Source organism: Hemitrygon akajei, chromosome 6 (genome assembly GCF_048418815.1).
Source record: "Hemitrygon akajei chromosome 6, sHemAka1.3, whole genome shotgun sequence".
Classification (NCBI taxonomy): Eukaryota; Metazoa; Chordata; class Chondrichthyes; order Myliobatiformes; family Dasyatidae; genus Hemitrygon; species Hemitrygon akajei.
This window is the reverse complement of record NC_133129.1, coordinates 4,784,847-4,929,025: the sequence shown is the minus strand read 5'-3', so window position 1 is coordinate 4,929,025 and position 144,179 is coordinate 4,784,847. Positions and strand designations below refer to the sequence as shown.

Below are 144,179 nucleotides of genomic sequence, written 5' to 3'. Positions count from 1 at the left end.
CTACCCCAGTCTCATTTGCCTGTATTCAGCCCATATCGCACTAAATGCTTCATATCTGTTTATCCTGTCTAAATGTCTTTTAAATCTCTTTAAAGTTACTATTTTACCTGCTTCAACCACTTCCTCTGGCAGCTCGTTCCATATACGGACTGCCCTCTGGGTGAAGAAGTTGCCCCTCTAGTTCCATTTTCATTCTATCCTCTCTCAACTTAAACCTATGCCCTCTAGTGTTCATATCCTTTGCCCAATCTCATTAGACAGCTTAAATATCTTTCAGCGTTAATAATAATATTTTTATAAGGGACTGCAGCAGTTCAAGAAGCAGCTCATCACCACCTTCTCAAGGGCAACTAGGGATAGGCAAATAATGCTGGCTTAGCTGGCAACACCCACGTCCCAAAAATAAATAAATTAAAAAAACATAATTACACCTTTAATTCCTTAGGAGTTTTGCAAAGATTCAACATGATATCTAAAACTTTATAGTGAAGAAAATATATTGACTGGCTGCATCACAGCCTGGTATGGAAACGCCGATGCCCTTGAATGGAAAATCCTGCAAAAAGTAGTGGATATGATCCAGTCCACCATGGGTAAAGCCCTCCTCTCCATTGAGCACATCTACATGAAAAGCGGTATCCATCGTCAGGGAACCCCTCTATCCAGGACATGCTCTCTCCTCGCTACTGCCACCAGGAGGAAGGTGCAGGAGCCTCAGGACCCACACCACCAGGCTCAGGAACAATCATTACCCCTCAACCATCAGGCCCTCCCTGAAGCAGAGGGGATAACTTCACTCAACTTCACTCACCCCAACACTGAACTGTTCCCACAATCTATGGATTCACTTTCAAGGACTCTTCATCTCATCTTCTCAATATTGATTGCTTATTTATTTGTTATTATTATTTCTTTCTTCATGTGTGTGTGCAGTTTTTTGTCTTTTGCACTCCGGTTGAACGTCCTAGTCGGGTGGTCTTTCACTGATTTTATTATATAGACTCATTGAGTGTGATCACAAGAAAATTAATCTCAGGCTTGTACAAGGTGACATATATGTACTTTGATAATAAATTTACTTTGAACTTTGAATTTAATGATAATAATTATAATAACTTATTTACAGAGCACTTTCCATACAGATGATGCAGTTCAAAATGCTTCACAAAGGGATAAAGTGTAAGCATGAAAATAAAATTAAAACTAAAAATAAATATGAAAATAAAGATGCTGGAAATCCAGAGCAACACACACAGAATGCCAGAGGAACTCTGCAGGTCAGGCAGTGCCTATAGAAATTAATAAACTGTCGACATTTCAGGCTGAGGCCCTTCCTCAGGACTGGAAAGGAAGGGGTAAAATAAAAAAGGGAGGGGAGGGGAAGGAGGATAGCTAGAAGTCAGGTAGGTGGGAAAGGTCAGGGGCTGGAGAAGAAGGAATCTGATAGGAGAGGAGAGTAGACCACAGGAGAAAGGGAAGGAAGAGGGGCACCAGGGAGAGGTGATAGGCAGGTGAGAGTCCAGAGTGGGGAATAAAGGAAGAGGGAATCTGGAACTGAAAAGAAAATCACCAGAAGGAGAAATCGATGTTCATGCCATCAGGTTGGAGGTTACCCAGACAGAATATGAGGTGTTACTTCTCACCCTGAAGGTGGCCCCGTCATGGCAGAAGAGGAGTGCATGGACCAACATGTCGGAATGGGAATGGGGAGTGGAATTAAAATGTTTGGCCACCGAGAAGTTCCGCCTTTGTCTTTGGCTACATGGGTAAAAACACTCCGGATGCTCCCTATAACCTCACCAATTTAAAAATTATAAAGTAAGTAATTAAGTAAGAAATAAATTTTAAAAATTATGAAGTAAAAAAAGAAAAGAAATAAATAATAATTGATCTTTATTATTTATATAACAGAAAGCATTCTGTCCGGAAGCATCACAGCTTGGTACATCAACTGCTCTGCCCAAGACCACAAGAAACTGCAGAGAGTTGTGAACACAACTCAGAAACCAGCCTCCGCTCCACGGACTCCGTCTACACCTCGACCCGAACACAAACTCTCCCTGACACAGCTCAGCACATCAGAAACCAGCCTCCCCTCCATCGACTCTGTCTACACCTCAACCCGAACACACACTCTCCATGACACAGCTCAGCACATCACAGAAACCAGCCTCTCCTCCATCGACTCTGTCTACACCTCAACCCGAACACACACTCTCCCTGACACAGCTCAGCACATCAAAAACCAGCTTCAACTCCATCGACTCTGTCTACACCTCGACCCAAACACACACTCTCCCTGACACAGCTCAGCACATCAGAAACCAGCCTCTCCTCCATCGACTCTGTCTACACCTCGACCCGAACACACACTCTCCCTGACACAGCTCAGCACATCAGAAACCAGCCTCTCCTCCATCAACTCTGTCTACACCTCGACCCGAACACACACTCTCCCTGACACAGCTCAGCACATCAGAAACCAGCCTCTCCTCCATCGACTCTGTCTACACCTCAACCCGAACACACACTCTCCCTGACACAGCTCAGCACATCAGAAACCAGCCTCTCCTCCATCGACTCTGTCTACACCTCGACCCGAACACACACTCCCCCTGAAATAGCTCAGCACATCACAGAAACCAGCCTCTCCTCCATCGACTCTGTCTACACCTCGACCCGAACACACACTCTCCCTGACACAGCTCAGCACATCAGAAACCAGCCTCTCCTCCATCAACTCTGTCTACACCTCGACCCGAACACACACTCTCCCTGACACAGCTCAGCACATCAGAAACCAGCCTCTCCTCCATCGACTCTGTCTACACCTCAACCCGAACACACACTCTCCCTGACACAGCTCAGCACATCAGAAACCAGCCTCTCCTCCATCGACTCTGTCTACACCTCAACCCGAACACACACTCTCCCTGACACAGCTCAGCACATCAGAAACCAGCCTCTCCTCCATCGACTCTGTCTACACCTCGACCCGAACACACACTCTCCCTGACACAGCTCAGCACATCACAGAAACCAGCCTCCCCTCCATCGACTCTGTCTACACCTCGACCCAAACACACACTCTCCCTGACACAGCTCAGCACATCAGAAACCAGCCTCTCCTCCATCGACTCTGTCTACACCTCGACCCGAACACACACTCTCCCTGACACAGCTCAGCACATCAGAAACCAGCCTCTCCTCCATCGACTCTGTTTACACCTCAACCCGAACACACACTCTCCCTGACACAGCTCAGCACATCAGAAACCAGCCTCTCCTCCATCGACTCTGTCTACACCTCAACCCGAACACACACTCTCCCTGACACAGCTCAGCACATCAGAAACCAGCCTCTCCTCCATCGACTCTGTCTACACCTCAACCCGAACACACACTCTCCCTGACACAGCTCAGCACATCAGAAACCAGCCTCCCCTCCATCGACTCTGTCTACACCTCGACCCAAACACACACTCTCCCTGACACAGCTCAGCACATCAGAAACCAGCATCCCCTCCATCGACTCTGTCTACACCTCGACCCGAACACACACTCTCCCTGACACAGCTCAGCACATCACAGAAACCAGCCTCCCCTCCACGGACTCTGTCTACACCTCGACCCGAACACACACTCTCCCTGACACAGCTCAGCACATCACAGAAACCAGCCTCTCCTCCATCGACTTGTCTACACCTCGACCCGAACACACACTCTCCCTGACACAGCTCAGCACATCAGAAACCAGCCTCTCCTCCATCGACTCTGTCTACACCTCGACCCGAACACACACTCTCCCTGACACAGCTCAGCACATCAGAAACCAGCCTCTCCTCCATCGACTCTGTCTACACCTCGACCCAAACACACACTCTCCCTGACATAGCTCAGCACATCACAGAAACCAGCCTCTCCTCCATCGACTCTGTCTACACCTCGACCCGAACACACACTCTCCCTGACACAGCTCAGCACATCACAGAAACCAGCCTCCCCTCCATCGACTCTGTCTACACCTCGACCCGAACACACACTCACCCTGACACAGCTCAGCACATCACAGAAACCAGCATCCCCTCCATCGACTCTGTCTACACCTCGACCCAAACACACACTCTCCCTGACACAGCTCAGCACATCAGAAACCAGCATCCCCTCCACGGACTCTGTCTACACCTCAACCCGAACACACACTCTCCCTGACACAGCTCAGCACATCAGAAACCAGCCTCTCCTCCATCGACTCTGTCTACACATCGACCCGAACACACACTCTCCCTGACACAGCTCAGCACATCACAGAAACCAGCCTCTCCTCCATCGACTCTGTCTACACCTCGACCCGAACACACACTCACCCTGACACAGCTCAGCACATCACAGAAACCAGCATCCCCTCCATCGACTCTGTCTACACCTCGACCCAAACACACACTCTCCCTGACACAGCTCAGCACATCAGAAACCAGCATCCCCTCCACGGACTCTGTCTACACCTCAACCCGAACACACACTCTCCCTGACACAGCTCAGCACATCAGAAACCAGCCTCTCCTCCATCGACTCTGTCTACACCTCAACTCGAACACACACTCTCCCTGACACAGCTCAGCACATCAGAAACCAGCCTCTCCTCCATCGACTCTGTCTACACTTCAACCCGAACACACACTCTCCCTGACACAGCTCAGCACATCACAGAAACCAGCCTCTCCTCCATCGACTCTGTCTACACCTCGACCCGAACACACACTCACCCTGACACAGCTCAGCACATCACAGAAACCAGCATCCCCTCCATCGACTCTGTCTACACCTCGACCCGAACACACACTCTCCCTGACACAGCTCAGCACATCACAGAAACCAGTCTCCCCTCCATCGACTCTGTCTACACCTCGACCCAAACACACACTCACCCTGACACAGCTCAGCACATCACAGAAACCAGCATCCCCTCCATCGACTCTGTCTACACCTCGACCCAAACACACACTCTCCCTGACACAGCTCAGCACATCAGAAACCAGCCTCTCCTCCATCGACTCTGTCTACACCTCAACCCGAACACACACTCTCCCTGACACAGCTCAGCACATCAGAAACCAGCCTCTCCTCCATCGACTCTGTCTACACCTCGACCCGAACACACACTCTCCCTGACACAGCTCAGCACATCAGAAACCAGCCTCTCCTCCATCGACTCTGTCTACACCTTGACCCGAACACACACTCTCCCTGACACAGCTCAGCACATCAGAAACCAGCCTCTCCTCCATCGACTCTGTCTACACCTCAACTCGAACACACACTCTCCCTGACACAGCTCAGCACATCAGAAACCAGCCTCCCCTCCATTGACTCTGTCTACACTTCAGTACCTCGGTAAAGTAGCCAGCATGATTGACACCCCAGACAGTTTCTCCCCTTCCCCTTATGGCATGGAACATAGAAAATCTAGAGCACATTTCAAGCCCTTCGGCAGAAGATACAAATGCCTGAAAGCATGGACCACCAGGCCAAAGGAGAGCTTCTGCCATTAAAAACAGAGAAATACTCTAGGAGCAGGAGTCGGCCATCTGGACCATTGAATAAGAAGCCATTCAATAAGATCATGGCTGATCTAGCCGTGGACTCAGTTCTGCCTACCTGCCTTTTCCCCATAATCCTCAATTCCCCCCACTATGCAAAAAATCCATCTCACTGAGTCTTAACTATATTTAGTGAGCAAGCCTCTACTGTTTCCCTGGGCAGAGAATTCCACAGATTCACCACTGTCAGGGAAAAGTAGTTTTTCCTCATCTCCTTCCTAAATGTAATTCCCTGAATCTTGAGGCTCTGTCCGCTATACATCGTCTCACGTGCCAGTGGAAACGACTTTCCAGCTTTGATCTTCTCTATTCCCTTAATCATTGTATATCTTTCTACAGGAGGATATAGAATCAGGGGTCCATGAGCCAGTGCTGATTAGGGGATTGGAAGTGCAGGCTCCTGGACCCCTGGACGTTATCATATTAGAGGACCTGTCTTGGAAGCGGCGTGAGTACTATTACGAAGAAAGCTTGGCAGTGTTTCTTAAAAGTTTGTGCAAATTCAGCATATCATCTGAACGTCAAACTTCAAGACACATGCCGGTGATAATAGACCTGAATCTGATTCTGAAACTTTGACTAGTGGCTAGTGCACAGTGGATAGTGTCCTGACTAGGCACCATGACCTGGTAGGGAAGAGTCCAAGGACTGAAAAACATGCAATAAGTGGAGAATACAGCACAGTCCATCACAAGATAGGCCCTCCCCACCAATGAGCTCATCACAAGATAGCAGCATCCATAATCCAAGGACCCCCACCATTCAGACCATGCTCTCCTTTTGCTGCTGCCATCGGGGAGGTGGTACAGGAGCCTCAGGTGCAGGAACAGTTATCACCCCGAAACCAAGAGGCTCCTGACATGGTGGATAACTTCACTCACCTCGACTCTGGACTGATCACTGAACACAACCTATGGCTTCACCTTTAGTGGCTCTACAACTCCTGCTCTCAGTATGATTTATTTATTTTTTGTATTTGCACAGATTGGCTTCTTTTGCCATTGGTTGCTTGTCAGCCTTTGAGTGGAGTTTTTCATTGATTTTATTGCATTTCTCTGTTCTAGTACATAGAAAACCTACAGCACAATACAGGCCCTTCAGCCCAAAATGCTGTACTTACTTTAGAAATTACCTAAGGTTACCCATAGCCCTCTATTTTTCTAAGCTCCATGTGCCTGTGCAGGAGTCTCTTAAAAGACCCTATTGTATCTGCTTTCATCACCATTGCCAGCAGCCCATTCCACACCCTCACCACTCTCTGCATAAAAAAGTTAACCCTGACATCTCCTCAGTACCCACCTCCAAGCACCTTAAACCTGCACCCTCTCATGTTAGCCATTTCAGCCCTGGGGAAACCCGAATGCCTGAAAGAAAATGGATCTTCTTGAACATGAACATGGTGACATTTACATACTTTGACAATAAATTCACTTTGAACTTCGGACTTTTCTGTACGATTCCCTTTTGTTCTTCTGAATTCCAGCATGTATGCACTCAGGGAAATCTATCACTCCTCATAGACTAACCCTGTCATCTCCGGAATTAGCCTGGTGAATCCCCTCTGTACACCCTTCAGATCCAGTAAGGAGACCGGGACTGAACATAGCACTGCAGTGGCAGCCTCACCAGAACCCTGTACAGCTCTTAAATTCAATCCCTTTGGCGATGAAGGACAACATGCTTTCCTTCTTTAACTTTCTGCTGCTATAAATTATTGATATGATTCAGATTCAGATTTATTTGTCACATACACATCAAAACATACAGTGAAATGCATTTAACAACAGCACAACCTAATGATGTGCTGGGCGCAGCCCACAAGCTTGGCCACACACTCTGGCACGGACACAGCATACGTACAAAGCTTGGCAGAACAACAAAGAACTCAACTGGTGACAATAAACAGCAGCAGAACACACTCCTTTCCTCCCTCGTATCCCAGAACAGGCCACGATTGGAAAAGAACACTGGCAGGGATGACAGCAGAGCAGCAATGGCTGGAATTTCTGGAAGCGATTCGGAAGGCACAGGATATATACATCCCTAAGTGGAAGCAGTATTCTAAAGGAAAGATGACACAACCATGGCCAACAAGAGAAGTCAAAGCCAACATAAAAGCCAAAAAGAGGGCATACAATAGGCAAAAATTAATGGGAATTTAGAGGATTGGGAAGCTTTTAAAACAACAGAATAATAGAATATAAAAGCAAGGAGATAATGCTGAAGCTTTATAAGACAGTAGTCAGGCCGCACTTGGAGTATTGTCAACAGTTTAAGGCTCCATATCTCAGAAAAGATGTGTTGTCATTGGAGATGGTCCAGAGGAGGCTCACAAGGGTAATTCCAGGAGTAAAGGGGTTAACATATGAGGAGTGTATGGCAACTTTGGGCCTGTACTCACAAGTATTTAGAGGAATACATGGGGATCTCATTGAAAACTACCAGATATTGAAAGGACCAAAGAGGGTGGATGTGGAGAGGATGTTTCCTATGGTGGTGGGTATCTAGAACTAGAGGGCACGGGCTCAAAATTGAGTGGTGATCCTTTTGAACAGAGGTAAAGAGGAATATTTTTAGCCAGAGGGTAGTATATCTATGGAATTCTCTGCCACAGACTGCAGTGGAGGCCAAGTCCGTGGGTATATTTAAGGCAGAAGCTGATCGTTTCTGATTAGTCAGGGCATCAAAGGATGTGGTGAGAAGGCAGGTGTATGGGGCAGAGTGGGATTAGCCATGATGGAATGGCGGAGAAAACTCGATGGGCTGAATGGCCTAATTCTGCTCCTATGTCTTATGATCTTATGGTCTAACTAAAAAACTCATTAAGAAGGTAAAGATGGAATATGAAAGTAAGCTAGCCAATAATGGTAAAGAGGATACCAAAAGTTTCTTCAGATACATAAAGTGTAAAAGAGAGGTGAGAAAGGGATATCGGACCACTGGAAAACAATGCTGGAGAGGTCGTAATGGGGGACAAGGAAATGGCAGATGAACTGAGTAAGTATTTTGTATCAGTCTTCTCTGCAGAAGACACTAACAGTATATTGGAAGTTCCAGGTATCAGGGGCATGAAATGTGTGAAGTTACCATTACAAGGGAGAAGGTTCTTGGGAAACCGAAAGATCTGAAGGTAGATAAGTCACCTGGACCAGATGGTGTAAACCTCAGAGTTTTGAAAGAGGTAGCTGAAGAGATTGTAGAGGTATTAGTAATGATCTTTTAAGAATCTCTAGATTCTGGAATGGTTCCAGAGAACTGGAAAATTACAAATGTCACTCCACTCTTCAAGAAAGGAAGAGGCAGAAGAAAGGAATTTATATGCCAGTTAGTCGGACCTCTATGGCTGGGAAGTTGTTGGAGTCCATTGCTCAGGATGTGGTTTCCGGGTACTCGGAGGCACATGATGAAATAGGCCATAGTCAGCAAGGTTGTCTCAAGGGAAAATCTTGCCTAACAAATTTGTTGGAATTCTTTGAAGAAATAACAAGCAGGATAGACAATGAAAAATCAGTTGATGTTGTGTACTTGGATTTTCAGAAGGCCTTTGACAAGATGCCACACATGAGGCTGCTTAACAAGTTACGAGCCCATGGTATTATGGGAAAGATTCTATCATGGATAGAGCAGTGGCTGATTGGCAGGAGGAAAAGTGTGGGATTAAAAGGAGCCTTTTCTGGCTGGTTGCTGGTGACTAGTGGTGTTCCACAGGGTTCTGTGTTAGGACCGATTATTTTTACGTTGTATGTCAATGACCTGGATGATGTTTGTTGTTGCAAAGTTTGCAAATGATATGAAGGTATGAGGGCCAAGTAGTTTTGAAGAAGTAGAAAGGCTACAGAAGGACTTAGGCAGATGAGGAGAATGGGCAAAGAAATAGCAGATGGAATACAGTGTCGGGAAGTGTACGGTCATGCACTTCGGTAGAAGAAATGAAAGGATTGACTATTTCTAAATGGACAGAAAATACAAAAAAAACTGAGGTGCAAAGGGAGTTGTGCAGGATACCCTAAAAGTTAATTTGCAGGTTGAGTCTGCAGTGAGGAATGCAAATGCAACATTAGCATTCATTTCAAGAAGATTAGAATATAAAAGCAAGAATGTAATGTTGAGACTTTATAAGAAACTGGTGAGGCCTCACTTGGAGTGTTGTGAGTAGTTTTGGACCCCTTATTTTAGAAAAGATGTACTGACACTGGGGTGAGTTTAAAGGAGACTCACAAAAATGATTCCAGGATTGAAGGTCTTGTCTTATGAAGAGCATCTGATGGCTCTGGGCCTGTATTCACTAGAGTTTAGAAGAATGAGCTTGGCCTAATTAAAACCTATCAAATGGTGAAAGGCCTTGACAGAATGGATGTGGAGATGATGCTTCCTATGATGGGAGAGTCTAAGAACAAAGGATACAGTCTCAGAATAGAGTGGCTTCCTTTTAGAACGGGATATAATCATATAACAATTACAGCACGGAAACAGGCCATCTCGGCCCTTCTAATCCATGCTGAATGCTTACTCTCACCTAGTTCCACCGACCCGCACTCAGCCCATAACCCTCTATTCCTTTCCTGTCCATATACCTATCCAATCTTTTTTTAAATGACAAAATCGAACCTGCCTCTACCACTTCTACTGGAAGCTCATTCCACACAGCTACCACTCTCTGAGTAAAGAAGTTCCCTCTCGTGTTACCCCTAAACTTTTGCCCCTTAAATACAACGAGATCTAGGTGTTCTTGTACATCAGTCAATGAAAGCAAGCATGCAGGTACAGCAGGCAGTGAAGAAAGCTAATGGCATGCTGGCCTTTATAACAAGAGGAATTGAGTTTCGGAGTAAAGAGGTCCTTCTGCAGCTGTACAGGGCCCTGGTGAGACCCCACCTGGAGTATTGTGTGCAGTTTTGGTCTCCAAATTTGAGGAAGGACATTCTTGCTATTGAGGGAGTGCAGCGTAGATTCACAAGGTTAATTCCCGGAATGGCGGGACTGTCATATGTTGAAAGATTGGAGCGACTGGGCTTGTATACACTGGAATTTAGAAGAATGAGAGGGGATCTGATTGAAACATATAAGATTATTAACAGATTGGACATGCTGGAGGCAGGAAGCATGTTCCCGCTGATGGGTGAGTCCAGAACTAGAGGCCACAGTTTAAGAATAAGGGGTAGGCCATTTGGAACAGAGATGCGGAAAAACTTTTTCACCCAGAGAGTGGTGGATATGTGGAATGCTCTGCCCCAGAAGGCAGTGGAGGCCAACTCTCTGGATGCTTTCAAGAGAGAGTTAGATAGAGCTCTTATAGATAGCGGGGTCAAGGGATATGGGGAGAGGGCAGGAACGGGGTACTGATTGTGTATGATCAGCCATGATCACAGTGAATGGCGGTGCTGGCTAGAAGGGCCGAATGGCCTACTCCTGCACCTACTGTCTATTGTCTATTAACTCTCAACTCACGTCCTCTTGTTTGAATCTCCCCTACTCTCAATGGAAAAAGCCTATCAACGTCAACTCTATCTATCCCCCTCATAATTTTAAATACCTCTATCAAGTCCCCCCTCAACCTTCTATACTCCAAAGAATAAAGACCTAACTTGTTCAACCTTTCTTTGTAACTTAGGTGCTGAAACCCAGGTAACATTCTAGTAAATCTCCTCTGTACTCTCTCTATTTTGTTGACATCTTTCCTATAATTCGGTGACCAGAACTGTACACGATACTCCAAATTTGGCTTCACCAATGCCTTGTACAATTTTAACATTACATCCCAACTCTTATACTCAATGCTCTGATTTATAAAGGCCAGCATACCAAAAGCTTTCTTCACCACCCTATCCACAGGAGATTCCACCTTCAGGGAACTATGCACCATTATTCCTAGATCACTCTGTTCTACTGCATTCCTCAATGCCCTACCATTTACCATGTTTGTCCTATTTGGATTATTCCTACCAAAATGTAGCACCTCACACTTATCAGCATTAAACTCCATCTACCATCTTTCAGCCCACTGTTCTAACTGGCCTAAATCTCTCTGCAAGATTTGAAAACCTACTTCATTAACCACAACACTACTTATCTTAGTATCATCTGCATACTTACTAATCCAATTTACCACCCTATCATCCAGATCATTAATGTAGGTGACAAACAACATTGGACCCAGTACAGATCCCTGAGGCACACCACTAGTCACCGGCCTCCAACCTGACAAACAGTTATCCACCACTACTCTCTGGCATCTCCCATCCAGCCACTGTTGAATCCATTTTACTACTTCAATATTAATACCTAACGATTGAACCTTCCTAACTAACCTTCCATGCGGAACCTTGTCAAAGGCCTTACTGAAGTCCATATAGACAACCAAAGGCCTTACTGAAGTCCATATAGACAACATATGGACATATGGATGAGGAGGAATTTCTTTAGCCAGAGAGCCAGTATTGAATCTATGGAATTCATTGCCACAGATGGTTGTGGAGACCAAGTTTTTAATGTATGCTTAAGGTGGAGGTTGATAGATTATTGATTGGTCAGGACATGAAGGGATACAGGGAGAAGGCAGGAGATTGGGGCTGAGAGGAGAATTGGATCAGCCATGGTGAAATGGTGAAGCAGACTCAGTGGGCCAAATGGCCTAATTCTGCTCCAATAACTTCTGGCTTATGATCTTCTGCCTTCAGCCTTCAACCTCCAGTGGTCTCGCAGACAATGGGCTTCAAGTTCCCCCAGCAGACTAATAGGGACTCGCAAACAAGGCTCTAGTCATCGGCTCTCGATTTCTGGACTTCTGATTGACCTTTGGGTTTCAACCTATGGTATAGACCATGGCAGTTGCTGAAGACAATGAATGAGGACTCTGAACTCCAGGCCTCAAGCTCCAGACTCCGACTGAGGACCTGTACACTAGGCTGTGAATTCTGGTCTCACCTACTCATGTACCTGGGGGAGGGGATTCACCATCTGTCATGCCTCCTGCCCGCATAGAACTACAATCCCAGCAGACAATTCGCTGACCTGGGGGGTGTCACTGGCCCTTCTCCTTTCCTGTCTGCTGGCTTGACATCTGAGTGTGGAGAGTAGGCCTAGCCTCTGGCATGACATCTAATTCCCCCATGTCCATATCCTTCTCGCTAAACCATAATCTGACCCCTGTTGTCTCCAAAACTATCCCTACGATCCTAAAAAGAAATATAAATCTGAGCAACTACCAAAGCGCACAGGCATCTTGATCCGTAACATAGAATGTGGGGTCGAAAGTCTATCTCTCAGTCAACACCATTGTGTCTTCCCATGCCTTTCATTTCCAATCTTCCCTAAAACTATCCTTTATCCATTGTGTGGCATCCCAAGGGATTGTTCTCCAGTCCTATGTACTCGCATTCTGTAGAGAAATGATGGTTATGAGAATCTCTGTGATTCTTTTCAGTTAAATGCCTGGGCAATTCGTGTTATTGTAGGAGTCAGGTTTTCAGATTCACCCTGATTCTGCTCGAGTGCGATGCGTGTGATACTTGTTTACCATCTGTTCTTCGAGCCTGATTCATTAACAAATGAATTATTAATGGTCTGCACTGAAAGGATCCATCCAACGGTGATAGAAATCTTGACTCTTACAAATACCTACAGCTGTATGGTGGAGGACATTCTGACTGATGGCATTACCGCCTGGTGCCGAGGCTCCAAAGCACAAGAGGCTGCAGAGGGTTGGAAACTCCGCTCCATCATGGGCAGTAGCTTCCCCACCATCGCGGGCATCTTCAAATGGTGATGGCCAAAAAACCACCATTAAGCACTGTTACGTACCCCGTAACTGGGTCACTTACCAGCAAAGATAGAGAGGTCCGTTGAAGTCTGATGGTACCATTTTTAACAGTATTTATTGATAAAAATACACAAAAATAATATCAATGCAAACATACAGATAATATACGTCGTCAATACTAAATCTAAAAGCGCGGGTATAATAATAATCAATAAGAAATAGCTCTATCGTTGTCTAGGGGATAATGTATTGTCCGATGGAAATATAAAAGTCACTTTAGTTCATTTAGGCTGCAGCCTTTGGTTGGAGTCAAGAGAGAGAGATTTTTGGAACTTGCCAGATTTTCCTTTTTTATGATGTCGATCCTTCGAAATGTCGTTGGTGTCCTTTTCCTTTTAGCTAAGCTGTTCTTCCGTGGTCAGTCCCGCCAATCCCAGGCAACGGGAAAGGACGCACGCGGGCCCCACCAGCTGTCGCTATTAAACGCTGTCACGGGATTTCTAGCGTTTCTCCTGGTGCGTCTAAAGGGGTTGTTCCCCAGACCCTCTTTTATCCTTACTCACGGGGTCTCAGATGTCAATCAGGTTGGGATGATGCCACCCCTCAACCAGCCCCCTCTGATAATTCCCTGAGGGCTTCCATGAATAGTACAGTACTCAATACACAATTCTGTCTCCAAGGGACAATGGCCGGTATCCGTGGCTTTGTCTCACTGAGGGCAGGACTACATTCCAAACCCTTGAGGATTCTCCCTCATTTCCTGGGTCCCCAGATCTGAATTAATAGCGATCTTGCGATTCTCAAAAAGGAGGGGACTACTTTGTACCCTTCGGCCCCTCAGAGTTGTGGCACATTCGTAACAGCACCCTCACCATCCAAAAGAAGCCATCTTCTCATTGTTAATATCAGGGAGGAGGTACAGGAGCCTGAAGACTCACACTCAGTGATTCAGGAACAGCTTCTTCGCCTCCGCCATCCACTTCCTGAACCATCCATGAGCTCATGAACAGTACCTCACCATTCTGGTCTCTTTTTGCACTAATTTATTTATATTTTTATATATTCTTAATGTTCATGAACCCATTAACACCCAATTATTCCCATTCTCTGCACAGTTTATTTATTTTGTAATTCATCAGGATATTTATGTACTGCTGCTGCAAAGCCTCACTGAAGATAAACCTGATTCAGGATTCTGATCCAGCCTCAGCCCGGACTGAAACAGGAATTTATCTGAGAAATGTCCCAGCACGGAACCACAATTTATCTGTGGGTTCAAGCTTTATTTGTGGGCGCTGCAGTAGTGTGGTGGTAAGCGCCACACTATTGTAGCTCAGGGCATCAGAGATTGGAGTTCAATTCGGATGTATCTGTACGGAGTTTGTACATTCTCCCCATGGCCATCTGGCTTTCCTCCGGTTCCCTCCCACAGTCCAAAGACATACCGGTTAGTAGATTAATTGTCCATTGTAAATCGTCCTGTGATTTAGGTGAAATAGGTGGGTTGGGGTGTATGGGGTGTCCAGGGAAGCCTGGCATTTCTGGTGAAGCGGCTTGTCATGTCCATTCTGGGGCAGCTCACTCACCTTTCGAACCTACTGGACGCTCAGCTCTCACCTGTGGTTCCAACAGCTGTCTGCATGAGACGGTGGCCATACCCTGGTACACCGCTAAACCAGGTGAGGGTACCGGTGGCCTCATACCCCAGTGAGATAGGGACTGCCCTAGTATGCGAAGTCGGCTCTGGCGGTCTGGGCGGATGAGATCTCCAGTGAGATCCAACGGCCAGGAAGGTGGATCTGCAACGCTCCGTGGAGAGCGAAGGGCAGGACAAGGCACAGATGGTCATCCATTGCAACCAAGGAAGACCCCAGTTGTGACGACTACTTGTAACTCTGGACCCGGGCTACTGAGGTCAAGATGGAGGAACTGCCCTGGTACGATGGCTTTTCCTCTTTAACAACTCTCCCACACCGGTGTCTTGTCCTGTCGATGGACAACCACCATGGAGGTGGTGCAGCTTGTTTGGACTGGAAAGGCCTGTTTCACACTGTATCTCAAAAATAAGATAAAGATCTCCAGCCCTGAGACTGGAATCACAAAAGCCCCATGGCTATCACAGAGTGCCAGAGAAACTTCACTTAACACTCCATGATCACCACCCACTCAAATGACCCTGCAATAGCTGTTATTACTGTAGTGACAGCTATAAACATCAGGGCAGCCTTGTTTACCTAAACCTCACACATATCACAGGAATAAAACACCACAACTGTGTCATTACCAGTGAAACAGCATGAACATTACAGTAACAAATACTCTCCTGTATTACAGAACACACATCACAGCAGTGTGGACAGCTGAGAACTGATTGCAAATATAAATCTGCCCCAACATCACTGATCAATACAGAACTCCTACATCAAACTAAAGACATCGACATCACAGAAATAAATCCATGATGATTATAATCAAATTAAAAATTAATATAAAAGATTCAAAAACCTAGACCAGTAAGTGTAGGACAACATACTGTCCTAGAAGTGTGTGATGGGACAGTGTAGAGGGAGTTTCACTCTGTGTCTGACCCCGGGAGTGTGTGATGGGACAGTGTAGAGGGAGCTTCACTCTGTGTCTGACCCTGGGAGAGTGTGATGGGACAGTGTAGAGGGAGTTTCACTCTGTGTCTGACCCTGGGAATGTGTGATGGGACAGTGTAGAGGGAGCTTCACTCTGTGTCTGACTCTGGGAGTGTGTGATGGGACAGTGTAGAGGGAGCTTCACTCTGTGTCTGACTCTGGGAATGTGTGATGGGACAGTGTAGAGGGAGCTTCACTCTGTGTCTGACCCTGGGAATGTGTGATGGGACAGTGTAGAGGGAGCTTCACTCTGTGTCTGACTCTGGGAGTGTGTGATGGGACAGTGTAGAGGGAGCTTCACTCTGTGTCTGACTCTGGGAATGTGTGATGGGACAGTGTAGAGGGAGCTTCACTCTGTGTCTGACCCCGGGAGTGTGTGATGGGACAGTGTAGAGGGAGCTTCACTCTGTGTCTGACCCCGGGAGTGTGTGATGGGACAGTGTAGAGGGAGCTTCACTCTGTGTCTGACCCCGGGAGTGTGTGATGGGACAGTGTAGAGGGAGCTTCACTCTGTGTCTGACCCTGGGAGTGTGTGATGGGACAGTGTAGAGGGAGCTTCACTCTGTGTCTGACCCCGGGAGTGTGTGATGGGACAGTGTAGAGGGAGCTTCACTCTGTGTCTGACCCTTTTTTTTTCTTTTACAAAATCCTTTATTACAAATATTGGTGCTATACAATATATACAAAACAGTGGCAAACACAATTACTTCACTACAAATAGACTATAGACATTACACCAAAATGTTGCCATCTCTATCAACGATGGCATTTACACCCCGCAGAGCCCAACGGTCTCGAAACTCCTCTAAGGTCGCCGTGGACTGCGTGTGTTCTTTTTCAATATTTACCCAAGCACGAACATACCCTCTAAACATTGCCAGGCAGTCTGCCCGGGGAGATCCTCCCGCCACCCGTTTCCAAGACCCTCGAATGGTGGATTTTGCTGGTCCCAGGAGCAAGTTTACAAGGACATCCTCATCCCTCCATGCCCCCTTCCTTACTGGATGACCATATATAAACAGGGTGGAGCTAAAATGCAACCAGAAGGCGAGAAGCAGCCCACGTAAATACGCAAAAAGGGGCTGCAGCCTCGCACACTCCATGTACATGTGGTACACGGTCTCCTCCAGCCCGCAGAAGTGGCATGCGGGTGGGAGATCCATGTACAAACTGAAGAACTTATTGCAGGGCACCGCTCTATGCAGCAGCCTCCAGCCGAGATCCCCCAGGTGCATGGGAAGAACCCCCTCGTAAAGGGACTTCCAGTGGGGACCCTCCTCACCTCCGGGTGGAAAGACCGACCGCCATGGCGTGTCGGGACGGTGGACAAGGGCAAGGAAGTGGAGGGTGTGGAGCAGCAGCCCATACAAATACCTTCTACTTGCATCCCTGAATGGGACTGTGGGTATCGATGAGAGACGGCTCAAGTTTTGTGGACTCGGCTCCCGGAGAAGATTGCGGGGCCTGGGCCCGACAAGCAGCTCAGCCTGAGTCGGTCCACACACCTGAGCCGCACCGATATCCACTGAGGTAGGGCAAGAGTCGGTCAGGACCCCGCCCTCCGCCAGAGGATGGGATTCCCGGCCTGAGGCGACCATGTTCCAGACTCTCAGTAGGTCCTGATAGAAGCCGGGCAGACTCCGCAAAGCAGCATGGCTGATGCCCGCCGGTGGTAGCCGCAGGTCTTCGTGAAGACAGCAACCCTTCCAGAGGAAGAAAGTCGCCAACACGTGCCACCTGGGAGGGTGCTCGGCGTCCAGGAATCTCTGCAGAGTCCTGAGGCGGAGAGCCGCCAGTCGCGTTCGAACGCACACCAGCGACTGTCCGCCCTCTCCCACTGGGAGACTCAAGACCGCTGCAGAGACCCAGTGTTTCCTGTTGCCCCAGAAGAAGTCCACTAACTTCCTCTGCATTCTTGCAACAAACGGGGCAGGAGGGGCCAAGGTGACCATCCGATACCACAACATGGAGGCCACCAGCTGGTTTATGACCACCACCCTGCCTCGATAGGAAAGTACCCTGAGAAGGCCTGACCAGCACCCCAGCCGGGCCATGACTTTCATCTCCAGGTCCTGCCAGTTCGCCAGCCAGGTCTCCCCAGAAGGACTCAGGTAGACTCCCAGATAGAGGAGACGTCTAGTGCTCCACTCAAAAGCTCTCATCTCCTCCGGCAGGGAGTCCACCTGCCACTGACCCACTAAGAGTCCGGAACATTTCACCCAGTTGATCCTAGCGGAGGATGCCGCCGAGAAAACTTCTTGGCACTCGCGCATCCTCCGCAGGTCATTGGGATCTGTCATCATGAGGAGTACATCAATGGCGTAGGCCGACAGGATGACCTCCATGTCCAGTTCATGCAGGACCAGACCTGTCAGCCTTCGCCGTAGGAGGCTCAGGAATGGCTCGACACAGATCGCGTACAATTGACCGGACATGGGGCACCCCTGACGTACTCCTCTCCTGAAGGGAATGGGCGCTGCCAGTGATCCATTGACCTTAACAAGGCACTCTGCGGCAGAGTATAGGAGCCGAACTCGGGCCACAAAGTGTGGTGCGAGACCAAAAGCCTGCAGAGTGCCCACCAGGAAACTGTGGTCTACCTGGTCAAACGCCTTCTCCTGGTCAAGAGAGAGAAACGCTGCCCGGGACCCAGTCTCCTGCTGCAGGTGGATCAGGTCCCGTACTAGGTGGACATTGTCCTGGATGGAGCGGCCCGGGACCGTGTAAGATTGGTCAGGATGGATCACCTATCTCAGTACTGAACCAAGACGGTTGGCCATTGCCCGGGCGAAGATCTTGTAGTCCGCGCACAAGAGGGAGACCGGGCGCCAGTTCTTTAGCAGGCGGAGGTCTCCCTTCTTGGGCAGTAGGACCACGACAGCTCTCTGCCATGAGAGGGGCAATTCCCCGGTGGCTAGGCTCTCCTCTAGAACAAGGCTGTAATCATCCCCCAGGACATCCCAAAAAGCCTGATAGAACTCCACACTCAGACCATCTAAGCCAGGGGACTTACCCCTCCGGAGTTGCCGAAGGGCAGTAGACAGCTCCTCCCGAGTCAGGGGAGCGTCCAGACGCGCTGCGTCTTCTGGGCTGACCTTAGGCAAATCTTCCCAGACCTCATTGCACGCCCCCGCATTTGACGGATCTGGTGAGAATAAGGACCGATAGAATGAGCTGACTTGTTTGATAATTTTGTCAGGATCCGTGACGGAGGAGCCATCAGCAGCCAGTAGCTCCACCAGCTGCTTTTGAACTCCCCGCCACTTCTCCAACGAGTAGAAGAAGGGTGAGCCGCGGTCCAAATCTTGCAGCATTTGGATCCGCGACCTCACATATGCACCTCGGGACTGCTGAAGCTGCAGATTCCTTAGTGCGTCCTTCTTCTCCTGGTATTCCTGCCACAGCTGTTGGTCTCCACCGGTCGGACCAAGACGGCACTCTCGGTCAAGCAACGCTCTCTCAAGCCGCTCAATCTCAGAGCCCCGCCTCTTTGTCGTCCCCCTAGAGTACTCCCGACATAAAAACCGGATGTGGGCTTTGCCCACATCCCACCACAGCCGTAGGGAGCTGAACTCTCTCCGTCTCTCTCTCCAGGTGGCCCAGAGCGCTCGGAACGAATCCCGGAATCGGCTCTCCTCCAGCAGCCGGTTGTTAAAATGCCAATACCCGGATCCCACCCGAGGGTGCAGAGGAGTAAATTCCATCCACACAAGGTGATGATCCGAGCACGACACCCGCCGCATGGAGGACGCCGACACGCGGGAGACATAAGCCCGAGAGATATGCAGGCGGCCTATCCGGGAACCCCCCTCTCTAGATCTTCTGGAGAAGGCGCTAGAGTCGGGGTGAAGATTCCGCCAGCTGTCCACCAAGTCAAAGGAGCCGACTAGCTCCTTTAACTTTTTTGCCGATGCTGGGTCGCGTTGGAGGCCCGAGCGGTCCTCCACCTCGAGGGTACAGTTGAAGTCTCCCCCGAGGATGACACAGTCCCCAGGATCGATGGAACTCAGCAAGGTGGACAGCGGACAGAATAGGCGCGTCTGCATCACCCCGCGCCTCGGAGCATACACGTTGATAAAATGCAGCGGTACTCCATCGAGGCGCACAGCCAGGTGGAGCAGATGGCCGGGCACAACATCTTGGACTCCTACGATTTCTGGCCGTAAGGTTGGGGCCAACAGGATAGCCACCCCGCTAGAGTTGGAGCTAAGGTGACTCATGTAGACCCCGCCCTGCCACTCCAGGAGCCAAGCCGACTCATCCCCCGGGGTGGTATGGGTTTCCTGCAGGAAACTCACCGCCTATCTCCCATCCCTGAGGACTGAGAGATTGTTATATCTGCGTAGAGAGCCCCTTCTACCGTTTACATTAAGACTAGCTATGGTAAGTTTCATGTCGGGAGCACACTGGGCCTCAGCACCAGTCCCCTTCCCACTGAGAGCGGTGGCACCCTCAGCCGTACTATCTCGAAGAAAACCAAGAATATTCTTCGCTTTCCGGGCCCGACTGCTACCATCGCTACCCTGTGACCCACCATCTCCCGAAGGAGCGCGGCTGCTTTTCACTCTGATGTCCCTCACCAGGTCATCCAGGAAGGATTTCAGCTGCCGTCTGTCATTCCCCGACACAGCATTCCTCTTCCCCTTCCCCTTCCCCTTCCGTCTGAGGATGACTCGCGGGGACTTCACCAGCCTCGGCATGCTAGGCCAGCGAAGCGAGGCGAGTTTAGGCCGATGCTTTGCACCCACAGAGGAGTGAATAAACTCTCTGATCTCCTCCACATGTATCAATGGGGATTTCTCAGGATGGGTGAGGATATCCATTGTCTCACTGTCAAAGGAGTCTCCCTCAAACCCCTCACTGCAGACAGATCCCCCATCTTCCTCCTCATGTGGTGTATAAGGTGGCTGCACTTGTAACCTACACTGCGCAGCGGGTACCTCCCTCATACCTTCCCGCTCCACCGTCGCATCAGTCTTATCCACAGTTACGACGATGGAGGGAAAATCCCCAGGGACTCCCTGCAGGCCATTAGTTGATGGGGTCGGCATGCAGGTTATATCACCTTTCTCAGGAGACAGGCATGAAGGGGACCCCAGCAGCTCTGGTCCCAGGAATTCACCGGCAGCCTGATGCTGACAGTGAGAGAATTTGGTCTCCTCTCCGCTCACACTGTTTAATACACTTGCCTCCAGGGAGGCGCTTACTGCTAAGTCCTGGGTGGAGGGCTCCAGGTCTGTTTTAGTTGTGCAAACCGGCCTAGCACTAACTTCCTGCACAACCACACCACCTACCACAGGACTGGTGGCTAGCTCTGGGGATTCAGGGTTAGATCCAACCTCTACCTGGATTCCCACCCCTTCCTGGGACTCCCCCGCATCTGCATTCCCTGCCCTCTTGGGGGAACATTCCCTTCTCCTCTTCAAGCCAGGGGAGCACACAGGTGCGGGATTCACCGATGGAGCGTTACTCTCCGCTTCCAACACCCCGTCCGACTGTGCACTTCCCCGAGGCTCCTGCTCCACTTCAAGGCAAATGGGCGTGAGCTCTGTGGTCTCGGGGACTGACTTCTTAGAGTGTTTGGACTTTTTCTTCGCTTTCTTGCCCCACACAGGCTCCACCCCGTCCTTCAGCTGGGTCTCCCTGCACGTAGCCTCAGGATCACCCGCCTGAACCACAGGGGCAGGAGTAGGGACTGGAACAGACGTTGGAATAGAGGCAAGGGCAGGAGCAGGGGCAGGCACAGGTGTAGGAGCAGGAATGGGATCAGGTGCAGAGGTAGCTGGGGCACTAGTTCCCGAAGTGGACTCCCTGGGTTTTCGGGTGCTCGGACAGTCCCTCCGAAAGTGCCCCACCTCCCCGCACGCATGGCACCGTGGGCGCTCAGAGCTCCAATACACCTGATAGTCTACCCCCTCGTGCCGGACAGTAAACCGGCCCTCAACGTCGTCCTCCCCTTCCAGCTGCAAGAATACCTGTCGCCGGAAAGAGATTACGGTACGGAGGGTGCGTCTTTTAAATTTGTGCCTGATGGCAGTTATTTCTGACCCTACTTGCCCCAAGCGTGCTAGTGCGGGAAGCAGGTCCTCGTTGGGGATGAAAGGCTTTACGTGACCGAGGATGATGCGCTGTGTGGGAGCTGTCACCACCTCCATCTGTAAAAAGATGTTTTCCACCGTGATCCCCCTACTGAGGGCCCGATGCACCAACTCATCATTCCTCAGATAAAACATTGCCTTCCTGAACTCTTTCTCGGTGACCAAAATGCCATCTCTCCCCAACAAGTCCTCCATAGCCTCTGCGCACATTTCCAGGGTAATTCCAGGACGCAAAATACATTGCACCCCGCGTTCCACTTTCACCGACTGAAACAGGGCGTTGTCCGAGGCTGGAGAGGCAGCCGCCTTGGCATAACTCCCCAAAGGCCTGCGACTCCCCGGAGACTAGCTAGCACTATGTCCAAATCGAGAATTATATGCTGGTGCTGGTTATACAGTCCTGGAGCGAGTTGAGTAACTGGCCGGAAAGTTTGTACTCGACAGTACCTTGCTGGCTCAGTGCCAGAAATTCCAACGCCAGGAAAGGCTCCATTAGTCCTGCAGAACTTCCAGGCCATGAGAGGTCGAGACGTATCAAACGATGCTTCAGCTCCTGCACCGAACGAGGGTCACGATGGGACAGTGTAGAGGGAGTTTCATTCTGTGTCTGACCCTGGGAGTGTGTGAAGGACAGTGTACAGGGAGCTTCACCCTGTGTCTGACCCTGGGAGTGTGTGATGGGACAGTGTAGAGGGAGCTTCACTCTGTGTCTGACCACGGGAGTGTGTGATGGGACAGTGTAGAGGGAGCTTCACTCTGTGTCTGACCACAGGAGTGTGTGATGGGACAGTGTAGAGGGAGCTTCACTCTGTGTCTGACCACAGGAGTGTGTGATGGGACAGTGTAGAGGGAGCTTCACTCTGTGACTGACCACGGGAGTGTGTGATGGGACAGTGTAGAGGGAGCTTCACTCTGTGTCTGACCCCGGGAGTGTGTGGATGATGGGTTGGATCTGCTTAGGTGGGGAAGTTGATGGGAATGCAGGGAGAATGAATCTCAGGATAGGTCAGTGGGGATGAGATGGGATTACGTGGTGGGCCAGCTGATACTCGATAGGACAAATGAATTACTATGTCCTCAGGAGATACAGAAATTTGTTTTGGAGAGGTCATGCTTGGTTACTGTAGAATCTGTTTCTTCATAAAGTCAGCGGAAATGATTGAGAATCTCGGGCAGTGCCTGTTCAGGCCTGGGACCTTTCATGAATTCTGATGAAGGTCCTTTGATCTGAAGGTGTATCTGCTTCCCTCTCCACAGATGCTGCCTGACCTCTTGAGCCTTTCCAGCAACCTCTGTTTTTATTTCGGGTTTCCAGCATCTGCGGTTGTTTTGGTTTTCAGAATCTTGGTAAACGGGCTCATTATTTTCACATGTACCGAGGTACAGATAGGGCACCCAGTCAAAATCTTTTCTCCAGCATAGAAATGTTGAGCTCCAGAGCACATACTTTTCAGGTTGGGGTGTGGGGCGAGGCAGTTAAAGGTGATGGGAGGAGCAAGTTTCTTACGCAGACAGAGGTAGGTGTCTGGAATGGGTTACCAAGATAGTCGTGGGATCAGGTAATTTGGCCCATCAAGTCTGCTCCACCATTTCATCATGGCTGATCTACTTCCCCCTTGACCCTAATCTCCTGCCTTCTTCCTTCAAGTCCTGAGTAATCAAGAATCTATCAACCTCTGCCTTAACTATACCTAATGACTCAGCCTCTACAGATGCTTGTGGTAACAAAGAAAGACGTTTAGTATACATTGTTACAACATTCTGGGCCGAATGGTCTGTCCCGTGCTGTACTAACCTATGTTAAATGTACAGTGAAAAGCTTTGTTTTACATGTCATCCATACAGATTATCATCAGTGAGGGGACAAGGGACAGCAATAACAGAATGCAGAATAGAGTGTTATAGTTACAGAGAAAGTGCAGGCAGACAGTGAGGTGAAAGGTCATAACAAGACAGACTGCGAGGTCAAGAATCCATCTTATCATAATAGGAGTTCCATTCAGGAGTTTTATAACAGTGGGTTAGAAGTGGAAGTCATTGCTACAGACAGCTGTGGAGGCCGTGTTGTTGGGTGTATTTAAAACAGAAGTCAGAATGTTCTTGATTAGTCGGTGTCAAAGGTTACGGGGAGGAGGCAGGAGAATGGGGTTGAAGTGGAAAATAAATCAGCCATGATGGAATGGCAAAGCAGACTCGATGGGCCAAATGGCCTAATTCTGCTCCAATGTCTGATGGTCAACATACCTGCAGTAATTGCACCCTGTTGTAAGTAATAATGTTGTTTCTTCTTGAATAATAATCATTACTAAAACCATTAAAGCCTTTTGTTGCAAGTAGACTTGGTCCTGGGAAAACTGCCAATTCCCTTAAAGGGGCCTTGTGCCGGTGAAAATACATTAGGAAAGATTTATTTGAGGATGGAGGTGAAGTGATGGATTTAGCCTCTAAAAGGTGGTTTGTGTAGGCTTCTTCCGAAGTGGTGCCTGTTTTATTCACGGAAGTAAGGAGAGATTGAGCAAACCTACACAGTTTTCTCTGGAGAGGCGGAGACTGAGGGAAGAGCTGAGATCAAGAGAGACATGGACAGGTAGCCAGAATTTCTCCCCCAGGCTCAAATATCTAATACTACAGGGAAAGATTTAAAATAAGAGGGGTACGCCCAGTTGTGCAAGGCAAGCCATTTACACGAAGAGTGGTGGGTGCCTGGGATGGTGGTGGAGGAAGGAACATTTCGCTGTCATGGTGGTATAACAATTAGTGTGAGACTATTACTGCTTGGGGCGTCAGAGGTCGGAGTTCATTTCCAGCACCATCTATAAGGATGTTCACCCATGAGCATGTGGATTTCCTCCGGGTGGCCCCGTATCCTCCCGTAGGCCAAAGACATAGATTAATCGGTCATTGTAAGTTGTCCTGTAATTGGGCTAGTGTTATTTGATGGAGACGCTCATTGCCTGTTCCACACATTATCTCTAAATAAATGAATACAAAATAAATTCATGGGAATTTAAAATCTTAGATAGGCACATGGATAGGCTAGAGAAATGGATGGCTATGTGGGAAAGAAGGGTTAAAGTGATCTTAGAGTAGCTTAGCGGGTCAGCACAATATTGTGGGCCAAAGGGCCTGTATCATGCCGTACTCTTCTATGTTCTATGTTCTGTGTTCCCCGTGCTTCTGTTGCCCTTCTTCCAGCTGGTGGAGGTGGTGGGTCGGGAAGGTGCTGGTGGAGATGGTGGGTCGGGAAGGTGCTGGTGGAGATGGTGGGTAGGGAAGGTGCTGGTGGAGATGGTGGGTCGGGAAGGTGCTGGTGGAGGTGGTGGGTCGGGAAGGTGCTGGTGGTGATGGTGGGTTGGGAAGGTGCTGGTGGAGATGGTGGGTTGGGAAGGTGCTGGTGGTGATGGTGGGTTGGGAAGGTGCTGGAGGAGATGGTGGGTCGGGAAGGTGCTGGTGGAGATGGTGGGTTGGGAAGGTGCTGGTGGTGATGGTGGGTTGGGAAGGTGCTGGTGGAGATGGTGGGTCGGGAAGGTGCTGGTGGAGGTGGTGGGTCGGGAAGGTGCTGGTGGAGATGGTGGGTCGGGAAGGTGCTGGTGGAGGTGGTGGGTCGGGAAGGTGCTGGTGGAGATGGTGGGTTGGGAAGGTGCTGGTGGAGGTGGTGGGTCGGGAAGGTGCTGGTGGTGATGGTGGGTTGGGAAGGTGCTGGTGGTGATGGTGGGTCGGGAAGGTGCTGGAGGAGATGGTGGGTCGGGAAGGTGCTGGTGGAGATGGTGGGTTGGGAAGGTGCTGGTGGTGATGGTGGGTTGGGAAGGTGCTGGTGGAGATGGTGGGTCGGGAAGGTGCTGGTGGAGGTGGTGGGTCGGGAAGGTGCTGGTGGAGATGGTGGGTCGGGAAGGTGCTGGTGGAGGTGGTGGGTCGGGAAGGTGCTGGTGGAGATGGTAGGTTGGGAAGGTGCTGGTGGAGGTGGTGGGTCGGGAAGGTGCTGGTGGAGGTGGTGGGTTGGGAAGGTGCTGGTGGTGATGGTGGGTTGGGAAGGTGCTGGTGGAGGTGGTGGGTCGGGAAGGTGCTGATGGAGGTGGTGGGTAGGGAAGGTGCTGGTGGAGTTGGTGGGTTGGGAAGGTGCTGGTGGAGGTGGTGGGTTGGGAAGGTGCTGGTGGAGATGGTGGGTCGGGAAGGTGCTGGTGGAGGTGATGGGTAGGGAAGGTGCTGGTGGAGATGGTGGGTCGGGAAGGTGCTGGTGGTGATGGTGGGTTGGGAAGGTACTGGTGGAGATGGTGGGTCGGGAAGGTGCTGGTGGAGGTGATGGGTAGGGAAGGTGCTGGTGGAGATGGTGGGTCGGGAAGGTGCTGGTGGTGATGGTGGGTTGGGAAGGTGCTGTCTGAGGAGTCTTGGTGAGTTACTGCAGTGTGTCCTGTAGTCCGTACAAACTGCTGCTACTGCGTGTCGTGGTGGAGTGAGGGAACAGATGTGAATACGGTGTGCTGCACTTTAGAGCAGTAATCACATTTCAGGTCAGCTATCACTGATTGGGGCTCGACTCCCATTGCTGGTTGTAAGGACTTTGCATGTTCTCTCCATGTTCCCGGTTCCTCTCACATTCCAAAGATGTACCAGGAAGCTCTGGCATGCTCTGTTGGCACCAGAAGCCTGGTGACACTTGAGAGCTGCCCAACACAAGCCTCGCTCATTTATTTTGACACAAGTGACGAATTTGACTGTATGTTTCAATGTACGTGTGACAGATAAAATGAATCAATCTAGCGAGCTGCTCTGTCCTGTTTTGATGTTGGGTTACCCCGTGGTGATGGGCTGTTGAGTGTGTGCGAGGGCTGGGGCTTTGAAAGTACAATTCTGTCTATGTTCTGTTGTTGGACGAAAGTGATCAGAACTAGAGTGAAATTATACCACTCAGAAAACATCCTAATTAACCGTCGGAACAAAGAACACTCTTTCACCATCCATGCAAATGATTTCTGGCACATTGATTGACATTTTTTCTGACTTGCTATGACAGATTTGCTGTTCTATGCCACGGATGGGACTTGACCAGACGTGCCTTGCCTGGGCTTTGTTCTATGGGGAAAAAAAAACAGCTAGCAGAGAGAGCCTGCAGATGATGAGGATATTGCAGAACACAGTGCCTCTGAACCTCCATCATCCACGCAGTCAGAACTCTCCATCCAGCACACCTGCAGCCATACCTGGCCTTCCATTATCCCTAGATATGGGATTGCCCCTCCGTCATTGTAGCTGTCCCAGGCAGGAAATCTTACAGAGGTTTGACACAAACACAGAGCAGCTGAGACAATTTAACAGAGCAATAACTTTAATAATAAACTGCAAAATAACAAGCCACGAGGGGCTAGAAAACAAGAGAGAACAGACACTTAACATGACAAGGCAACAGAGTAACTGAAAACTAGGAACAGCTGGATGAGCCTGCCTGGTTTGATGGGTGAATAAGAATTATGGAGGAGAGCTGGGTTCAAACAGGCTGCACGTGATGAGTTAGAAATGAGAAGCAGGTGATTCCTGTTGGCTGGATGGAGGCTGGGAGGTGTCTGCCTGTGGAGACTTCACAGTATCTCCAAAACCTCCTACAGTCAGATCCATCCCTTCAGCGACACCCTACAACTAGCTCTGAATGTCCATCACTCCTGCAGTTGAAGCTGTCTCTTCACCAATCCTTACAATCAGAAATGCCCCTCTATTACCCCTACCATTGCAACACTTCCTTCAAACCCTTCAGTCAGAGCTGTTCCTCCATCTCACCTACAGTCAGAGCTGTTCTTCTGTCACCCCTACAGTCAGAAATCTTCCTCTATCATCTCTACAGTCACAGCAGTTCCTCCATTGCTCTACAGTTAGAGCTGTTCCTATATCACCCTTATAGTCAGAGAAATTCTCTGTCACCCCTACATCAGAGTCATTCCTCTATCATTCCTATAGTCACTGCTCTCCCTCCATCGCCCCTACAGTCAGAGAAATTCTCTGTCAACCCTCCAGAGTTGTTCCTCTATCATCCCTACAGTCAGAGCTGTCCCTCCATCGCCCGTTCAGTCAGAGCTGCTCAACTATCATCCCTAGAGTCAGAACTGTTTCCCATCATTCCTACAGTCAGTACTGTTCTCAATCACCCCAACAGTCAGAGCTGTTCCTCCATCACACCTACAGTAAGAACTGTTCCTCCATCATATCTACAGTCAGAGCTGTTCCTCTATTGCCTCTACAGTCGGAACTGTTCCTCTATCATCCCTGCAGTCAGAATGTTCCTCTATCATCCCTACAGTTAGAGGTTTCCTCTGGCATCCAGCTACAGTTGGAGCTGTCCCTACAGCACCCCTACAGTCGGAGAAGCCCTCCAAACCCATCTAAAACTGAATTGTTGTCTTAAGTTTGGATGTGAGGTCTTCTTCTTAAGCTCGTCACACCTACTGGGGCATGAGCTGCTCACCAGAGTCTTCAGTCCTGGACCAATAGAAGGTCAATCAGCCCTGTCACTTCCACTTTCACTCCATGACTTCACATGTATGCTTGGCGAAGATCATTCCTCTCCCAGGGATGAAATCTTTGGAGCTTCTGTTGGCATTTCTGAAAGCTTTGGGTTTTTATGGGATGGGTTTGCTAGCCCCATGGTCAACTCTCTTCCTTTCACAATTGGGCTTGGGACTGTTGTCCTGATCAGTCTCAGGGTCTCTTATCTCAGTTTCTAGTTTATGCCAACCATGTTCACAGTGCTCTGACACTGAGTATTCAAAGTAAATGTATTATCATGGACTACATACTGTGTATGTCATCATATTCCATCCTGAGATTGCAGATGAATAAATAGAAAAACACAACAGAATCAATGAAAAACCTCACATGACAGAGATGGACAAACAACCAACGTGCAAAAGACAACATAGAAATCTACAGCACGTTACAGGCCCTTCGGCCCACAATGTTGTGCCGACCATTTAACCTACTCTAGAAGCTGCCTAGAATTTCCCTACCACTTAGCCCTCTATTTTTCTAAGCTCCATCTACCTATCTAAGAGTCTCTTAAAATACCCTATTGTAACTACCTTTACCATAAACTTTTCAAAAGTCTTATCTACATATTGCATTAAAACCAGGGGACACGGGTTAAGGGTGAAGGGGGAAAAGTTTAAAGGGAACATTGGGGGGGGGGCTTCTTCACACAGAGAGTGGTGTGAGTGTGGAATGAGCTGCCAGGTGAAGTGGTAAATGCAGGCTCACTTTTGACATTTCAGAAAAACTTGGACAGGTACATGGATGAGAGGTGTATGGAGGGATATGGTCTAGGTGCAGCTCAGTGGGACTAGGCAGAAAAATGGTTCGGCACAGCCAAGAAGGGCCAAAAGGCCTGTTTCTGAGCTGTAATGTTCTATGGTTCTATTAGGAAACCTTCATGAACACACCTAACAAATTCCACCCCCCCCCCCATACTCTAAGGAGAGCTCACCCATCATAACAGCCCTATTATTATATCACCATTCCAGAATCTGTCTCGATGTCTCTGTTATTATTGGGGGGGTCTATAAAAAACACCCAGTAGAGTTATGCCCCCTTCCTATTTCTGACTTCCACCCACACTGACTCAGTAGACAATCCCCTTTGACTTCCTCCCTTTCTGCAACCATGACACTATCCCTGATTAGCAGTGCCACTCCCCCAACTCTTTTGCCTCCCTCCCTGTCTGTTTTGAAACATCTGAAGCCTGGCACACTCAGCAGCCATTCCTTCCCCTGAGACATCCAAGTCTCTGTAATGGCCACGATGTCAGAGTTCCACATATCGATCCACGCTCTAAGTTAATCGGCCTTGTTTATGATACTCCTTGCATGAAAATAGACACATCTCAAACCAAAAGGCTGAGTGCATTTTGCCCTAACACCTGTTTATCCTTCATCGTAAACTCCTTACAAGCTGTCTGTAGTTATGTGCTAACCGCCCCATTGCCTGCCTCTTCACTTTGGTTCTTACACCCCTGCAAATCTAGTTGAAACCCTCCCCAATAGCATGAGCAAACCTCCCTCCCGGGATATTGCTTCCTCTCCAGTTCAGGTGAAACCCGTCCCACTTGTACAGGTCACCCTTCCCCAGAAAAAGGTTCCAATGACCCAAAAACTTGAAACTCTGCCCCTGCACCATCTCCTAAGCCACTCATTTGTCTACGCTATCTTCCTGTTCTGATCTTCCCTAGCTCGTTGTACTGGGAGTGATCCAGAGATTACCACCTTGGAGATCCTGCTCTTCAGCCTCTTTCCTAACTCCCTAAACGTACTGCTTAACCCTACCCTCCTGAGGCTCAGAGACAAGCACAGTTATTGGTGTGGCTGCTGCTGCCTTGCCCAGATATGTCGTCCCCCAAGCAGTATCCAAAGGGGTGTACCTGTTGTTGAGGGGTATGGCCAGAGTGGTCCCTGCACTGATTTCTTTCTCCCTTTACCTCTCTCCGTGTTCACCCATCTACTCCCTGAATTCTGCACTCTGGGTGCAACCACCTGCTCAAGAGTCGTATCATGCCTCCTGGATGATCCTTAGTTTGTCCAACTCCAGCTCCAGTTCCTTAATGCATCTTTCATGAGCCGGAGTTGGCTGCACTTCCCGCAGGTGTGGTCATCAGTTTCCATGAATTCCCAAATCCTACAGGAGGAGCATTCCACTGCCATTTCTGCCATCCTGCCTGCACTGTACACGGGCAACCAAGACCAAATCAGCAATAACGAAAGGGAAAACCTATACCCTTCTTACCTGTCGACCTCAGCCTCTTCTCGTCGAAGTCTCTTAAGTCAAAGTCTCTGAGCTCCCACTCTGACTCTAGCCCCCATTTCGACGATGGCCGCTGCGCTAGACCCTATCTCTCTTTTATGGTGTAAAAAATGAGAAAAAACCTCACGCAAGGAGAAAGAACTCACCGTGTTTGGTGGCGCTTTGCCTGCTCCCGATGCCTCTGGTGCTTCCTGCACCAATACATTGGCTTCTCTGCTACCAACTGTGCAAATAAAATAAAAGGAATAATACCATTTATTTATTTATTTATTATTTATTGAGTAACAGCGTGGAATAGGTCCTTCCAGCCTTTCGATCCATGCCACCCAGCAACCCCCTAGCCTAATCACAGGACAATTTACAATGACCAATTAACCTACCAGTTGGTACGCCTTTGAACTGTGGGAGGAAACCTCAGTACCAAGGAAATGCATGTGATCACAGGGAGAACGTACAAACTCAATAGACAATAGACAATAGGTGCAGAAGTAGACCATTCGGCCCTTTGAGCCTGCACCGCCATTCTGAGATCATGGCTGATCATCTCCTATCAATACCCGGTTCCTGCCTTTTCCCCATATCCCTTGATTCCCCTATCCATAAGATACCTATCTAGCTCCTTCTTGAAAGCATCCAGAGAATTGGCCTCCACTACCTTCTGAGGCAGTGCATTCCAGACCCCCACAACTCTCTGGGAGAAGAAGTTTTTCCTTAACTCTGTCCTAAATGACCTACCCCTTATTCTCAAACATTGCCCTCTGGTACTGGACTCTCCCAGCATCTGGAACATATTTCCTGCCTCTATCTTGTCCAATCCCTTAATAATCTTATATGTTGCAATCAGATCCCCTCTCAATCTCCTTAATTCCAGCATGTACAAGCCCAGTCTCTCTAACCTCTCTGCGTAAGACAGTCCAGACATCCCAGGAATTAACCTCGTGAATCTATGCTGCACTTCCTCTACAGCCAGGATGTCCTTCCTTAACCCTGGAGACCAAAACTGTACACAATACTCCAGGTGTGGTCTCACCAGGGCTCTGTACAAATGCAAGAGGATTTCCTTGCTCTTGTACTCAATTCCCTTTGTAATAAAGGTCAACATTACATTAGCCTTCTTCACTGCCTGCTGCACTTGCTCATTCACCTTCAGTGACTGATGAACAAGGACTCCTAGATCTCTTTGTATTTCTCCCTTACCTAACTCTACACCGTTCAGATAATAATCTGCCTTCCTGTTCTTACTCCCAAAGTGGATAACCTCACACTTATTCACATTAAACGTCATCTGCCAAGTATCTGCCCACTCACTCAGCCTATCCAAGTCACCCTGAATTCTCCTAACATCCTCATCACATGTCACACTGCCACCCAGCTTAGTATCATCAGCAAACATGCTGATGTTATTCTCAATGCCTTCATCTAAATCGTTGATGTAAATTGTAAACAGCTGTGGTCCCAATACTGAGCCCTGTGGCGCCCCACTAGTCACCACCTGCCATTCTGAGAAACACCCATTCACCGTTACCCTTTGCTTTCTATCTGCCAACCAGTTTTCTATCCATGTCAATATCTTCCCCCCAATGCCATGAGCTCTGATTTTACCCACCAATCTCCTATGTGGGACCTTATCAAATGCCTTCTGAAAATTGAGGTACACTACATCCACTGGATCTCCCCCGTCTAACTTCCTGGTTACATCCTCGAAAAACTCCAATAGATTAGTCAAGCATGATTTGCCCTTGGTAAATCCATGCTGGCTCGGCCCAATCCTATCACTGCTATCTAGATATGCCACTATTACATCTTTAATAATGGACTCTAGCATCTTCCCCACTACTGATGTTAGGCTGACAGGATGATAGTTCTCTGTTTTCTCCCTCCCTCCTTTCTTAAAAAGTGGGATAACATTAGCCATTCTCCAATCCTCAGGAACTGATCCTGAATCTAAGGAACATTGGAAAATGATTACCAATGCATCCGCAATTTCCAGAACCACCTCCTTTAGTACCCTAGGATGCAGACCATCTGGACCTGGGGATTTGTCAGCCTTCAGTCCCATCAGTCTACTCATCACCGTTTCCTTCCTAATATCAATCTGTTTCATTTCCTCTGTCACCCCATGTCCTTGGCCCATCCGTACATCTGGGAGATTGCTTGTGTCTTCCCTAGTGAAGACAGATCTAAAGTACTTATTAAATTCTTCTGCCACTTCTCTGTTTCCCATAACAATTTCACCCAATTCATTCTTCAAGGGCCCAACATTGTTCTTAACTATCTTCTTTCTCTTTACATACCTAAAAAAGCTTTTGCTATCCTCCTTTATATTCCTGGCTAGCTTGCGTTCGTACCTCATTTTTTCTCCCCTTATTGCCTTTTTAGTTAAGTTCTGTTGTTCCTTAAAAATTTCCCAATCATCTGTCCTCCCACTCACCTTCGCTTTGTCATACTTCCTTTTTTTTTAATGCTATGCAATCTCTGACTTCCTTTGTCAACCACTGTGGCCCCTTTCCCCCCTTTGAATCCTTCCTTCTCCGGGGGATGAACTGATTTTGCACCTTGTGCATTATTCCCAAGAATACCTGCCATTGCTGTTCCACTGTCTTTTCTGCTAGGCTATCCATCCAGTCAACTTTGACCAGCTCCTCCCTCATGGCTCCATAGTCTCCTTTGTTCAACTGCAACACTGACACCTCCGATCTGCCCTTATCCTTCTCAAATCGCAGATAAAAACTTATCATATTATGGTCACTACCTCCTAATGGCTCCTTTACTTCAAGATCGCTTATCAAATCCTGTTCATTACATAACACTAAATCCAGAATAGCCTTGTCCCTGGTCGGCTCTCGTACAAGCTGTTCCAAGAATGCATCCCGTAGGCAATCTACAAACTCCCTATCCTGGGGTCCAGCACCAACCCGATTCTCACAGTTCACCTGCATGTTGAAATCCCCCATAACTACTGCGACATTACCTTTGCCACATGCCAATGTTAACTCCCTATTCAACTTGCATCCAATATCCATGCTACTGTTTGGTGGCCTGTAGACAACACCCATTAGGGTCTTTTTGCCCTTACTGTTCCTCAGTTCTATCCACACAGACTCTACTTCTCCTGATCCTATGTCCCCCCTTGCAGAGGACTGAATCTCATTCCTCACCAACAGGGCCACCCCACCCCCTCTGCCCACATTTCTGTCCCTACGATAGCACGTATACCCTTGTACATTCATTTCCCAGGTCTGATCTCCCTGCAGCCATGTCTCCATTATCCCAACAACATCATAGTTACCCATTCGCACCTGAGCTTCAAGCTCATCCACCTTATTTCTGACACTTTGTGCATTCAGATGTAGAATTTTTAGCCCATTTCTCCTCCCTCTGTTTAAATCGCTGCCTATTGTGCTTAACCCAGCTCCCCGAACTCCCATCGGGCTATACGCCCCTTGAATTTTGTTGTCCTTCCTAAAGTTACCTATTCTTTCTGCACATTTAACTCCACGTTCCGCGTCCTCCTTATCACTTGTTCCGCCTCACCTTTCTCTACTACACACTTAATATTCCGGAACCGTGTAGTCCCCACCTGTCCTTTATTCTTCATCTCGCTATCCTCTCTCACATTCTGGATCCCTGCCCCCTGCAAATTTAGTTTAAACCCCCCCGAGCAGCACTAACTCCTTACAGACAGCTGTGGGAATTGACCCCAGGTCTTCAATACTGTAAAGCGTTGTGCTAACCACTGATCTCCTGTGGCACCCAGAAATACTAACCTAGAAAAATGAAGTAATTATCATTATAGAAGAAAAAGTTAACTAACAGAAGAGCATGACCCTCCATGGAAGACATCCCCACAATCTGAGCAGACAGGATATCAGTAAGGAAGCATCGAATGCTTGGCTCAGTGTTGGAGATCTCTTCCCAGAAACAGAGGAGTTCCTTGTGGCAATACAGGACCAGGTGGTTAACACAAAAAATGTCAAAAATACATAATAAAAACAAAAATAATTCAAGATAATCTGATTACTTACATAGACACAATCAAGTGACAAACATCATTCATCAAAATCTTGCTTTAAAATACAAACTCATAAAGGACACTGTACCTTACTATAAATACAAGCCTGATCCAGCTTTGGAGTCAAAGTCCCACAAATTATATTTTGACTGATCTGTTATTACAGAAAGGACAACACAGAAGAACCATCCGGATATAATATTAAGGATAAACAAGAAAGAACAACTTACTTTAATAGATAAAGCCATTCCAAACACATACAACATACAGCAATCAGTAAGTGAAAAACACCAGAAATATGGTGAACTAAAAGAGGAGATTGAAAGGCAATGGAACATGAATAGACTATACATTATCCCAGAAATAATATCTACAACTGGTATCATCCCAAAGTCACGACACAACTGTATTAAACAATTAGGGTTACTCAGTTATATCTATGTAAATCTCCAGAAAGCCACAATACTAAACACCACTAGAACAGTCCGAAAGTTCCTAGCAACTGAGAAATGAGTGTGCTTGGATATGCCTGTATCTCAGGTTTAACTAGCTTGAGCTGAGAAAAATAAATAAAAATAATAACAAATAAACAGACTTGTCCCCTCCCCCTCCTCTCCATCTCCATAAGCCCGTGAGATACAGGAACAGAATTTGGCCATTTGGCCCATTGGGTCTGCTCGCCATTCGATCATGGCTGACTTATCTGCTCTCAGCTCCATTGTTCTGCCTTCTCCCCATGACCTTTGGCAACCTTACTATACATGGCCACCACAGTCATCACAGATTCACTACCCTCTGGCTGAAGAAATTCCTCCTTTTCTCTGTTCTAAAGGGACTTCCTTCTCTTCTGCCCTCTGGTCTTAGGTTCTCTCACTAAAGGAAACATCCTCTCCATGTCCACTCTATCTGGGCCTTTCAATATCCAATAGGTTTAATTTTGGTTAAGTTTTTCTATTCCTTCTATTCTGAGGCTGTGCTTTCTGGTCCTGGGCTCCCCTCTCTACTGACATCTCACATTATTGGACTCAGTTTGGCCCATTATGTCTGTTTTAGTCTGATGCATTTTTAATCAGTTCTCCATCTTTCCCTGAAGACTGCATGGCAAGAGCAGAGATTCGTACATCTGCACGAATCGCACTCTGAATAATGTCAGACTATCTACTTTAGTGCCCACAATGGAATATTCTTTTAAATGGTGACAACAGTAATATTCAAATTGCCTTGTAACATGAGGTCAACTACACAGACAGGAAAACTCACACAAAATGCTGGAGGAACTCAGCAGGCCAGGCAGTGTCTGTGGAAATGAATAAAGTCGACGGTTCGGGCCGAGATCCTTCATCAGGACCACTGAGGACTCCTGGTCAGATTCCTAAGTCTTGATGACGGGTCTTGGCCTGAAAAGTCATCTCTCTCTCTCTCCATAGATGCTGTCTGACCTGCTGAGTTCCTCCAGCTTTCAGTGTCTGTTGCTGTGGATTTCCAGCATCGGCAGAATCCCTTGTGCTTATGACACACCCGGGAAGCAGGTTGGCCCGTCTTATGAGATTTACAAACAGGACTCCTATTGAAATTACATGGGGCCTTGGTGAGATCACAAGTGTCCTCCTTACCCGAGAAAGATGCATTTGTCATTGCGGGAGCACAAGGACCAGGGTGTTGAAGGTTACAGGGAGAGGCAGGAGAATGGGGTTGAGAGGGAAATGGGTCAGCCACGATCAAATGACGAAGCAGACTCAATGGGCTGAGTGGCCTCATTCTGCTCCAATGTCTTATAGAGAGGAGCGATCCACCATCACCTGCTGGGGAGCAGTCGAACCCCACGTCCACTAGTTCTACCCTCAGGACACGCCCTGCCAGCTGTCAGTGCTCCTCTCCCAGCAGACGGGTGTGAGATAGACCAGCTGCTTGAGTGCGGCTTTGCACTCAGCGTCGGTAAGACCAAGGAATTGACTGTGGACTTCAGGAAGGGGAAGACAAGGCAACGCACCAGTCCTCATCGAGGGATCAGCAGTGGGAGGGGTGAGCAGTTTCAAATTCCTGGGTATCAACATCCCTGAAGATCTATCCTGGGCCCAACATATTGATGCAATCATGAAGAGGGCACGTCACCGGCTCTACTTCATTGGGAGTTTGAGGAGATTTGGTATGTCAGAAAAGAGTCTAGCAGGTTTCTAGAGATGTACCATGGTTGTATCACCGTCTGGTCTGGAGGCGGGGGCACTGCATAGGATCGAGAAAAGCTGCAGAGAGTTATAAATGTAGTCAGCTCCACCGTGGCCATGAGCTTCCCCAGCACCCAGGACATCTTCAAAAGGTGATACCTCAAAAAGGCTGCATCCATCATTAAGGACTCCATCACCCTGGACATGCCCTCTTCTCATTGTTACCATCAGGGAGGAGGTACAGGAGCCTGAAGGCACACACTCAATGATTCAGGAACAGCTTTCTCCTCTTTGACATCAGATTTCTGAATCGACCTTGAACCCATGAGCACTTCCTCAGTATTTTGTTCTCTTTTTACACTATTTTTTTTATATATGTTTTTATTGCAACCTGTAGTAATTTTTATGTACTGCTGCTACAAAACAATAAATTTCATGCCATATGCCTGTGATATCAAAGCTCGGTTCCTGTGTGGTTCACGGTGAGACGCAGAATAAATCTGCAAACTGCTCTCATAGCTTCCCCCGCAGCAAACCTGAGTGTGTCAGTACGGATTACTGTTTCTCACGCAAACTAACTCCACGAGCTCGCTGAGAGAGCTTGTGGATTTAATCCCACCGTCCCCTCCTCTTCAGAAAGATTGGTGACACCGACAAGGTCTCCCCAGTGGCGGTTCTAATGGCCCTGGAGGCCCTGAGGTTGTATCGGTCAGGGACGGTGGTCACGTTTCACCCAGACTAGGTGGGCCTCCTGTTCATAAAACACAAGACAGAGGAGGGGAATTAGGCCACTCAGCCCATTGGGTTTGTTCTGGCATTCCACCATGGCTGATTTATTTTCCCTCTTAACTTCATTCTCCTGCCTTCTCCCCATAACCTTTTAAACCCTGAGTAATTACGAACCTCTTCTTCAAATTAACCCGGTGACTTGCTCCCCATGGCTGTCTGGGCAATGAATATTTACAGATTCACCTCCCTCTGCCCAAAGAAATTCCTCCTCATCTCTGTTCTAAAAGGACCTCTTTCTATTCTGAGGCTGTGTCCTCTGGTCCTAGACTCCACCACTCTATCTTGGTCTTTCAATATTCGATAGGTTTCAGTGAGATCTCCTCTCATTCTTCTAAGCTCCGGTGAATACAGGCCCACAGACATCGAATGCTCCTCATGCGTTAACCCTTTCATTTCCTGGATCATTGGGCCAGCTGCTGGTCCACTGTCCCAACTGTGAACCACTGTGTCCACGGACCTTCTGGGCTAAGGGACTAGATTCAGTGGAACAAGGTCGAAACAATCCACATTATACATGGAGCAACGCACACAGAATGCTGGCGGACATCAGCAGGTCAGGCAGCATCTATGAAGAGGAATAAACTGTTGACAGTTTGGACCGTGACACTTCATCAGGGCTGAAAAGGAAGGGGAAAAAGTCAGATAAAGAAGGAGGGGGAGGGGAAGGAGAACAAGCTGACAGGTGATAGGTGAGACCAAGTAAGGGGGAGGTATGTGGGTGGGGGAGAAATTAAAAAGCTGGGAGTTGATTGGTGGAAAGGTAAAGTGTTGAAGAAGAAAGATTCTGATAGGAGAGGAGAGTGAAGCATGGGAGAAAAGGGAAGAAGGAGGGGAACCAGAGGGGCAGATGAGGAGAAGAGAAAGTATAAGAGGGGTTTCAGATTGGGGATGGAAAAAGAGAGAGTGGGAAGGGGGAGAAATTACCAGAAATTGGAGAAATTGGTTCATGCCATCAGGTTGGAGGCTACCCAGATGGAATATAAGGTGTTGTTCCTCCAACCTGAGGGTGGCTTCATCTTGACAGTAGAGGAGGCCATGGACTGATATGTGGGAATGGGAATGGGCTCCTTGCAGCAGATGTGGAGCGAAGATGTTCGACAAAGCAATCCTGCAACCAGCGTCGGATCTCACCGATGTGAGGAGGCCAGAATAGCGCACCGGATACAGTAGACGATCCCAGCAGACTCGCGGGTGAAGTGTTGTCTCACCTGGAAGAACTGTTTTGGGGGCCTGAGTGGCGGTGAGAGAGAAGGTGTAGAGGCAGGTGGAGCAGGTGTACCACTTACAGCGATAAGTGGCAGGAGGGAGATCAGAGGGGAGGGCCAAGCGGTTAAAGGAGTCACCTAGTAAGCAATCCCTGCAGAAAGGAGAGAGGGGGCAAGATGTGCTTATCTCCATTCTGGCCTGGTGAATGCAGTCGTGCTGCCAAAGCAGTGGCAATTTGTACTGAATTGTTGTGCTTGTGTATTAGTGCTGAGGTGTCTGTCTGACTCCCGGTGACGGCAGCTGGTCAGCTGACAGATTACACAACTCTACTGACCGTGTATAATGACCACCCAAGGGCCTGCAGTAATGGGAAGGACACTCAAAATCAGGTCAGCACCATCACAACGCAGGGAAGAAAGAATGGCGCAGTACGCGAAATGCTGGAGGAGCACAGCAGGTCAGAGAGTGGAGGGGGGCAGAGGAGGTTTACCAGGATGCTGCCTGGTTTAGAGGGCATGTGCCAACACGAGAGGCTGGATAAACCTGGGTTGTTTTCTCTGGAGCGGCAGAGGCTGAGGGGAGATTTGACAGAGTTTGTAAGATTATGAGAGGCATGAATAGAGTGGACAGGGAGCATCTTTTTCCTGAGGGTAGAAATGTTTAATACCAGAGGGCATGTGTTAAAGGTGAGAGGGCACACAGACTGCTGGAGGAACTCACAGGCCAGGCTGCATCTATTGATAGAAGCACAGTCGATGTTTCGGCCCGTACTTTTTCCAGCCTGCTGAGTTCCTCCAGCATTTTGTGTGTGTTGCTCAGATTTCCAGCATCTGCAGATTTTCTCTTGTTTGTAAAGGTGAGAGGGGGTGGGATCAAGGGGGTGTGGAGTAAGTTTTGGTGGGTGCCTGGAATACACTGCCTGGGGTGGTCATAGAGGCAGATACATCAGAGGCTTTTAAGAGATGTTTGAATTGGCACGTGAATATGAGGAAGATGGAGGGATATGGACATGGTGTAGGTAGGAGGGATTAGTGTTTGGGTGTTTTTGATTTGGGGTTTAGCTGGTTCAGCACAACATTGTGGGCTGAATGGCCTGTTCCTGTGCTGGACTGATCTATGTAATATGCTAAGGCATTTCAACGTTAAGGAGGTGGTTTTACTGGGTTTCATAAAGAGCATTAAGGTGACTCGGGGCCTGATAGGATATACCCCAGGTTACTGAGAGAGGAGATTACTGGAGCCTTGTTCAATATCTTTGTGTCCTCTCTAGCCGCAGGTGAGAGACTGGTGAAGAGCTAATGTTATTCCATTATTCAAGAAGGGAAACAGAGAATATCCTGGAAACTGCAGACCGGTGAGTCACATGTCAGTGGTGGGGAAGTTACTGGAGAGAATTCTTAGGGATAAGATTTATGAACATTTGGAAGCCATGGCCTAGTTGGAGAGAGCCAGCATGGCTTTGTGCAGGGCAAGTTGTGTCTTACTAACTTGATTGAATTTTTTGATGAGGTGATGAGGATGATTGATAAAGGTAGAGCTGTGAATATTATCTATGTGGATTTCAGTAAGACGTTTGACAAAGTCCCTCATGGGAGGCTCGTGCAGAAGTTTAAAATGTATGGGATCAATGGTATATTGGCTGTTTGGAGTCAGAAATGGCTTGTCCAAAGAAGACAGGGGGTAGTGGTCGAAGGGACCTATTCAAGCTGGTGATTAGTGGTGCTCTGCAGATCTCCACTAGGATCTCTGCTGTTTGTGATTGAAATGTCTAATACCAGAGGGCATGCATTTAAGGTGAGAGGAGATCATTTCAAAAGAGATGTGAGGGGCAATTTCTTTACACGGAGAGTGGTATGTGCCCAGAACACTCTGCCTGGGGTGGTGGTGGGGGCAGATACACTTGGGACTTTTAAGAGATTTAGATAGTCCTGTGAATGTGAGAAAAATGGAGGGATATGGATGTTGTGAAGGCAGAGGGGATTAGTTCAGTCGGCTATTTGATGACTACTTTATTTAGCTCAGCACAACATTGTGGGCCAGAGGGCCTGTTCCTGCACTGTACTGCTTTATGCTCTATATCAGGTAGTATTTACGTGATGATGCAGCTGACCAGTAGAACATTATAGCACAGGAACAGGCCCTTCGGCCCACAACGTCCACGCCAACCAAAATGTCAAATGAAACACATGCAACTTCTCGTGATCCACATGATCTCAACCCAAACTGATCCCATCTGCCTCACATGATCCATATCCCTCATTCCCTCACCATTTCTGTGCCTAACAACCTCTTGTTAGATGTCAAGATTCAACATCGTTTCCAGTAAACAAGCGTAAAGGAGAATGAAATAATCGTTCTGCATCTGATGCAGCACAATAAAACACAAAAAGATAAAGAACACAATATCTACCTAAGAATGTAAAACTAGCAGCATTCTCGTGAGCTGGAGAAGCCACTGCTACCGTTTTGAAAATTTCACTGTCCTACCTGTCACTATCATGTCTGGTTCCACCACCAACCCTGGCAGTGAATTCCAGGTAAAGGATTTGCCCTGGGTACTGCACCTCCGTAAATCTTTCCCCTTCTCGCATTCAAGCTGTGCCCTCAAGTATTTTGGCTTTTCCAGAAGGACTCTGGCTGTCCACCCTGTCATAATTTCCTCTCACTCTGTCTACACACGTGCAATGAAACCCTGCTGACAGCAGCATCGCAGGCACACAGGATCGTTCACAAGGAAAGATTAAAGACTGGTTTCTTCAGGCAGTGCCTCCTGTCGATACGGCCGATGATGGGAGGGATGTATTGTGCTGAGTCCACTGCTGTCTGTGGCTTCTTGGGTTCCTGTGCGTTTGAATTGCCATACAGACTGTAATGCAGCCCATACTTTCAACAGTACCTCTGCAGAAATTTGTTCGAGTATTTGGTGAGAAGATGATCATTCTAAACCTGCTAAGAAAGTAAAGCCTTCCTTGTGATTGCATCTGGGTGCTGGAAAAACTCAGTCAGTGCTTCATTTTGATGTAGGTTCTCAGCCCAAAGCATCAACTGTTTATTCATTTCCATAGATGCTGCCTGACCTGCTGAGTTCATCCAGCAATTTGTGTGTGTTGCTCTGGATTTCCAGCGTCTGCACATTTTCTCTTGTGTTTAGTATTTCACTATAAATACCAATGAACATTGGATCAATTAAAAAATAATCTGATCTGAATCTGACCTGCCAATTTTGCTTGAACCTTTCCGATCTGACCTGCTAGCCTGTAGAAGAGAGGGTGCAGATAAGATTCACAAGGATGATAGGGCTTTTTCCTTTGGGATGAAGGAGGATAAGAGGAGACACGATAGAGCTGTATGAGATGATAAGAGGCATTGATAAGAGGAAAAGTGTGAAGTCGAACTTCCAAACTGTAGAATACCAGGTTAGTGGCAGGATTCTTAGCCGTGTGCAGGAACAGAGGGATGTTGGTGTCCAGGTCCATGGATCCCTCAAAGCTGCCGTGTACGTTGACAGGGTTGTTAAGAAGGTGTATGAGTTCAAGAGCCATGAGGTAGTGTTACAGCTCTACAATCCCTGGTCAGACCTCACTTGGAGTAGTGTGTTCAGTTCTGGTTGCCTCGTTATAGGAAGGATGTGGCAACTCCAGAGAGGATACAGAGATTTACCAGGATGCTGCCTGGATTAGAGAGCGTGTCTTCTGGGGAGGACTTTTCTCTTTGGAGTGAAGGAGGATGAGAGGTGCAGCCTCTAATGAGAGATTGAATGGACAGCCAGACCCTTTTTCTCAGAGCTAATTGATAGATACGAGGGGTGATTGATAAGTTTGTGGCCTAAGGTAGAAGGATTCAACTTTAGAAAACCTAGCTCATTTATTTTTCAACATAGTCCCCTCCTACATTTACACACTTAGTCCAGCGGTCGTGGAGCATACGGATCCCTTCTTTGTAGAAATTAGTGTCTTGGACCTGCAGGAGTGGTCCACAGCATGGGGTAATTGATAAGTTCATGGCCTAAGGTAGAAGGAGATGAGTTATTAACTTCAAATTTTCTGCATAATCACTCAAAGAGTTGAAATGCATGTGCATGTAATGAGAGCTGTGTAACTCATCTCCTTCTACCTTAGGCCACAAACTTATCAATCACCCCTGCTGTGGACCACCAGGAGGTCCAAGATGCTCTCGTTACATGCACATGCAGTTCAACTCTTTGAGTGATAATGCAGAAAGTTTGAAGTTAATAACTCATCTTCTACCTTGCCGACAAAATTATCAATCACCCCTGCTGTGGACCACTTCTACAAAGAAGGGATCTGTTTGCCCAGCAACTGCTGGAATAAGTGTGTAAATGTAGGAGGGGACTATGTTGAAAAATAAATGTGCTGGGTTTTCCAAAATAGACGTCGTCTACCTTAGGCCACGAACTTATCAATCACCCCATGCAGATAGATACTTTGTTGAAATTACAGTGTCACAGTAGCATTACTAGTGCACAGAGTTACAAATATTAGAAGAGGTTTCAAAGATTTAAAGGTTTCAAAGATACATTTAATGTCAGAGAAATGTATACAATATACATCCTGAAATTGTTTCTCTTTGCAACCTTCCACGAAAACAGAAGAGTGCCCCCAAAAAATGAAAGTTAAATGTTAGAACCCAGCTTCCGTCCCTCCCGCTTGTAAGCAGCAGCAAGAAACAACCCCTCCCACCAGCAAAGAAAAGCATCGGCACCCACCACCGAGCACTCAAGTGGGAGCAAAGCAACAGCAAAGACTCCGCGTTTCACCCGGCGTTCGACATACCACAGGCTCTCTCTCTCCCTGATAAGGGAGAAAGGGTTGTCTCTGTTTCACAGCGAGAGGGGAGACATAACAAACAACTGGCTGGTTTACGATGTTAAAAATCCGTCGCATTGCTTTTTCTGACCTCTGCGCTCAAAGGTCTCAGGTTTCCAGGCACACTGCCTAAGGTCTTCCGACTCCCATGACACACTGATCTCCTGCCTGGACACCGACCTCTGATCCTCCCATCTCCAGAGCCACGAAATCTCAGACCTCCGAAGGCAAGCTGAGCTCTTAGGCCACACCCTTGGTGTGCCAAATATTGGCCAGTCGTGAAACCCTGAGAGCGGGTCCCATTCCTGCAAAGAACCGTAGTCAGTGTGTAACTCCAGGTCAGGGTCTTCAAAAGAACCCTGAAAGGGAAAAATAGAGATATTAAAGATGGAAAGTAAGAAAGAATAAAAAAAATAAGGTACCTCAAACAGTCTAACGGGGGGGGGGGGGGGGTCATTACTTCCCCGCTATAGGTTGACTCATTACACAGCCTAATGGCCGAGGGTAAGAATGACCTCATATAGCGTTCAGCAAGGCATTTGACAAGGTACCCCTTGCAAGGCTTATTGAGAAAGTAAGGAGGCATGGAATCCAAGGGGACATTGCTTTGTAGATCCAGAACTGGCTTGCCCACAGCAGGCAAAGAGTGGTTGTAGACGGGTCATATTCTGCATGGAGGTCAGTGACCAGTGATGTGCCTCAGGGATCTGTCCTGGGATCCTTACTCTTCATGATTTTTATACATTACCTGGATGAGGAAGTGGAAAGATAGGTTGGTAAGTTTGCTGATGACACAAAGGTTGGAGGTGTTGTGGATAGTGTGGAAGGCTGTCAGAAGTTACAGCGGGACATGATAGGATGCAAAACTGGGCTGAGAAGTGGCAGATGGAGTTCAACCCAGATAAGTGTGAAGTGGTTCATTTTGGTAGGTCAAATATGATGGCAGAATATAATATTAATGGTAAGACTCTTGACAGTGTGGAGGATCAGAGGGATCTTGGGGTCTGTGTCCATAGGACACTCAAAGCTGCTGCGCAGGTTGGCTCTGTGGTTAAGAAGGCATACAGTGCATTGGCCTTCATCAATTGTGGAATTGAGTTTAGGAGCCGAGAGTTAATGTTACAGCTATATAAGATCCTGGTCAGACCCTGCTTGGAGTACTGTGCTCAGTTCTGATCGCCTCACTATAGGAAGGATGTGGAAACCATAGAAAGGGTGCAGAGGAGATTTATAAGGATGTTGCCTGGATTGGGGAGCATGCCTTATGAGAATAGGTTGAGTGAACTCGGCCCTTTCTCCTTGGCGCGACAGAAGATGAGAGATGACCTGATAGAGGTGTATAAGATGATGAGAGGCATTGATCATGTGGATAGGCAGAGACTTTTTCCCAGGGTTGAAATGGCTGGCATGAGAGGGCACAGGTTTAAGGTGCTTGGAAGTAGGTACAGAGGAGATGTCAGGGGTAAGTTTTTTTACACAGAGAGTGGTGAGTGCATGGAATGGGTTGCCGATGGCGACGGTGGTGATGGCAGATACAATAGGGTCTTTTAAGAGACTCCTGGCTAGGTACATGGAACTTAGAAAACAGAGGGCTATGGGTAACCCTAGGTAATTTCTAAGGTAAGGACATGTTCGGCACAGCTTTATGGGCTGAAGGGCCTGTATTGTGCTGTAGGTTTTCTATGTTTCTGTGTTTTTATAGCACTCTTTGGAGCAGTGCAGTTGTCTTAGTCTATTACTAAAATTGTTCCTCTGTTCAGCCAAGATGGCACACAGAGGGTGAGACACATTGTCCAGGATTGCCAGGATTTTCCATAGGGTCTTTTGTTCTACCACAGCCTCCAAGTCTGTCCAGTTTGACTCCTATAACAGAGACAGCCTTTCTAAACACAAAGTACACTGCAGATGCTGTGATCAAAGCAACACGTACAACACGCTGGAGGAACTCAGCAGGTTGGGCAGCATTTGTGGAAATGAGCAGTCAATGTTTCGGGCCGAGACCCTTCGTCAGGACTGAAGAAGGATCTCGGCCTGAAACGTTGACTGCTCGTTTCCACGGATCCGGCCCGACCTGCTGAGTTCCTCCAGCTTGTTGTACCAGCATTTCTAATCAGTTTTTGTGCCTGTTGGCATCGCCCATGTTGATGCCATTGTCCCAGCACATCACCACATAGAAGACTGTACTGGCAACAACAGACTGGTAGAACGTGTGAAGGAGAGGCCTGCACCCTCCAAAGGACCTCAGTCTCCTCAGGAAGCAGAGGTGACTCTGGCCCTTCTTGTACACAGCCTCTGTGTTGATGCTCCACTCATGTCTGTTGTCCAGGTGGACCCCAGGTACGTGTAGGTCATCACCACGTCCACGTCCTCAACATCAATAGTAACAGGGAGCAGTGCAGGTTTGGTCTTCTTAAAGTCCATCACCATCTCCTTTGTCTCACTGATGCTGAGCTGCAGATGATTCAGCTTGCGTGAGTTGACGAAGTCCTCCACCAGGGCCCTGTATTCATCCTCCCATCCTCCCTTGATACACCCAACTATTGCTGAGTCATCAGGGAATTTGTGCAGATGACATGACTCAGTGTGGTACCTAAAGTCTGAGGTATACAGGGTAAACAGGAAGGGAGCCAATGGGGCCCCAGTGCTGCTTAGAGCCATGTCTGACACACGACTCTGAAGCCACACAGGCTGTGGTCTGCCAGTCAGGTAGTCCGCTATCCAAGATACAATGATATGGGTGCAGTAACAGGAGAGGGCATAATTTTAAGGTGGTTGGAGGAAGGCGTAGGATGGATGTCAGAGGTGGGTTTTATACATGGAGAGTGGTGGGTGTGTGGAAGGGGTGGCAGTAGAGGCAGATACATTAGGGACATTTAAGAGTCTCTAAGAAGTGCACATGGGTGAAGGAAAGATAGCAGGGGTGGGGGTGTGGGGGGGGGGGGAAGCCGCATGTCTGAGGGAAGGGTTAAACTGATATTGGAGAAGGTTAAAAGGTTGATTCAACATGGCGGTTCGAAGAGTCTGTACTGTGTCAGGCAGCATCTATGGAGGGCTATGAACAGTTGACATTCTGGGCTGAAACCCTCATTAGGCCTGGAAAGGGAGAGGGCAGAAGCCAGAATAATGTGTTCTCTCGAGTGTGGGACTCTGAGTTTATACTTTATTGGTGTTTATCAAATCACGAGGAGCATTGATAAAGTGGATAGTCACAGTCTTTACCCCAGTGTAGAGGATTCTAAAACTGGAGGACGCAGGTGAGAGAGGGATATTTTACATTGGAAATAGGTAAATGGGCTTATTATTGTCACATGCACTGAGGTACAGTAAAAGACTTCGCTTTGTGTACCGTCCAAAGAGACCATTTCATTACCCAGTGCATTGAGGTAGAACAAGGGAAAAGCAAATACCAAATACAGAATGAAGTGTTACAGTTTTACAGAGAAATCTCAGGGGCAAATAGGGTGGTCAGCGTATGGAATGAGCTGCCAGAGGAAGTGGCAGAGATGTTTGGACAGGTACGTGGATAGAACTCAGTAAGTCAGGTGTCAGTTCAAGACGGAGGGGGAACACAGCTGAAGTTTTGTACCGAGACCCTTCATTAGGATGTAGGTCCTTTCTTTACCTGAAATATCGACTGTTTCCTCCCACCAGAATCAGAATCAGGTTTAATATCACTGGCACATGTCACAAAATTTGTTGTTATGTGGCAGCAGTACATTGCAATTTAGGTTTTGCGATGTACATTTAAAAAAATATAATTAAAGAGTTCAATTAAATAAGGAGTGCAAAAAGAGATAAAAAGTAGTGAGGTAGTGTTCATGGGTTCAAAGTTCATTCGTAAATCTGATGGTAGAGGGTAAGCGCTATTCCTGAAACTTTGTGCCTTCCGGCTCCTGTACCTCCTCCCCGATGGTAGCAATGAGAAGAGGGCATGTCCTGGGTGATGGGGCCCTCAGTGATGGGGGTCATCAGTGATGGATGCTGCCTCTTTGGCACAGTACTGCCTGTCCCGCTGAGCTCCTCCAGTATTGTGTGTGAGTTGCTCTGGATTTCCAGTATCTGCAGAATCCCTAGTGTTTAGCTATGTGGATAAGAAAGTTGGAACTGGGCCAAATGCGGCCGAGTGGGACCAACTCAGGAAGGCACATTGGTTAATATGGATGGGTTGTGTTAAAAGGTTCATATCACTCCACGAGTTAAACATTTATATACTTTTTTCTCTGTGACAACATGATATATTTATAACATAAATTGAATTTAGGCCTCTGAGTGCCAGCTTGCACATTTTCTGTCTTGCCAAATGTTTGCTCACTAAAGGTTGTGTTTCTTTTGGAGATTTTGATCGATGAACCTTTCCGATGTGCCAAATGCAGTGTATGGGGGCCGAGGTTTACAGTGCAGTGTATGGGGGCTGAGGTTTACAGTGCAGTGTATAGGGGCCGAGGTTTACAGTGCAGTGTATAGGGGCCGAGGTTTACAGTGCAGTGTATGGGGGCCGAGGTTTACAGTGCAGTGTATGGGGGCCGAGGTTTACAGTGCAGTGTATAGGGGCCGAGGTTTACAGTGCAGTGTATGGGGGCCGAGGTTTACAGTGAAGTGTATAGGGGCCGAGGTTTACAGTGCTGTGTATGGGGGCTGAGGTTTACAGTGCTGTGTATGGGGGCTGAGGTTTAAAGTGCAGTGTATGGGGGCCGAGATTTACAGTGCTGTGTATGGGGGCCGAGGTTTACAGTGCTGTGTATGGGGGCCGAGGTTTACAGTGCTGTGTATGGGGGCTGAGGTTTACAGTGCAGTGTATGGGGGCTGAGGTTTAAAGTGCAGTGTGTGGGGGCCGAGGTTTACAGTGCTGTGTATAGGGGCCGAGGTTTACAGTGCAGTGTATGGGGGCCGAGGTTTACAGTGCTGTGTATGGGGGCCGAGGTTTACAGTGCAGTGTATGGGGGCCGAGGTTTACAGTGCAGTGTATGGGGGCTGAGGTTTACAGTGCAGTGTATGGGGGCCGAGGTTTACAGTGCTGTGTATAGGGGCCGAGGTTTACAGTGCAGTGTATGGGGGCCGAGGTTTACAGTGCAGTGTATGGGGGCTGCTTCCTTAAGGTTGTCATACTCTGGGAGGGTACTGGGGACAAGATCCCACTACCTATTAAATGCTCCCAATGGCGTGTGTCTCAAAGAGCCTCTGACAACCAAGCTCCTGGCCTTCATATGCAGCTCAGCTACTGAGCCCGGCAGAACCATGAATGGAGAAATTTCTAGTGAATGGAGAAAGGGCAAAGGCACCTTAGAATCAGTTACTCTGGGTAGATGAGGCTGGTCAGCTGTGGCTGGCAGCTCAACTAGGAGAAGGAAAACTCTGATCTCAAACCTCCACTACCTTGTGGCTGTACCCACTCATGGGGAAGGCTTTGGGAGTGAACCCTGATGGAAAATTCCCCAGCTGGAGTCCCTAAGGCAGCCCTGCAACGCTGACTGGCAACTCCTGCGGTGTCACTGGTGCCAACTGTATCAGTCTCTACAGTTCCTCTGGATTCATCAGCTGCGTGGAGACGGGGAGCCTGCTGCATGGGCCGCAGCTCGCTCTCCATATCCTACTGCCCTGGCTTGCTTATTGAACGTAGACAGATAGGACACAACATCCACGGTGGACCCCAACCCAATGGAGAGCCCCAATGTCAGGGCACTGAGATTTACTGCGCAGTGTCTGGGAGCTGGGATTTGTAGCGCGGGGACAACAGGGGCAGGACACTGGGCTGTGACTTGCTCAATTCACCTCTGTAAAGCCGAGCGGTAAGGGTTCAATTCCTTCCCCAGACATAGAAACATAGAAAATAGGTGCAGGAGTAGGCCATTCGGCCCTTCGAGCCTGCACCACCATTCAGTATGATCATGGCTGATCATCCAACTCAGAACCCTGCACCTGCTTTCTCTCCATACCCCCTGATCCCTTTAGCCACAAGGGCCATATCTAACTTTCTCTTAAATATAGCCAATGAACCTGCCTCAACTGTTTTCTGTGGCAGAGAATTTCACAGATTCACCACTCTCTGTGTGAAGAAGTTTTTCCTCATCTCGGTCCTAAAAGGCTTCCCCTTTATCCTTAAACTGTGACCCCTCGTTCTGGACTTCCCCAACATTGGAACCAATCTTCCTGCATCTAGCCTGTCCAATCCCTTTAGAATTGTATACGTTTCAATAAGATCACCCTTCAATCTTCTAAATTCCAGTGAGTATAAGCCTAGTCGATCCAGTCTTTCTTCATATGAAAGTCCTGCCATCCCAGGAATCAATCTGGTGAACCTTCTCTGTACTCCCTCTATGGCAAGAATGTCTTTCCTCAGATTAGGGGACAGAAACTGCACACAATATTCTAGGTGCGGTCTCACCAAGGCCCTGTAAAACTGCAGTAGAACCTCCCTGCTCCTGTACTCAAATCCTTTTGCTATGAATGCCAACATACTATTTGCCTTTTTCACTGCCTGCTGTACCTGCATGCCCACCTTCAATGACTGGTGTACAATGACACCCAGGTCTTGTTGCACCTCCCCTTTTCCTAATCGGCCGCCGTTCAGATAATAATCTGTTTTCCTGTTCTTGCAACCAAAGTGGATAACCTCACATTTATCCACATTAAATTGCATCTGCCATGAATTTGGCCACTCACCTAACCTATCCAAGTCACCCTGCATCCTCTTAGCATCAGTGTAAACCATTCCATAGTGGCACAGCTAATCGCTCCAGTAATGCCGGTTCGATCCCAAACTCCTACAGAGTTCGTGCATTCTCCCTGGGACACCCCACACAACCTTTGTTTTCTCTCCAGGTTATACCACCCACAAGCTCCTTTCCCCTTCCAAAGGCTCACTTACCTACCTACTTCCGCCCACCACCCCTCCTGGGGCGTAGCCGCAGACAGCAGCTCACCAAAGTTCTCTGTCCTAGGCCAGACTTTCTAGTTGTCCTCAGGTGTAACCCATCTACTGTGCTCCACCCCCCGAACTCATCCCTACAGATTGGGAAGAAACGACAATGGACAAGCCAATGTGAGGTGGCTTTCCAAATAGCGAAGGAAATGGTGACGTCAGACACTGTCCTCACACGGTGTGATCCACATCATCCAGTGAAGCTTGCCGTGCACTGTTCCTGAGGCCACCCTGTTCTGAAAAAACGTGCCCAGAGCTGTCAGAATCACTTCCTGCAGTCCCAGAGTCAACTCCCACAACCAGTATGAAGAAAGCCCCAGGACCTGAGAATGATTCACAACCACAAACCTCACCAGCCAAGCAGAGTGACTGTCCATGTCAGGAAAGACGTTATTCCACAAGAGTGAAATCTTTAGGCCTGAATGGCACAAATTAAAATTTACTATGCTGTGGATGTCTGTATATAATAGTTGTTTTATATATAGTATGCTGCGTATTTAGCTGAGATGCATTCTGTAATGAGTTGGAGGGAGTATTTCATATTTCATTAATATTTGAGTAATATTGTAAATATATTGTTTGATTTAGCAGTCTTTGTTGTTTACATAATGCTTTGCGGGTTATACTGTATGTAAAAGTACGTAAATGGTATACGTCACCGTGACAGCAGGTGATGTGTGCATGCCTCACTTAAAGTAAGGTCAAAGTTTGACTAACATTCCTGATTCTCTAGTTTTCCTTTCAATAAATTTTTATATTTTGGAGCTACAATCCTTCACAGAGGACCTCCATTACCCAGGACTCCCCCTTCTCATTACTAACATCAGGGAGGAGGTACAGGAGCCTGAAGACACACACTCAATGGTTCAGGAACATCTTCTTCCTCTCCGCCATCAGATTTCTGAATCAACAACAAACTCATGTACACTATCTCACTTTCCCCCCCCTTTTTTGCTGTTTTTTTGCACCAGTTATTTAATTCAAAAGATATATTTAAGTACTGTGCAGAAGTCTTAGGCACATATACAGTGTATAGTCAGGGCGCACTGCAGGAAGGGTGTGGGACAGATGGCAGAGAAGGAGTGCTAGGGGAGGGGTTGGCGTGGGTGCAGAGGCACCAAACCCTGAGACACCAGGCAAAGTCATTTGTTTCTAAACAATTAGTTTATTGATTATTACAGAATGTTTCTTTGGTGCTTCCTGCTCCCTCCCCTCTCCCCCTTTTCCCAACCATGATTCCCCTCTCTCTGCCCCCTTCCCACTCTCAGTCCACAATAGAGACCTGTATCAGAATCGGGTTTATCATCACTCACATGTGTCATGAAATTTGTTTTATTTTTAGCCGCAGCAGTACAGTGCAATCCATAAAATTACTACAGTACGTGCAGAAGTCTTAGGCACCCTAGCTATACACTGTACGTGTGCCTAAGACCTTTGCAGGGCACTGTATTTTTTCTTATTGTAATTCATAGATTTTATCATTGCAATGGAATAATAAAACAATAATTGTATAGAATACAATTATTATTTTAGTATTGCAAAGTACCGCTGCCACAGAACAACAAATTTCTTGACATATGCCAGTGATAGTCAACCCGATTCTGATTCTGAGTTAGCTGGGGTAGAGAATCCCAGAAATTCAACAGGAGGAGGGCATGGAGAGCCAACAGATATGGATATCCTTCAGGTCAAGGTTGTTTACAGGAGAGTTAACAGAGAGTTCAAGAAGAGAAGGCTTCTGATAGACTCCTGAACCAGTGAATACAAATTCACTCGCATCAACACTGAACTGATTCCACAAGCTACAGGCTCATTTTCAAGGACTCTGCAACCCAAGTTCTTAGTATGATTCATTTGTTCATTTATCTATCTATCTGTCTATCTGCATTTCTCTCTCTCTCACTCACTCGACTTATTTAATAATGAATCCATCCATCCACCCATTTATCTATATGTCTGTCTATTTATTTACTATTTTATTTGCACAGTTTGTTTTATTTTGCTTATTGGTTGCTTGTCAGTCTTTGTGTGCAGTTCTTCATTGATTATATTGTATTTGTATTTACTGTGAATTCCCACAGGAAGATGAATTTCAGAGTTGTATATGGTGACATATGTGTAATTTGATAATAAATTTACTTTGAGAAATCTTTCAGTAAATCAGGAACAAGAAGCTATCTTCAAAAGGAGGCATCCATCATTAAGGACCCCCATCACCCAGGACGTGCCCTCTTCTCATTGCTACCATCAGGGAGGAGGTACAGGAGCCTGAAGGCACACACTCAGTGATTCAGGAACAGCTTCTTCCCCTCCGCCATCAGATTTCTGAATGGACAGTGAACCCATAAACACCACCTCAGTATTTTACTCTTTTTCACTACTTATTTATTCTTTATATATTCTTATTGTAATCAGTGGTAACTATTATGTAGTGCACTGTACTGCTGCCAGAAAACAACCAATTTCACAACTTCTGGTAGTGTATTAAACCTGATTCTAATTCAGGTTCACTGGTTGAAAATAATCGACAGAAGGTTGAGCAGTAAACAGGGTGAATTCCTTTTCCATCCAGGTTGTAAGGTCCTTATACTGGGTGTTGTCCCTCCTCACTCTCGGTCCTGACGCAGGGTTATAGAATCAGTCATTCACCATGTTTACAGGTTATTCAGCCCAATGTTGACCAAATTGCCACATCCAATTCCAAATGTTATCATCTTGAAGTTCAGTGAATTTGTTTTCAAAGTACTTCTATTACCAAGTACTACCTTGAGATTTGTTTTCCTGCAGCAATTTATTGGAAAATAGAAATATGGAACATAGATCAATACAGGGCCTACAGTCCACGATGTTGTGTCAACCCTTTAACCTGCTCCAAGATCAATCTAACCCTTACCTCACACACAACCCTCCATTTTTCTGTCACCCATGTGTCAATCTAAGAGTCTCTTAAATGCCCCTAAGAGCATGCATTGCTCCTGTTGAATTTCTGGGAGCCTTTATCACCACCCATGGCAGGGCCGTCCACATACCCATCACTCTCTGTAAAAACTACCTCTGACATGCCCCCTGTACTTTCCTCCAATAATGTTAAAACTATTAGACATTTCTGCTCTGGGAAAAATTATATCTGCTCAATCTATACCTCTTTTGATCATGTATAAAATTCTGTCAAATCACCTCTTATCCTTCTTCATTCCAAAGCTTGCTCAACCTGTCCTCATAAGACATGCCCTCTAATCCAGGAAGCATCCTGGTAAATCTCCTCTGCACCCTCTCTAAAGCTTCCACATCCTTCCTGTAATAAGGCAACCAGAACTAAACACAATATTCCAAGTGTGGACTAACCATCCAACCATCGACACTCATCTCAGCACTGAACTGACTCTGGGACTGTGGCCTGCAGCCATCGACACTCATCTCAGCACTGAACTGTCTCTGTGACTGTGGCCTGCAGCCATCAACACTCCCTTAGCACTGAACTGACTCTGTGACTGTGGCCTGCAGCCATCAACACTCCCTTAGCACTGAACTGACTCTGTGACTGTGGCCTGCAGCCATCGACACTCCCTTAGCACTGAACTGACTCTGTGACTGTGGCCTGCAGCCATCGACACTCCCTCAGCACTGAACTGACTCTGTGACTGTGGCCTGCAGCCATCGACACTCCCTCAGCACTGAACTGACTCTGTGACTGTGGCCTGCAGCCATCGACACTCGTCTCAGCACTGAACTGTCTCTGTGACTGTGGCCTGCAGCCATCGACACTCCCTCAGCACTGAACCGTCTCTGTGACTGTGGCCTGCAGCCATCAACACTCCCTTAGCACTGAACTGACTCTGTGACTGTGGCCTGCAGCCATCGACACTCCCTCAGCACTGAACTGACTCTGTGACTGTGGCCTGCAGCCATCGACACTCCCTCAGCACTGAACTGACTCTGTGACTGTGGCCTGCAGCCATCGACACTCCCTCAGCACTGAACTGACTCTGTGACTGTGGCCTGCAGCCATCGACACTCCCTCAGCACTGAACTGACTCTGTGACTGTGGCCTGCAGCCATCGACACTCCCTCAGCACTGAACTGACTCTGTGACTGTGGCCTGCAGCCATCGACACTCCCTCAGCACTGAACTGACTCTGTGACTGTGGCCTGCAGCCATCTTGCTCCTGGACCGGCTGCAGTTGCCTCAGTGATTTCATGGTTGTGGACTCACTTTTGGGGACTCAGCAGTTAATGTTCTTTGCTTTCTTTTATTGTTTGAACAGTTTTTTTTTTACGTGGTCTTGTTGAGTGTGTTTTTCCCCTTTAAATGGGTTCTCTTGTGTTTCTTTGTTTTGTGGCTGCCTGCAGGAAGATAGGCAATAGACAATAGACAACAGGTGCAGAAATAGACCATTCGGCCCTTCGAGCCTGCACCACCATTTTGAGATCATGGCTGATCAATTCCTATCAATACCCGGTTCCTGCCTTGTCCCCATATCCCCTGATTCCCCTATCCATAAGATACCTATCTAGCTCTTTCTTGAAAGCATCCAGAGAATTGGCCTCCACTACCTTCTGAGGCAGTGCATTCCACACCCCCACAACTCTCTGGGAGAAGAAGTTTTTCCTTAACTCTGTCCTAAATGACCTACCCCTTATTCTCAAACCATGCCCTCTGGTACTGGACTCTCCCAGCATCTGGAACATATTTCCTGCCTCTATCTTGTCCAATCCCTTAATAATCTTATATGTTTCAATCAGATCCCCTCTCAATCTCCTTAATTCCAGCGTGTACAAGCCCAGTCTCTCTAACCTCTCTGCATAAGACAGTCCAGACATTCCTGGAATTAACCTCGTGAATCTACGCTGCACTTCCTCTACAGCCAGGATGTCCTTCCTTAACCCTGGAGACCAAAACTGTACACAATACTCCAGGTGTGGTCTCACCAGGGCTCTGTACAAATGCAAGAGGATTTCCTTGCTCTTGTACTCAATTCCCTTTGTAATAAAGGCCAACACTCCATTAGCCTTCTTCACTGCCTGCTGCACTTGCTCATTCACCTTCAGTGACTGATGAACAAGGACTCCGAGATCTCTTTGTATTACTCCCTTACCCAACTCTATACCATTCAGATAATAATCTGCCTTCCTGTTCTTACTCCCAAAGTGGACAACCTCACACTTATCCACATTAAACGCCATCTGCCAAGTATCTGCCCACTCACCCAGCCTATCCAAGTCACCCTGAATTCTCCTAACATCCTCATCACATGTCACACTGCCACCCAGCTTAGTATCATCAGCAAATTTGCTGATGTTATTTTCTATGCCTTCATCCAAATCGTTAACGTAAATGGTAAACAGCTGTGGTCCCAATACCGAGTCCTGTGGCACCCCACTAGTCACCACCTGCCATTCCGAGAAACACCCATTCACCGCTACCCTTTGCTTTCTATCTGCCAACCAGTTTTCTATCCATGTCAATGCCTTCCCCCCGATGCCCTGAGCTTTGATTTTACCCACCAATCTTCTATGTGGGACCTTATCAAATGCCTTCTGAAAATCGAGGTACACTACATCCACTGGATCTCCCCCGTCTAACTTCCTGGTTACATCCTCAAAAAACTCCAACAGATTAGTCAAACATCTCAAGGTTGCATACAGTATTCATACTTCAATAATAAATGTACTTTGAACCAGAGTCTGATGGAGCTGCAACATTAGCTCACAGCTCTTGAATTCAGAGTCGTGCGGGGGGCTAAACGCACCTCAGGGTTGATGATGGGGTAGGGTATATTTAATGAGGAGTTGATAGGTTCTTAAACACAGGATTTTCTGCAGCTGCTGGAAATCCGGAGCAACACACTCAAAATGCTGGAGGAACTCAGCAGGTCAGGCAGCGTCTATGGAGAGGAATGAACAGTCGACGTTTCGGGCTGAGACCCTTCATCAGGACTGGACAGGAAGGGGGAAGGAGTCAGAATAGAACGTGGGAGGAAGGGAAAGAGGTCCAAGCTCAAAGGTGATGGGTGAAGCCAGGTGAGTGGGAGAAGGACGACGAAGTAAGAAGCTGGGAAGTGATTGGTGGAAATGGCAAAGGCTGGAGAAGAACGAATCTGATAGGAGGGAAGAGTGGACCATGATAAGTTCTTGATTAGTAGGGACATCAAAGGTTCAGGGGAGACAGCAAGAGAATGGGGTTGAGAGAGAAAATAAATTACCCATGATCACATGGCAGAGACTTGACGGGCCGATTGGCCTAACTCTGCTCCTGTTATATGGTCTTGTGTCTCTCAGCTTGGTTTTCGCTCTCATTCGATGAGAGGCCAGATTGGTCCGACTCAGCATCGCCCCCTGCCGGCTTCGCGCAGGAGCCGCAGACCGTCCCATCTCCGCTGAATGGACTTGACTCGCCGCTGTACGAATGGGATCTTCCCCGGGAGGCGTCACGATCCTGTATTCAGTGCGGGATTGGCGGGGGCCGAGATGCAGCCAATGAATTATTCTGTGGTGCGCTGCTGAGGGAGGGGATAAGCTCTCCGGCTCTTGGTGCAGAGAGCGAAGCGTTACCCCAGTTCTCAGTTGGAGCGAGAGGTGTCAGCCGAAACATCTCGCCGTCGTCTCAAATCCACTGACAGCGGCGAGAGAGGGAGTTTACACTGGAGCAGAATTTGGCCTCTGCTTGCGGTACCTCTCCATCGGCTGTGTGAGTCATTGAGTCATATTGGAACAGCAGCCTTATCCTATCCGGAGGAGGGAGAGAGAGAGAGAGAGAAAGAGAGACCCACCGGTGACTGATCCTGGCACGCTGCAACGAGATCACAGTGAGTCCAAATTTAATTCAATATCAACTAAATAAGTCCCAAGAAATCCCGGCTCTGAGGTGGTCGCTGGAGGAAGAGGGGCTGTCCTGGGGGCTAATAGACAAGGTTACTACCAACTTGCGGAAGGTCGAGGGAGAGGGGCACTTACCGCGATCTCAGTGTGCTTGGCTGCGTTAGAGAGTTGGAAAGTGGCGAGGCGGATGTGTGGACAATTGTAACACACGTAGCCACAGAGACACACACACACACATTGCTGGAGGAACTCAGCAGGTCAGGAAAGGAGAAATAGTCGACGTTTCGAGTCGCGACCCTCAATTGCACGCCTGAGATCAATGGTTCTGTGCCGACTGAAACCGCTTGCAAATTGCCCGAAGACTTTCTCGGGGGAGGGTTTTCTCCCGAGGAAGGTCAAGTTTTGGGGTAATGGAGGTGAGGGTTAATCCCAGTGACGCGGATCCGGGAATTGGGGATTTGAGGGAGAGGTATAATTCTGACCGTGAGGGGAAGGAGAGAGAAAAGAAAGACGGGGAGATGTGGAGGGGGTAGAATGTGAGTGAGGAGGGAAGAGGAGATGGGGTAATGAGGATGGAGGGAGAGAGAAAATGAAGGAGAAGAGGAAGAGAAAGAGAATCAAGGGAACACAAAATGCTGGAGGAACTCGGCAGGCCAGGCAGCATCTACGGAAATGAATAAACAGTCGATGTTTCAGGCTGAGACCCTGCATCAGAACTGTATGACAATTAATTCAGTCCAGACAGTGGGTCTCGACCACCCCTCTCTCACCTCCACAGATGCTGCTCAACCTGCTGAGTCCCTTCACCGTCTGGTTTGTTTATTTAGAGATACAGTGACCCACCGATTTGACCCTAGCCTAATCACAGGACAATTTGCAATGGCCAATTAACTTACTAGCCGGTACGCCTTTGGACTGTGGGAGGAAACCGGAGCACCTGGAGGAAACCCACACCGTCACGGGGAGAGCGTACAAACTCCTTACAGTTGGTGCCAGGAGTGAACTCCAAATGCTTGAACCACCCAAAGCTGTTGTAGTGTCAGGCTGACCATTACACTGTCTTGTGTGCTGCTGTGGGTTCCAGTGCCTGGTGTCTCTGAACGGGACAGACTGATGGAGTTGGGTGCAGGCATGTCAGGTATACAGATTATGTCAGTCCTCATTGAGGAGAGTTTCTGCTTCTGGACTGTGAAGTGATGCCTGGACAAAGGGAGTTGTTGTGAAGGCACCGGCGACTGGTGGAACTCCAATTTATCACACGACCTTTGAAACGTGAAATGTGTCGTTTGCATCAAATCAAATCTGTGAGGATAAGCTGGGGGCAGCCCGCAAGTTTTGCCACTCTTCTGATGCCAATGTAACATGCTCACGACTGACTAACCCTCACAGTCCCCCCCATACACCCCATACAGTGAGGATTCTCAGATGCCCCCTCACCAGCCCCTCCATTCAGCGAGTCGCCATTTCATCCTCCACCCCCAGTTCAATTACCCATCTGATCCCTGTGGCTTCCAGCTTCCCTAATGTACTGGTTGCAGCCTTGAATATGATAAAGGATCTTCACTGTGATACATTAACTCTCTCTGCACAGACAGAGCATAGAACAGAGACCAGTACAGCACAGGAACAGGCCCTTCAGCCCACAATGTTGTACAAAACCAATTAAGCTAGCAATCATATGGCCGACTAGTCCCCTCTGCCTACACAATGCCCATTTCCCTCGCATCCCTGTCCCTATCTAAATGTGTCTTTAAAGCCTCTAGTGTGCCTGCCTCTACTGCCACACCACTAGTGCATTCCAGGCACTCACCACTCTCTGTGTTTGAAAAAAAATCTCCTTTGAAATTACCCCTTATCTTAAATCAATGCCTTCTGGTGTTAGACATTTCAGCCTTTGGTAAAGGTATTGTCTGTTTGCTCTCTCTATGCCTCTCATAATGTTATAAACCTCTATCAGATCTCCCCTCCGTCTTCACCACCCTAGAGAAAACAACCCAAGTTTATCCAGCCTCTCGTTACAGCGCACACCCTGTAATCCAGGCATCATCCTGGTAAACCTCCCCTGCACCTTCTCTGAAGCCTCGAGATCCTTCCTGTACTGGGGTGACCAGAACTGTATGCAATGCTCCCTGAGCTGCTGGGTGTTTGCAGAACTTTCTGTTTCAGATTCAAGTTTATTGTCATTCAACTGTATAAATGTATACGGCCAAACGAGACAATATTCCTCCGGACCAAAGGGCACAACACAGTACATATAACTCACACAAAGTCATATTACCACAAATAAATTAGCAAATAATAAGGTGCATTTAAAAAGTAAATGGTACAACGCTACTGTAACTTCGTATGTGATGAGACCAGGGTGATGACAGGGAGTTCAGTGGTCTTACAGCCTGGGGGAAGAAGCTGTTTCCCATGCTAACAGTCCTGGTCCTAGTGCTACAGTACCTCCTGCCTGATGGTAGGGAGTCAAAGAGATTGTTGGATGGTTGAGAGGGATCATTGACAATACTAAGAGCTCTGGATGAATATCTCGGATGAGTGGAAGAGAGATCCCGATGACCCTCTCAGCTGTCTTCCCAATCCTTTGACGGGATTTGCGGGCCAGATGCCTTGCAATTCCCGTACCGGATGGAGATGCAGATTGGTGCTCCTGTAAAAGATGGTCAGAATTCGGTTGGGGGGAGGGGGAGAGTGGTGGAGCTTCACTCACCCCGATCTCCTCAGGAAGTGAAGACACTGCTGTGCTTTCTTGACCAAAGAGGTGGTGTTGAGGGAGCAGGTGTGATCATCTGTGATGTGCACTATCAGCATCTGTGGCATTTTGATCTTTAGGCTGGAACGTTCTTGCTAGCGATAGAGGATCCCAAACTCTGAGTGAAGGCGGTTCACTTCAGATTCAATTTTATTGTTGTGGGCATACATAGCCAGTGTGTAGAAGCCTTGAAAACTGGTTCTTTGCAGGAGCAGTACTGTACATTACAGACTGCACTACATTGGTGGGACCTCACTCCATCGGCCACAAAGGTGAGTTTTCCCAGTGGACTCTCATTTTAATTCCAATGCCCATTCCCATTCCAATATGTTGCTCCATGGCCTCCTCTACTGCCACAATGAGACCACACTCTGGTTGGAGCAACATCTCATATTCTGAACACAAGAGATTCTGCAGATGCTGGAAATCCAGAGCAACATACACAAAATCTGGTGGATCTCAGCATGTCAGGCAGCATCTATGGAAAGGAATAAACAGTTGACACTGGGGCTGCGACCCTTCATCAGGACTGGAGAGGAAGGGGGAAGAGGCCGGAATAAGAAGAGGGTGTGGGGAGGGAGAGGAGGACAAGCTGGAATGTGATAGGTGAAGCTACATGAGTGAGGAGGGTGATAAAGTGAGAAGTTGGAAAAGGTAAAGGACTGTAGAAGAATCTGATATCTTGCCTGGGGAGCTTCCAACCTGATGGCATGAACCTAATTTTTTCTAACTTTCAGTAATTTCTGCCCCCTACCTCTTTCTTTCTTTTTCCATTCCCCATTCTGTTTCTCCTCTTACCTATCATCTCTGGTGCTCATCCTCCTTCCCTTTCTCCCATGGTCCACTGTCCTCTCCCAACAGATTCCTTCTTCTGCCCTTCACCTCTTCTGCCTATCCTCTGCCAGCTTCTCACTTCATCCTCTCATCTCTCACCCATCTTTCTCCCTCACCTCGTCTCGCTTATCACCTGCCAGCTTATACTCCGCCCTCTCCACCCACCATCTTAATCCGGTTTCTACCCCCTTCCTTTCCATGGAAGCTCATGACCCAAAATATCAACAGTTCATTCCTCTCCATAAATGCTGTCTGACTTGCTGAGTTCCTCCAGCTTTTTGTACATGTTGCTCTGGATTTCCAACATCTACAGACTTTATTCCATTGACCGCAACATGAATTTTAACACCTTTTGTTGTATCTCCCCTTAACGTTGCCTCAGATAAAGAAAAGCAGCCTCATCTTTTCCAGTCATTACGCTTTACTATGGTTCCGTTTGAATAATTCTCTGAAGGTTGGTGGAGTTGTGGATAGGGTGGAGGATTGTTATAGGTTGCAATGGGTCAATAATAGGATGCAGAGCTGAACTGAAAGTGGCAGATGGAATTTAACTCAGAAAAGTGTGAACTGATTCACTTTGGAACGTTGAATTTGATGGCAGAAAATGGAGTTAATGGCAGGATTCTTAGCAGTGTGGAGGAACAGAGGGATCTTGAGATCCATGTCCATAGATCCCTCAAAGTTATTGCGCGTACTGATAGGGTGGCTAAGAAGGTGTATGTTGTGTTGGTCTTCATTAATGGAGGGATTGAGTTCAAGAGCCACCAGGTAATGTTGCATTTCTATAAAACCATATTTAGATGGAGCTTGTCAGCCTGGGAAGGCAGTCCATCTAAGAGAAGGAAAACTCTGATTTCAAATCTCTGCTGCCTTGCGGCCATACCCACTCATGAGAAAGGCTTTGGGAGTAAACCTTGAGGACAAATCCAGAGCTGGAGTCCCTAAGGCAGTTCGACATTGCCTTCAACCTCATTCTGGCAACTCCTGGCTTGACACTGGTGCCAAGCTGTATCGGCCCTTGCCCTTCCCTTGGACAACATTGGTGTTGTGGAGAGGGAGACTTGCAGCTTGGGCAGCTGCTGGTCTCCCATACAACCCTGCCCAGGCCTGTGCCCTGGAGAGGACACTCCAGCAGACTTTGCAGGCACAGATCCATGGTCTCATGAGACTGATGGATGCCTCCACATATTTAGATGACACTTGGATTCTGGTGGCCTCATTGTAGGGAAGATGTAGGAGCTTTAGAGAGGATTTACCAGGATCAGAGAGCATGTCTTTTGAGGATTGGTTGAGCAACTTGGGGCTTTTCTCTTTGGAGTGAATGAGGATGAGAGATGACTTGACAGAGGTGTACGAGATGATAAGATTGAGTGGACAGCCAAAGTCTTTTTCCCAGGGTGGAAATAGCTGATATGAGACAATAATTTTAAGGTGATTGGAGGAAAGTATAGGTGAGGATGTCAGAGATGTTAGATGTGGCAGTAGAAACAGATATATTAGGGACCTACAGTGAGGTCAATCTAACCCTTTCCTCTTACGTAGCTCGCCATTTTTCTATCACCCACGTGCCTCTCTAAGAGTTTTTAAAATGTCCCTAATGTCTCTCTACCTCCATCTCTGGCAGCGTGTTCCACACACCCACCGTTCTCTGTGTGAAGGAAAAAAACTACCACTGACATCCTCCTTATACTTTTCTGTAGTCACCTTAAGATTATGTCCCCTACAATCTGAGGTTGTGATAGGATTGTTCAGGGGAGTTTGGAAGAATATTTTGTTGAACCATGAGTTCTTCAGGTTTCTGCACATCTTGCCTAATGGTAGTATGAAGAAGAGAGCATGCCATAGATGGTGGGGGTCTTTGATAATGGATCAACAAAATGCTGGTGGAACGCAGCAGGCCAGGCAGCACCTATAGGGAGAAGCACTGTCGACGTTTCAGTCCTGACAAAGGGTCTCGGCCTGAAACATCGACAGTGCTTCTCCCTATAGGTGCTGCCTGGCCTGCTGCGTTCCACCAGCATTTTGTTTGTGTTGTTTGAATTTCCAGCATCTGCAGAATTTTGATAATTGATGTGTCGTGGATGGTGGTGGTGGGGGGGGGGGGGGGGGTTTGATAATTGATGTGTTGTGGATGGGGGGTTTTTGATAATGGATGTCGTGTTGTGGATGGTGGGGGTCTGATAATGGATGTCATGTTGTGGATGGTGGGGGGTTTGATAATTGATGTGTTGTGGATGGGGGGTCTTTGATAATGGATGTCATGTTGTGGATGGGGGGTCTTTGATAATGGATGTCATGTTGTGGATGGGGGGTCTTTGATAATGGATGTTGTGTTGTGAATGGGGGGGTTTGATAATTGATGTGTTGTGGATGGGGGGTCTTTGATAATAGATGTCATGTTGTGGATGGGGGGATCTTTGATAATGGATGTTGTGTTGTGGATGGGGAGGTTTGATAATGGATACTGTATTGTGGATGGTGGGGGGGGTTTGATAATTGATGTGTTGTGGATGGGGGGTCTTTGATAATGGATGTCGTGTTGTGGATGGGGGGGGGGTTTGATAATGGATGCCACCTTCCTGACACTTTGCCTCTTGAAGATAACTTCACAGGGGAGGCAGAGTCATAACAAGTGGGTCATCAGGCTGGGAGGATGTAACTGGTGGACATCCCCAAGGATCTGTCCTTGACCTTCAGTTAATGGCCTACAGGATGGGACAGTATGTAAGGTCTCCAAGTTCATCATCAAAGATTCCCACCATCTGGGCCATTGCCATCTTCTCCCAGCTCCCATCATGCAGGAGGTTACTGAAGCCTGAAGTCCCACACGCCCAGGTTCAGGAACAGTAACTTCCCTTCAGCTATTCAGTTGTGGACCAACCTGCACAACCCTAACCCCTGCAGTTTAGCAATGCAGATTAGCTTTATTAATCACTGCCTCACAACAGCTGCACTTTGATCACTTTGCACTAAAATGGATTATTCTTTTGTCATAATTTCGTTCTTCCTTGTAAAATGTGTGCATAATTTACATTTAATTTACACTCAGTGGCCACTTTATTAGGTACACCTGTACACCTGCTCGTTAATGCAAATATCTAATTTGCCAATCATGTGGCAGCATCTCAATGCAAAAAAAGCATGCAGACATGGTCAAGCGGTTCAGCTGTTGTTCAGATCAAACATCAGAATGGGGAAGAGATGTGATCCAACATGGACCGACTGAAGGTACCAGACTGGGTGGTCTCTGAAACTGCTGATTTCCTGGGATTTTACAGAGTTTACAGAGAGCATCTGGAGTTTATAGAGAGTGGTTCGAGAAAAGAAAAACATCCAATGTGCAGCAGCTCTGTTGGGAAAACCCCCTGGTTAACGAGAGAGGTCAGAGGAGAATGGCCAGACTGGTTCCAGCTGGCAGGAAGGGGACAGTAACTACACGTTACAGCAGTGGGGTGCCAAAGAGCATCTGTGAATGCACAGCACTTTAAACCTTGAAGTGGATGGGCCTCAGCAGCAGAAGGCCGCGAACATACACTCAGTGGCCACTTGATCAGGTACGGGGGGTAAAGTGACCACTGTGTATGTTCGTCTTCAGAATGCTGCTTACCTGATGGGATGAACTGGGACTGCATGTGACTCCTGAGGTTGCTCTGGTGGGAATCGGTGTGGAGATGAGGAGTGAATAGCCTCCTGTGTAAGTTAAGGACCTCGAGGCCTCTGGGGGTCAGTCGACTGCTGCAGGTTAACCTTGTGTACGTGAGCATCGAATGGCGAAAGGAAAGCCGCTTGCTGATTCTCACTTTGTCAACAACAGCTGAGTGCTGACTGTAGGGAAATGATTGCAGCCGATCTGCAGTGTAGCTCAGCTCGGAGTCTGTCGCTACCTGCCACACTCCCGCTGTCTGGGGCAGGCTTCACCCCCAGCCACCACACTCCTCCACGCAGACCTGGTAACGTGCCACTCACCCCACCGAGCACGCTGACGCGGAGTGCTGCCGCAAGAAAGCAGCATCTTTCACCAAGGACCCCACCATCAGGGGATCCCAAACTCTCTTATACCATTAACTGAGGGGCCCGTGGACCCCAGGTTGGGAACCCTTGCCCACCATACGGGCCCTGCTCTCTTCTTGCTGCTGCCATCAGGAAGGAGCCTCAGGACTCACACCACCAGCTTCTGGAACAGTTATTACCCCTCAACCATCAGGGTCTTAAACTGGAGGGGATAACTTCACTCACCTCAACACTGAAGTGATTCCACAACCTACTGAGTCACCTTCACGGCTCTACAGCTCACGTTCTCAGTGTTTTTTGTTATCTGCACAATTTGTCTTCTTTACTACATTGACGTTTGTCAGTCTTTGTGTATGTATAGATTTTCAGAAATTCTTTTGTATATTTTTATTTCCCTATAAATGCCTGCAAGAATATGAATCTCGGGGTAGTATATCTACAGTACTGTCTTAGGCACGTATATAGAACCTCGGTGCCTAAGGCTTTTGTGGAGTGGAGAGTGAGTTTGTAGATCTGGCGGGAGCTAAGGCTGTTGGGAATGTCGAGGGTGGAGCGCTGTGGGAGGGGTGTGGGGCAGGTGACAGGAGTGCCAGGGGCAAGGGGTGGCTTGCACTCAGCCCCGAGACACCAGACAAGGTCATTTGATTCCAAACAACTGGTTTATTGATCATTACTGAATGTCTCTCTGGTGCTTCCCACTCCCTCCCCTCTCCCTTCCTCTTTTCCCAACCACGATTCCCCTCTCCCTGCCCCCTTCCCACTCTCAGTCCACAAAAGAGACCCAGATCAGAATCAGATTTATTGTCACTCACATATGTCATGAAATGTGGTTTTTTTATGCGGCAGCAGAACAGTGCGATACATAGAATTACTGCAGTACTGTGCAAAGCCTTAGGTCCCTGGCTGTACACTGTGTATGAGCCCAAGACCCTTGCACAGGACTGCATGTACTTTGATAATAAACTTTACTAAGACTGATCACATTTATACACAAGTCCCGATCTTCCTTTCATTTTCATTTTCATTTCAAAATTCAAGTTGAAAGCAAATTTATTATTGAAGTACATATGTGTCACCGTATGCAACCCTGACATTCATTTTCTCACCGTAGAACAGAGAAATACAATAAACTCAATGAAAAACTGTTCACAAAGGCCGAAAACAGCCAATGAGCAAAAGAAGACAAACTGAGCAAACACAAAAAATAAACAGACAGATAGCTATTGCTGAGAACATGTAGTCCCTGAAAGTGAATCAGTAGGTTGTGGAATCAGTGATGGGTGAGTGAAGTTATCCCCTCTGGTTCAGGAGCCTGATGGTTGAGGGGTAATAACTGTCCCTGAACCTGGTGGTGTGGGTCCTGAGGCTCCTGTACCTCCTTCCTGATAGCAGCAGTGAGAAGCGAGCATGGCCTGGGTGATGGGGGTCCCAGATGATGGATGCTGGTTTTCCGCGACGGCACTGTGTGTAGATGTGCCAAAAGTTTCGATGTACGTGTGACACTATCCCTAACTGCCCGTGTAACGACAATAAACCAATTTACCAATTTGCATTTACCGAGATACAGGAAATAAACTTTGTTTTACATGCCTTTCATACAGATCACTACAACAGTACAGGGGAAAACAATAAGAGAACGCAGAATAAAGTGCCACAGTTACAGAGAGAGTGCAGCTAGACCGTGAGGTGAAAGGTCACAAAGAGATAGATTGTGCGGTAAAGAGTCCATCTTATCATACCAAAGGGCTGTTTAATAGCTGGCCTTGAGCCTGATGGTATGTACTCTTAGGCTTTGGTATCTTCTCTTGCTGCGAAGGGAAGAAGAGGGGCGGCCTGGCTGCTTTATTGGGGCAGTGAGGAGTGTAGGCAGACACCACAGATTAGAGGCTGGTTTCCACACTGTGCTGAGCTGTATCCATAACTCTCTGCAGTTTCTTTCGCTCATGTGCAGAGCAATGGCCACACTAAACAGGTCAGGGTACTTTCTGTGGGGCATCGATGAAAACTGGTGAGAATCTAAGGTTACACGCCGAGTTTCTTTAGCCTCCTGAGGAAGCTGAGTTGCTGCTGATATTTCTTATCAACCCGCTGGAGGAACTCCACGGGTCAGGCAGCATCTGTGGGGAGGAAATGAATTGTCGACATTTCGGAATGGAAGCCCTGCGTCAGGACTGAGAGTGGAGGGGGGAGACGGATGGTTCTGAGAGGAGAGAGCGAGATGTGAGACAGAATCCTGAGCTGACTGGTGGACTGAGGAGAGGTGTAAGTGTGTGAGCTGATGCTTTTTTTTCCACTATTCATTTATTAAAGGCCTGTCCAAGAGGTTCGCAAGAATGACCCTGGGAGCAAAAGGGTTAACATATGAGGAGCATTTGATGGCTCTGTAGTTGCTGGAGTGTAGGAAAATGAAGAGAGAATCTCATTGAAACCTATTCAATATTGAAAGGCCTCAATAGAGCGGATGTGAAGAGGATGTTTCCTACCATGTGGAAGTCTTAAGACCAGAGAGCACAGCCTCAGAATAGAGGGACGTCCCTTGAACAGAGCTGAGGAGAAATTAGCCAGAGAGGGTGGTGAATCTGTGGAATTCATTGCCACAAAGTGCTGTGGAGGTCAAAGCATTGGATATACAGTATTTAAAGCGGAGGTTGATAGGCTCTTGATTAGTCAGGGGGTCAAAGGTTATGAGGAGAAGTCAGGAGAATGGGGTTGAGAGGGATAATAAATCAGCCATGATGGAATGGTGGAGCAGACTTGATGGGCCAAATGGCCTAATTCTGCTCCTATGCCTCATGCATTTGTGTGGATGGGTGGGTGGAAGGGAAAGGGACTTGTTTTCCTGTTGTCGTTGTGGTTGCTTGCGCTCTCTGAACGTTGTGAACATGATGTGTCAGCACTGGTATCTGGGCTGTCCCCAACACATCCTTAGGTTGTGTTGGTGACGCAGATGGTGCATTGCACTGTATGTTTCAATGTACTTGTGACAAGTGAAGCTACAGTGGTGCTGGAAAGTCTGTGAACCCTGTAGAGTTTTCTCTGTTTCTGCATAAATAATGACCTAAAATGCAGTCAAATCTTCACGCAAGTCCTAAAACTAGATAAAGAGAACGCAATTAACACAAAACACATTATACTAGTTAATTTATTTATTGAGAAAAATGATCTAATATTACATGTATTTGTTGGAAAAAGTATGTGAACCTCTGGGGTGATGCCTTCTACAAAAGCTACTTGCAGTCGGGTGTTCCAATCAATGAGATGAGATTGGAGGTGTGGGTTGTAGAGGTGCCCTGCCTATAAAAAAGACACACAATGTCAAGATACTGACACAGCCTGCTCTCACAAGAAAGATCTGTTTATGTGCACCATGCATCGATCAAAACAACTTTCAGAGGACCTTGGAAGAATTGTCGAGATGCATGAAGTTGGGAAGGGCTACAAAAAGCATTTCTAAAGATCTGAGTCAGTCCACTGTAAGAGAAACTGCCTACAAATGGAGGGAACTCAGTACTGTTGCTTCTCTCCCTAGGAGTGGGCATCCTGCAAAGATCACACCAAGAGCACAACGTGCAATGCTGAAGGAGGTGAAAGAGAACCCAACGGTAACAGCAAAAGACACTAGACACTAGAATACTACAGCACAGTACACATACATTCCTTTTAAAAAAAAGCACTAAACCCACACTACCCCATAACTCTCCATTTTTCTTTCATCCATGTGCCTATCCAAGAGGCTCTTAAATACCCCTAATGTTTTAGCCTCCACCACCATCCCTGGCAAGTCATTCCAGGCACTCACAACCCTCTGTGTAATAAACTTACCCCTGATGTCTCCCCTAGACCTGCAGAAATCTCCTGAACTTGCTAAAATCTCTGTTCATGTGTCCGCTGAACAGGAGTGGTGTTCATGGAAGGACACTACGAAGGAAAAAAAAGCACTGCTGCATGTCTCAAGTTTGCAGAAGACCATCTGGATGTTCCACAACACTTCTGGAATGTTCTGTGAACAAATGAGACACAAGTTGAACTTTATGGCAGAAATGCACATTGTTATGTTTGAAGAAAAAAATGGCACTGTACAGCAACACCAAAACCTCATCCCAACTGTGAAACATGGTGGAAGGAGCATCATGGTGCGCGGCTGCTTTGCTGCCTCAGGGCCTGGACAGCTTGCAATTGTTGAGGGAACAATAAATTCAAAATTGTATCAAGATGTTTTACAGGAGAAGGTCAGGGTAGCAGTCCTTCAACTGAAGCTTAATAGAAAATGGATAATACAACAAGACAATGATCTGAAAGACAAGAGTAAATCAGCAACAGAATGGTTTAAAAAGGAGAAAATTTGTGTTTTGGAATGGCCGAGTCAAAGTCCTGACCTTAATCCTATAGAAATGTTGTGAAAGGGCCTGAAGCAAGCAGTTCATGCAAAGAAGCCCCGCCAACAGCCCAGAATTGAAGCAGTTTTGTAAGGAGGAATGGCCTAAAATTCCTCCAAGCCGATGTGCATGACTGATCAACAGTTACTGGAAATGTTTGTTTGAAGTTATTGCTGTATAAAGGGGTCACACCAGTTACTGAAAGCAAAGGTTCACGTATTTTTTTAAGCAAATACATGCACTCCAGTAATTGATTAAAATGTTGGTGAGGACACATTTACAACGTTATGTTTTGGTGTACATGTGTTAAATAAATCTGAATCTAATTGTGTTATATTCTCAGTTGCCGTTGAGTGGAGCATATTATAACTGAACCTACTACATTGTCCCGAGGACGCTGTCAGACGGAAAGTGAACTCTGTGCTGAATTCCAGAAGCTTGGCTTCGAGCAGGACATAATGGGTGTTCTGATGTCCAAAAGGCAGACAGTGGAAAAGGTACAGAAAGCCAGTGTGGTGGTGTCGGCCTTCAAGGACGGGCTGCGGGACAAGCGGGTGAGCCGGACCAGGGCCGAGCCTCCTCCAGACAAGGTGCTTGTGGTGGAGGAGACCGGCCAAGGCCAGGACAAGGAGGCAGCCGGGGCCAGCCCCAGCCAACCCAGCAGCGAGGAGGCAAAGCGGAACCAGGAGGCTTGGGAGAGGCTGAGGGACGGCAAGGGCATCGAGCCCGAGGAGCTGGAGTGGAGTAATCTTGGCACCCCGCCATCTTACATCAGGCCCAAGAGGCAACTGGGAGATGACCAATCACTTGATATCAAACTGCAGGAGCGTGAGGAGGTAGGATTTATTACTGATTATCCCCAGATTAGTGTAAACCAGTCTGATTCCGATCTCCAATGGATCAAACCTTTTCCCCTTAATTCCTTCTGTGACACATCACACAGTTCTTAGAGGGGTAGAGTCATACAGCTGAGAAAATTACTTTGGCCTGAGTTGTCCATAACGACCATCTAGGGTAGTCCCAAATTTAAAGACAAAGATTAAAAATCAACTCTTTTTGTCATTAAGTACATCAAAACGTACAGCAAAATGCATCGATTGCGTCAAATCAAATCAGCAAGGATAGTGCAGGTCTCTATCGCCCCCAGACAAGTATTGCCATGCTTCTGGCTCCAAAATAACGTGTCCACTAATCTGCCAACCCATACGTCCTTGGAATGTGGGAGGAAACCAGGGCACCCCGAGGAAACCCACACGGTCACAGGGAGAACGTACAAACTCCTTACAGACAGTGGGAGGGAATTGAACCCCTATATTCTGATTGCTGGCGCTGTAAAGCGTTATGCTAACTGCTATGCTATGGTGCTGCCCCTGATAAGATAATATAGAACAGGAGATCGGTCTGACCGAATGGACGGCTGGAGAGTCTGTGAGTGGGTGAAGTGGAAAAGACCGAAGCATGGTGACACTTGTGGGCTGCCCCCAGCACATCCTCGGACTGTGTTGGTCATTGACGCAAACAACACATTTCACTGCATGCTTCGATGTTTTGATGTGCAGGTGACAAATAACGCTAATCTTTAAATCTTTAATTTTTACCAACTCCTTGGTCCTCTTTCATTGAGCTAAAATGGTACCGGACCTCGGGCCTATTGTTATTTCTGGCAACTTATATAAGCCTCTTCCTTAGAATTAATGGTATCTTTATTTTCTGTTTTCATCCATGAATGAGTCTGTTTTCCTGTTGTTTTTCTTTGTCCCTTAGGAAAATTTGTGCATTATTTTGTTAAAAGCTAACTACTTCCTGTCATCCCCAAGCCATTCCATTTATTTTTACTGATAGCCACAGCCAGTACTCCCTCCAGTACAGCCAGTAGTTTTAAGTCTCATATTAAATTGCATCAGATTCAGATTTATATTCCACTTGTACATCAAACCATACAGTGAAATGGGTCCAACTCAACCTAGGGATTTGGTGGGGGCAGCCGGTAAGTGTCGCCACGTTGTCTGGCGCCAAAATAAGCGTGCTAACCACCTTCAGCAGAGCAATATGAGCTGGAACAACAAGACAACAACAGCAAAATACACCAATATCCTACTCGCAGCCCCCCCCCCCACCACCTCCACTCAGAACGCACGGACAGGCCTCCAACATGAAGACAGGGCAACATGGCAGGACTCCAACCACCAGATACCAAAGTAGAATCCTGCTCTAAGTTTCATCAAGATTAAATGTTCAAGGTTCAGGTTTATTTACCTCATGTAAGTTGAAGACACACTCTCAGTGATTCAGGAACAGCTCCTGCTATCCGATTTCCTGAATGGATATCAAAGCCACAAAGCCATTTATCATGTGCTGCATTGCACTGCTGCTGCAGTCAACAAATTTCATGGCATGTGTCAGTGATATTAAACCTGATTCTGATTCTGAACATATAGTGAAATGCATCGTTGGTGTTAACAACCAACACAACCTAAAGGTCTGCTGGGGGCAGCCTGCAAGTGACGCCAACATAACAGGCCCTACAAACTTGGAAGAACAACACTGAACACAAGAATCAAAGCAAAGCCATTGAAACCCTTAACCACCCTGCATGGCAACTTCGAGGGATCTGTGGACGTAGACCTCAAGCTCCCTCTGTTCCTCCACATGGCTAAGCATCACGCCATTATCTGAAAGACTGCAGAACCGATGAGTCTTAATTGAAGAGTCTCAGCCCAAAATGTTGACTGTTGGTTCATCTCCATGGATGCTGTCTGACCTGCTGAGTTTATCCAGCATTTTGTGTAGCTTACTCTGGATTTCAAGCATCTGCAGAATCTCTTGTGTTTAAGATGAGCTTTATTTGCCACATGAACATCAAAAATTCAGAACGTAAAGTGAAGTGCATCTTTTGTGTTAACAACCAACATACGCAAGGAAGTGCTGGGGAGAGCGCAAGTGTTGTAGCCATTACTTTCTACCACATTATGGCCACTCTTCCCCAAAGGCCCTTTGACAAAAGCTTATCAGTTGAGCCTATCTCATTTCAGGGAATGAGATCTAGGCAGTCCAATAAAAAGCCCGACTGTGCTCCAGTCCTGACAACATCCTCATGAACCTCATCTGCAGTCTTTCCAGCTTAATGGTACCTTTGTTACTGCAGGGTGTCCAAAACTGAACACAATATTCCAAATGCAGCCTCATCAACAGCTAATTCTGTAAAATAATGTTCCAATTTCAATGCCCTGTCGGGTGAAAGCCACTATGCCGAGAGTCTTCTTCACCTCCCTGTCTATCAGTGATGTCACTTTCATAGAAACATAGAAAACCTATAGCACAATACAGGCCCTTCGGCCCACAAAGTTGTACCGAACATGTCCTTACCTGAGAAATTACCTAGGGTTACCCATAGCCCTCTATTTTTCTGTGCTCCATATACCTGTCCAGGAGGCTCTTAAAATACCCTATCGTATGGAGGCCACCACCATCACTGGCAGCCCATTCCACACACTCACCACTGTCTGTGTAAAAAAACTTACCCCTGATTTCAGGGAGCCTCGTACTTGTGCTCCAAGGTGCCTCTGTTCTACAACTTTCACGAGGTCCCACCACATTATGATCGCTCTTCCCCAATGGCCCTTTGACAAAAGCTTTTCAGTTAGCCCTTTCCCATCGCAGAAAACCAAATTTAAGTAGTCTTTCCTGTATGGGTTTCTTGGCATACTGATTCAGAAAGGCAAATTTTAGCCACGTTGTAGTTCAAGTTTAATTATCATTTAACCATACATGAATACAGCCAAATGAAACAGTGCTACTCCAGGGCCAAGGAGCAAAACACAGCACAAGGCACATAAAACACATATAGTATATCAGTAAAATACAGTCACACAAAAAAATATAGTCTAAGATGCTGAGTTCATGAGTGTTGCTAAGGTCTGCAGTCAACCTTAATACAGCTTGTCTTCTGCCAAGCGAACACTGGGGGCAGCACTGACTCCAGCTTGGAAATTGTGCCACACCACCTCCAGTGGGACACATTGACTCCAACGCCTCTCTCCTGGGAGGCTGTAAGCAGGTGAAACTGAGGCCTGAGGCCTAGTCCTTGCGAAGACTGAGGCCACGCAGCTCCCCGCTATCTGCCCCTGCCATCTGCCAATAAATCAGTAAATAGACTTGCAGCATTCCACATTAATTTATGGTAAATTTGATTTGTTCCTTTTGCAGTCAGTCAAAAATCCCACGTGTTATTATGGCACAGTCATAGAATGACAGAGCACAGAAACAGGGCTTTCAGCCTCTCATTCCACGAAGAACTGTTACTCTGCCTCGTCCCATTGACCCACTCCTGGACCACCACTCTTCATACCCCTCACATCCATGTACTTATCCAGATTTCTCTTAACTGTTGCAGCTGATCCCATACCCACCATTTCCGCTGGCAGCTCATTCCACACTCTCACCACCCTCCGAGTGACAAAGCTCCCCCTCACATTTCCCTTAAACATTTCACCTTTCACCCTTAGCCCATGACCTCTAAGTTCTAGTCTCACCTAACCTGAGTCGAAAAAGCCACCTTGCAATTACCCCATCTATACATCTCATAATTTTGTATACCTCTATCAAATCTCCTATGCTGCAGGGAATAAAGTCCTAACCTATTCAACCTTTCCCTATAACTAAGGTCGTCAAGTCCCGGAAAAATCTTAATAAATTTGCTCTGTTCTCTTTCAATCTTATTGGTATCTTCCCTGGAGGTTGGTGACCAAAACTGCACATGATGCTCCAGATCAGGACTCACCAATGTCTTGTACAACTTCAACATAACATGCCAAGTCCTGTACTCAATACATTGCTTTATGAAGGCCAATGTGCCAAAAAGCTCTCTTTACAACCCTCTCTACCCGTAATGCTACTTCCAAGGAATTATGGACCTGTATTCTTAGATCCCTCTCATCTACCACACTCCTCGGTGCCCTACCACACTGTGTAAGTCCTACCCTGGTTTGTCCTCCCAAAGTGTAACACCTTGCGTATCTCTACATTAAATTCCATCTGCCATATTTCGTCCATTTTCACATCTCTAATATTATTTTATAACTAGTATTTGGTAACCTCAGAATAACTTCTCTCAATGCTGGACCTGACCGAAACATTGACATCCTCTCCACAGGTGCTACTTGACCTGCTTGTTTGTTTGTTGCTCTGGATTCCAGCGTCTGCCATCTCTTGTATTCCCTGAATTTTTTTAGTTCTTTTATTTAGTCAAAATCATTTCTCCCTGCCGATCTCCTCTGCTTACTAATAGCCCTTAAGAAAAAATCCTAGCTTGCCTTTTGCCTGCTCTTCTGAAATGTCAAATAACACTCCCAGGTTTGATTAGTCATTTGCATTTTACTGTAATGGTGATAAGATCATATCGTTAACTTGCTGTACCATGGTACTGTACATAGATTCCAAATGGACCATACCAGTTCTTAAATACTTCCGTCAGAAAGACTCCCAGTAGACCACCCCAATTCCATTCATAGACCAGTACAGCACATAAACAGGCCCTTCAGCCCACAATGTTGTACTGAACCAATTAAATCAGTAACCAAATGTCTAAACTGATCCCCTCTGCCTACACAATGTCCATTTCCTTCCATTTCCCTCACATCCCTGTGCCAACTTAAACATCTCTTAAAAGTCTCTAATGTATCTGCCTCTACCCCCACCCCAGGCAGAGCATTCCAGACACCCACCACTCTCTGTGTAAAATAAAACCTGCCCCTCACATCTCTTTTGAAATTAACCCCTCTCGCCTCAAATGCTTGCCCTCTGGTATTCGACATTTCAACCCTGGGAATCAGATACTCTCTGTCCACTCTAGCTATGCCTTTCATAAACTTACAGATCTCTATCAGATCTCCCCTCAGCCTCTGAAGCTCTAGCAAAAACAAACTATGTCCAATATGCACAAAATGCTGGAGGAACTCGTTAAGTCAGCCAGCCTGAATGGGGGGGAGGGCGAATAAACAGTCAACACTTCAGGCCAAGACCTTCCATCAGGATTGGAAAGGAAGGAGGCAGAAGGAAGGCTGGCAGGGGATAGGTGAGGGGGAAGGTGTTGGGGGGGGGGTGGAAATAAGAAGCTGGAGGGGATGGGTTGAAGAGATTAAAAGTAGAATTCCAGTCTCTCCAGTAGGACATGCTCTCTAATCCAGGCAGCATCCTGGTGAATGTCCTTAAAGCCTCCTCATCCTTGCTATAATGGGGTGACCAGAACTGAACACAATACTCCAGATGTGGCCTAACCAGAGTTTTATAAAACTGCAACCTGTTCCAAGTCAAATCAATGGGAAAGGATTGAATATTATTCCACTCAATGCCTTTGGGTCAAGTCATTTTCATAATTATCTTTGTTGAGCAGTTAATTGGAAGCTTTCTCTTTGAGTACATGCATATTTTAATGTAATTACAACTTCTATCTGTTATTCTCCAAACGTCGTTTGAGACATTATGAGGAACGTAGACAAGGTGATTGTTCTCAGATTGCTTCTCAAGGTCAGGGCATCAAGGAGCAAAGGGCATAGCTTTAAGGTCCTGTTGGGGGCAGCCTTTCATTAAATCTATTGTGTTTTGTGTTCTGGGATTCACCATCATCATTGTGATGAACCGTGCTGTAAGACGTGGGCGATCAGGGTCTATCCATGATCATGATGGTTCTTGGCAAACTTTACTACAGACGTGGTTTGCCATTGGCTTCTTCGGGGCAGTGTCTTTACAAGGCGGGTGAGCCCAGCCATTATCAATACTCTTCAGAGATTGCCTGGTGCCAGTGGTCACATAACCAGGATGTGATACGGCCATACACCACCGGATCCCGTGGCTTCACGTGACCCTGAGCGTGGGTGGCTAAGCTGGTGCTACACCTCACCCAAGGGTGCCCTACAGGCTAACGGAGGGAAGGAGCACCTTACAGCTCCTTTGGTAGAGACGTATCTCCACCTGCCACTCCCAAGAAAATCAATCTCAGGTTGTGAATGATGATGTACTGTATATGTAACGGGATAAATTTACTTTGAACTTCAAAACTGAGAGGGGAGAGATTGAAGGGACAATTTTTTCACTCTGAGCTGCCAGAGGAAGTGATTGAGGCAGGTAGCGTGATACAATTACAACTTGGGGCACTGGCGTTCGGTGTTCAATTTTGGTGTTCTCTGTAAGAAGGTTAGTTTGTTAGTGTGGGATTCCTGCCACCGTCCAAAGACCATAAGATATAGGAGTGGAATGCGGCCATTTGGCCCATTGAGTCTGCTCTGCCATTTCAATTTTCCTCTCAGCCCCAATCTTCTGCCTTCTCCCCATACCCCTTCATGTCCTGACCAATCAAATATCTATCAACCTCTGCATTAAATATACATAAAGGCTTGGCCTGCACAGCCGCCTCTGGCAAAGAATTCCACAGATTCACCACTCTCTGGCTAAAGAAATTCCTCCTCACCTCCATTCTAAAAGGATGCCCCTCTATTCAGAGGCTGTGTCCTCTGGTCTTAGACTCTCCCACCACAGGAAACATCCTCTCCACATCCACTCTGTCAAGGCCTTTCACCATTTGATAGGTTTCAATGAGGTCACCCCTCATTCTTCTGAATTCTAGTGAATACAAGCCCAGAGCCATCAAATACTCTTCTTGTGAAAAGCCATTCAATCCTGGAATCATTTTCGTTCACCTCCTTTGAACCATCTCCAGTTTCAGCACACCCTTTCTAAGATAAGGGGCCCAAGACTGCTCACAATACTCCAAGTGAAGCCTTACCAGTGCTTTACAAAGTCTTAACATTACATCCTTGCTTTTATATTCTAGTCCTTTTGAAATGAATGCTAACATCTCATTTGCTGCCTTCACCACAGACTCAACCTGCAAATTAACCTTTAGGGGATCCTGCACAAGGACTACCAAATCCCTTTGTGCCTCAGTTTTTTGTATTTTCTCCCATTTAGAAAATAATCAACCCTTTCATTTCATATACCAAAGAGCATAACATTCATTTCCTGACACTGCATTCCATCTGCCATTTCTTTGCCCATTCTCCTAATCCGTCTAAGTACTTCTGTAGGCTCTCTAATTCCTCAAAGCTACCTGCCCTTCTACCTATCTTCATATCATCTGCAACTTTGCAACAAAGCAATCAATTACATATAACATAAAAAGAATCAATGCCAACACAGACGCCTGTGGAACACCACTAGTCACCAGCAGTCAACCAGAAAAGGCTCCCTTTATTCCCACTCTTTGCCTCCTGCCGATCAGCCACTGCTTTATCCATGCTAGAATCTTTCCTGTAATACCATGGGCTCGTAGCTTGTTAACCTGTCTCGTGTGGTTTTCTGAAAGTTCAAGTACGCAACGTCAACTGATTATCCTTTGTCTATCCTGCTTGTTATTTCTTCAAAGAATTCCAACAGATTTGTCAGGCAAGATTTTCCCTTGAGGAAACCATGCTAACTAGGGCCTGTTTTAACATGTTCCTCCAAGTATCCTGAGACCTCATTTTCAATAATTGAATCCAACATTTCCCAACCACTGAGGTCAGACTAACTCACCTGTAGTTTCCTTTCTTCTGCCTCTCTCTCTTCTTGAAGAGAGGAGTGACATTTACAATTCTCCAGTCTTCCAGAACCATTCCAGAATCTAGTGATTCTTGAAAGGTCGTTACTAATGCCTCCATGATCTCTTCGGCCACCTCTTTCAGAACCCTAATGCAAAGTCCATCTGGTCCAGGTGACTTATCTAGTTCAGACTTTTCAGTTTCCCAAGAACCTTCTCTCTAGTCATGGTAACTTCACACACTTCATGACCTCTGCCACCTGGAACTTCCACCATACTGCTAGTGTCTTCCAAGGTGAAGACTGGTGCAATATACTTATTTATTTTGTCTGCCATTTCTTTGTCCCCCTTTACTACCTCTCCAGCATCATTTCCCAGCAGTCCGATATCCACTCTCTCCTCTCATTTACACTTTGTATCTGTAGAAACTTTGATATCTTCTTTAATATTAGTGGCTAGCTTACTTTTGTCTTCCATCTTTATCCTCAATGAATTTTTTAGTTGCCATCTGATGGTTTTTTAAAAGCTTCCCAATCCTCTAACTTCCCATTAATTTTTGCTCTGTTGTATGCCCACTTTTTGGCTATTATGTTGGCTTTGACTTTTCTTATTAGCCATGGTTGTGTCATCTTTCCTTTAGAATACTGCTTCCTCTTTGGGATGCATATCTCCTGTGCCTTCCGAATCACTTCCAGAAATTCCAGCCATTGCTACTCTGCTGACATCCCTGCCAGTGTTCTTTTCCAATCAATTCTGGCCAACTCCTCTCTCATACCTCTATAATTTCCTTTACTCCACTGTAAAACATACCGGTCGTTAGATTTATCAGTCATTGTAAATTGTCCTGTGATTAAGCTAGTGTTCAGTTGGTGGGCTGCTCGGTGGTGTGGTTCGTTGGGCCAGAAAGGCCTGTTCTGGATTTTTTTCTAAATAAAAAAAAAGATACTTGGACAGGTTTATGGACAGGAAATGTTTAGAGCAAGGATTCCTAACCTTTCTTATGCCTACTATTTCCTGTGCGGTGCGCGGAACCCAGGTTGGGAACTTCTAGTTTAGAGGAATATGGACCAAAGTGGGGCTGGCTTAGATGGGAGTCTCACTCAGCATAGATCAGATGGGCCAAATGGTCTGTTTCTGGGGTTGCATGAATCTATAACTCTAAACATCAGGAATACAGTGACAATTAACTTCAACCTCAGTAAATTATCAAACATCTCCACCTCTCCAAACCATTGAATTCCTGATCCCTGCATCACAGTTGACTGTCCAAGATGTAATTTATTGGGCAGACGAAAACCTTGTGTCAGCATGAAGCTCTGCTCTGTGAAACCCAAACCCCTGTGACAATTCTTGTGGTTACTGTGTGCCAAGCTTTGCCATTTCAATTCTTCAAAGTACATTTATTATCAAGGTCTATGCAGTTAACCTTGAGGTTCATCTTCTTGCAGGCAGCCACAAAATAAAGCAACAATAGAATTTATGAAAAAGAACAGATGTTGCCTGAGCTGCTGAGTTTCTCCAGCGTTTTGTGAATATTGCAAGGAATCTCAAGGGAGTGATATTAACGCACCACCTTGATAACAAATTTACTTTGAACATGAGCTAGTCTCATTTGGCCCATATCTCCCCGAACATTTTTTATCCATATCCGTAGCTAAATCTGTTTTAAACACTTTAATTGTTCACACCTCTTCCACTTCTTCTGGCAGCTTGTAACAAATACTCACCACTCTCCATGTGAAAAATTTGCCCTTCAAGTCCCCTCTCTTCTTAAACTTACACACTCTAGATTTAGACTCCCCTGCCCTGGAAAAATAGACTTCGACCATCGAGCTTATCTGTGCCCCTTTCCATTTCTAAACCTCTAAATGGAGAATTCTTAGCAGTGTGGAGGAACAGAGGGATCTTGGGGTCCAAGTCTATAGGTCCCTCAAAGTTGTCGTGCAAGTTGTTAGGGATGTTAAGAAAGTGAATGGTGCATTGGCTTTCATTAGTTGGGGGGCTGAGTTCAAGAACTGCGAGGTAATGTTACAGCTCTATAAAGCCCTGGTGAAACCACACTTGGAATATTGTGTTCAGTTCTCGTTGCCTCATCAAAGGAATGATGTGGAAGCTGTAGAGGGGATGCAGAGCAGATTTACCAGGTTGCTGCCTGAATTAGAGTGTATGCCTTATGAGGGGTTGTGCGAGCTGGGGCTTTTCTCTTTGGAAGAGGATAAGAGGTGATGACAGAGGTGTGCAAGATGATAAGAAGCTTTGGACAGCCAAAGGCTTCTTTCTCAGATGGAAATGGCTAATATGATTGGGCATAATTTTAAGGTGATTGCAGGAAAGTATGGGTAGGGGAATATAAAGGGTAGGTTTTTTATGCAGAGTGATGGGTGCATGGAATGTGCTGCCAGGGATGGTGATAGAAGCAGATAAATTAGGGACATTTAAGAAGCTCTTAGATAGGTACATGGGTGATAGAAAAATTGAGGTTTGTGTACGAGGGAAGGGTTAGATTAATTGTCGAGTAGATTAAAGGGTCAGTATAGCATCATGGGCTGAAAGACCTGTAGTGTGATGTAATAATCTGTGTTCCATAATGTCATCCATCAGGGCTCCTAGGTTCCAGGAGGAAAGGACCTAGTTTCTCCTTGTAGCTGAAGTGCTCCAGTCATGGTAACATCCTTGTGAATCTTTTCTGAAGCCTCTCCAGTTTAATGTTATCCTTCCTATTGCAGGGCAAGCTAAACTCCATGCAATACTCAAATGACTTGAACAGTTCCAATATGTCTTCCCAGTGCCTGTACTGAGTGACCTGATCAATGCCTTCTTCACCACCCTGTCCCATGTGTCCTCCCTTTCAGGGAATCAGGTAGACTTGTACCTTCCAGCTCCACTGGGCACTCTGGTTTCCTCACACATTCCAAAGACCAACGGGTTAGTAAGCTAATTATAAACACAAAAGATTCTGCAGATGCTGGAAAACCAGAGCAAAACACACACAATGCTGGAGGAACTCAGTAGATCAGGCAGCATCTATGGAAATGATTAAACAGTCAACGTTTTGGGCTTTCTCTCCAGTCTTCATCGGGACTGGAGAGGAAGAAGAAAGATGCCAGAATAACAAGGTGGGGGAAGGAAGGAAAGGGAGGATTCCTAGAAGATCATCAGTGAAGTCAGATGGGAGAAAGGGAAGGAGGAAGGGACCTAGGGGGAGGTGATGGGCAGGTAAAGGACAGGTAAGAGGCCAGAGTGGGGAATGGAAAAAGAGGGAAAAGGGAGGGAAAATTGTTTTACCAGAAGAAGAAATCAATGTTCCTGCCATCATGTTAGAGGCTACCCAGATGGAATACAAAGTGTTTCTCCTTCATTGGAGGCCATGGACTAAACGTCAGACTGGGAATGGGAATTGGAATTAAAATGTTTGGCCACTGGTAAGTACCACTTATGGTAGATGGTGTGGGGGTGCTCAACGAAGTGGTCCCCCAATTTATGACGGGTCTCACCAATGAGAGTCCATTTCAGGAGCACTGGTCACAACAGACAACCCCAGCAGATATACGGGTGAAGTGTTGCCTTACATGGAAGGATCATTAATTGCCCGCTGTAAATTGCCCCTAGGGGTAGAATCTGGGGCAAAATAATGGGAATGTGAGAATAAAGTGGGATTAGTGTCAGGTCAGTGAAAATGGGTTGTTGCTGATCAGCACTGACTCAATGGGCCAAAAGGCCTGTTTCCAGGCTATGACTGAATTTGGAGTGTTATGAACAGTTTTGGGCTCAAAATCTAAGGAAAGATATTCTGGCATTGGGTAGAGAGCAGAAGAGGTTATGAGAATTATCCAGGAATGAAAGAGTTAATGATTGAGCAAACACGCACAAAATGCTGGAGGAACTCAGCTGGCCAGGCAGCATCTATGGAAACATCGACTGTACTTTTTTCCACAGACGCTGCCTGGCCTGCTGAGTTCCTCCAGTATTTTGTGTGTGTTGCTTGGATTTCCAGCATCTGCAGATTTTCTCTTGTTTGTGTTTAATGATTGAGGAGCTTTTGATGTCTCTGTGCCTGTACTCACTGGAGTTTAGAAGAATGGGGGGGGGGGGGGAGAATCTCATTGAAACTTTATCAGATATTGAAAGGCCTAGATAGTGTGGATGTCAAGAGGACATTTCTAATAGCGGGGGAGTCTAGGACCAGAGGGTGCAGCCTCAGAATAGAGGGACGTCCATTTAGCACGGAGATGAGGAGGAATTTCTTTAGCCAGAGGCTGGTGAATCCGTGGAACGCATTGCCACAGACGGCTGTGGAGGCCCAGTCATTGAGTATATTTAAATCAGAGGTTGATAGATTCTTGATTAGTCAGGGTGTCAAAGGTTATGGGGAGAAGGCAGGAGGATGGGGTTGAGAGGGAAAATAAATCAGAATCAGGTTTATTATCACTCTGTGTTGTGAAATTTGTTAACTTAGCAGCAGCAGTTCAATGCAATAATCTAGCAGAGAGAGAAAAAAATAAAACATAATATTAATAAATACACAAGTAAATAACTTACATATATTGAATAGATTTTTTTTAAATGTGCAAAAACAGGAACACTGTATATTTAAAAAACAGTGAGGTAGTGTCCAAAACTTCAGTTCATTTAGCAATCGGATGGCAGAGGGGAAGAAGCTGTTCCTGGATCGCTGAGTGTGTGCCTTCAGGCTTCTGTACCTCCTACCTGATGGTAACAGTGAGAAAAGGCCATGCCCTGGGTGCTGGAGGTCCTTAATAATGGACGCTACCTTTCTGAGACACTGCTCCCTAAAGATGTCCTTTGTAGGCTAGTACCCAAGATGGAGTTGACTAGATTTACAACCTTCTGCAGCTTCTTTCGGTCCTATGCAGTAGCCCCTCCATACCAGACAGTGTTGCAGTCTGTCAGAATGCTCTCCACGGTACAACTATAGAAGTTTTTGAGTGAATTTGTTGACATGCCAAATCTCTTCAAACTCTTAATAAAGTATAGCCACTGCCTTGCCTATTTTATGGCTACATCGATATGTTGGGACCAGGTTGGATCCTCAGAGATCTTGACAACCAGGAACTTGAAACTGCTCACTCTCTCCACTTCTGATTCCTCTATGAGGATTGGTGTGTGTTCCTTTGTCTTACCCTTCCTGAAGTCCACAATCAGCTCTTTTGCCTTACTGATGTTGAGTGTCAGGTTGTTGCTGTGACACCACTCCACTAGTTGGCATATCTCACTCCTGTACACCACCTGAGATTCTCCCAACAATGGTTGTATCATCAGCAAATTTATAGATGGTATTTGAGCTACGCCTAGTCACACAGCCATGGGTGTAGAGAGAGTAGAGCAGTGGGCTAAGCCCTGAGGTGCACCAGTGATGATTGTAAGTACTTGGACTGAACTGCCCGAGGGAGTGGTTGGAGTGGATACGTTTGCAGCATTTAAGAGGTATCTGGATAGGGGCATGAAGGAGAAGGGTTTGAAGGGTTATTGTGCACATACAAACAACCAGGACTAGCAGACAGAATGCTGTGGCTGGCACCAATCAGGTGGCTGACGGCCTTGTCTCTGTGCTGTGTTACTATGGTAATTCAGCCATGACTGAATGGTTGATACAGCCGAGTGGCCTCATTCTGTTCCTATGTCTTATGGTTTTATGAATGTGGACAGATGTCTTGTTCTAATGCATTTTTCAGAGTGAAAGCTTCATTTAGCACGGACTGTTAATCTCTTCCCTGCAGTGTGTTCAGGATGTGAAAGGGAATCTGGTGTCCTAATTAGCAAACGATTTAAACTATCGTAACAGTGATGAGTGGTGATGAGTCAAGCAGTTTATATGTTTGGAAGTATTACAGGGTGTTGATGTAATCCTGCCACTTTACAAATGGTTGACGATGATTTAGCAGTGCTCCGGGCAGGGTATGAAAGGGAAAGGATCTGGCTGACTGATGACTCTTTTCAGGAAGTAAAGATTTCTCTCACTAACCCAGTGCTCTTCGTCAGCTGTTCCTGAACTTGGTGCTTGCAGGACAGAGTGGATTTTCCTCAGTCCAACAACATGGAAAAATTCCGTACTTGCGAGCCAGTCAGCACCTATCCACTGCCATCCTATCTCTCAGCACTGAGCCCTCCACACCCGGGGAATTCAACGTCTGCCTCTTAAACCCGACAGATTCAGGTTCAGAATCAGATTTAGATTGGGGTTTGGATTCATATTCAGATTGTGGTTTAGAATCAGATTTGGATTGGGGTTTGGATTCAGATTTAGTTTGGGGTTTGGATTCAGATTTAGATTGGGGTTTGGATTTAGATTGGGGTTTGGATTCAGATTTAGATTGAGGTTTGGATTCAGATTTAGATTGGGGTTTGGATTCAGATTTAGATTGGGGTTTGGATTCAGATTTAGATTGTGGTTTAGAATCAGATTTAGATTGTGGTTTGGATTCAGATTTAGATTGGGGTTTGGATTCAGATTTAGATTGTGGTTTAGAATCAGATTTAGATTGGGGTTTAGAATCAAATTTAGATTGGGGTTTGGATTCAGATTTAGATTGGGGTTTGGATTCAGATTTAGATTGTGGTTTACAATCAGATTTAGATTGGGGTTTGGATTCAGATTTAGATTGGGGTTTGGATTCAGATTTAGATTGGGGTTTGGATTCAGATTTAGATTGTGGTTTAGAATCAGATTTAGATTGGGGTTTAGAATCAAATTTAGATTGGGGTTTGGATTCAGATTTAGATTGGGGTTTGGATTCAGATTTAGATTGTGGTTTAGAATCAGATTTAGATTGGGGTTTAGAATCAAATTTAGATTGGGGTTTGGATTCAGATTTAGATTGGGGTTTGGATTCAGATTTAGATTGTGGTTTAGAATCAGATTTAGATTGGGGTTTAGAATCAGATTTAGATTGGGGTTTGGATTCAGATTTAGATTGGGGTTTGAATTCAGATTTAGATTGGGGTTTGGATTCAGATTTAGATTGTGGTTTAGAATCAGATTTAGATTGGGGTTTAGAATCAGATTTAGATTGGGGTTTGGATTCAGATTTAGATTGGGGTTTGGATTCAGATTTAGATTGAGGTTTAGAATCAGATTTGGATTGGGGTTTGGATTCAGATTTAGATTGGGGTTTGGATTCAGATTTAGATTGGGGTTTGGATTCAGATTTAGATTGTGGTTTAGAATCAGATTTAGATTGGGGTTTAGAATCAGATTTAGATTGGGGTTTGGATTCAGATTTAGATTGGGGTTTGAATTCAGATTTAGATTGGGGTTTGGATTCAGATTTAGATTGTGGTTTAGAATCAGATTTAGATTGGGGTTTAGAATCAGATTTAGATTGGGGTTTGGATTCAGATTTAGATTGGGGTTTGGATTCAGATTTAGATTGAGGTTTAGAATCAGATTTAGATTGGGGTTTGGATTCAGATTTAGATTGGGGTTTGGATTCAGATTTAGATTGGGGTTTGGATTCAGATATAGATTGTGGTTTGGATTCAGATATAGATTGTGGTTTAGAATCAAATTTAGATTGGGGTTTGGATTCAGATATAGATTGGGGTTTGGATTCAGATTTAGATTGTGGTTTAGAATCAGATTTAGATTGGGGTTTGGATTCAGATTTAGATTGGGGTTTGGATTCAGATTTAGATTGGGGTTTGGATTCAGATTTAGATTGTGGTTTAGAATCAGATTTAGATTGGGGTTTGGATTCAGATCTAGATTGGGGTTTGGATTCAGATATAGATTGTGGTTTAGAATCAGATTTAGATTGGGGTTTGGATTCAGATTTAGATTGGGGTTTGGATTCAGATATAGATTGTGGTTTAGAATCAAATTTAGATTGGGGTTTGGATTCAGATATAGATTGGGGTTTGGATTCAGATATAGATTGGGGTTTGGATTCAGATTTAGATTGGGGTTTGGATTCAGATATAGATTGTGGTTTAGAATCAGATTTAGATTGGGGTTTGGATTCAGATTTAGATTGGGGTTTGGATTCAGATATAGATTGTGGTTTAGAATCAAATTTAGATTGGGGTTTGGATTCAGATATAGATTGGGGTTTGGATTCAGATATAGATTGTGGTTTAGAATCAGATTTAGATTGGGGTTTGGATTCAGATTTAGATTGTGGTTTAGAATCAGATTTAGATTGGGGTTTAGAATCAGATTTAGATTGGGGTTTAGAATCAGATTTAGATTGGGGTTTGGATTCAGATTTAGATTGTGGTTTAGAATCAGATTTAGATTGGGGTTTGGATTCAGATTTAGATTGGGGTTTGGATTCAGATTTAGATTGGGGTTTGGATTCAGATTTAGATTGAGGTTTGGATTCAGATTTAGATTGTGGTTTAGAATCAGATTTAGATTGGGGTTTCGATTCAGATTTGGAGTTAGATTTAGATTCAGATTCAGATTTATGTATTTATTTGGAGATGCAGTGTGGAACAGGCCCTACTGGCCCATCAAGCTGTACCACCCAGTAACCCACCTGCTTAACCCCAGCCTAATCGCTGGAGAATTTACAATGACCTATTAACCTACTAACTGGTACGCCTTTGGAATGTGGGAGGAAACCGGAGCACCCGGAGGAACCTGTGCACACACGGGAAGAACATGCGAACTTTCTTACTGAGGACGCCAGAATTGAAATCCAAACTTGGATGCCCCAGGGGGTAATAGCATCACGCTAACTGCTATGCTACCTTGGTACCCCTACAGTAATAACATCTACATCAGTGAGATGTGTCATTTGTGTCAACAACCAACACACATAACAATGTCTGGGGCCGGCCTACAAATGCCACACATTCCGGTGCCAAAATAGCATGCCCGCAATGTTCAGTGGAATATCACAGATAGCATCAGCAGCGACATGAGACTCAGTTACCAGGGTCGTGTTGTGTATTTGAGTAATCATTCGTTATTGGTTCAATAAGTCATTGTGGGTTTTATGTAAAAATACGTGAATTTCATATGTTGTGACACTTCCACGTGATATGTACACGCCTCACTAAAAGTAAAAACCAAGTTAGACTCGCATTCCTTTTAATGAGTTTAATGTTTTTGGGTTATAAAACATAACAGGTAGTGGTGAAATCAGGCAGTTTGGTGGAGTTTAAGAGCTTTGAAACAGACATGATATGAAGGGATTGGAATGATGCGGATGATACACAGCAGTATAAATTGGCATCAAGGTCATCACAACATTGTGGGCCGAATGGCCTGCCCATAGCTGTACTGTTCTACATTCTATGCACTTGTATTCTGTTTGCCGAGAACCCGCCATTCGTGGTGCATGGTCTAGCCTCATTCGTGCACCCAGAGTGGTGAGCGCCTCCTTGACCTTGTGTCTCTCTCTGTGGGAGGTGGGTGACCATTGCACCGGTCATTGGCTGGTGACATTCTGTTGGGCAGTGAGCCAATCAACCAGTCATAGAGTTTACAGCACAGAAACAGGCCTTTCGGCCCATCTAGTCCATGCCAAACTGTTATTCTGCCTAGACTCATTGATCTGCACTTGGACCAGAGAACTCCATATCTCTCCCAAATTTCTTTTAAATGTTGCAATCAAACCTACATCCGTCATGTCCTCTGGCAGCTCGATCCACACTCTCACCACCCTCTGATTGAAGAAGTTCCCCCTCATGTTCACCTTTAACATTTCACCTTTCACCCTTAACCCATGACCTCTAGTTCTAGTCTCACCCAACCTCAGTGGAAAAGACTTGCTTGCATTTACCCTATCGATACCCTTCATAATTTCTCATACCTCTATCAAATCTCTCCCCATTCCCCTACGCCCCAGGGAATAAGGTTCTTGCTTATTCAACCTTTCTGTATAACTCAGTCCCAGCAACATTCTTGTACTTTTTCTCTGCACTCTTTCCATCTTATTGATATATTTCATGCTGGTGAATGACCAGAGCTGTGCTCCAGGGAATAAACTCCTAATCTTTCCCTATAACCGAGACTAACGCCTTTCATTTCATGAAAGCTGTGCTGGGCTTTGATTTATATTTACCGTAGCAAACAGAGGGCCATTATAATTTGAAACACTTCAATTAGCAGTTGTTGCATGTTGTATTTATGAGTGAAGTTCAGAACTGAGAATTAATTTTTGATTATTATGCAACAGCGACTCACCGCAAGCGTGAGAAAAACAGTGAGAGATTTATCCAGTACTCCAACGCACTCGGCTAAGTGTTATTACCTTTGCGTGCAAGAGATTTCAGTATATTAGATCAGACTTGCTCTCAGCCCTTGCAGTATCAAACTCGCTGAATCGAGTTGAGTTTATTGGCATCTGCACAAGTAGACATATGCACAAGGTGTATCGGAAACTTGCTTGCAACAGCACCACAGGTACAGAGCATCAATCAACATTCACAAAGCATACATTAGACATAAACGTTTAGACAAACAGCAAATATAATTACAACAAAAATGTCCATTGTTGTGCAAAGTGATCAGAGTGTTGCTGTACTGAGTTAGTGATCAGGGTTCTTGAACAAATGGTAGAAGGGAAGTACGAGGGGTGATCGATAAGTTCATGGCCTAAGGTAGAAGGAGTCAATTTTAGAAAACCTAGCACATTTATTTTCCAACATAGTTCCCTCCTACATTTACACACTTAGTCCAGTAGTTGTGGAGCATACAGATCTTTGACCTCCAGAAAGTGTCCACAGATGTGTGATTGATAAGTTTGTGGCCTAAGGTAGAAGGAGATGAGTTATACAGCTCTCGTTACATGTACATGCAGGTCAACCCTTTGAGTGATTATGCAGAAAGTTTGAAGTTAATAACTCATCTCCTTCTACCTTAGGCCACGAACTTATCAATCACCCCAATGAGTTATTAACTTCAAACACTTACTGCATAATTTATTTATCCATCTCAACCCCATTCTCCTGCCTTCTTCCCATAACATTGGACCATCTGACCTATCAAGAACCTACCAACCTCAGCTTTCTGACCAGCAATGTGAAATCATTGTACCAGTATATTGATTCAAACTACATTATCATTCAGCAGACGGTTCAGACTCAGAATCAGGTTTAATATCATGGGCCTCTGTTGTGAAATTCATTATTACGTGGCTGCAGCACTCAGCAATACGTAATAATAAAAACTGGTACTTACAGAGTGTGTATATATATAAACTTTTTATTGAAAAAGTTAAATTAAATAAATAGTGTAAAAGGGAAAAGCAAAAAATAGAAATCGGATGTCAGAGGGGAAGAAGCTGTTCCTGAATCATTGAGTGTGTGTCTTTAGGCTCCTGTTCCTCCTCCCTGATGGTAGCAATGAGAAGAGGGCATCTCTTGGGTAATGGGGGTCCTTAAAGATGGATGCCACCTTTTGGAGGTCTCATTCCTTGAAGATGTTCTGGAGGTTGGGAAGACGAGTGCCCATGATGAAGCTGACTGAGTTTACAACTCTCTCAGCTTATTTAAATCCTTCACAGGGCTGCCCTGCCACCCTCCCCTTACCTGACGGTGGTGCAGCCAGTTACAATGCTTTACATGGTATATCTGTAGAAATTTTCACATGCCTTTCATCTCCTCAGACTCAAAGATTCAAAGCACATTTGTTAGCCAAGTATGAATGCAGTATACAACCCTGAGATTTGTCTTCCCACGGACAGCCACGAAGCAAAGAAACAGCATGAAACCTGCTTCTAGTGAAGTGTAGCCGCTGTTGTGCTTTCTTTGTAACGGCATCGATATGCTGGGTGCAGGGTAGATCCTCAGAGATCTTGACACCCAAGAACTAAGTCCCTTGAACAGAAGGACAGGTTCTGGTATGGGAGAAGTTTAGAGGCTATGGGCCACACACAGGCAAATGGGGCATCTTGGACAGCACGGCCCAGTTGGGCTGATTGGCCTGTTTCTGTGCTGTATGACACTGTGATTCTGTCTGCACTCCCTTGTCTCTGCAGAGTGTTAACAGCCCAGGCATGCACCCCAGCACCTCACACACTGAGCAGTATTTATTTTTTTAAATTTGTATTTATTTAGAGAGACAGCGTAGAACGGGCCCTTCCGGCCCAACGTGCCGCACTGCCACCCGGCAGCCCACGGACTGACCCCCAGCCTGATTTACAGTGACGTGTTACCTAGGCTTCTCAGTCAGTGTCAGGGCTGGAGGCCATGTTGTTGACAGTCCTTCTCTGTGTGAACTGCAGGGTGAAGCGGAGGAGGTTCTCTGTGGGAAGCAGCGACCTGCGGTGCTGGTGTCTGTCAGATGATGTCTCAGCGTTCTAATTAACCGGGGCCTCACGCAGTTCCATGTTTACAGATGCATGATCAACAAGTCCCTAATTACCCGAGGAAGTGGGAAACATCGATCTGTCTCTCTCTGGGGTTCCTTCGCTGCATCCCACCCCCACACGTACCTCAGGCTCACTCACTCACCAGTGCAGGCTGCTCCATCCAAAGAGAAGTTTCTGCCTCAGATGCACAGAAAGGTGCTGTTAAAGGGCCAGAAACATCAGGAAGGATCCCACCCATCCTGCTCATGGGCTGTTTGTCCCACTCCCATCAGGGAGGAGGCTATGTAGCATCCACTCCAGAAACACCAGACTCAAAAATAGTTCCAACCACTCTCTGAGTAAAAAACCTTCCTCTAATATCCCCCTTGAATTTTCGTCCCCTTAACTTAAAGCCACCTTTAATTTTACCTTATTTACCTTAAATATCTTGTACTGAGCAGTGGTGCCCTGGGGAAGAGGCGCTGGCTGTCCACTCTATCTATTCATCTTAATATCTTGTATACCTCTATCATGTCTCCTCTCATCCTCCTTCTCTCCAAAGAGTAAAACCCTAGCTCCCTTAATGTCTGATCATAATCCATACTCTCTAAACCAGGTAGCATCCTGGTAAATCTCCTCTGTACCCTTTCCAATGCTTCCACATCCTTCCTATAGTGAGGCAACCAGAACTGGACACAGTACTCCAAGTGTGGTCTAACCAGAGTTTTATAGAGCTGCATCATTACCTCGCGACTCTTAAACTCTATCCCTCGACTTATGAAAGCTAACACCCCATAAGGTTTCTTAACTACCCTATCTACCTGTGAGTCAACTTTCAGGGATCTGTGGACATGTACCCCCAGATCCCTCTGCTCTTCCACACTACCAAGTATCCTGCCATTTACTTTGTACTCTGCCTTGGAGTTTGTCCTTCCAAAGTGTACCACCTCACACTTCTCCAGGTTGAACTCCATCTGACACTTCTCAGCCCACTTCTGCATCCTATCAATGTCTCTCTGCAATCTTCGACAACACCACCAACCTTTGTGTTGTCTGAAAACTTGCCAACCCACCCTTCTACCCCATCATCCAGGTCATTAATAAAAAAAAACATGAAAATTAGGGGTTCCAGAACCGTTCCCTGTGAGACACCACTAGTCACAACCCTCCAATCTGAATGTACTCCCTCCACCACGACCCTCTGCCTTCTGCAGGCAAGCCAGTTCTGAATCCACCTGGCCAAACTTCCCTGGATCCCATGCTTTCTGACTTTCTGAATAAACCTACTGTGTGGAACCTTGTCAAATGCCTTACTAAAATCCATGTAGATCACATCCACTGCACTACCCTCATCTATATGCCTGGTCACCTCCTCAAAGAACTCTATCAGGCTTGTTAGACACGATCTGCCCTTCACAAAGCCATGCTGACTGTTCCTGATCAGACCATGATTCTCTAAATGCCCATAGATCCTATCTCTAAGAATCTTTTCCAACAGCTTTCCCACCACAGATGCAAGGCTCACTGGTCTATAATTACCCGGACTATCCCTACAACCTTTTTTGAACAAGGGGACAACATTCGCCTCCCTCCAATCCTCTGGTACCATTCCCATGGACAATGAGGACATAAAGATCCTAGCCAGAGGCTCAGAAATCTCTTACCTCGCCTCGTGGAGCAGCCTGGGGAATATTCCATCAGGCCCTGGGGACTTATTGTCATAAGGGGGTGTTGATGGTGGACCCAAATGCAACACACAGATGCTGAAGTACAGAGGACAGGCTGAGGTTTATTGAGAAAGCAAGGGAAGTCGGGAGGAAACGATGCTGGACATTGACACACAGGCTCTGGATGAGACTAGGATTCAGGGCCAGGGCTAAGACTGAGATGAGGAAAGCGGGATCAGAACAAGGAACTTGGAACTAGGTGCCTGGGCTAGGACTCTGAGCCAGAGACTGGACAGGGACTGGGAGCCTGGGTCATGACTCTGGCTCAGAACCCGGATCCAGGCAAGGACACGGGACTAGGATCTCGGCAAGGACAGGACGTGGTTACACGACAGGACAAGATGCCTCAGCATCGGACTGGGCGAGGAATTCCTGGGCTGGGTGAGGAACTGGGACTAGATGAGGACACGGAACTCAGATTCAGACAGGGATCGCGGTACTTCGGAACAGAGCCTGGATAAGGACCCGGAACCTGGGTCTTGACTCGGAACCAGAACCCAGGTCTAGGCTAAGACAAGACGTGGCTACAGGTCAAGGCGTGGCTGGGCTACAGGACTGGACGAGACACAAAGCCTTGACTAGGTCTTGGGAGGCTGGAATCACAGAGCCTTGGCCTGGGCAGGACACAGCTCTTGGACTCAGCTTGCTCAGCTCTTGGGTACAGAGCCAGGACACCTCCTTGGAGCAGAGGGCCAGGACCCTTGCCAAGGATACTTGCCAAAGTAAACTGCTGAGGATTCAGATGGGGACGGTCCAGCACAGGATGAAGTATCTCCAGCGCTGGGCTGGGCCAATGGACAGGCATAGGCAGGGCTTCAGAAGGAAGGGAACAGTCAAGGCACCTCAAGCAGAATCCTCAAGCTATTTATGGAGCCAGCCCAAAATGAGAATCAGGTGCCTCAATTAAGGCACCCAATGGAACCAGGGAAAACAGGAAAACCCGGAATAAGGATCAATGGACTAGACCGTCCTAATATATTTTAATGTTACGTATTTTAACAACTCCAACACCTCCTCTCCCTTAATATCAACATGCTCCAGAACTTCAACCTCACTCATATTGTCCTCACCATCATCAACTTCCCTCTCATTGGTGAATACCGAAGAGAAGTATTCATTGAGGACCTCGCTCACTTCCACAGCCTCCAGGCACATCTTCCCACTTTTATCTCCAAGAATGCCTTGGGGTTTTCCTTTACCCTACTCACCAAGGCCTTCTCATGCCCCCTTGCTCTCCTCAGCCCCTTCTTAAGCTCCTTTCTTGCTACCCTATATTCCTCAATAGACCCATCTGATCCTTGCTTCCTAAACCTCATGTATGCTGCCTTCTTCCACCTGACTAGGTTTTCCACCTCACTTGTCGCCCATCATTCTTTCACCCTACCATTCTTTATCTTCCTCACCGGGACAAATTCATCCCTAACATCCTGCAAGAGATCCCTAAACATCGACCACATGTCTGTAGTATATTTCCCTGCAAAAACATCATCCCAATCCACGCCCGCAAGTTCTAGCCTTATAGCCTCATAATTTGCCCTTCCTCAATTAAAATTTTTCCTGTCCTCTCTGATTCTATCCTTCTCCATGATAATGCTAAAGGCCAGGGAGCGGTGATCACTGTCCCCCAGATGCTCGCCCACTTACAGATCTGTGACCTGACCCGGTTCGTTACCTAATACTAGATCTAGTATGGCATTCCCCCTAGTTGGCCTGTCAACATACTGTGACAGGAATCCATCCTGGACACACTTAACAAACCATCTAAACCATTGGAACTAATCAGGTGCCAATCAATATTAGATAAGTTTGTGGCCTAAGGTAGAAGGAGATGAGTTATACAGCTCTCGTTACATACACATGCAGTTCAACTCTTTGAGTGATTATGCAGAAAGTTTTGAAGTTAATAACTCATCTCCTTCTACCTTAGGACACGAACTTATCAATCACCCTGATGAGTTATTAGCTGATGAGTTATTAACAGCCCACAAGGTTGTGCTGAACCAATTAAATTAGTAATCCAATGGCCAAATAAACTAATCTCTTCTGCCTACACAATGTCCATACCCCTCCTGTGAGAAGAGGTAAGACTTATTGAAAGGGTTGCAGAGGCTGGCGGCAGAGATGATCGCCACTTGTCCGTCCCAGTGAGGAGGTTGGGGGAAGGGGTGGGAACATGGAACACATTATCAAGGGTTTAAACAATTGCCGAGCTAACGTACGTAAAGACGTGAAAGATGAGAGGAGACTGGATAGAGGTGTACAAGGTGATAAGAGGCAGAGATCAAGTGGACAGCCAGGAACGTTTTCCCAGGGTGGAAATGGCTAAGACATTGTTTCCTCTCATTTGTAATGACCAGTGTGTGCAAAAACCTTGTGCTGTGCGATATCTTGCTCAGTGACAACAACACGTGCTCACTGATTGTTTAAGTTGAAGTAAACTTGAAGCTATTCTAAGGATAATAAGCCATTCCACTTTAAATGACCAAGCAGTTCTTTTGCACTCCGCGCCCTTTGCTTCTTTGGAATTCGACAGAGTGAATCAATAATTTCTTCAATAATAACAGTATAAATAAGCCAATTCTAAAATCTGCAGACAAATCATCGCAAACTCCATGTTGTCAACTCTGTCCGCAAAAGGAAATCTGTTTCTGTACAATCGTGAAATATACTTAACTTGCCAGCGAGGTAGAGGGTGAGAACCTCTTGCATGCAGCTTAAATTCCCCTGTGAGCTGGTAGCAAAAAGATGTGTGTGTGTCCACACACCTCAGAGGGAACATTGTGTTTGGAGGGATGTTTTTTACAGAGAGTAGTGAGTGTGTGGTACGTGCTGCCAGGAGTGGTGGTGGAGGCAGATACATTAGGGACATTTAAGAGACTGGTGGATAGACACAAGGATGAAAGAAAAATGGAAGGCTAATCATAGTCAAAGTAGATTTATTATCAAACTGTGTCGGTGCCACCATACAGAACCAGGAGATTCATTTCCTTGCAGGCCTTTACAGGAAAATAAAGAAATGTAATAGAATTTATGAAAAACTCTCCATAGGCTGAGACCAACAAACTGACAAACAACTAATGTGCAAAAGAAGCCAAACTGTGCAAAAAATCCATTAAACATAATAATTCCCAACTCCTATCCCCCACCCCCACATCTCCCAACCTCACCACCATCTCTTCTCCTCCCCCTCTCACCTCCTTCCCCTTCCCTCTCCCCCTCTCACCTCCTTCCCCCTTCCCTCTCCCCCTCTCACCTCCATCCCCCTCCCCTGGTTACCCCCTCTCCCTTCTCCCTCCCCACCTGTCTGCCCGCTCTCCCCCCCCCCGCTCTGCAGGTGACCAATGATGAGATGTGTGAAATCTGCGAGGTGTGGACGGCCGACGAGCTATACCCCTGCCGGACCTGCACCCGGGTCTTCCACGACGGCTGCCTGCAACGGGTGGCCCAGCTCGGCCCCGGCGGCATCGAGGAGCTGAAGGAGACGGCGCACACGGCTGTGGGCTGGAGTTGCCAGTACTGTGTGAGTAGTAATGTCATCTCTCAGGTAGAGTACGAAGCTCTCCTGACGGGTTGTCAACTGCCGGGTCCTCGGGAGGCTGTAGATGCCAATCTGAGATCCACTCATCCTGGTACAGTGTGGGCACGAGTAAGTGGTGACTGTGGTTGGTGGTGGGGCTTCAGTCTCTCCTTACACAGCTGCCACTTGTTGTCTGCGGCACAGCGGAGGTTGTTCTCATGTAGTTCAGCTCCCTCTTGGACAGATTTCCTCCAGATGAATCTATTGAGTGCAATGTCTTCCCAGTTTTTAGACGTAAGGTGATTTTGATGTTATCTTTGAAGCGTTTCCTTCGCCCACCAGGGCCTTCATTCAACTGGGAGCAGAGATCTGTTTGGGCAGACACGAGTTAGGCATCCGGGTGACTAACCTATCCGTCAGAGTTGGTGCTGCTTTATCGTGATGGAGGTGCTGTCCATGTTGGCCAGTCTGCTGGTGTTAGTGTGTCCAGTGTTAATGTGAGCAGATGCCTCGAAGAGTTTCTCCTTCACTGCAGTGGGCAGGCAGACCCCGGCTAGAAATGCTTCTGTTCTTTTTGCAGCAGCAGAAAAATGAATCAATGTCTTTGTGGCCAAGTTTGCGGGTGATACGTAGATAGGCGAAGGGGCAGGTGGTGTTAGGGAAGCAGGGAGACTGAGAGAGAATGGGCAGATGGAATACAGTGTCGGGATGTGGTCATGCATTTTGGTAGGAGGAATATGGGCGTGAACTATTTTCTAAACAGGGAGTGAATTCAGAAATCAGAGGTGCAAAGGTTGTGGGATTCCCTGGAGCAGTAGAGCATTATGCTACCGAACACACGATGATTTCTGTTGAGCCTCTGAGGCTGAGGGGATTGCTGGTAGAGGTTTATAAAGTGATGAGAGGCATAGATGGGTTAGATTGTCAGAATCTTTTTCCCTGGGTGGAAGTGTCAAACACTAAGGGCATAGGAGACGTGTGGGACTAGTTATTTTACACAGACAGTAGTGGGTACAAGAGATGGGTGGTCAGGGGTGGTGGGGGAGGAAGATACATTGGCACCAGGTAAGAGACAGTTGATGAATATGCAGCAGAAGGGGTGGGTTTGGAGTGGCATCATGATCAGCAGAGACATTGCGGGTTGAAGGGCCTGTTTCTGTTGTTACGAACCCTGTAACTGGGTGTCTTACCAGCAAAGATAGGAGTATCCGTTGAAGTCTGATGATACTATTTTTAACAGTATTTATTAGTAAAAATACACAAAAATAATATCAATGCAAATATACAGATAGTATACGTCATCAATACTAAACCTAAAAGTGCGGGTATAATAATAATCAATAAGAAATAAGCTCTATCGTTGTCTAGGGGATAATGAATTGTCCGATGGAAATATAAAGTTCAGTTCAGTTCATGCAGGCTGCAGTCGTTGTTGATCACTGTGTTGCAATTGCTGGAGAGAGAGAAAGAGAGAAAAAGCAGTAACAGCTATTAACTTGCCAACTTTCCTTTTATGATCTTGATCCGTCTCCGTCCCTTAGCTAGACCGTTCCGTGGAGGACTCGTCACCCAGGCAAGGGTGGACACACACACAAGCCCCCACCGGTCTAGTAGCGTCTCTCCTGGTGCGTCTGAGGGGTGTTTCCCCAGACCTCACTTTTAACCCCACTCTCGGGGTCTCAGGTGTCAGTCAGGTTGGGATGATGCAATCCCTCAACCAGACCACTCTGGCTGCCCCCTGAGGGGTTTTTAATGAATAGTACAGTACTCAATACACAATTCCTCCTTCAAGAGACAATAGCAGTAATCTCTCTCTTTGTCAATAGGAGACATTCCACCTTGTGTATTCTGGCGTTGTCTCTCTCATTTCCTGACATGCTGTGTATCTCTCTCATTTCCTGGGTATCAGACCCGAAATAATAGCGATCTTGCGATTCTCATAAGGGGGGGGGGGGTGGGCATTGGCGATTTTGTACCCTTCTGCCCATCAGAGTTGCTCCTCATTCGTAACACTGTGCTGTACCACTCTGTGTTCCATGTTCGATTTAGGCGTTAAGTGAATCCTACGATTGGGATTAGGGCTGGAAAATCAAAGGTTCTAAGGTTCATTTATGATCAAAGTATGTATGCAGTATACATCTCTGAGATTCACCTTCTCCAGATAGCCACAGAACAAAGTAAACCACGGAAGTTGTTGAAGGAAAGAAATCAAACCCCCCTCGCACAATAAAAGAAACAAAAACTCGCAAACCCCAGTCCCCCAGCCCCCCTCCCTCAGATTGCCCCACACGGAAAACGGCAACAAAGACATCAAACCCCCCAACCCTCAACACGCTAACTGGCAACAAGAACGAATGAGCGACAACACTGGAAACTGAAGGAGACCAATATGAACTCCAGTTAGTTTGAAGTACAGTCCACAGTTCAATCCATAGGTCTCAGAATTTCAATAATATCCTCCAACAGCATCGACGGGAGCGACTGCTCGAACTCACGGTGGGGCAGAGGTAAAATGATCTGATTGAACAGTGCAGGTGGAATGAGGGGATTTCTTCAACAGGAGTGGCATCGTGGCTTAGCAATTAGCATTATGCTTTGCAGTGCCAGCATCCCGTGTTCAGTTAGGAGTTTGTACGTTCACACTGTGACCCTGCGGGTTTCCTGTGGCTGCTCCGCTTTCCTCTCACTTTCCAAAGACGCACCAGTCTGTCGGTTAATTGATCACGTGGGTGTGGTTGGGCAGCGCAGACTGGTTGGGAAGGAAGGGCCTGTACTGTGCTGGGTTTCTACATATCAATATATAATATTCAAATAGCCTAATCTAGTTGAATTGTCCCCTTCCCAAAAGCATTGTGGGAGCCCTGTCACCAGAGTAACGGCAGATCACCACCGCCCTTGAGGTCCTGTCAGCCATGGCTGTTGTGTCCTAGCTGTCTATGTGATACACAAGCCTGGGCTGTTCGATATGGAGAGTGAGCTGTTGCCCGTTTAACAGGCTCCCCCTCTCCTCGCTGCTGATGAGTGCAAAGGAACAGCAGGGACCATTACAGTTTGGCACCAGTGGCATTGCAGGAGATGCCAGTCAGCGTTGAACTCAACGTAGGACTGCCTTAGGGACTCCAGCTCTGGAGTTTTCACTTGAGGTTTACTCCGAGAACTTCCCCATGAGCAGTCATAGCCTGAAGGCAGCAGAGGTTTGAGATTTTCATTCTCCGCCACCCACCGGGGTAATTAGAGAAGGGTATCTCACCCCCACCCTGTTGCTTGTCCCTCATGGCCCCAGCCCTTCTCGCTATCTCCCCCTCAGGATACCGGAACCTTCTGCTGACCGAGGAACTGATACCACTTGGCTGGTGATCCACTGACATGGGCTATTCCAGAGGGAGTGACCAAAAGACCATGAGATCTAGGAGCAGAATTGGGCCATTCAGCCCATCGTCTGCTCTGCCATTCCATCAAGGCTGCCTTTTTATCCCTCTCAAACCCTTTCTCCTGCCTTCTTCCTGTAATCTTTGATGCCCTTACTAATCAAGAACCTATTGATCTCCACTTAAAATATACCCAATGATTTGGCCTACACAGCCATCTGTGGCAATGAATTCCACAAATTCATCACAGTCTGGCTAAAAAAATTTCTCCTCACCTCTGTATTAAATGGATGTCTCTCTATTCTGAGGCTGTGCCCTCTGGTCCTAGACTCCACCAATATAGGAAACATCCTCTCCGCATCCACTCTGTCTAGGCCTTTCAATATTCAATTGGTTTCAATGAGACCCCATCTCATTCTTCTTACTCCAGTGAGTACAGGCCCAGAGCCATCAAATGCTCCTCTTTCATTAACCCTTTCATTCCTGGAATCATACTTGTGAGTCTTCTCTGGGCTGCCCGGTTAGAGATGACATTCAAGGATCCCAGCACGACTTCAGATGTGGTGGTCGAGATCTCTCTTCTTATCCAACCAAGGTCGGTCCCTCCAGCAGTGGTGCCAAGGTACCCACCTGGTCCTGAGGCTGGTACCCACTGGTTGCCGGCTGGTGGAATGGTCCCCCCATAATGAGGTAGGGGTGCCAGACTGATTTTAGGAGTGTAGGTGACATTACGGAAGTGTGCTCGAGTGACCAAATGGCTCCTCTCAATGTGCCTGTGGAGGCCTAGTCTCCACACTGGGCTCTCTGTGGGGTCTGTCTTCCTGGCACTGTGCCTAGCAAAGAGAGGTAACACTGGCATCCTCAATGCCAGCCATGTCTTAACTCTCTCTCTCTCTTTCTCCATCTCTCCCCCTTTCTGACCCCTCTCTCCCTCCCCTTTCCACCTTCTCTCTCCTTCCTCTCTTTCTCCCTTCCTCCTTCCACCTCTCTTCCCCACAACCTCTCCCCTCGTGCTCTCTCATCCTGCCTCCTTCCTCTTCACCCTCCCCATTCAATCCCTCTTGCCCTCTTCCTCCCCACGCTCTTGCTCACTCTCTCCCCCTCTCTCCCAATCTCCCTCCTCCCCCACTCCCTCCGTCCCTTTCTGTCTCCCTGCCAGGATAACGTGAACCTGCTGTTGACCGAGGAGGAAATGTTCAGCCTGAAGGAAGTCTTCCGTCAATGCAGGGTCATCCCAGGTCTGTCTGTGTCCTGAGCCCTGACCCCTTCTCCCACCACCAAACCCCCTGGGCTTAACGCATTCCTCATCAGGGGGCAGAACGGAAATAATTTAGAACCCTCAAACTCAAAGTCAAAGTTGTGTTTGAAATAGGATCTGGTGCTTTCCCGGCTTATATGATGAATAAACTCTTCTCGGGCTTCCAGCCAGGTGCAGGTATCGATTTTAACCGACGTTTCAAAGACAAACTCTGCATTATTATCAGGATCCTGAGAAGAGTTTATTCATTAACGTCGGGTTTCCTGTCACCTGCACGAGTCCGTGTGTGCACAGGTGGAATGAAAAACTCCCTCACAGCAGCACCACAGGCTCAGAGCGTCAGGTCAACAGCATTCACAGGAAAACATCAATTAGAACAAAAAAAATATGCAGAGTGATCAAAGTGGTGATAGTGCTGCTGTACTGAGGTAGTGATTAGGGTTTTGCTGTCGGTTCAACAACCAAATTGTTGGAGGGAATTAGCTGTTCCTGAACCTGCTGGTGTGGGACTTCAGGCTTTAGTACCTCCTGTCCGTGGGAGCTGTGAGAAGATGGCCTGGCCGGGTGGTGATGTGGGACTTCAGGATTCAGTCCCTCCTGTCCGTGGGAGCTGTGAGAAGATGGCCTGGCCGGGTGGTGGTGTGGAACTTCAGGATTCAGTCCCTCCTGTCCGTGGGAGCTGTGAGAAGATGGTGTGGCCGGGTGGTGGTGTGGGACTTCAGGATTCAGTCCCTCCTGTCCATGGGAGCTGTGAGAAGATGGCCTGGCCGGGTGGTGGTGTGGGACTTCAGGATTCAGTCCCTCCTGTCCGTGGGAGCTGTGAGAAGATGGCCTGGCCGGGTGGTGGTGTGGGACTTCAGGCTTCAGTCCCTCCTGCTCGTGGGAGCTGTGAGAAGATGGTGTGGCCGGGTGGTGATGTGGGACTTCAGGATTCAGTCCCTCCTGTCCGTGGGAGCTGTGAGAAGATGGCCTGGCCGGGTGGTGATGTGGGACTTCAGGCTTCAGTACCTCCTGTCCGTGGGAGCTGTGAGAAGATGGCCTGGCCGGGTGGTGGTGTGGAACTTCAGGATTCAGTCCCTCCTGTCCGTGGGAGCTGTGAGAAGATGGCCTGGCCGGGTGGTGGTGTGGAACTTCAGGATTCAGTCCCTCCTGTCCGTGGGAGCTGTGAGAAGATGGTGTGGCCGGGTGGTGGTGTGGAACTTCAGGATTCAGTCCCTCCTGTCCGTGGGAGCTGTGAGAAGATGGCCTGGCCGGGTGGTGTGGGACTTCAGGATTCAGTCCCTCCTGTCCGTGGGAGCTGTGAGAAGATGGCCTGGCCGGGTGGTGGTGTGGGACTTCAGGATTCAGTCCCTCCTGTCCGTGGGAGCTGTGAGAAGATAGCCTGGCCGGGTGGTGATGTGGGACTTCAGGATTCAGTCCCTCCTGTCCGTGGGAGCTGTGAGAAGATGGCCTGGCCAGGTGGTGGTGTGGGACTTCAGGATTCAGTTCCTCCTGTCCGTGGGAGCTGTGAGAAGATAGCCTGGCCGGGTGGTGGTGTGGGACTTCAGGATTCAGTTCCTCCTGTCCGTGGGAGCTGTGAGAAGATGGCCTGGCCGGGTGGTGGTGTGGGACTTCAGGATTCAGTCTCTCCTTCCCGTGGGAGCTGTGAGAAGATGGTGTGGCCGGGTAGTGGTGTGGGACTTCAGGATTCAGTCCCTCCTTCCCGTGGGAGCTGTGAGAAGATGGTGTGGCCGGGTGGTGGTGTGGGACTTCAGGATTCAGTCCCTCCTTCCCGTGGGAGCTGTGAGAAGATGGTGTGGCCGGGTAGTGGTGTGGGACTTCAGGATTCAGTCCCTCCTTCCCGTGGGAGCTGTGAGAAGATGGTGTGGCCGGGTGGTGGTGTGGGACTTCAGGATTCAGTCCCTCCTGCCCGTGTGAGCTGTGAGAAGATGGCCTGGCCGGGTGGTGGGGATCTTTGATGATGGATGTTGCTTTCTTGAGGCAGTGTCTCCTGGAGACATGACCGACGGTGGGGAGGGGTGTGACCGTGATGTATTGGGGGAGTCCACTGCTCTCTGCGTCTTCTTATGCTCCTGTACATTTGCATTTCCATACCAGACCATGATTAGCTGCCCGGTGGTGTAGTGACATCAGCACCAGACTTTGACCTGAGTTTGAATGTGGCCGGCCCTACGAGCGCTTTCTATCTGTGCGGGGTTGAGTGTTGAGCTAGCAACTCGGCCTCGTAAAAAACCGCCAGGTGCTACAGAAATGGGGAAAAAAAGCTGCCACAAGGTGTGAAAAGGAACAGCAACCAGTCAGGATACTTTCAACAGTACACCTCAGTCACCCAACCAACCTTAACCACGGCAGCGTAGCCGTTAGCGTGATGCTACTGCAGCTCAGGTTGTCAGAGTTCAGAGTTCGGAGTTCAATTCTGAATCCATCTGCAAGGAGTTTGTGTGTTTTCCCTGTGTCCATGGGGATGTCCTCCAGGTGCTCCAGTTTCCTCCCATAAGGATGTTCTGGTTGGTAGGTTAATTGGTCATTGTCCAGTGATTAGACTAGGGTTAAACAGATAGGTTGCTGACAGCATAGCTCGAAGGCTGATATCTCAAAATAACTAAGTTACAGAAGGACGTCGGTTGTTCAAGGGGGCATATCATTCCCCCCCCCCCATCTTCCCCAGGGTCAGGTGGGGAGGTGCGATAAATGCTGGCCTTGCCATCTACACTCAGATTCTGAAACTGAAAAGGGACGGTGACTGGTCCATCCACACAATGACTGGTGTTGCTGGCTGTGTCCCCACCACATCCCCCACTGCATTTCATTATACTTTCCCCCCTTACCTGCTCAGATTCACCAGGGGTGGCAGGGTAACAGAGCAGATAGCACGATGCTGATACAGTGTCAGGTATACGATCGGATTCAATCACCCTACAATCTCCCCGAGACCATGTGGGTTTTCTCCCGACGCTCTAGTTTCCTCCCATGTCCCACAGACGTGTGGGTGGGTTAGTGAGTAGTGGGCCAGAAGCATGGTGACACTTGGGGCTGCCCAGCACAATCCTCACTGATCTGATTTGACACAGACGATGCATTTCACTATACGTTGCGATGTTTCGATGTACGTGTGACAAATAAAGCTCATTTTTGTCTCCTTACCAGCACTTCCCGCTCTCCGGGGCTGATTCCGAATTCCGAATTGGATTGACTGGGGGGCAGTGTGATTATCTGTAACCACAGCCAGCGGTGATCTCCTTCCATGCAAGGGTCTTGTCTATCCCTGTGGAAGCAAATGTCCGAGGATCTGACTCTTGGGTGGGGGTCAGATACCGCTTCAAAGATCTGCCTCTCTGAAGGAGGTCAAATACCCTCCTCATGAGGACCTACATCTTGTGAGGCGAGGAGCCTCCTGATTTAGCTCCAAGTGGCCTCATCCATGTCCGAGAAGATCTCTCTCCCTTCCTCATCCAATATCTCCCGTACTCCATCTCTCGTTCCCTCCCTCGCTAGGATCTCCCTCCCACCATCCCTAATGCCCAGTATCTCCCAACCACTCTTCCCTCTCTTCCGTCCCTCCATCCCCCACATGCTGCTGTGGAGATCTCCCTACACAACTCATGCTGGAACACCTCCTGCTTTTTCAGAGTCCTGCCTCACCTCGGACGATTTCCTCCATTTCAAGCACTTTGTCCACAAGCAGCTCTTTGATGAGCAGATGAACGAGGAGATGGAGGAGCTGGCTGTGGCCCAGTTCACAGCCCTGGATGGCGACAAGAAGGGCCAGATGGAGTGGACAGACTTTCTGTACCATGAGACCCTGCTGCTGCTACAGAGAACCCGCTCACAGGTAGGTGGGCCAGGCCCAAGGCTCGGGATACGACAAGAGGATCCCCTCAGATCACCTTGTTTATTCGTCTCTCGCCCTTAATCTCCCTCCTGTCCCTTAACCCTGCGAGCGGACAACCTGCCCATCCACCTCCTCCCTCACTTCCACGCAGGGCCTCAAACAATCCTGCCTGGTGAGACAACGCTTCACCTGTGAATCTGTTAGGCTCGTCTGCTGTATCTCAATGTGGCTTCCTCTACTTCGGTGAGACCCAGTGTAGACTGGGGGACAGCTTTGTCAAGCATCCCTACTCCATCAACCAAGAGAAAGATTTCCCGTTGGCCAAGCATTTTAATTCCTATCGCCAGTGTTATCTCGATATGTCGGTCCACAGCCTCTTCTTCTGCCATGTCGAGGCCACATCCTATTCCATCTGGGTAGCCTCAACCTAATAGCAATTGAAGAAGAGGGAAGGGGAGGGGCAAACGCTTCAGACAATTTCCCCCTACCCTTCCCTCTTCTTCAATTCTCCCCTCTGGCTCCTTGCTTACCTCTTCTCATCTCCTCCCTCTGGTGCCCCTCCTCCTTCCCTTTCTCCCATGGTCCACTCTTCTTTCCTATCAGATTCCGTTTTTCATCAGCCCTTTACCCTTTCCATCTGTCGGCTCCCAGCTTCTTATTTCATCACCCTTACCCCACCCACCCACCTTCCCCCTCACTTGGCTTGTACTTCTTCCTCTCCCCCTACCTTGTTATTCTTTATTCCCCATTCATTTGCAGTTCTGAAGAAGGGTCTCAGCCCAAAACGTCGACTGTTTATCCCTCTCCATACATGCTGCCTGGCCTGCCGAGTTCCTCCAGCATTTTGTGTGTGTTGCTCTGGATTTCCAGCGTCTGTAGGATCTCTTTTGTTTATGGTTTGCTAATCCAGGCAGGATGCCAGTAAATCTCCGCTGCACCATGCTAATGTTTCCATATCCTGTAAAGTGACCAGAACTGGACACTATATTCCAAGTGTCCTTGAAAGTACGTTGAGGTGAGTGAAGTTATCCACTCTGGTTCAGGAGCCTGGTGGTTGATGGAATAACTGTCCCTGAACCTGGTGGTGTGGGGCCTGTGGCTCCTGTACCTCCTGCCCGATGTCAGCAGTGAGAAGGGAGTTTGCCCTGGATGATGGGGGTCCCTGATGAAGGTTGAAGCTTTCTTGTGACAGTGCTCAGTGGTGGGGTGGGCTTTACCCATGACGGGCTGGGCCGTGTCCACCACTTTTTGTACACATTTCTGCTCTTAAGCATTGGTGTTTTCATACCAGGCCTTGATGCAACCAGTAAGGATACTCTCCACTGCGCATCTTTCGAAGTTTGTCAAGGTTTTTGGTGACATCCTGAATCTGCACAAACTTCTAAGAAAGAAGAGGTGCTGTTCTGCTTCCTTTGTGAGGGCACTCTGGGGCTGGTCCAGGTTAATATTAAGATGGGGAGGGTGGGAGAAGATATGAGGAGGGAGGAAGGGGGTCATCATTTGTGAAACCATTTCCACACCTGCCCTAACTGGTCGTGGTCTGGACACCTGCCTTCTGAACTGGAACCCCGTGGGGGCTCCAAGTGACCTTGACTCCAAGGTTTCAAGCCCAACACTGCCATCTGTTTTTCCAGAACTCCCTCCTGCGCCTCCTGACTGCCAAGGAACGCGAGCGGGCTCGCAGCATCTTCCGGAGCCTGGATCAGAACCGGGATGGCCTGATCACAGCTGCCGAGTGTAAGAGAGCCCAGCAATCCTGGTTCCGCAAGAACACCAAGGCTTCGCAGTCCTGCAGTGTCAGGTGAGAGCTGCTGCATCCGGAGTTTGGGGAGGGGGGGCGGCGGTAGGAAGCTTCAAACCTTGATCAGATCACATTGCTTTTAATATAATGGCGTAGTGGGTTAGCATGACGCTGTCACAATGCCAGTAACCCGCTACTGCCAGTAAGGAGTTTGCACGTTTCCTCATGACCGCACGGGTTTCCTCCGGGTTACCTAGTTTTCTCTCATATTAGAACGTAGAAGTTTACATCCATGTGCCTATCTGAGTCTCTTAAATGTGTCTGACCTACCTGCCTCTAACACTACCCCCGGCAGGGTGTTACACACACCCACCACTTTCTGTGTAAAAAAAAAAGTTACGTCTGACGTCCCCCTTATACTTTCCTCCCATCACCTTAAATTATGGCCCTTCGTATGAGCCATTTCCACCCTGGGAAAGGGACTCTGGCTGTCCACTCAATTAGGCACCACGGTAGCATCACAGTTAGCTTGGGGCATCGGAGTTCAGAGCTCAATTCTAGCGACCTCTGTAAGAAAGTTTGTACGTTCCACCTGTGAGTGGGCTTCCTCCCACAGTCCAAAGACATTCTAGTGAGAAGGTTAATTGCTGATTGTAAGTTGTCCTGTGATTCGGCGGCGGTTAAATCGGTGGGTTGCTGTGTGCTGCTGCTCATTGGACCAGAAGGCCCAGTTCCACACTGCAACTCTAAATAAATAAATCAATTAATCCATGCCCCTTCATCATGTACACCTCTATCAAATCACCACTCTTCCTCCTTTGATTCAAAAAGAAAAGCCCTAACTCACTCAACCCATCCTCATAAGACATGCTGTCTTATCCAGGCATCACCCTGCCAGATCTCTGCAGCCTCTCTAAAGCTTCCACATCCTTCCTATAATGAGGCGACCAGAACGGAACACAATATTCCAAGTGCGGTCTAACCAGGGTTTTATTGAGCTGCATATTACCTCAGGGCTCTTGAACTCTAATGCTGGCTGAGTACTTCCAGTAATTAAAAAAGCTAATGAGTACCAAGGAGGCTCAGTGGGACACCCAGAGCTGCTGCAGAGACTGTTTACCTGACCCCCTAATGCATCAATTTGCATAATTACAGAATGTCTACAGTCTCACATAATTGAACACGAGGCTCCCCCTGGCTTCAGTAATGACACTGAACAGCCTGCCAGCATTTTCACACTCTGCTCGTGGGCCACGCACGGTTTAAAGGCACCATCACTGCTCCAGAAAAAGATAAAAACGGCCATGTGATTGGAGGGAAGGAAGACCATGAGACACAGGAGCAGAAATAGGCCATTTGGCCCACTGAGTCTCCACCACCATTTGATTATTAATTTAAGTGGTTAGGCACAACATTGACGGCTGAAGGCCTGTGCCATGTTCTATGAAAGTTAGTGGGTGTGCTATGAGACAGCTGGAGCTGAAATGTTGTAATAAGCTGTGGTAGTTCTAACAGTCCTGTTCCAAGTCAATGAGAGCAGTGAGACTGTGCTGCCAAGTTTCAGGGATGATTCCATTTCCCTTCAGGTTCCAGTGAGTGAGAGTGTTTCGCCCGCAGGATGTTTGCAGAGATTTCCAAGGCTCCAAATCCCTAAGCAGACGAAGACTGCTATACCGTCAAGGCCTGATAACCCAACATAGGAGCAGAATTAGGCCATTTGGCCCTTCATTCTGCTTTGCCATTCCATCATGACTGATTTATTATCCCTCTCAATCCCATTCTCCTGCCTTCCTCCTTAACATTCGACAGACTGACTAATCAAGAACCTATCAACCTCCACTTTAAATAGACCCAATGACCTGGCCTCCAGCCAGCTGTGGCAACGAATTCTGCACATTTACTGCTCTCTGGTGAAAGAAATTCCTCCTCATCTCTGTTCTAAATCAGGGGTTCCCAATCTGGGGTCCAGATTGCTTAATGGTATCGATCAAAAGCATAAAAAAGGTTGGGAAACCCTGTTCTAAATGGACATCCTTCTATTCTAATGCTGTGTCTTCGGCTCCTAGACGCTCCCGCTATTGGAAACATCTTCTCCACATCCACTCTTTCAATATTCAATAGGTTTCAATGAGATCATCCTCCCCGCCCCCATCATCATTTTTCTAAACTCCAGTGAGTTCATGTCTGGAGCCATCAAACATTCACCATGGTAACCCTTTCATTCCAGAGATAATTCTTGTGAACCTCCTCTGGGTGCTTTGCAATACAAGCACATCCTTTCTTAGATAAAACCATTTAGATCAACACATTGAGAGGAAGAAGTTACCGTGGTCCAGAGGGTGAATTAGTAAATGGGTTTATTATTGTTACAGGTAGAGTGAAAAACTTTGTTCTATGTGCCTTCCATACAGATCATTTCATCACAACAGAAGGCAGACAATAAGGTACAAGGCCTAACTAGATCATTCAATAATCTAACAGTGAGATAGAAGTTGTCCTTGAGCCTGGGGGTACGTGCTTTTTGGCAGCGTTCCCAGATTGTCCAGTCTCTCCTTCAAATTCAGCCTCCCCCCACCCCCCCAGCCTTGGAAACATCTTTGTGAATCTTTATTGTATCCTGTCCACCCTTCCTATGTAAGCCTCTGTTAGTCTCGATAGACCATGGATTTGTGCCTTGGAAAGTTTCCAGAGCACAAGCCTGGGCAAAGTTGTATGGAAGTCTCCCCTCTCCACAGCACCGATGTTGTTCAAGGGAAGGGCAAGGGCCGATACAGTGTGGCACTGGTCGCAGAGCAATGTGTGGTTAAGTGCCTTGCTCAAGGATACAACACGCAGCCTCAGCCGAGGCTCGAACTAGCAACCTTCAGATCACTAGACTGATGTCTTAACCACTTGGCCACGCACCAACACACCCTTACTATATCAAGGTTCTGAATTGTACACAGTACTCCAAATTTGGTTTTACCGATGTCAATGGAAGACGAGACTATTTTAGAGCATAGAACATAGACCAGACCAGTACAGCACAGGCACACGGCCCTTTGGCCCACAATGTTGTGCTGAGCCAATTAAATTTGTAATCAAATGGCCAACTAAACTAATTTCCTCTGCCTACACATTTTCCTCACATTCCAAATGTCTCTTAAAACTCCCTAATGTTTCTCCCTCTACCGTGGCTATCTCTCGAGGTCAAGGATGATGGTCTTCATTCTGAGGAAGTGGCCCACAGAGCGAAGACGCCTGTGCGTGTATTTGTTTAACATGTACTTGATGTTGCACTCCAAGAAGCACACGATACTTCACAAATCAACCAACTGATTCCAATGGCATGGAAACCACGACGATTGGAGCTGATGGATTTGTTACAGCCTTCATCCGCCTTCACAGCCATTGAGTTTGAAGTAACTTCATTGGCTGTTCCACTGTTGAGGTCTTGGTTGGATTGTTCTTTGTCAGAGACCTCACCCTCGACCTTACCACCATGGGTGACCCTACCAGGAGCATAGCTCCAGACGGCATCACTCTCAGGATCTCAGGACCACACAAGCTTCTCCACCACGACAAGGTGACAATCCACGGAGAAGCTCTACCACCTCCTCAGGCAGCACATTCTAGGTACCCACTGCCTTCTGTGAAAAAAATGCCCCTCACACTTCCTTTGAATTTATCCCCTCTCACCTTAAATGCATGCCCTGTGGTATTAGAAATTTCAACCCTGATAAAAATTTACTCCTTGTCTACTCTGCCTCTCATCATCTTATAAGCCTCTATCAGATCTCCCCTCAGCCTCCACCACTCCAGAGAAAGCGACCCAAGTTTTGTCCAGCCTTGGGTTATAGCGCATACCCTCTAATCCAGGCAGCATCCTGGTAAACCTCTTCTGCACCCTCTCCGAAGCCTCCTCATTTAATTTGGAAAAAGAGCAGCAAGTACCTCTCTCTTGAACCCTGGCCATTTATTCCATTACTCCACCGTGGCCTCCTCTGCAGCAGAGTGGTGAGAGTGGGTAGAGCTGCAGGCTCACAGCTCCAGAGACGCCAAGTTCGATCCTGACCTTGGGATCTGTCTGTGCGGAGTTTCCACATTCTCACATAGAGCTCTCCTGGGTGCTCTGGTTTCCTCCCACATTCCAAAGATGTGTAAATTGGGATAGTAATTGGCCACAGTACAACTCCCATTAGTTTGTGGGTGTGTGGTAGACTCTGGGATGTTGGAAGAGTTATCCGTCTGACTTGAAGGACAATGGTTGATGACGATCATCATCGCGAGCCTGGGTGGAAGGTTTGGAGATCCTGAGATGCTCAGTCGTCAAGGTGCCCCTCTCGGCCTCACCGGTGTAGCCCTGAGGAAAGCTTATGAAGCAATATATTTGGTACCAGCTTGGCTGCAGGAGCTGCTGGATGGTCAATGACGGCCAGCCATCTTAGTGACTCCACTCCGGATCTGATGTGTACTACTCCTGTAGCCTTTGTCTCTCCCGAGGCTGCCCACAAGGCAGTGGGGGCTATTTACCAGTAGCTGGGGATCTGGTTCATGAGCACCAGGGTGTGTCCACATGCCAGTAGGCCTGCATGCCACGTGTGCAGGGGCCAGACCTCCTCCCCATCCTTTGTAATTTAACCTGAGTCTGAAAGGAGTTCAGTTTCCATGTGTCACCAGCAAGGAGACACTACAGGAGGCTTGCTGTCTGAGAGGCTATGTACTGGCAGGGGGAGACTTACACATTCAGCTCTGCTAGCGACAAGCACTACCCATTACATTACCACACTAGACACTTCATAACCACCATTTTGTGGTATGAGTAGCTCACAGCAAAACTGACTGGAGAATAGGCTAGCATAGACTTGATTGGCAGAGATGGCCACCTCTGACAGAGACAGAGGAGCTGATGAAAAGGAAACAATCCACGTTTATCCAACATTTCCTTGTAGCCAGCAACGTCTAATACGGGCAACATGCTAGCTGCTCTGATCCGACTTGGCTGAGATATAGTAGCTTTTAGTGATGAGAAAGGCAGAGGGAGTAGACCTGTACTGATAAATTCAGAATCAGAGACAGTTTTACCATCACTGACACCTGAGGTGACATTAGTCGTTTTGTCGCAGCGGTACAGTACAAGTCAAAATATTACTATAAATTACAAAAATAAATAGAAACATGGAATAGTGAGATAGTGTTGATGAGTTCATGGAATGTTCAGAAATCTGATGGCGGAGGGGAAGAAGCTGTTCGTAAACCATTGAGTGTGTGTCTTCAGACTCCTGTACCTCCTCCCTTATGGTAGCAATGAGAAGACAGCGTGTCCGGGGTGACGGGGGTTCTGTAATGAAGGATTCTTGTGGTATCGTTAGAGATGAGATTTGTTGTGGGAGGAAATAGTGAGAGGTTTCTTGTAGAGAGAGAATGACTCAGATCGGAATCTGATTTATTACCACTAGATTACAGAATGCAACACAAATGCTGGAGGAACTGATGTACCGTGGAGAGCATTCTAACTCGTTGTGTCACCGTCTGGTATGGGGGGGGGGGGGGCTCTGCACTGGATTGGAAAAAGCTGCAGAGAGCTGCAAACTCAGCCAATTCCATCATGGGCACCGACCTCCCCAGCGTCGGGGTCATCGTCAAAAGGTGATGCCTCAAAAAGCTGGCATCCATCATTCAGTACCCCCATCAGCCAGGATGTGCCCTCTGACGGAGGAGGTACAGGAGCCCGAAGACACACACTTAATGTTTCAGGAATGGCTTCTTCTCCTCTGCCAACAGATTTCTGAATGGACAGTGAACCCATGAACACCACCTCACAAGATTTTACTCTCTCTTCAATACAATTATTAATTTAATATTTATGCAATATATATTTCTTATTGTAATTTATAGTTTTTATTATTGTGTATTGCAATGTACCGCTGCCACAGAACAACAAATTTCATGACATCTGCCAGTGATATTCAACCTGATTCTGATTCTGATGAAGGATCACAGGCTGAAACGTCTACTGTTTATTCGTCTCCATGGATGCTGCCTGATCTGCTGAGTTTATCCAGCAGGGTGTGGGTGTTGCTTTGGACTTCCAGCATCTGCAGAATCTCTTGTGTTAATATAATGTGAGATTTGTTGTTTTGTAGCAGTATGGTGCAAAAACGTCAAACTGCTTAAATTAGAAAGAAAATGGATAGTGAGGTAGTGTTCATGGGTTCATTGGCCATTCATAAATCTGATGGTGGAGGGGAAGAAGCTGTTTCTGAATCGTTGAGTGTGTGTCTTCAGGCTGCTGTACCTCCTCCCTGATGGTGGCAATGAGAAGAGGGCATGTCCTGGGTGATGGAGGTCCGTAATGATGAACGCTGCCTCTTGAGGCACCACCTTTCAAAGGTGGGGAGAGCTGTGCCCGTGTTAGAGCTGGCTGAATTTACAACCCTCTGCAGCCTCCGACGACAGAACTGAAACAGGTCCAGCATCCCAAATGGTCCATGCTGACTAACTCGCCATCAAAGCTAATTCCATTTGTCCTGTGTTTGGCCAACATCTGTCTATCCTGCTTATTCATATCTGTATAGAAATGATGTGGGTATGAGTGCACAAAGATTTATCAGCAAGTTTTTAGGTAACACAAAACTTAGTGTTGTTGGTAGCGAAGAAGGTTATCGAAGGCTAGATTCAAGGGAATCTGGATCATTTAGAGAAGTGGACCAATGAATGACAAGTGGATTTCAATACAGATAACTGTGAGGAGCTGTATGACGTGTCCAGGGAGGGTAGCACCTCTGGTGTATGAATTTTTATGACCAGTCTGGGGCAGCTCACTCACCTTTGGACCCAACCCAATACTCAGTGGCTCCAAGTAGCTGTTTACGTGTGGCAGCGGCCACACCCTGGTACATCCCTACGACAGGCGGTTGTTACCCCAGTGAGATAGGGACTGCCCTAGCATGCGAAGTCAGCTCTGGCGGACTGGGCAGATGAGATCTACAGTGAGATCCAATGGCCAGGAAGGTGGTTCTGCAACGCCCCGTGGAGAGCGAAGGGCAGGACAAGGCACAGATGGTCATCCATTGCGACCAAGGAAGACCCCAGTTTGTGGTGACTACTCAAGCCAGTGGACCTGGGCTTCTGAGGTCAAGAGAGTGGAATTGCCCCAGTGCAGTGGTTTTCCAGTGCAGAGACTCTCCCACACAGGTGTCCTGTCTTTGTAAATATGACAGACCAACTGTCGGATGTGACTCACCAATGTGAGGTGATGCATTTTGGAAAATTATGACATGATTGAATGGTGGGACATGTTTGAGGGACCCGCAATCCTTTTGCTGGGACGAGGCGCTTAGTTACAGGGAAAGATCGAATAGGTTAGGATTTTATTCCCTGGAGCGTAGGAGAACAAGGGGAGATTTGGTGGAGGTATACAAAACTATGAGGGGTTTAGATTGGGTAAATGCAGGCAAGCTTATTCCAGTGAGGTTGAGTGAGACTATCTAGAGGTCAGGGATTAAGGGTGAAAGGTGAAATGCTTAAGGGGAAAATGAGGGGAAACTATTATACTCAGAGGGCGGTGAAGGTGCAAGTGGTGGATGAAGGGTCAATTTCAACATTTAAGAGAAATTAGGGTAAGTATATGGATGGGACGGGTATGGAAGGCCATGGTGTAGGTCAATTAGACCAGGCAAATTAATAGATTGGTACAGACTAGCTGGGCCGAAATACCTATTTCTGTGCAGCAGTGTTCTGTGACCTCTCGTCAGCTGAGCTGATGCAGCAGGGGGTGTGACAATGTGTCTGTTTCTCCCAGTATCAGCCACGTCGAACCCATGTCGGAGGGAAGCCCAGCAAATAAAGGACGCGGGAGAGTCCAGGACAAGTCCCTGCTCTGCAAGGGCCCAGAGGAGAGCAGGTGAGTGGAGAACAGGGAGGGGCGGCCACCACCCATCAACAGCAATAACCTGCTGAAGCCCTTTCCAAGGCAGGACAATCTCCGGAGAGACCCGTCCTCACTTTTGGGTGCTGGTGTTGCCCATCCATAGTTATTTCAGAAGTCAGGAAAGATGCACAAAACTTGCTGCTGCACAATTGTTTAATGAAGTGTTGATAGAACAAGGGAGAGCCTGAGTAAACAGTGGCAGAGAGAGCCAGGTGTAGGGAAAACTAAGATTCAGGTGGCGCTGCCCTGCAATCCGCTATTTTCATACCCCTAGGTAAGGAAAATTCCATTCAAATTTATAGCTATGAGTTAGCCGATGAGAAAGCATTTATTCAATTACTCAGTACTGAGAGAAGTTTCCAGAATTATACCAATGTAACCACTAGATCCGGGATTCCCAACCCGGAGTCTCAGACCCTTCAGTTAGTGATAGGAGTCCATGGCGCAGAAACGGTTGGGAAGCCCTGTTCCAGCGGCGTATTAAACTGTTACGTGCATATAAGAATCGCTTAAAATACAAGCAGATAATTAATTGTTAAACTGCAAAGAAAATAACAATCTAAGAAGTAAACAGTTGGATCCAGTATCAGTGCAAGTGGAGAGCACTGGAATCTCAGCTGGTCAGGCAGCCTTCGTGGATACTGAAGCAGTTTCACATCAAAGACTCCTCACTTCCCAATTTCCCAGATACAAATTACCCTCTCGATCAGGAACTCATCTCCATTTATAAATAGCCCCCCCAAGAACAAATCTTTGGTCCTGTTCTCTCCCCCCCTCCCTTGTCCCTCCCTCTTTCTTTCCCTTCTCTCTCACTCCTCTCTCTCTCTCCCCCACCCTCCCCACTCTAACTCTCTCACACCCTCTCACCCCCTCTTCCCCCTCTCCTCACTGTCACCCCAACTCTCTACACCTCTATTTCCCCCTCTCCCTTTCTCCCTCTTCTCCCTCCCTTTCTCTCCCTCCCTCTCTCACCCTCTCTCCCACTCTCTCCTCTACTTCCTCTCCCCCTCCCCCATCTCTTCCCTCTCTCTCTCTCCTTCCCCCTCTGTTCTTCCTCCTCACTCCCTCCCCTGGCATCTTCCCATCTCCCTCCTTCTCTACATCTCCCTCTCTACACAACCTCTCTATAAACTCTCTCCCTTTCTCACTCCTTCCCCCCTCTCTTTCACTCTCCCACCCTCTCTCATTCTCTCTCACCCTCACTTACCCTACACCCTATCTTTCCTCCCTCTCCCCCCTCTGTTTCCTACACACTCCTGAGTTAATTCTTATGATGCTCCCTGTTGAAAGATCCGAGCCTCACCATCACCATGGTAACCTCTGGTCAGTGGAAATTTCCCTACACAGATAATTCCCCATGGTCCAGAGACCAACCAGAATTATAATCAGAATCAGGTTTATTATTAATAAATAAAATATTGTGAAATTAGTCATTTTGAGGCAGCAGTACAGGGCAAAGACATAAAAACCCCAGAAGTTTCAAAACTCAATAAATCATGTGAACGAGGAATAGTGGGGTGGTGTTCATGGGTTCATGGACCTTTCAAAATTGGATAGTGGAGAGGAAGAAGCTGTTCCTGAATCCTTGAGTGTGTGTCCTCTCCCCCTCACTCCCAGTCTCCCCTATTACTCAGGTCTCTCTCCCCTCTCCCCCTCACTCCTGGTCTCCCCCATTGATCAGTCTCTCTCTCCCTCCTCATTCCCTCTGCTTCCCCTCGCTCCTGTCTTCCCCCATTGATCAGCTCTCTCCCCCCTCACTACCCTCTCCCCTCTCACCATCTCCCCCATTGCTCAGTCTCTCTCCCTCCTCTCTCCACAGGCCTGTCAACTGGAAATCCTTCCTCAAGGAAAGTGCCATCTACGTGCTGGCTGCCCGGCCCAACAGTGCAGCTATTCACCTCCAGCCCCTGGCCTAAATCGGGGGAGCTTGCTCTGAAGGCTGAACCCTCACTTCTTATCCCTCTGTTACCTTAACCATTCCCTGAGCCCCTCAACCCTACACCAGCCTCTCTCACCTCTTCAACCCTTCTCTCAGCTCCTCATCTCCTTACCTAACCCCTCTTCCATCTCATTCCGTCCCCAGCTTCACCCCTCCACCACCAATTCACTTACCCACTCTCCCTACTGCTCCCTCAACCCCTCACCCTTGCCCTTCCTCCCCATCTCCATTCCCTCCAAGTGCTCCCCTTCCCCTTCCCTACTCCCCATCCTAATTACATTTCCTCTCATGATAATCCCTACCCCTCCCTCTCCCACTACTCCACCTCCCCTGCCCCACAATCTCTCCAACCCTTCGTCCTCCCTCTCCCTCACCCTCTCCAACCCTATCCCTTCCCCATTACTCTCCCACACGCACCTTCCCTATCTCCTCCTCACTGGCAGCCCCTCCCAGTTCGGCATCCCCCTCCCCACTCCTCTCCTGCCCTGCGTTCCCCACACACTGGCGGTGCAAGGAGGGGACACAAGCGACAGTGGAAAGAGACACTTGTGGTGACCTTTGCCCCTCAACCCTCCGGGTATGGGGCTGGGGAGGGAGTGGACAGTCTGAGGTTATTGGCCAGTCACCCTCCCTTTCCTCAGCCTCACTGAACATTACTGCCTCAGTTATTCTGCTGTGAGTCAGTCACATACTCAATATCTGACATTACAGGGCCTTTTGGGGTAGGTGGCATTCCAACCTGACAGCACACAGCCCCTCCCTCTGTGAGAAACCCTCAGCATTTATTAACCTGTCTTTATACAGAAGCCCCCCCCGACACCCTCCGCCCACCCACTGAATCCCCCCCACACCCCATGGACACTCCCCCACCCACTGAATCCCCTCCCACACCCCATGGACACTCTCCCCCCACCCACTGAATCTCCTCCCACAGCCCACAGACACTCCTCCACCCACTGAATCCCCTCCCACACCCCACAGACACTCCCCCACCCACTGAATCTCCTCCCACACCCCATGGGCACTCCCCCACCCACTGAATCCCTTCCCACACCCCATGGGCACTCCCCCACCCACTGAATCCTCTCCCACAACCCACTGACTCTCTCTCCCACCCACTGAATCCCCTCACACACCCCACCAACACTCTCCCCCACCCACTGAATCTCAATCCCTCCTCCACCAGTAACTGTCCAGAAGTGTTATCCTCTGTAGTTTTCCCAGGTAATTTTGACCCCCCACCCCCCCCAGTATACCTAGCCAGTGAAATAAATCAGGGACATAACTGATGGAATGGTAAAGATTCAATGGGCCAAATAGCCTCAGTCTCTGCGATTCAAATGCCTGGAGACCCTGGCAGCTTGACGAAGTGTTGGTCCTGTCTGCCTTGCGTTGTGCCACATGTTATCGTGTAATGACAGCGGTGGGCGAGACTCGGCTGCCAGGTGGCGGGAGCAGTGCCCATGAGCGAGTGTGCTGGAATAGAAAAATACTCAAAATGCTGAAGAATCTCAGCAGGTCAGCTGGCATTTGTAGAAATGAATAAACAGTCGACATTTTGGGCTGAGACCCTTCATTGAGACTGGAAAGGAAGGGGGAAGATGCCAGAATAAGAAGGTGGGGGAGGGGGATGAAGCAAGAAGTGACAAGTTAAATTTGAGGTTATTGCCTCAGGAGGTTCCTGTGAAGAAATGCTTCTCCGAGATCCATTGTGTTCACGGGGAAGGACGTTGATGCCTGGGATCGAAGGCCTGGTTCTTTGGAATGTGGCGGTTTCTGGGATCATCCTAGTTCATGTTGAAGGGACGTTAATTAAAGAGATGTTGATACCTTTGAGGAGAGAATGATTCCATTGGGGTGATGCAATTTGTACTGTGTTTAATGGGGTTACACATTGCAGAACTTGGTTCAGTTTTAATCTGTTCAGCATGTGAGAGCTGCACTGGGTGGGGGTTCACAGAGATAGAGAGAGAGGGTCACTAGGTTATACAGTGAGAGGGAAGTTACTGGGTTATACAGTGAGATAGAGGGGCTCACTGGATTGTACAGTGTGCAATGGAGGGGGTCACTATTATATAGTGAGAAAGTGTCACTGGGTTATACAATGAGAGGGGGTTACTGGATTATACAGTGAGGGAGAGAGGGTCACTGGATTATACAGTGAGAGTGAGGGGTCATTGGATTAAAAAGTGAGGGGCACTGGATTATAAAGTGGGTGAGGGGTCACTGGGTTATACAGTGAGAGACGTTCACTGGTTTATACAGTGAAAGGGGGCAATAGGTTACAGTGATGGGGAACTGGATTATAGAGTGAGAGGGGGTCACTGGATTATGCCGTGAGGGAGAGGCGATCACGGGATTAGACAGTGGGGGTACTGGATTATACAGTGAGTGGGCACTGGGTTAAGGTGGGAGAGAGGGTTGCACTGGGCTATACAGTGACAGAAAAGGACACTGGGTCACAAAGTGAGAGAGGGGTTCACTGGGATATATGGTAAGAGAGAGGGTGTCACTTGGTTATACAGTGAGAGAGAGGATCACTGGATTATACAGTGATAGAGAGGGTTACTGTATTATCCAGTTGGGGTGCACTGGTTATACAAGGAGAAAAGGGGGACACTGGGTTATACAGTGAGAGGGGGTCACTGGGTTATACGGTGAGAGAGAAGGGTCACTAGGTTACATAGTGAGAGAGAGGGTCACTGGGTTTTACAGTGAGATAAAGGGTCACTGGGTTATACAGTGAGAGAGCGAGTCATTGGGTTATACGGTGTGAGAGATGGTTACTGGGTTATCCAGTGAGTGGGAGGGTCATTGGGTTATACAGTGAGAGAGAGAAGGTCACTGGGTTATACAGTGAGAGAGAGAGGGGGGATCACTGGATTATAGTGAGAGAAGATGACTGGATTATACAGAGAGACGGTCACTGGGCGATACAGTGAGAGAGAGGTGACTGGGTTATAGAGTGAGAGAGAGGCAACTGGGTTATAGAGTGAGAGAGAGGTCACTGGGTTATAGAGTGAGAGAGAGGTGACTGGGTTATAGAGTGAGAGAGAGGTGACTGGGTTATAGAGTGAGAGAGAGGTCACTGGGTTATACAGTGAGAGAGAGAGGGGGGATCACTGGATTATAGTGAGAGAAGGTCACTGGGTTATACAAAGAGAGAGAGAGAGGATCACTGGATTATACAGTGAGAGAAGATCATTGGGTTATACAGTGAGAGAGAGGGGGATCACTGGATTATACAGTGAGAGAGAGGTGCAGTGGGTTGTATGGCATGGAGATTTACTGGGTCATGTGTGAGGGTGGAGAGCTAGATTAAATCAACCGCATGATTTCCCTGGTTCCCTTTACTAATCATTAGCACAGATATCGAAACCCTGTTGCTATGTGACTATACATTACTGATGTGTGAACTGTTTAAGCCATATGCTCCCATCAAGGGACAAAACTCTAATAAATATATTGAATAGACCGAACACTTTGACTGTGCTGATGTCTCTCACAATGTAGCACTGAGCACACCGAATCGTTCAGAATGAGCGCAGAAAGCTGGAGAAAACTAAAGCTCTCCGTTTTGCTGGCAAAGGTAATGTGGAGAGAGCAGAGGGACTTGGATAGATTAGGAGAATGGGCAAAGTGGCGGATGCATTTTGGCAGAAGGAATAAAGCATAAACTATTTTCTAAACAGGGAGAAAATTCAAAAATCTGAGGTGCAGAGGGTCTTTTCGTGCAGGATTCCCTAAAGGTTAGCTTGCAGGTAGTCCGTAGTGAGAAAGGCACATGCAATGTTACCATTCATTTCGAGAGGACTAGAATATATAAGGCATTGGTCAGACCATACTTGGAATATTGTGAGCAGTTTTGGGCTCCTTATCCATGGAAAGATGTGCTGTCGAGAGAAGATTCAGAGGAATGAGCCCAGGAATGAAAGGGCTAACATGTGAGGAGCGTTTGATGGTTCTGGTCCTGTACTCACTGGAGTTTAGAAGGATGAATAGGATCTCATTCTAACCTATTGAACATTGAAAGATCTAGATAGAGTGGAGGCGGAGAAGATGTTTTGTACAGTGAGGGAGTCTAGGACCAGAGGGCACAGCCTCAGTACAGAGGAACGTCCAGTAAGAACAGAGAAGACGGGGAATTTCTTTAGCCAAAGGGTGGTGAAACTGTCTCTATGCTCTATGGTCTCCCACCATAAGGGATTTTATTAGGGCAGGACCTTACTGAGAGAGATTTCCTCTGAATCTAGCTCACTTAGAACAGAGAAATTGCTGTCTAAAGATTAAAGATTAGCCAACTAGTGGCATAATGGCATCTGTAATGGACTTGAAGGCAAGTGGTCCTAGGTTCGAATTTAGCTGCTTCCTTGCACAGTTTCCGTCTGTGCAGGGTTGAGTGTTGGACTAGCAACTTGTCCTCATGTAAAACAGACAAATGGTAAAGAAATGGCAAGGTGCATCACAAGGCGCGGAGAGGAACGACAACGACAAAGATAAAGGCTAACTTAATTTGTCACATTCCATTGAAACACAGTGAAATGTATCAATGTCCAGCGCAGTCTGGGAGAAGCCCACAAGTGTTGCCGTGTTTCCAGCATGCCGACAGCTTACCGACTGACCCTAACTTGTATGTCTTTGGACCGTGGGAGGAGTCCAGAGCACCCGGAGGAAACCCAGGCGCTCATGGGAGAATGTAAAAACTCCTTGCAGACAGCGGCAGGAATTGAACCCCTATTGCTGGCGCTGTAGATAATTTTGCTGACCGTGGGGGGAGAAGATGGAGAAGTGAGAATGCTGGGGTGAATGGGGGTCTTGGATTACGCTGGCTGCTTCACTGAGGCAGCGGAAGTGTAAACTGAGTCCGTGGAAGAGAGGCTAGCCTCTGTGATGTGCCGATCTGCCCCCCTCACTTTCGGCAGTTCCTTGCCATGTAGGATGGTTGGACAGGCTGGGTCGATTCTATTGAGCGTGGAAAATGAAGCTTAGGAGAGGATGCAGAAGAAGCTTACGAGGATGTTGCCTGGATCAGAGAGCTTGTGCTTTAACCGAGGTTGGACAAACTCGTGTTGTTTTCTCAGGAGCAGCGGAGGCTGAGGGGAGATCTGATGGAGGTTTATACGACTATCAGAGGCATTGGTAGAGTGGACAGACAGGATGTTCCTCCCAGGGTTGAAATGTCTAATACCAGAGGGAGTGCATTTAAAGTGAGGGGATAATTTCGAAGGAGATGTGAGGGTCAAGTTTCTCACACAGAGAGTGGTGGGTGTCTGGAATGCATTGCCTGGGGAAGGTGATAGAGGCAAATACATTAGAGACGTTTAGATAGGCACAGGGATGTGAGGAAAATGGAGGGATATGGACCTTGTGCAGGCAGAAGTTAGTCATTTGATAACTAATTCAATTGGATTGACACAACACTGGGCTGAAGGACCAGTTCCTGTGCTATACTGTTCTGTGTTCTAAAAGCTGCATAAAATCATGAGTGAGAAGGATAGGGTGATAGGGTGTATCCACAAGGTCTTTTCCGCAGAGTTGGAGAATTGAGAACGTGAAGGCACAGGTTTAAGGTGAAAGGGAAGAGACTTCACCTCCCATGTACTGAGGGTGGTCAGTGTATGGAATAAGGAAGTGGTTGAGGTAGGTACATTAATGACGTTTAAAGGACAGATAAGAAAGCTTTAGAGAGATACAGGTCAAATGTGGGCTGCCCTCAGCACACCCTCGTGTGTGCTAGTTGTCAACACATTTTCACTGTATGCAAAGTATACTTCAGTCTTGAAATGGGACTATCTTAGATGTACATCTTGATCAGCATGCATGAATGGCCTGCATCCATCCTGTATGACTCTATGACCGAGGGGCAGCAGGAGTTGCGGTGGGCAAGGGTTAAAGACAACACCCAGGCAAGGACAGTCTGGGGCAGTGAGTGATTAATCCAGCCAAGTGAGGCCTCTGAAGTGAGACCTTTTCCAGAAAGATCTTTGAAGAACATAGCTTCTCTTTGCACAGTAGGGGGCGCCAAAGACAGGCGAGATAGGAGAATAACAGAAGGATGTGAAGCACACAGGGACATTTGCTGTAGTTTCTATTGACTTAAACACCAGTATTGTGAATGGTGATTGATTGTGCAAATAACAAATTCAAACGTACACAATTTACCAAATGGTCAATATCATAACTGATGAACTAATTCTGTATAAAATAACAGTTTCTGTCCTGGCTTCAGAACAGTGTGATGACTGGGCCATGCTGTTCAAAATTCAAAGTTCGGAGTAAATTTATTATCAAAGTACATCCGTGTAAGTCACCACATACAACCCTGAGGTTCATCTTCTTGCAGGCATTTGCAGCAAATAACAGAAACACAATAGGATCAATGAAAGACTGTACCCAGCAGAACAGACACTTAGTGTGCCCAAGACAACGAACTGTCCAAGCACAAAAAGAAAAAATAAATAAATTAATATATAAACAATAAATATCGAGAACATGAGATGATGAGTCCTTGAGAGTGAATCCATAGGTTGTGGGAACAGTTCAGTGTTGGGGCAAGTGAAGTTATCCCTTCTGGTTCAAGAACCTGATGGTTAGGGGTCATAACAGTTCCTGAACCTGGTGATGTGAGGCCTGAGGCTCCTGTACCTCCTTCCCGATGGTAAAGGGGTAAAAACTGTTCCCGAACCTGGTGATGTGAGGCCTGAGGCTCCTGTACCTCCTTCCCGATGGTAAAGGGGTAAAAACTGTTCCCGAACCTGGTGATGTGAGGCCTGAGGCTCCTGTACCTCCTTCCCGATGGTAAAGGGGTAAAAACTGTTCCCGAACCTGGTGATGTGAGGCCTGAGGCTCCTGTACCTCCTTCCCGATGGTAAAGGGGTAATAACTGTTCCCGAACCTGGTGATGTGAGGCCTGAGGCTCCTGTACCTCCTTCCCGATGGTAAAGGGGTAATAACTGTTCCCGAACCTGGTGATGTGAGGCCTGAGGCTCCTGTACCTCCTTCCCGATGGTAAAGGGGTAATAACTGTTCCCGAACCTGGTGGTGTGCTCTGAGTTCAGTTGATCAGTGACAACAGGGATATTTTGTGGCTGTGTTGGCACAAGGTCTCCAGTTTGAAGGTGCAGTCAAAATGCAGGATGCAACATTGTTATGCTCCATAAATCCATCACATTTTCCTGACGTTTGTCACTCTAGTGCATTGAACAGCAGTAATATGTTAAAGAGACCAGCAAAATTTAGTCTGGTGATGTGCAAACACGGCACTGTACAGGGCTGTCAGAGTCATAGAGCACGAAAGTACAGAAACAGACCCTTCAGCCCATCTAGTCTGTGCCGAACTGTTATTCTGCCTAGTCCCATCATTCTTCATTTGGACCATCGCCCTCCCAACCATGTACCTATCCAAAATTCTCTTACATGTTGAAATTGAACCTGTGTCTACCACTTCCACTGGCAGCTCATTCCACACTCTCACTACCCTCTGAGTGAAGAAGTTCGGCGTGACACAGTAGCGTAGCGGTCAGCACAACAGTATTACATTGTCAGCGACCCAGGTTCAATCCCCACTGCAGCCTATAAGGAGTTACTCCGTTCTCCCCATGACTGCGTGGGTTTCCCTCAATTTCCTCTCATTCCAGGATGAGTGGCTTTGTAGGTTAACGGGACACATGGGTGTAATTGGGTGGTGCGAGTTTTTGGGCCTGAAAATTCCTAAATTAAAAAAAAAATCATCTTCAAGTTCCCCTTGAACTAGAGGTCATGGGTTAAGGGCGAAGGGTGAAATATTTATGGGGAACCTGAGGATGAATTTTTTTAAAATTTAGAGATACAGTGGAACCTGCCTGCATTTACAGTGGGAAAATCCTGCTTTCAGTTACCCTAACCATATCCGTTATAGTTGTATACATCTCCATCAAATCTCTCCTCATTCTTCTGACCTTTAACACTCAGATCCTCAAGTCCCAAGAGCCTGGTAGAATGCAGGAGGACTGAACATTACGGGCGGGTCTCACGTGTCTGCCACTCTGATCCATTCTGACCGTGTGAGGGAGGAAAATGGGAGAGAACAACGGAAAAGGGGGTGCAGAGGGAAGGGAATGGGAAGCCTTGCATTACTGTAGCACCAGTCACATCCGCAGCATTCTGAAAACACCTCACAGCAAACGTACAGTTTATTGCTGCCACGTGTACAGTGAAAAACTTTGCTGTACAAGGGAAAGCAGTAACAATGCAGAATAGTGCCTCAGTTACAGGGAAAGAGCAGCACAGCCAGGCATTGTGGTGCAAGATCACAACGAGGTGGATGTCAGCTCTGCTAGGGGACTGCTCAGTCTGTCCTTGAGCCTGGTGGTACGTGCTTTCAGGGTAGTACTTTGTTAGAGCTGTTCAGGATTGTAAAGAGCACCAAATTTCTTGGTGTTCACCTGGCGGAGAATCTCACCTGGTCCCTCAACACCAGCTCCATAGCAAAGAAAGCCCAGTAGCGTCTCTACTTTCTGCGAAGGCTGAGGAAAGGCCATCTCCCACCACCCCCCCCATCCTCACCACATTCTACAGGGGTTGTATTGAGAGCATTCTGAGCAGCTGCATCACTGCCTGGTTCAGAAATTGCACCATCTCAGATCGCAAGACGCTGCAACAGATAGTGAGGTCAGCTGAGAAGATCATCGGGGTCTCTCTTTCCGCCATCACGGACATTTACACTACACGCTGCATCCGCAAAGCAAACAGCATTATGAAGGACCCCATGCACCCCTCACACAAACTCTTCTCCCTCCTGCCGTCTGGGAAAAGGCTCCGAAGCGTTCGGGCTCTCACGACCAGACTATGTAACAGTTTCTTCCCCCAAGCTATCAGACTCCTCAATACCCAGAGCCTGGACTGACACCTTACTGTCCTATTGTCTTGTTTATTATTTATTGTAATGCCTGCACTGTTTTGTGCACTTTATGCAGTCCTGGGTAGGTCTGTAGTCTAGTGTAGTTGTTTTTTTTCTCTGTGTTGTTTTTTATGTAGTTCAGTCTAGTATATGTACTGTTGTCTCATTTTTACTATGTACTGTACCAGCAGTTATGGACCAAAGGGCAGGCAGATGATGGGACATAACTGCAGCCAGCAGGGTGAGTATCAGTGCATTAGGGATGCAGAATCAAAAAGTGTAGCAAATACTGCCCTCAAAGTGTTATATCTCAATGCATGGAGTATAAGAAGTATAGTGGATGATCTTGTTGCACTATTACAGATCGTCAGGTATGATGTGGTCATCACTGAATCGTGGCTGAAGGATGATTGTAGTTGGGAGCTGAATGTCCAAGGTTACACGTTGTATCAGAGGGATAGGAAGGTAGGCAGAGGGGGTGGTGTGACTCTACTGGTAAAGAATGGCATCAAATCATTAGAAAGATGTGACATAGGATCAGAAGATGTTGAATCCTTGTGGGTTGAGTTAAGAAACTGAAAGAGTAAAAGGACCCAGATGACAGTTATACACAGGCCTCCAAACAGTAGCTGGGATGTGGACCACAGGTTACGATGGGCAATAGAAAAGGCATGTCAAAAGGGTAATGTTATGATAGTTATGGGAGATTTAAATATGCAGGTTGATTGTGAAAATCGGGTTGGTAATGGATCGCAAAAGAGTGAATTTGTTAATGCCTATGAGGTGACTTTTTAGAGCAGTTTGTCATTGAGCTGACTAGAGAATCAGCTCTACTGGATTGGGTGTTATGTAATGAACTGGAGGCGATTAGGGAGCTTAAGGCAAAGGATCCCTTAAGAGGCAATGATCACAAAATGATTGAGTTCAACTTGAACTTTGATAAGAAGAAAGTAAAGTCTGATGCAGCAGTATTTCCATAAGACCATATGATATAGGAGCCGAATTAGGCCATTTGGCCCATTGAGTCTGCTCCGCCATTCAATCATGGCTGATCCTTTTTATTCTCTTCCTCAACCACATTTCTGGCAATAGAAGAACATTGCTAATGCAGCACCATCTCTAACGCTTCCTCTTTCAGAACCCTCCGGTGCAGTTCATCTGGTCTGGGTGACTTATGTACCTTTAGGTCTTTCAGCTTTTTGAGCACCTTCTCCCTTGTAACAGTAACTGCACTCACTTCTCTTCCCTCACACACTACAACATCTGGCACACTGCTAATGTTTTCCACAGTGAAGATCAATGCAAAGTACTCATTTAGTTCATCAGCCATCTCGTTGTCCCCTGTTTTATTTCTCTGGCCTCATTTTCTTGTGGTCTTATATCCACTCCCATCTCTTTTTTTATTTTTTACATACTTGAAAACGCTTTTACTATCCACTTTGATATCATTTGCTAGCTTGCTTTCATATTTCATCTTTCCCTTCTAATGATTCTTTTAGTTGTTCTCTGTAGGTTTTTAAAAATTTCCCAATCTTCTATCTTCCTGCTAATTTTTGTTTTGTTGCATGCTCTCTCTTTTGTTTTTACGTTAACTTTAACTTCCCCGTCAGCCACTGTTGTACTATTTTCCCATTTGCCATAATTGCCCTTATTCCACTGAAATACTGCTACTTCAGACTTTACTTCCTCCCTAGCAAATTTCAAGTTGCATGGCAAGTTTATTTCAGTGGAGTAAAGAAATTACGGTGGTATGAGAACCGAGTTGGCCAAAGTAAATCGGAAGGAGATGCTGGCAGGGATGTCAGCAGAGTGGCAATGGTGTGAGTTTCTGGGAAAAATGAGAAAGGTGCAGGATAGATGTATTCCAAAAACAAAGAAATATTCAAATGGCAAAATAGTACAACTGTGGCTGACAAGGGAAGTCAAAGACACTGTAAAAGCAAAAGAGAGGGCATACAACAAGGCAAAAGTTAGCTGGAAGATAGAGGATACGGAAGATTTTAAAAACCTACAGAAAGCAACTAAAAAATCATTAGGAGGGAAAAGATGACATATGAAAGCAAGCTGGCAAACAATATCAAGGTGGATAGAAAAAGGTTTTTCATGTATATAGAAATTAAAAGACAGATGAGAGTGGACATAGGACCGCTAGAAAATGAGGACAGAGAAATAATAACTGGGTCAAGGAGATGGCAGATAAACTGAATGAGCATTTGCATCAATCTTCACTGTGGAAGACACTAGCAGTGTGCCAGATGTTGAACAGTGTGAGGGAAGAGAAATGAGTGCAGTTACTATTACAAGGGAGAAGATTCTCAAAAAGCTGGAAGACCTAAAGTTACATAGGTCTCCTGGACCAGTTGAACTGCACCCTAGGGTTCTGAAAAAGGAAGCGGAGAAGATTGTAGAGGCACTAGTAATGATCTTCCAAGAACCACTGGACTCTTGCATGTTTCCAGAGGACTGGAAAATTGCAAATGTCATAGCACTCTTTAAAAAAGGAGTGAGGTAGCAGAAAGGAAATGATAGACCAGTTAGCTTGACCTCAATGGTTGGGAAGGTGCTGAAGTCAATTGTTAAGGATGAAGTTATGGAGTGTTTGGTGGAATGGGAAAAGATAGGATAAAGTCAGCATGGTTTCCTTAAGGGAAAATCTTGCCTGATGAACCTGTTGGAATTGTTGGAGGAGATTACAAGTAGGATAGATAAAGGGGATGCAGTGGATGTTGTATATTTGGACTTTCCGAAGGCCTTTGAAAAGGTGCCACACATGAGGCTGCTTACCAAGTTAAGAGCCCATGATATTACAGGAAAGTTACTGGTATGGTTAGCTGATTGGTAGGAGGTAGCAAGTGGGAATAAAAGAACCCTTCTCTTGACTGCCAGTGACTAGTGGTGTTCTGCAGGGGTTACTTTTGGGACAGTTTCTTTTAATGCTGTATATCAATGATATAGTTGATGGAAAAGATGTTTTTTTGCAAGTTTGCAACTGATACAAAGATTGGTGGAGGTGCAGGTAGTGTTGAGGAAAAAGGTAGGATGGACTTAGACAGATTAGGAAAATGGGCAAGAAAGTGGCAAATTACATACAATGTTAGAAAATGCATAGTTGTGCACTTTGGTAGTAGAAATAACTTTGCAGACTATTTTCTAAATGGGGAGAAAATCAAAAAATCTGAGGTGCAAAGGGACTTGGGAGTCTTGTGCAGAACACCCTGAAGGTTAACTTGCAGGTTGATTCAGTGGTGAGGAAGGCAAATGCCATATTAGCATTCATTTCAAGAAGTCTAGAATACAAGAGAAGGGATGTGATGCTGAGGCTTTATAAAGCACTGGTGAGGCCTCACCTTGAGTATAGTGAACAGCTTTGGGCTCCTTATCTAAGAAAAGATGTGCTGGCATCGGAGAGGGTCAAGAGGAGGATCACAAGGATGATTCTGGGAATGAAAGGGTTATCATATCAGAAACATTTAGAAACATAGAAACATAGAAAAACTACAGCACAATACAGCCCACAAAGTTGTGCCGAACATGTCCCTACCTTAGGAATTACTAGGGTTACCCGTAACCCTCTATTTTTCTAAGCTCCATGTACCTATCCAAGAGTCTCTTAAAAGACCCAATCATGTCCGCCCCCACCACTGTTGCCGACAGCCCATTCCACACACTCACCACTTCCTGCGTAAAAAAACTTACTCCTGACATCTCCTCTGTACCTACTTCCAAGCACCTTAAACCTGTGTCCTCTCGTGCTAGCCATTTCAGCCCTGGGGAAAAGCCTCTGACTATCCACACAATCAAAGCCTCTCATCATCTTGTACACCTTTATCAGGTCACCTCTCATCCTCCATCGCTCCAAGTAGAAAAGGCCGAGTTCACTCAATCTATTCTCATAAGTCATGCTCCCCAATCCAGGCAATATCCTTGTAAATCTCCTCTGCACCCTTTCTATGGCTTCCACATCCTTCCTGTAGTGAGGCGACCAGAACTGAGCACAGTACTCCAAGTGGGGACTGACCAGGGTCCTATATAGCTGCAACATTACCTCCTGACTCCTAAATTCAATCCCACGATTGATGAAGGCCAATACACCATACTCCTTCTTAACCAGAGTCAACCTGTGCAGCTGCTTTGAGTGTCCTATGGACTTGGACCCCAAGATCCCTCTGATCCTCCACACTGCCAAGAGTCTTACCATTAATACTATATTCTGCCATCATATTTGACCTACCAAAATGAACCACTTCACACTTATCTGGGTTGAACTCCATCTGCCACTCTCAGCCCAGTTTTGCATCCTATCAATGTCCCGCTGTAACCTCTGACAGCCCCCCACACTATCCACAACACCTCCAACCTTTGTGTCATCAGCAAACTTGCTAACCTATCCATCCACTTCCTCATCCAGGTCATTTATAAAAATCACAAAGAGTAAGGGTCCCAGAACACATCCCTGAGGCACTCCACTGGCCACTGACCTCTATGCAGAATATGACCCGTCTACAACCACTCTTTGCCTTCTGTGGGCAAACCAGTTCTGGATCCACAAAACAATGTCCCCTTGGATCCCATGCCTCTTTACTTTCTCAATAAACCTTGCATGGGGTACCTTATCAAATGCCTTGCTGAAATCCATAAACACTACATCTACTGCTCTTCATTCATCAATGTGTTTAGTCACATCCTCAAAAAATTCAATCAGGCTCATAAGGCACAACCTGCCCTTGACAAAGCCCTGCTGACTACTCCTAATCATATTATACCTCTCCAAATGTTCATAAATCCTGCCTCTCAGGATCTTCTCTATCAACTTACCAACCACTGAAGTAAGTTTTACTGGTCTATAATTTCTTGGGCTATCTCTACTCCCTTTCTTGAATAAAGGAACAACATCCGCAACGCTCCAATCCTCCGGAACCCCTCCAGTCCCCATTGATGATGCAAAGATCATCACCAAATGCTCAGCAATCTTCTCCCTCGCCTCGCACAGTAGTGTGTGGTATATTTCATCCAGTCCCAGCGACTTATCCAACTTGATACTTTCCAAAAGCTCCAGCACATCCTCTTTCTTACTATCTACATGCTCAAGCTTTTCAGTCCACTGCAAGTCATCACTACTGTTACGTATTCAGGCAACAATAAATATATGTGAGTTAGGCAAAGGTTTTCATAACAAATAACACGTTTATTAAACACTGAAAAACAAACCCCCCCAAAAGTAAACAAACACTAACGTAACCGGAAATCAGCTGCTGTGCGGCAGCTTAAACAGTTCTTAAAGTGATGTTGCAAAAAACAGTTCTTTGAAGTGGTATTGCCAAAAGTTCAAAATGCTCACAGTCCATTTAAAAGGAGAGACTTTTTAAGACGATTTAAATTCTCTTTCACGTCGTTTTTCTTCTATTTCCAAAGTCGAACTCTTCCCACGAAGAATTTTATGAAACGTAACGGCTTAAAGGCACTGACCTTTCCTTTATCACCATTCTCAAATCCTTTCTGGTCATCCCAGGGATTAACATGAGAATAGTCAACGAAATCCTTCCGAATAAGGATCAGACAAGGTTGAACCTGTTTCACCGTCGAAAATCGATTCTCCTTGATCTTTAACTCCCGAACTCCGATCTTCACTCTCCACTGATTCTCAACTAGCAGTATTGTAAAGAAACTGCTGGCAATGACCTTTTAAACTTTAGGCATTAGATAAAACTTCATCTTTCAACTAAACTGCGTCATCACATTAAATCACGCAGTGGCATGAAGTCAACATGGCAAATCCAGCCACGAACTGCCCCACCTCACAGGGAGGGGTCCTCCTTTTATACCCTGTAAAAAAAACCTGTCACGTGATCTCTACTGGCGGGAAAATGACGTCACTCCACCATCACAAGACCATTACCTCAAGTCCAGTATAGCTTCAACCCCAGTCACGTGACAAGGGTACCACTGTCACGTGTCACGAGTACGTAACACCTCCCTCCAAAAAAACATTTTTGGTCTGACAAGAACAAAAATTTTAACAATTACTTACAAGAAAAACAAATGTATAAATTATATAACATACACAATATACAATACCATCATGTAACAGCTTACAACTCACAATACAGTAGGAGTGTTACAATAAAAAAAAACCACTCCAAAAAAAATTACATCGTACATTCAACATCGAGATGGACAATCAGCAACCACATTATCTTTACCTTTAATATGAGTTATCACAATATTGTACTCTTGTAACATCAAACTCCAATTTAATAATCTTCTGTTTTTGTTTTTCATCTTACTCAGAAAAACTAACGGATTATGATCAGTGTAAACAATAAGTGGTTTTTGAATTGTATCAACATATACCTCAAAATATTCTAAAGCTAAAACAAGAGATAACAATTCTTTCTCTATTGTTGAATAGTTTCTTTGATGCTTATTAAATTTCTTAGAAAAGTAAGCCACTGGATGATCAACCTCATCACCCTCATTCCTTTGCATTAATACTGCTCCTGCAGCTTCATCACTAGCATCTACAGCTAATGAAAAAGGGTTTTCAAAGTCAGGTGCCTTAAGCACAGGTTGTTGACATATCATTGTTTTCAATTTTTCAAATGCTTCTTGACAAGGCACTGTCCACACAAACTTCACATTCTTCTGCAAAAGGTTAGTTAATGGAAGGGCAACATTAGCAAAATTCTTACAAAATTTTCGATAATATCCTACCATTCCCAAGAATCTTCTGAGAGTTTTTTTTACCCGTCGGAGTGGGAATCTCTAAAATTGCCCGAACTTTTGCCTGAACAGGAGCTACCTTACCTTGACCCACAACATAACCAAGGTAAGTCACAGTGGCATGTCCAAATTCACTCTTAGCTAAATTAATAGTTAAGTTAGCTTTTGAAAACCTTTCAAACAATTTCTCCACTGCAATAATGTGTGCTTCCCAAGTATCATTTCCTGTCACTAAATCATCAATATAAGCATCAGTATCTTTCAATCCCTGAATCACAGAGTTAATCATCCTCTGGAAAGTACCTGGGGCATTCTTCATCCCAAATGGAAGAACATTATATTCATATAACCCAGATGGAGTTACAAATGCAGAAATCTCTCTACCTCTGTCCGTTAATGGAACACACCAATACCCTTTGTTATGAATGTACCACAGCTCTGAGGGGCCGAAGGGTGCGGGACCAGCCCCCTCCTTCAAGAGAATCGCAAGATCACTATTAATTCGGGTCTTGGACCCAGGAAATGAGAGACAATGCCACGGAGTTGACCATTGTTCTTAGAGGCACCTGTGTGAATTGCAACTCTATAGTACGTGCCAGCTATCAGGGACATGGACACCCTCGGGCAATGTGGTGTGGGGATGGTATCACCCTACCTTGATTGACATTTACAAATCTGCCAGCCATGATAAAAAGGGGACTGCTGGAGGTGGTACTCCAGCGACGCCCCAGACGGAGACCATTGCTCATTCCTCTCGTAATAACGGGAAGCTGCTCGGAAGCCACGTGTGATTTGGATCCCCTAGCTAGGGAATCGAGTGGCTAATAACCCCGAAAAGGATTTCGGACTGACAACGAGGAACTCCCGTTCTCAATCTCACGCTTTGAGTCCAGAAGGCTGGCAAGTTTATTTTCTCTCTCCAACCCGTGAACACCCAGCAGTCCCTCAAGCGGCAAAAAGCCTCCATGAACTGGCGAGACTTTTATATTTCCATCGGACAAATCGTTTAACCCCTAGACAACGATAGAGCTTATTTCTTATTGAGTAGTACTACCCCTGCGCTTTAGATTGAGTATTGACGACGTATGTTATCTGAATGTTTGTATTAACCTTACGTTTGTGCCCCTTTATAAATAAAAACGTTTGAAAATGGTACCATCAGACTTCAGTGGACCTCTCTATCTTAGCTGGTAAGTGATCCAGTTACGGGATACGTAACACCTTTCAATAAATCAATCTTTGTAAGGAATTTTGCTTTTCCAACTTTATCTACACAATCATCTACTCTAGGAATTGAATATGCATCTGTTTTCATTACAGCATTCACCTTCCTATAGTCTGTACAAAACCTAATACTACCATCTGGTTTTGGCACCATAACACATGGCGAACTCCAATTCGAGTTAGAATGTCTAATATTATTCTCTAACATATATTTAATTTCTTTCTCAGCAAGTTCACATTTTTCCATGTTCATCCTATATGGATGTTGTTTAATAGGTTTGGCATCTCCAACATCTACATCATGTGAAGCTATAGTAGTCCTTCTCAGAACATCTGGAAACAAATCCTTATACTTAAAAATCAATTCCTTCATCTGTTGTTTCTGCTCTAGCTGTAAATGTGCTAATTTCTCATCAATATTTTCCAGAATGGTTGAATTTGATAACCTAACAGAAACAATGTTGGATTTAGAATGTAAGTCAGATGAATCATCTATCATATTCCTAGTTACATCAAACTCATTCTCACTAACCACAACAGTCACAGTATCAGATTGTTTCCCAAAATATGGTTTAATCATATTTATATGGCAAAGTTGTGTTGACCTTCTACGATCTGGAGTTTTTATTATGTAATCCACATCATTGATTTTAGACACAATTTCATAAGGACCATGAAATCTAGCTTGTAAAGGATTTGTCTGCACTGGGAAAAGAACCAACACCTTATCTCCAGGCTTAAACATCCTCATCCTAGCTTCTTTATCATACCAAGTTCTTATTTTCTCCTGAGCCAACTTTAAATTTTCCTTGGCTAAACTACAAGCTTTATGTAACCTGTCCTTAAATTTCAAAACATAGTCCAACAAATTAGTGTGTACTTCCTTACTAATCCACTGTTCTTTTAATAAAGCTAAAGGTCCTCTAACTCTATGCCCAAATAGAAGTTCAAATGGACTGAAACCTAAAGATGCTTGTACCGATTCCCTTACTGCAAATAAAAGTAAATTTATACCCTCATCCCAGTCACTTTCATTTTCCACACAATATGTCCTAATCATATTCTTGAAGGTAGAATGAAACCTCTCCAAGGCACCTTGCGATTCTGGATGGTATGCAGACGAAGTGATTTGCTTAGCTCCCAATTTATAAACTATTTGTTGAAACAATCCAGACATAAAATTACTGCCTTGATCAGTTTGTATTTCCTTAGGTAATCCAAAATAAATAAAGAATTTTATAAGAGCCTTTGTCACAGTTTTAGCTTTTATATTCCTAAGTGGTACTGCCTCTGGAAACCTAGACGAAGTACACATGATATTCAACAAATACTGATAACCAGTTTTTGTCTTTGGTAATGGACCAACACAATCTACAATAACTTTAGAAAATGGTTCACCAAATGCTGGAATAGGTTGTAATGGAGCTACTGGCGTAACTTGATTTGGTTTACCCACAATTTGACAAGTATGGCACATTTTACAAAACATCGCCACATCTTTTCTTAGACCAGGCCAGTAAAAATGTTTTAAAATCTTGTCCACAGTTTTCCTTACCCCTTGATGTCCACCTAAAGGCACACTATGAGCTAAAGTCAAAATCTCATTTCGATAAACTTTAGGGACAACTACCTGGTAAACAACATTCCATTCCTCACTTGCAGGAATTGTAGGTGACCTCCACTTCCTCATCAACACTCCTTTCTCCAAGTAATATCCTACTGACACCTTCTCAATTTCACTATCTAGTAAAGCTTGTTCCCTTAATTTTATAATCTCAGGGTCTCTATTCTGCTCTGCTATCATCTCCTTCCGAGACAGAGATAAATCTTCATAGTCAGACTTACTCCCAGAATCTTGTTCAAACAACGAAGGTAAGAAAGTCTCTGACACATCCTCAAAACTCGAATCCTGAGTTGAACAGTCATGAGTAACAACCTCATTCTGCACATCAATCTTTTTAGCCATAGCTCTAGTCACAACACAGGAAGAATCTGTGTTAGAATTCATCTCTGGCTCCTCTGACTCCATTGTCAAATGCACTTCAGGAAAAACTTGTCCACCTGCCAAGTCATTACCTAACAATAAAGAAATACCCTTCACAGGTAAGCTATGCTGTAATCCTACTTTAACAAATCCTGTAACTAACCCTGACTTTAAATTTACTTTATGTAAATGTACAGGCATAAAATCACTCCCAACATCTCTTAAGTAATTTACCTCACCAGTATCAGACTCTTCATTAAATTTCAACACACTGTCTAACATCAGTGATTGAGAAGCTCCAGTATCCCTAAGGATTTTTATTGGCACCAGAGTAGATCCTTCTTTCAAGGATACAAACCCTTCAGTTATAAAATGATCATATCCCTTTTTAACTTGGTCAGACTCTAACAAAGCCTCATTTGTGTTTACCAAACCCTGTAATTTTACAGGTGCTTCAGTATGTTGCACACAAGCATCTGGAACTGCTTCCTTCTCTTTCTTTTTCAATTTGAAACAGTTAGCTATTACATGGCCAGGCTTCTTACAATAGTTACAAATAAGACCAAACTGTCTTTCCTTCACAGGTTTTCCTTCCTCCTTACCTTTCTCATTAACATCTGATTTAATTTCTGATTTACCTTGAGTCTCCGTATTATTTTTCCTCTTAAAAATTCTGCCCTGAGGAAATTTATTCTTATGGATTAAAACATACTCATCAGCTAATCTAGCACAGTCCTGCAATTTATCAGTATCCCTCTCATTTAAGTAGGTCCTTACTTCAACAGGAATGCTTCTTTTAAATTCCTCCATTAAAATCAGCTCTCTCAATGTATCATAGTCCCCATTTACATTTTTAGAAGAAACCCATCTCTCAAAACACACAGCTTTATCATAGGCAAATTCCACATAAGTCTTTTCCACAGACTTCTTCAAACTTCTGAATCTTTCTCTATATGCTTCTGGGACTAATTCGTACGCTTTGAGAATATGCATTTTCACAATATCATAATCAAATGCTTGCGCAGCAGTTAAAGCTGTGTAAACTTGTTGTGCTTTGCCTTTAATTACACTCTGTAACAACACTGACCATTTATCTCTCAGCCACTCTGACATCCGAGCAATAGTTTCAAAATGTTGAAAATATCTTTCCACTTATGTTTCACTAAATGGAGGGACCAATTTAATTTCTTGACTAGCAACAAACTGCTTTCTAGAACCAGAAGACTGATTCCCAGACCTTAATTCCTCCATTGCATAATCAAACTCCCTCTTCTTTTGATCAGCTTCCAACTTACAACGCTCCAACTTCATTTGTTCGATTTGCAACCGCATCTCCAGATTACTTATTGGAAACGATTCTAAAATTGATTAATCAAAAACACCCGAATCCACAAAGTATGACGCGATTTTTCTCTGTATTACAGCCTTTGATGTAGTCTGCAAAATACCTTTAAGTTGCAATTTACTAGCTATCTCAGATACCTCAGTTTTTTTCGCCTTCACTAACAACTCCGCACCTGGCGAAGCCAGAAACTCATCAATATTCATCGTTGCCGAATACCACTCACAAGCTAATCAAACAAAAGAATCGAGTATTCCCCATTTCCAAAACACCGACTCAAAAGTTAACAAGCATTTAAACTCAAACGATCCAATCCGGACGCAGCCCCCATATTTATGTTACGTATTCAGGCAACAATAAATATATGTGAGTTAGGCAAAGGTTTTCATAACAAATAACACGTTTATTAAACACTGAAAAACAACCCCCCCCAAAAGTAAACAAACACTAACGTAACCGGAAATCAGCTGCTGTGCAGCAGCTTAAACAGTTCTTAAAGCGATGTTGCAAAAAACAGTTCTTTGAAGTGGTATTGCCAAAAGTTCAAAATGCTCACAGTCCATTTAAAAGGAGAGACTTTTTAAGACGATTTAAATTCTCTTTCACGTCGTTTTTCTTCTATTTCCAAAGTCGAACTCTTCCCACGAAGAATTTTATGAAACGTAACGGCTTAAAGGCACTGACCTTTCCTTTATCACCATTCTCAAATCCTTTCTGGTCATCCCAGGGATTAACATGAGAATAGTCAACGAAATCCTTCCGAATAAGGATCAAACAAGGTTGAACCTGTTTCACCGTCGAAAATCGATTCTCCTTGATCTTTAACTCCCGAACTCCGATCTTCACACTCCACTGATTCTCAACTAGCAGTATTGTAAAGAAACTGCTGGCAATGGCCTTCTAAACTTTAGGCATTAGATAAAACTTCATCTTTCAACTAAACTGCGTCATCACATTAAATCACACAGTGGCATGAAGTCAACATGGCAAATCCAGCCACGAACTGCCCCTCCTCACAGGGAGGGGTCCTCCTTTTATACCATGTGAAAAAAACCTGTCACGTGATCTCTACTGGCAGGAAAATGACGTCACTCCACCATCACAAGACCATTACCTCAAGTCCAGTATAGCTTCAACCCCAGTCACGTGACAAGGGTACCACTGTCACGTGTCACGAGTATGTAACACTACAATCACCAAGATCTTTTTCCTTAGTGAATACTGAAGCAAAGTACTCATTAAGTACCTCTGTTATTTCCTCTGGTTCCATACAAAATTCCCCACTGTCACACTTGATAGGTCCTATTCTTTCACGTCTTATCATCCTGCTCTTCACATACTTGTAGAATACCTTGGGGGTTTTCTTAATCCTGCCTGCCTTGGCCTTCTCATGGCCCCTTCTGGCTCTCCTAATTTCCTTCTTAAGATCCTTCCTGTTAGCCTTATAATCTTCTAGATCTCTAACATTACCTAGCTGTCTGAACCTTTTGTAAGCTTTTCCTTTCTTCTTGTCTAGATTTATTACAGCCTTTGTACACCATGGTTCCTGTACCCTATCATAACTTCCCTGTCTCATTGGAACGTACCTATACAGAACTCCACGCAAATATCCTCTGAACATTTGCCACATTTCTTCCATACTTTTCCCTGAGAACATCTGTTTCCAAATTAAGCTTCCAATTTCCTGCCTAATAGCCTCATAATTCCCCTGACTCCAATTAAATGCTTTTCTAACTTGTCTGTTCCTATCCCTCTCCAATACTATTGTAAAGGAGATAGAATTGTGATCACTATCTCCAAAATGCTCTCCCACTGAGAGATCTGACAGCTGACCAGGTGTCATGGCTCTGGGCTGGTACTCGCTGAAATTTAAAAGGATGGGGGGGGGGGGTTGTTCTCATTGATATCTATTGAGTATTGAAGGCCTTGACACAGCAGATGTGGAAAGGATGTTTCCCATGGTGGGGGAGTCTAGGACAAAAGGGCACAGCCTCAGGATAGGGAGCGCCCTTTCAAAACAGAGATGTGGAAAAATTTCTTTACCCGAAGGGTGGTGAATTTGTGGAATTTGTTGCCATGTGCAGCTGAGGAGGTCAGGTCGTTGGGTGTATTTAAGGCAGCGATTGATAGTTTCTTGATTAGCCATGCCATCAAAAGTTATGGGGAGAAGGCCGGGAAGTGGGGCTGAGGTGGGAAAAAAAGGATCAGTTGTGATTGAATGGTGGAGCAGGCTCGATGGGCCAAGTGGTCTAATTTTGTTCCTATGTCTTATGGTCTTATAGTAGATTGATGTTGGAGTAGGTAAAAAAGTCAGCAGATCGTCATGGTCTGAAGGTCCTGTACTGACCTGCAATGTTCTTTGAATATGTTGGTCCATGGCCTCCTCTTGTGTCAAGGTAAGGCACCCTCAGGGTGGAAGAGCAGCATCTTATAGTCTGGCTGGGTAGCCTCCAACATTATGGCATGAATATTGATTTATTTTCCCATCAAAATTAAATTCCCTCCCCTTCCCCAATCTGGCCTCTTATCTCTTCTCTCCTGCCTATTACCTCCCCTTGGGTCCTCTCCTCCTTCCCTTCTCCACTCTGCTCTCCTATCAGATTCTGCAGCCCTCTACATTTCCCACCCACCTGGCTCACCTATCAGCTTTAGCTTTCCATCTTTCCCTCCCTCACTTTTTAAAATTCTGGCATCTTTCCCCCTCCTTTCCAGTCCTGATGAAGGGTCTCAGCCTGAAGCATTGACTCTTTATTCATTTCCTGACCAGCTGAATTCTCTGGCACTTTGTGTGGGTTACCTCAATGTATTTGTATGGATGGTACTGTATGTAAAACTATTTTTTCAATGAGAGTAAAAAACCCATTTACGAATGTACCAGTGACAGGTTCACAGCACAAACACTAGGGGGCAGAGTGGTGCCTCTGAACACAGTAAGCTCCTTCCAGAGTCACCATCATCATTACGTGCCAGGTCGTATGACAAGAGTTTCCATGACCACCTTGGCAAATTTTTCTACAGAAATGATTTGTCATTACCTCCTTCTGGGCAATGCTGGAGGGACTCAGCAGGTCAGGCAGCATCTCTGGAGGGGAATAAGCAGTCAATGTTTCGGTCCAAGACCCTTCATCAGGACAGGAAAGGACGCGGACAGAAACCAGAATAAGAGGGTTGGGGTGTAGGGTGAGGAGTACATTCTTGCATGTGAAGGGTGAGACCAGGTGAGGGCGAGGGCTTTTGGGTGGGGGAGGAGGGGATGAAGCAAGAAACTGGGAGGTAATAAACAGAAAAGATGGAATAGGAGGTGTTTCTCCTCCAAACTGAATATGGCCTTGTTGTGACAGTAGAGGAGACCAGGGACTGACATGTCTGAACGGGAGTGGGTAATGGAACTAAAAAGATTGGCCCCAGGGAAATCTCGCCTGATGTGGCAGACGGAGTAAAGGTACTTGGCAAAATTCCTTCCTGATGTGCCCACTGGAACAATCACAAGGTTATACAGAGACACAGCGGGAAACAGGATCTGTGTGCAACAACCCACTTACACATCCTACACTGATCCCATGTCATTTTCCCATCGACTTCCCAACCCCCCTCAACCACACTCTAGGGACAATTTACAACAAGCAATTAACCTACCAACCCACTTGTGTTGGGATTGGACCATAAGGAAATAAGACCATAAGACACTGGAGCAGAATTAGGCCATTTGGCCCATCGAGTCTGCTCCACCATTTCACCTTGAAGGAATGAGCAGAGCACCCCTGTGGCTGTTCGCCTCAATAATAAGTATACCGTTTTGAATACTGTTGGTGGGGACGACCTACCAGGGACAAGTTGCAGTGGCTGCGTCTCTGGTACCGAGACTGGACCCTCAGCTCAGAAGGGAAGGAGGGAAAAGAGGAGAGCTGTAGTGATAGGGGATTTGATAGTTAGGGGGACAGATAGGAGGTTCTGTGGAAGAGATCGAGAATCCCGGATGGTCTGTTGCCTCCCTGGTGCCAGGGTCCGCGATATCTTGGATCGAGTTCTCAGTATTCTCAAGAGGGAGGGTGAGCAGCCGGATGTCGTGGTCCATGTAGGGACCAATGACGTGGGTAGGAAGAGTGAGCAGGTCCTGAAAGGTGAGTTTAGGGAGTTAGGTGCCAAGTTAAAGGACAAGACCTCCAGGATAGCAATCTCAGGATTGCTACCAGTGCCACATGCAGGTGGGTTTAGAAATAGTAAGATAGTGCAGATCACCACGTGACTAAAGACCTGGTGCAGGAGGGAGGGCTTCAGATTTATAGATAATTGAGCAGTTTTCCAGGGAAGGTGGAACCTGTTCCGGTGGGATGGTTTACATCTGAACTGGAGGGGGACAAATATTCTTGCAGGTAGGTTTGCCAGAGAGGCTCTAGTGGATTTAAACCAGATACCGGGGGGGGGGGGACCAGAGTGTAGGAACAGCTGTATGGGAGAAGGAAGAAAAAGAAGATATAACCATATAACAATTACAGCATGGAAACAGGCCATCTCGACCCTTCTAGTCCGTGCTGAACACTTACTCTCACCTAGTCCCACCAACCTGCACTCAGCCCATAACCCTCCATTCCTTTCATGTCCATATACCTATCCAATTTTACTTTAAATGACAATATCAAACCTGCCTCGACCACTTCTACTGGAAGCTCGTTCCACACAGCTACCACTCTCTGAGTAAAGAAGTTCCCCCTCATGTTACCCCTAACCTTTTGCCCCTTAACTCTCGACTCATGTCCTCTTATTTGAATCTCCCCTACTCTCAATGGAAAAAGCCTATCCACGTCAACTCTATCTATCCCCCTCATAATTTTAAATACCTCTATCAAGTCCCCCCTCAACCTTCTACGCTCCAAAGAATAAAGACCTAACTTGTTCAACCTTTCTCTGTAACTTAGGTGCTGAAACCTAGGTAACATTCTAATAAATCTCCTCTGTACTCTCTCTATTTTGTTGACATCTTTCCTATAATTCGGTGACCAGAACTGTACACAATACTCCAAACTTGGCCTTACCAATGCCTTGTACAATTTTAACATTACATCCCAACTCCTATACTCAATGCTCTGATTTATAAAGGCCAGCATACTGTTATGGACTCAGCAACTATAAATATATGAGTGAGGCAGGGTTTTTTATAACAAACAAAACGTTTATTAAACACTGAAAAACAAACCCCCAAAAGTAAACAAATCACTAACGTAACCAGAAATCAGCTGCTGTGCGGCAGCTTAAACAGTTCTTAAAGCAATGAAGCTTAAACAGTTCTTAAAGCGATGTTGCAAAAACAGTTCTTCAAAGTAGTATTGCAAAAGTTCAAAATGCTTACAGTCCATTAAAGGAGAGACTTTTTAGATGATTTAAATTCTCTTTCACGTTGTGTTGTTGCAGTTCCCAGTTGAACTATACTTTTCACCGAAGAATTTACGAAGATGGAAATGGAATGGCTTAAAAGCACTGACCATTCCTTCACAAAACTGTTCCCAACCCTTTCTGCTATTCACAGGGGTTACCACAGGGACAGCCAACGAATTCCTTCAGAATGAGGATCAAACAAGGTTGAACCTGTTTCACCGTCGAAATCGACTTTCCTCGATCTTTTAACTCCCGAACTCCGATCTTCACTCTCCACTGATTCTCAACTGGCAGTATTATAAAGAACCTGCCGGCAATGACCTTTTAAACTTTAGGCATTAAATAAGACTCCATCTTTCAACAAAACTGCATCATAATATTGTACCACGCAGTGGCATGAAGTCAAAATGGCAAATCCAGCCACGAACTGCCCCTCCTCACAGGGAGGGGTCCTCCTTTTATACCCTGTAAAAAAAACCTGTCACATGATCTCTACTGGTGGGAAAATGATGTCACTCCACCATCACAAGACCACTACCTTAAGTCCAGTTTAGCTTCAACACCACTGTCACGTCACAAGTACACCACTGTCACGTGTCACGGGTACGTAACAATACCAAAAGCTTTCTTTACCACCCTATCTATCCACATGAGATTCCACCTTCAGGGAACTATGCACCATTATTCCTAGATCACTCTGTTCTACTGCATTCTTCAATGCCCTACCATTTGCCATGTATGTCCTATTTTGATTATTCCTACCAAATTGTAGCACCTCACACTTATCACCATTAAACTCCATCTTTCAGCCCACCCTTCTAATTGGCCTAAATCTCTCTGCAAGCTTTGAAAATCTACTTCATTATCCACAACGCCACCTACCTTAGTATCATCTGCATACTTACTAATCCAATTTACCACCCCATCATCCAGATAATTAATGTATATGACAAACAACATTGGACCCAGTACAGATCCCTGAGGCACACCACTAGTCACCGGCCTCCAACCTGACAAACAGTTATCCACCACTACTCTCTGGCATCTCCCATCCAGCCACTGTTGAATCCATTTTACTACTTCAATATTAATACCTAATGATTGAACCTTCCTAACTAACCTTCCATGTGGAACCTTGTCAAAGGTCTTACTGAAGTCCATATAGACAACATCCACTTCTCTACCCTCGTCAACTTTTCTAGTAACCTCTTCAAAAAATTCAATAAGATTTGTCAAACGTGACCTTCCACCCACAAATCCATGCTGACTGTTCCTAATCAGACCCTGTCTATCCAGATAATTATATATACCATCTCTAAGAATCTTTCCATTAATTGACCCACCACTGACATCAAACTGACAGGCCTATAATTGCTAGGTTTACTCTTAGAACCCTTTTTAAACAATGGAACCACATGAGCAATATGCCAATCCTCCGGCACCATCCCCGTTTCTAATGACATTTGAAATATTACTGTCAGAGCCCCTGCTGTTTCTACATTAACTTCCCTCAAGGTCCTAGGGATATTCTGTCAGGATCCGGAGATTTATCCACTTTTATATTCCTTAAAAGCACCAGTACTTTCTCTTCTTTAATCATCATAGTTTCCATAACTTCCCTACTTGTTTGCCTTACCTTACACAATTCAATATCCTTCTCCTTAGTGAATACCGAAGAAATGAAATTGTTCAAAATCTCCCCCATCTCTTTTGACGACGCACATAGCTGTCCACTCTGATTCTCTAAGGGACCAGTTTTATCCCTCACTATCCTTTTGCTATTAATATAACTGTAGAAACTCTTTGAATTTATTTTCACCTTACTTGCCAAAGCAACCTCGTATCTTCTTTTATTTTTTCTAATTTCTTTCTTAAGATTATTTTTACATTCTTTATATTCCTCGAGCACCTCATTTACTTCATGCTGCCTATATTTATTGCAAATCTTTCTCTTGTTCCGAACTAAGTTTCCAATATCCTTTGAAAATCATGGCTCTCTCAAACCTTAAACCTTTCCTTTCAACCTAACAGGAACATAAAGATTCTGTACCCTCAAAATTTCACCTTTAAATGACCTCCATTTCTCTATTACATTCTTCCCATAAAACAAATTGTCCCAATCCACTCCTTCTAAATCCTTTTGCATCTCCTCAAAGTTAGCCTTTCTCCAATCAAAATTATCAACCCTGGGTCCAGACCTATCTTTCTTCATAATTATATTGAAACTAATGGCATTGTGATCACTGGACCCGAAGTGCTCCCCAACACATACCTCCATCACCTGACCTATCTTATTCCCTAACAGGAGATCCAACACTGCCCCTTCTCTAGTTGGTACCTCAATGTATTGCTGCAAAAAACTATTCTGTACACATTTTACAAACTCCAAACCATCCAACCCTTTTACAGTATGGGCTTCCCAGTCTATGTGTGGAAAATTAAAATCTCCCACAATCACAACCTTGTGCTTACTACAAATATCTGCTATCTCCTTACAAATTTGCTCCTCCAATTCTTGCTCCCCATTAGGTGGTCTATAATACACCCCTATGAGTGTTACTACACCTTTCCCATTCCTCAATTCCACCCAAATAGTATCCCTAGATGAGCCCTCTAATCTATCCTGTCCAAGCACCGCTGTAATATTTTCTCTGACAAGCAACGCAACACCTCCCCCTCTTGCCCCTCCGATTCTATCACACCTGAAGCAACTAAATCCAGGAATAATTAGTTGCCAATCACACCCCTCCTGCAACCATGTTTCACTAATAGCTACTACATCATATTTCCAGGTATCAATCCATGCTCTAAGCTCATCCACCTTTCTTATAATGCTCCTCGCATTAAAATAAATGCATTTAAGAAATTCTCCTCCTCTTCCTCTCTGTTTATCACTAACGGTGCAAACAACTTTACTATCCTGAATTTGGAGAAGGAAGTCAGAGGATCAGA

General features: G+C 46.5%; 1 protein-coding gene across 1 annotated transcript; it reads left to right on the top strand.

The window, feature by feature from the left end:
- Positions 1-57,248: 57,248 nt before the first annotated feature.
- phf24 (PHD finger protein 24) lies at positions 57,249-116,581 on the top strand. Its single transcript, XM_073047796.1, has 8 exons — positions 57,249-57,594; positions 69,927-70,419; positions 95,474-95,659; positions 100,184-100,262; positions 103,912-104,114; positions 105,749-105,915; positions 113,639-113,740; positions 115,587-116,581. Exons 2-8 carry the CDS (start codon positions 70,042-70,044, stop codon positions 115,681-115,683), a joined length of 1,212 nt encoding a protein of 403 aa, XP_072903897.1. The 5' UTR covers positions 57,249-57,594; positions 69,927-70,041; the 3' UTR covers positions 115,684-116,581.
- The last annotated feature ends 27,598 nt before the right edge of the window (positions 116,582-144,179 follow it).

Excerpts from the sequence above, each read along its gene's own strand:
- phf24 (XM_073047796.1), top strand. The coding sequence starts at position 70,042 with ATGGGTGTTCTGATGTCCAAAAGGCAGACAGTGGAAAAGGTACAGAAA. Across the intron at positions 70,420-95,473 it reads AACTGCAGGAGCGTGAGGAG|GTGACCAATGATGAGATGTG; the intron begins GTAGGATTTATT and ends CCCGCTCTGCAG. Across the intron at positions 100,263-103,911 it reads TCAATGCAGGGTCATCCCAG|AGTCCTGCCTCACCTCGGAC; the intron begins GTCTGTCTGTGT and ends CTGCTTTTTCAG.